At 44.0% G+C, this 137153-nt stretch overlaps 4 protein-coding genes across 13 annotated transcripts; 3 read left to right on the top strand and 1 right to left on the bottom strand.

Moving 5' to 3' along the window:
• The first annotated feature begins 36764 nt into the window (after positions 1-36764).
• On the top strand, positions 36765-68289 carry cgn.L (cingulin L homeolog). 5 transcript variants are annotated; one of them, NM_001088501.1, is given in 22 exon segments: positions 36837-36905; positions 52022-53183; positions 53279-53367; positions 53675-53744; positions 53840-53938; positions 54239-54387; positions 54469-54610; positions 55208-55420; positions 55722-55870; positions 58324-58465; positions 60094-60306; positions 60582-60794; positions 60908-61114; positions 61507-61764; positions 62139-62309; positions 62681-62842; positions 63172-63261; positions 65356-65439; positions 65977-66095; positions 66404-66512; positions 66945-67108; positions 67247-68289. In NM_001088501.1, coding segments are annotated over 21 exon segments (4107 nt in total). In that variant the 5' UTR covers positions 36837-36905; positions 52022-52046; the 3' UTR covers positions 67374-68289.
• A 12536-nt stretch (positions 68290-80825) lies between these two features.
• On the top strand, positions 80826-94937 carry tuft1.L (tuftelin 1 L homeolog). Of its 2 annotated transcripts, none has more exons than XM_018231730.2 (13): positions 80826-81064; positions 87810-87884; positions 88299-88406; positions 88694-88780; positions 89989-90072; positions 90501-90572; positions 90779-90892; positions 91029-91157; positions 91646-91740; positions 92024-92129; positions 92242-92325; positions 92700-92800; positions 92910-94304. In XM_018231730.2, the coding sequence occupies exons 1-13, from the start codon at positions 81020-81022 to the stop codon at positions 92974-92976; spliced, it is 1167 nt and encodes a 388-aa protein (XP_018087219.1). In that variant the 5' UTR covers positions 80826-81019; the 3' UTR covers positions 92977-94304. The 2 variants fall into 2 exon arrangements, with proteins under 2 accessions (XP_018087219.1, XP_041429757.1); XM_041573823.1 differs by lacking the exon at positions 80826-81064 and adding an exon at positions 84573-85143 and having other exon boundaries at positions 92910-94937.
• Positions 94938-97751: 2814 nt separating this feature from the next.
• On the top strand, positions 97752-107054 carry snx27.L (sorting nexin family member 27 L homeolog). 2 transcript variants are annotated; one of them, NM_001091258.1, is made up of 13 exons: positions 97868-98157; positions 100178-100409; positions 100497-100689; positions 101054-101118; positions 101226-101330; positions 101407-101485; positions 102015-102178; positions 103188-103277; positions 103544-103693; positions 103767-103895; positions 103978-104037; positions 104297-104359; positions 104447-107054. In NM_001091258.1, the coding sequence occupies exons 1-13, from the start codon at positions 97892-97894 to the stop codon at positions 104492-104494; spliced, it is 1644 nt and encodes a 547-aa protein (NP_001084727.1). In that variant the 5' UTR covers positions 97868-97891; the 3' UTR covers positions 104495-107054. The 2 variants fall into 2 exon arrangements, with proteins under 2 accessions (XP_018084312.1, NP_001084727.1); XM_018228823.2 differs by lacking the exon at positions 103544-103693 and having other exon boundaries at positions 97752-98157.
• A 1170-nt stretch (positions 107055-108224) lies between these two features.
• Positions 108225-136461, bottom strand: celf3.L (CUGBP, Elav-like family member 3 L homeolog). Of its 4 annotated transcripts, none has more exons than XR_005963154.1 (14): positions 135895-136461; positions 129563-129645; positions 119020-119068; positions 118761-118889; positions 117505-117584; positions 117200-117355; positions 116199-116358; positions 115843-115992; positions 115564-115629; positions 115357-115455; positions 115114-115257; positions 114578-114714; positions 112988-114295; positions 108225-109940 (listed from the first exon to the last, which is right to left on the bottom strand). XR_005963154.1 is itself a non-coding variant. In XM_018228613.2 (13 exons), exons 1-12 carry the CDS (start codon positions 136037-136039, stop codon positions 114587-114589), a joined length of 1377 nt encoding a protein of 458 aa, XP_018084102.1. In that variant the 5' UTR covers positions 136040-136461; the 3' UTR covers positions 108225-109940; positions 114578-114586.
• Between the last annotated feature and the right edge of the window lie 692 nt (positions 136462-137153).

The raw sequence follows: 137153 nt of genomic DNA, 5'->3' as shown, positions 1-137153 counted from the left end.
AACAATTTTGAGACACAAAACACAGTTTAGATAAGGAGAAATATTTTCAAAGTTTCGTAACCTGCCAAATTTTGTAAAACGAACATGGTAATTAGGGGGTGTGGCCACAGAAAGGGGTGTGGTCAAAAAATTGCTGCGCTACGTGCGGGAAAAAAATTTTGTCCCTCTTTTTACTTCCAAAATGTTGGGAGGTATGTTTTAGCCTCCCTTTGAGGTCCAACCTTTAGCTTTATGAAGGGCAGATCATGTTCATGAAGCAGCGAGTCTGAAGTCGGACAGTTGGGGTGCACTAAACGGGAACTACTTGGATTCTGCCAAAGCGTTTGATACAGGGATGTAAAGCCGATAATGAACTGTTGGACTTGGTACCGTTTGTACAAGGACAGGAACCTTGGCTAAATGATTAGGGGTCCACTGTACTTAGTGAAGTGCTACAGGGGTCTCTATTGGGCTATCAGGCAGCTTTGGAAATCCTATAGTGAAAGGACTGTATTGGCTCCAAAAGATTCAGCCCAATCCCAAAGTGAATCCTAATTTACATCTGCAAATTCGGTCTAGGAAAGGATTAAAACCTAAAAAGACCATGATATTAGAGATTTGGTTGGGCTCCTGCATTCAGTGGACCCCTAATTTTATCACAATCACCTGGCACACTATTTAACAGTCGGGTAAAGGGCATGGGTGGGGTTTATTTCACATAAAACTTTTATTATAGTACCGAGCCTTTAAAAATCGGAGGAACATACAGCAGGGGAAGGGTTAACAGATCACTTTTTATATTAATTAAAAAAAAAAAAAACATCTGACCCTAATAAAAAACACAGATCTGCCGCTTGCCCGTCTTTATTCTGCGCTCCATGTATATACACCTCAATGGTTTGTCATATACACACGCTCAGGCTCCATTTCCTTCGGATCTCTGGGCCCGGAAACAACCTGTCCCAAAACTCCAATAAATGATGGATCTGCCATAAAGGAAAAAGGGTGGAAAAAAAAAAAAAAAAACAGTAAAAAAAATAATAAAAACTCTCTCTCCATGAACATGCAGTGACAGGCTGAGGGTCTGGACCTGCTGGGGCCTATTAGTAGTTGCATTTATATTTATATATATATATATATATATATATATATATTTATATTTATATATATATATATATATATATATATATTATATATATATATTTATATATATATATATATAGAGACTGGTTCCGGTCCCAGTAACCCTTGCACTGCTCTTGTCCAGTCCAATGCAAAGATTTGGATTGGGAAGGATGGAGTCTCTTTTTGGAAATCTCACCCATAATTCATGTGACTATGTACAAAACACCCAACTGGACTGGGTTGAGGGGCCCTACAGCAGATTCAATTCACCCGATGGGACGGTACCCCTAGAACTGCAGTGCTACAGTCTCTTCCCAGACTATGTCGTCGGATTTGAAGAAAATGTGAGGACTTCACGGGACAGAACCGGCCAGCTGCTCTATTTTTGGGAAAAGGGGCAAATACAGAGTGCGGGTCGTATTACAGAACATCAGACTGACCGGGCCTGGGCGTCAGATCTTTAAATGGGCGGGAGGAAAAAAAAAAAAAAAAACCTAAAGTCACCATATTTCTCCTTTGTAGGAAAAACCATGATTAAAAATGATAAAAAGTAATAAATGCTATTAATGTGGTGTAACTAATTCCTACATCCCAGCGGGACCCCGGAATGCATTAACCCAACATCATACAATTTGGGGAGGGATAAAAGTTTTGAGATCACATGGGCACTAATTCAGTCTCGTCAAATCCATAGAATGATTCCGTGTCGCTGTCGCCCTCGAAGAGTTGCTGGAGCACTTCGGGGTCGGGGTACTCTTCGGGCTGGCTGTCGTTGCACTGGTCCGTGTCCTCGTCCTGCTCCCCGATGCCCAGTTTCAGTTGCTCCTCCAGCAAGTTAATGAGCTCCTCCTGCATCTCTGCGTTGCGCTTGGATGTGTTTGTAATGCCGTCGGGTCCCGGGAGGACGCTGGCCACTAGGAAGGACTGCTGGACCAGTTCTGGGTGCTCGGCAATGACCTCCAGAACCTCGGCCAACCAGCACAAGACCAACTGCAAGAGGATATCACAGTCACAGGTGGCCTCGGCCATCTCCCGGGCCTGCTCTCGCCACTTCTTATGCAAAAAGTTTTTCACTGCCCTCTTGATGCAGACGTCCAGCGGTTGGATCTTGGAGCTGCAGCCAGAGGGCACTATAGCGGGCAAGGTGCAGGTAGATCCCATGATAGACAAGACTTCCTCCGATAGGTGTGTTCGATGGCAATCTAGTACCGCCATTCCTTTGTTATTTGGACACTCCGTGTGCTTCTGCCAAACCCTGGATGACCACAGTTCTATGATTTTGTCATCCGTATAACTGCCCTCTCTGGTCTCCAGGATGATGGAGTCGGGAATCTCCCCTGAGCTGCTGCTCCGTGATAACACTAAGGTGGGCAGAAGACTCCCGTCGGCCAAGATGGTAACCACCACGTCACACCAGGGCTCGCCGGTTCCCACTGTCTGCAAAGCGTTCTCCTTCCTCTCGTCGCTGCCCAGCAATTCCAAGTCCAGGAAGAGTGAGATTTCATCGACGGCCGCGATCATAGACAGAGGGAGGTCCTGATTGTGAATCTGGCGCTGGACAAACTCAATAAATGTCTGGGAGTTGGACTCCATTTCCTTGGGGAGGGGATGCGCCACGGCCACTTTGGAGTGGGTGCTCAGGTTGTGCCGAATCATGAACCTCACTGCCCACTCGTAGGAGATCTTGAAGCCCCCTTCCAGGGACCGCCCAATCTTGGTAGCCTTCTGGAAGAGGGTCTCCTCATTCACTGGCTGCTGCTGCTCTCTCTGGGCAAGCACCCACTCAGCCAGCTTCTCCTCTGCCTCAGCCCCCAGATATTTCCCCTCCAAAAGGTTGTCCTGGTTTTCCTCCTGAAACTGGAACCTCTGCAACCAGCGTCGGATGCGCTGCGGGGAGTTGTGAAAATGCTCTGCGGCCTGCGGGATGTTGCAGCACAGAGCAAAGAGAACAACACGCAGTTTCTTCACACTCAGCTGTTCCTGTTTATTCTTAACTTCCTGCTCTTTCACCTCCTCTTCCTCCCGCTTCTCCTCCAACTCGTCTACATTGATTGTATGATTTGCTTTCTCCGGACTGGGGGCTCCAGAAACAGGTAGTACTTCCTCCAACACCTTCTCGCTGGTATCATCTGCAGTTGGGCTGGAACTGCGCATGTCGTCCTCCTGGGTTTTCGACATCATCCTGTAGTAAAACAGAAGAAGCCATCGTGTTAGGGAAACCTTCAGAACCACAGACTTGGGTCAACGAGCCAGTGATGGAAACTCATTGGCTCATGATCACTTGCCAACAAGAGGGCACTACTATTACTTTCAGTTTTACTACTTACAGCAAAAGAGAATATTTAGTGACCCAGCAAGAGGCCAGAGACAATACTGTTTCTGCAGGGATTTATTTAACCCTTGCCATGATGGTTCTACAAGGAAATATGTGAGCAGCGAGTTCTGACTGAACGGTTGGGTTAAGGGATATCAATACAGAAGAGGCAACCGGGTATTATAAGGGGATTAATCCCAAAGTTTTTGGGAGGTGAAAGGACATTGAGTTAAACAGGAAGGAAAAAGCACATGAGAGGGTTGGGCTGGCGGGATGGGGGGCACCAAATATCCAAAAGCAGCTGGATAATAAACCTTACCTTAAAAAGCAGCTTGAGGATGAACCTGTAAATACATTTTTAAAAAAAATATTTAAAAAAAGTTATAATAATATAATTTAATTATCTAAATTTCTATTATATTCCTAACACTGAAATGAATAAGAGACTGGAATATGGATAGGGAGAGGCCTGAATAGAAAGACAAGTAATAAAAAGTACAATAGAACCCCCATTTTACGTTTTTCATGGGAACAAGACCAAAATGGTGTAAAATCCAGGAAATTTGTTATGCCATATTTGTGCAGCAGGAGTCCGTTAGCATTAGAAACTCGAACTGACAGACGGAGATGGGACAGTCAGGTTGGCAAAACTGTCAGTTTTAGGAACTTTAAGTAAAAATATTTTACAAAAGCAGAACTATCAGCAGAAAACAAACAATCAATGTGACCTATATGTAATTTGCAATGTATTTTGAAAAGAAAATATTCAGTCAATATCACTTTAAAATCATGGGATGTGAAATTGAGGTTCCACTGTATCAATAATACATTTGTAGCCTTACAGAGCATTTGTTTTTTTTGTTTTTAAGATGGGGTCAGTGACCCCCCATTTGAAAGCTGGAAAGAGTCAGAAGATGACAAATAAAAAAAAAACTATAAACAAACAAACAATAATGCAAATACTAGTAAGGAAGAGGCCTCACCGGGGTAAATGACATTACAGTAGCCGTGAGAAGGGTTAAACACCAGGTGCTTGGCCATTGCGTCTCCAATCCGCGTGACAAACGGACACAACGAGCAGGTTAGCATGGCGCTACTGCAGAGAGAAGAGAAAGGGTTTACTATGAATCCAACATGGCAGCACCAGACATTCTTACCTTCCCGGCAGCACTGACCTTGGTTTGCAGCTTTTAAAGAGAGCCAGGTATTTGGGGCTTTTCCTTGGAACGTGGTTACTGGAAAAAACAAAAAAACAGGAAAGGGTCAATCACTAACAAATACACACAGAGATACCTGGTCTCTCTGAGTCACTGGCACAGTATATACATAATCTAATTGGTGTCGTTGGGACAGTATATTCATTTACTCATTGTATCCATCACTTAGTGAACCTTTAATTATCCAGTCTGCTGTGACAATGAAGTAGCACCTCCATCTTGTTCAACTCAACTCCACCTTGTTCAAAATCAGCTGCAGAGCTGTTAGCCCAGAAGTCCTACAGATACCAGAGGCCCCTAACTTCTGACTAACAATGTGAAATCCAATGTCTCTCCTAGCCACAAATGGAGGCAGGAGGCCGCACTTACTTGATCATGTGGTTGGCGTATGCGCGGGAACAGCAGGTGCTATAGCGGCACAGGGAACAGTGGACGTAGGTGGGGAAGTGGTTGTGGAACTCGGTGATGTCTAAGCTGCACTCGAGGCACGACTGCCTGCCATGATGTGGTCTGGGAATGAGAGGAGAGTTAACAGGGATGAGTAAGTCATTACTGAGATGATATTCTGTGAACCCCTGAGCCAAGATTTTATATAAAGTATTTCATAAAGTATATTGTACACTGGCCAATCAGAGTGAGGAAAGTCCAAGGGAAACTAAGGGGAGCAAACCTATTGGTGTGGATGTTGGAAAGGCTCTCAGACATCTTCTTCACGGTGCGTTTATACTGCATGGAATACAGCGAGTCAGCGAGAGAGTCCGTGTCCATTTCCACTAAAGGCATTGACGTGGAGTCTGCTGAGGATACAGGGAGCGACCGGGAAGGAGCTCTCGATGCTCGGATTGTAACCTGAAAGGACAGAGAGATAAGTAGTTTGAAGAGTAATGGAGTTTGTATACGGAAAGGCCAGGCTGGGAAACAAGTTCAGTCCTTATAGGAATTCTGTGTGTTATCCAAGGCCATGGTACCAATCATTCCTTCCTTCCTCTATCCATTCCTCCCCATAGACCAGGTCCCACCTCACCTTTGTCCCAGGTTTCAATCCCTCCAGCTGCCTGGGCTTCCGGAAGGTTTTATGATGCTGAAGTTTGTGCTCGATTTTGTCCTTTGCAAAGAGGAACTGCAGCCGGCACTTATTGCAGTGATACACACTCTTCTGTGGGACAGGCATGTGCCAAAGGAAAGAAAACAGGCAGTGAGACGTGCTCCATTAATCTCATTCATCTAATGCATTAAACTTGCCCCCGGCAGACAGAGCAGCGGAGGGTTCTAATAGGCTGGCGATACACAGATGGGAGGAGCTGACCTGGTGGCGCATGAAGTGCAGCTGGAAGGCATTCCCGTTCTTAAACACCTTCAGGCAATAAACGCACATCAGGTACCGCGTGTCCTCGTGATTCAGTCGGAAATGCGCGTCCAGCTCTGTGTAAATGGAGGAGCGGTACTGGCACACCTGCAGGAGAAACAAATGTATGGCAGGGAGAGGCTCGCGGTGTGAGGAGAGCCAAGAAGAGAGGAATGGCCATTACCTGACACACGTAAGGCATCTCCCCAGGTTTGTGCGTGTCCTTCATGTGCTGCAGGAAGAGCGGCTCACTATCAAACGCCCACTCGCAGATCTTGCACTTAGCTGCCAGCAAAAGAGAAATCATTACATGCCATGCCAGATTTCCCACAATGCCCTTGGATCCTCACCATCTTTCACTGGCCCCTGTTTTATTGTGAGAGAGCAGCCACTCCTTGCCCTATGCCAGTTGTCTCTCGTTGTTATTAAAGGAAACAACCTGCATATGGTCCAATCTAATAGTAATAGTAGGCAGGCATGTGGTACTTGCACATACATCTATCCTCCCACTCTTGCACCTACTTGTGGATTCGTACGAGCTGTGCACGTTTTCCAGGTGGCACTGGAGCTGGAAGGGGGTGGAGAACTGCCTGTAGCAGTGTTGGCATGTGGTGTGCCCATCCACCTCACCATTCTGTTGGTCCCACTCCACGTGATGTTTCATGTGGTTCATGAACCTGGTAAAGGAAGCAAAGTATTATGGGTAACAGCGTGGGTACCCCAGTGCAACATTAACCAGTTAAACCCTTCACATGGTAGTTAGCAGGTCACATGGTATGGATGCCCAATAATAACTACACCAGGACAACAATCAAAAATCGTGGGCCCCATACTATTTAGATACCAGGGCCCTGTCCCAAAAGCAGCCCAGGTTATTATCTCACTGCTAACTTGAGACCCGTGAGGGCCGGGACCTGCCTACTAAACAAAACCAAGACCCAATCTAACATGCTCCACATAAACCCAAGTGACAGCATCTCACAAAATTTAATAGTTTCCCTTAACCTCCAGGACACAAACCCTTACCGGATATTATTCTTCAGCCTCTTGGTACAGTGTGGGCAGCGGAAGGTAGTGGCCACTTTGGGGTACGTCTGTATCTGGTAGGTGTTCCCCACATCTCGACCATAGTAGAAGTCATCCACCAGCATGATGAGTTTGCATTGTGTCCCCTCCTCTTGAGAAGACTCCTGCCCCTTGCCAGCGGGTGGCGCTGTTGTAGAAGGAGTAGTGGATGATGGAGTAGCTGCAGATACAGTTTTATCTGTACTGGTTGCTTGGGTGATTGGTGAAGGCAGCTCTGATTCCTTGCTCTTATTGGAGAAATCCAACAGATCCGGGCAGCAGTACTGTAAGTTGGAGAGCATGCGAGTGCTCAAGTGAGATTTAAGTGCAGGACAGACGCTCTAATATTCCCCAGGGCCCATCCCACCAATACTTCCCATTAAATGTAATTTTATTCCTACGGTACAACCTACACTCCATACCAGTGAGAAGCAGGGAGCGGAAAATAGAACTATAAGAATACAGTTAGACTTACACACATATGTCCTCTCAGCGCCTCGGTGACACGGAACTGGGTGCGGCACCTCGGGCAAAACTTCCTCTCGGAGGAGTCAGTGGAAGATACGGAAGCAGTGGTAACTGAGGCATAAGAAGAATGGGGGGGGGGGTATCAGTAACTACCTATGGGATAGGCTGGCCAATGCCCAATGATTACACAGAACCTAAAGAAAGTGGGGGTTATTTATCAACACTGGGCAAATTTGCACCTGGCAGTAACCCATGGCAACCATTGCTTCCAGTGTTCAACCTGCATCTGGCTGAAAACTGATTGGTTACTATGGGTTACTGCCCAGTGTTTATCAATGAGCCCCAATGTAATAAAGGAGGGGAGATTCTTACCTTTTATCCCTGAAGGCTCGGGGGGCAGGATCCTCTGCACGGTGCTGCTGTTATTGTTATTATTACTGCTGCTGTTGGTGCTACTGGGCAGGACAATGTGGCTGGAATTCAGAACCGCATTCTGATTGCCACTCACCGCATTCACAAACTTCACCAGGTCGTTAGGCTCGCCGGTCTTATTAACGGTCACCAGGTTGGCAATACTCACTGGAAAACCACGGGGTAAGCGGATCAGTGCATGTCACATGTACAAAAGAGGAAAATGCACGAAGAACCCAAACTGTTATTAGTGCACTTTGGGCCTATCAGGGACGGATTCATAAACACACCCAGACCGGCAATCACCACAGGGACTGCTGTAAAAAGCCATAGCCACTATTTATTGAGCCTGTGTGTGCTTAAAGGGGAACTATTGCAAAAATGATCATTTAATATAAGCTTCGGCTTACTGAAATAAGAAACTTTTTAAACACAATTAAAATGTATGTACCGTTTCTGATGAAATAATCAAGTTTATCTTCACTATTCCTGTCTCAGCATCCGTTTCTCTTCATTCTGTCTTCATGCAGCAGTTGGGTGTCAGATATTCACTGACAGTTAGATCCAATATATCTTATAGGGGGGCTTCCTTTTGCCTAGAAGATGTATTAGAGCTCACTCTATTTACCAAACATCATGTCTCTCTACATGCAGGATTTGTGCAAAAGGCAGTTATTCTGTTAGATTTTGTTTGTACTGGAATCAGTTATTTGAGTGAGCTCTAATTCATCTGCTAGGAAAGGAGCCCCCCTATAAGATATATTGGATCTAACTGTCAGTGAATATCTGACACCCAACTGCTGCATGAAGACAGAATGAAGAGAAACAGATGCTGAGAGAGAGAGGGATAGTAAAGATAAACTTGATTAATCAGAAACAATGCAGAATTTTAATTGATTTTAAGTTAGAAAGTTTCTTACTTCAGCATGAGGAAGATTATATTAAATCTTCATTATTGTGATAGTTCCCCTTTAAAATGCCAAGGCCTATATTCAATCCCAGCCTGGACTTGACCCATAGACATGCTGCATGTAGAGTGAATATTCTCTCCCAGCTTACCAAGGTTGGAGCTTGTGTTCTGGCTGTTCTGATTGGCTGTCAGGATCTGGGTCTGAGGCTGCAGGGTGATCTGTCGGATGGGCTGGCTGGGTGCAGAGGTAGTGACTGTGCTTGCCATGGGCTTGTTGGCTTGTGCATTAGATTGGGGCATTGTGCTTCTGATAGTCAAGGTGGCCGGAATGACGGTGGTGAAAGTGTTGGTGGTCGGCCGTACTGGGACAGTGGGTGCTGGTCTGACCTGGGTGACTTGGGAAAAGACCTGTGGGACTCCCATGCCTGGCTTCATGAACTGGGTGCCTGGTGCTGAGAATGAAAGAAACAGTATAAACATGGCTTCCATTGAGTCTTCTAGCCGTTATATTAGGAGCAAAGACAGGCTGAGGTCTGTCTGTACTGCTGGTTACCCCTAATGACTCACCTGGGACTATAGTGATGGGTCTCACAGTCTGTCCCTGCTGCACGTTCAGCACAATCCCCACCTGATTCATTGTGTTCATGGCATTCTGACCCGGCCTCACGTTGCGCACTGGGAAGCCCTGAGAGAAACACAAGCAGAGAGCTGCAGTTCCATACGTGATAAAGGAATAAACATCCCTGGTGTTTACTTCGAGGAGACGTTTTGTGTAAAAGATAAGAACGTACCAGTGCGTTATACTCATTTAGATATAGAATTGTGCCTAAAGGCTGATTTATCGAATATTTCTGCAAAAAAAAATAATATCCCTCCCTTCTTTTCCTGCTCCCTGAATTCCCAGGAACTCAGCTCATGACACTGTAGGACAGGAACCAATCAGCAGCTAGCAGGATCTGATAGGGAACTGAAGCATGTCTTTGCAGGACTGTGATTGGCTGTCCCCATCCTACTGTGCTTCTGACAGGACACGCCCACCCCTCATTTGAAACAGGGAGCAGAGAACATCTATAGGGAGCTCTAATATAGGGACTATTTTTAAAGGAATTGTTCAGTGTAAAAATAAAAAATTGGGTAAATAGATAGGCGGTGTGAAATAAAACATGTTTCTAATATAATTAGTTAGGCAAAAAAAGTGACTGGATGTGTAACATGTATAACATAATAGCCAGAACACTACTTTATATATATATATATATATCATATATTACTCATTTTCATACAAAATTCAGTTTGTTTTCATTTATCCTATATGTCTCCAATAAACCCTCTATAGCACTGTGCCGATTGGATGAGTATACTCCACCCACTTGAGTAACCAGGGGCAGGGTTCAGCCCACAAGCATGAAACAGAGCAGATAAGAATAACATTATTTTCATGGATACTGTAAGAGCTACACACAGAGATGCACCAGGCCCCTTACCTGGGTAGTAATGAAGATGGGCTGGGTAGCCATGGATGAGTTGCTGGAATGGTTGGCATTCTGCATGACTTGCATTGGCCGCAGCATAGGCTGAGAGACCACCGTGCCCAGGCCAGTGCTAGTATTCTGGGTCAGTATAAGTGGCTGCCCGCTTGACATAATTGGGCTCTGACCTATCAGAGAGAGGAACAGAAATGATGAGTATCCCATCTCACTTATACGAGTGCAACACAGGAGGCATCAATCCTGCAATACAAAGAAGAGTTTATCCAGTCATTTATATACAGCTTCATAGCCACTTACTGGCCACTTACCACTGTTATTTGCAAAGAGAGTCACCAAGGTTTTCTTGGCATTGTCACTGTTTGGGGTAGTGTTGGCTATGGTGGTGGTGGTGGTGGAGAAATGGCTGTTCAGGGTATGTGGAGAGACCACCGGAAGAGGAACCATGGGCTGTAGATTGACTGACACTGTATGGGAAAGAGAAGGAAATTTACTCAGTCTGTACAGAGAGATCCCATAAAACTATGGCAGCATAGGTATTCCCTGTACTAAGCACAATTCAGCAGGAACAGTCCCTAAGTTTGCTCATAGTCTGTACAGAGAGAGCCCATAAAACTATGGTACATAGGTATTCCCTGTACTAAGCACAATTCAGCAGGAACAGTCCCTAAGTTTGCTCATAGTCTGTACAGAGAGATCCCATAAAACTATGGCAGCATAGGTATTCCCCTGTACTAAGCACAATTCAGCAGGAACAGTCCCCTAAGTTTGCTCATAGTCTGTACAGAGAGATCCCATAAAACTATGGCAGCATAGGTATTCCCTGTACTAAGCACAATTCAGCAGGAACAGTCCCTAAGTTTGCTCATAGTCTGTACAGAGAGATACCATAAAACTATGGCAGCATAGGTATCCCCTGTACTAAGCACAATTCAGCAGGAACAGTCCCCTAAGTTTGCTCATAGTCTGTACAGAGAGATCCCATAAAACTATGGCAGCATAGGTATTCCCTATACTAAACACAATTCGGCAGGAACAGTCCCCTAAGTTTGCTCATAGTCTGTACAGAGAGATCCCATAAAACTATGGCACATAGGTATTCCCTGTACTAAGCACAATTCAGCAGGAACAGTCCCTAAGTTTGCTCATAGTCTGTACAGAGAGATCCCATAAAACTATGGCACATAGGTATTCCTCTGTACTAAGCACAATTCAGCAGGAACAGTCCCTAAGTTTGCTCATAGTCTGTACAGAGAGATACGACACAGCTGAGAGACTGGATATATATGATATATATGATATATATGATATATTGAGGAGTACCTGTAGAGGTTTTGTCCAAGTAGCTATAATCCTCCACTGCCGAGTCTTCAATCACATCACTCAGCTTCTGCCAGGGCTCCAGCTCCTCCTCCTCACATTCCATAAACAGGTCCGTGTCCATGATCCTGGGAACAGAAATGGAGGCTGATCAGATGAAATGTTATGTATCTGAGTGTAAATATTTTATTTACTAGACGGGGAGCCTCTGACATATGACAGGCTGACTACACACACATCTACACGACTGTTTCAAAAGGAAACATACAAGACCCTTCCCTCCAGCTACTGCGGGTGTCTCAGATTTACAGATCAGGAGCAGTTTATATGGTGAGATGAAAGTACTTTCAGTTTCACTTGCATCACTGACCAGACTAAGTAACAAATAAATCGACCTTTTCATGAAAACAACTATTAATCTGTCCCTGCCAGTGTCACTGTGTCTGTAGGAAATAACTATTAGAATCGGAGTCTTCTCTTCTTGGTGCCACACAAGCAGTTACTGGTTAAGGTCTGTGCAGCCATGTTTGGAGATTGGCTGAACCCCCCGTGTCCCTCACACTCATCCTTAGGGGCACACAGATAACACTCAGGGAGCATGCTCAGTGGGGACTGCTGGGAAATGGAGCCACTCATGTCCCGTATGGAACAGTTGCTATGGGACAGACGTTAGTAACGCTCAGGGATCATGCTCAATAGGGGCTGAAGTATAGATATAGATCAACTAATCATCAAACAATTAAAAGTGTCGGCAAATGCACTTTTAGGGCTAGTCCACACAGGGAGATAGCGACGCGTTTGCGGTCGCGGTGACAAAGCACCGCGACAGTCGCCGCGACCGGCGCAGGCGACAGTTTTGTATGGGCGCCTATGTAAAAACGCCCCCTCGCCAGGCTTTTTCAGGTGACTGTTGAAAAGCGCATCGCCTCTTGTGGTTAGCACAGGCGTTTTTACATAGGCGCCCATACAAAACTGTCGCCTGCGCCGGTCGCGGCGCTTTGTCGCCGCGACCGCAAACGCGTCGCTATCTCCCCGTGTGGAATAGCCCTAATGGGCTGCTCCTGGAGAATTTAAAGAGTGGAAAATGGAGCTTGAAACTTAAAAGGGGAAACGATTGCAAAAATCAGTCCCTATACAGGAGTTGGGTTTCTGACTGGCAGTTAGGGTTACCTACCCCGAATAGCTCACACAAATAACGGATTCCAGTACATACAAAATCGAATTAAATAACCGACCTTGGCACAAACTCCGCATGTGGAGAGACAGGATTTCTGTTGATTTTTAAAAGAGATCCTGTAGGGATGCACCAAATCCACTATTTTGTATTCGGCCGAACCCCCGAATCCTTCACGAAAGATTCGGCATATGCAAATTAGGATTCAGAGTGTTTTGTGAGAAAAAGTCATGTGATCTCCCTCCCCACCCCTAATTTGCATATGCAATTAGGATCCAGTTCAGCCGGGCAGAAGGATTTGGCCGAATCCGAATTCTGCTGGAAAAGGCCAAATCCCGAACCGAATTCTGGATTCGGTGCATCGCTAACATCTTGTAGGCAAATGGAACCCCCCCCCCCCCAAAAGGCTGAAATTCAAAAATCAGACTCTGGACGGGGAAAGAATAAAGCGATGCCGAGAGTGAAGAGTAACCGTTTTATTTTAGAAATGTTCTTATTATATTTAGAAAGTTTATTATTAATTCAACAGGATGAAGCTTTTATTCTAATTTACATGTCAACTGAAGGAAAACAGTCATTTCTACTGAACTACTTTATAGCGGTTCCTTCCTCCCAACACTTTCTCCAGTTCAGTTGGTGTCAGACAGTTCTCCAGAAATAAAGGCTTTCTCCGGTTACTTTCTATGTGACCATTTTACTAATATTGAAGTGTAAAGTGTCATTTTTCACCTTCTCAGGGTTCAAGCACACGGGCAGATTCGGGGAGATTTAGTTGCCTGGCGACCAATAGCCTCTTCTGCGGGGCGACAATCTCCCTGAATTGCCTTTCCCCTGCCTGCTATATTGACAATACGCCAGTGACAATGCACTTGCGGCGCTTCATTGTGAGGAAACTTCGGGCGACTTCGGAAATCACAGCAGGTGCATTAGCGTTTTGTCATTATAGCAGGCGGCAGGCAGGGGAAAGGCAGTTCGGGGAGATTGTTGCCCCGCAGAAGAGGCAATTAGTCGCCAGGCAACTAAATCTCCCCCCGTGTGCTTGAACCCTAAAGCAGCTCGGGGGGGGGGGTCACCGACCCTGTAAACTGTTCTAAATTGATCCATTTCTTATCTTTGTCCCTGCTGAGCAGAATCCCTGGGTTTCATTACAGGCAGCTGTTAGACTTGATACAATCGTTACTGATACTCCAGAGATGAGAAATGGATCAACTCAATGTTGTAAAATTGTAACAGTTCAGATGCTTTATTTCTATCTAATAACAACTGAGCTGAAAGTTTGGATGGTGAACAAGCTCTTTATAAGAATGAAAGTCTTTACAAATACATTAGCAGTCCATGTTTAGGGGTACACAATATACCCCCCGCGTTTAAGGAACCCATGTCACATGTCAGTAGCCTCTCACACACACTGGCTGTGGTTAATGGAACCCATACCTCCTAACTGTGCTGTTTTACGCAGGACAGTCCTGATTTTGACAGCTCAACCCGCAGTCCCGGATTGTTATTGAAATGTCCTGACTTTTTCTTTGATCTCCTGCACTGAACAGCCAGAAAAAGATACAAACTTTCTAAAACTTAATTGGCAGAGAGCCCAGAATACATGGCAGGTGCCACTGGATTTTAACAACTAAAGGGATCCTGTCATCGGAAAACATGTTTTTTTCAAAACGCATCAGTTAATAGTGCTACTTATTTCTCCAAAGAGCAACAGATTTTTTTTATATTCAGTTTTGAAATCTGACATGGGGCTAGACATATCAATTTCCCAGCTGCCCCTGGTCATGTGACCTGTGCCTGCACTTTAGGAGAGAAATGCTTTCTGGCAGGCTGCTGTTTTTCCTTCTCAATGTAACTGAATGTGTCTCAGTGGGACCTGGATTTTACTATTGAGTGTTGTTCTTAGATCTACCAGGCAGCTGTTATCTTGTGTTAGGGAGCTGTTATCTGGTTACCTTCCCATTGTTCTGTTGTTAGGCTGCTGAGGGGGGAAAGGGAGGGGGTGATATCACTCCAACTTGCAGTACAGCAGTAAAGAGTGATTGAAGTTTATCAGAGCACAAGTCACATGACTTGGGGCAGCTGGGAAATTGACAAAATGTCTAGCCCCATGTCAGATTTCAAAATTGAATATAAGAAAAATCTGTTTGCTCTTTTGAGAAATGGATTTCAGTGCAGAATTCTGCTGGAGCAGCACTATTAACTGATTCATTTTGAAAAAAAATGTTTTTTTCCCATGACAGTATCCCTTTAAGCAAACTGTGGGGAAACTGTGTTTACACCTAAAAGGGGATGTTCACCTTCCAAACACTTTTTCAATTGAGATGTTTTCAGATTGTTCCCAAAAATAAAGACTTTTTTCATTTGCCATTTTTTATCATTTTTCCAAAATCTAAGTGTAAAGTTGAATGTTGGTGTCTCTAGTGTTTGAGTCTGACAGATCAGTAATTCAGCAGATTCTGTTACAATTTTGCTACATTGAGTCGATACAATTAGTTGATATAAGTATTTGATACAATTATTTGATACAATTAGTTGATACAATTAGTTGCTACAATAAGTCAATACATTTCTCAGCAGCATCTCTGGAGTATCAGTAACTATTGTATCAAGTCTAACAGCTGCCTGTAATGAAACCCAGAGATTCTGCTCAGCAGGGACAGAGATAAGAAATGGATCAACTAAGGGGCAGATTTACCAAGGGTCAAAGTGAAAATTTGAATTTTGAGCTAATATTAGTGTACTTCAACTAAGAAATAGTTCAAATTCGGATAGAATGTATCATGTATTGTGTCTTTAAAAATTCGACTTTGACTATTCACCATCTAAAACCTGCCGAATTGCTGTTTTAGCCTATGGGGGACCTCCTAGAACCTATTTGGAGCCATTTGGTGGACTTTTTGGAAAATACTTTGATTCAAACTCTATTGAATACAGCCTACTAACCCGAAGTTAAAAAAATAAAATATTTTTTTTGTTTGTTTTTTTAAATACATTTAGGTTGGTCTTTTTCATTCAAATTTGAGGTGATGGGAGTTTAAAAAAAAACCTCCCATAACCTTGAAATTCGATCCTTGATACATCTGCCCCTAAATGTATTAATTTAGAACAGTTTAGAGAGTCAGCGACCCCCCCCCTTCCAAGAGCTGCTTTAGAAAGTTGAAAAATTAGATTTACACTTTAATATTAGAAAAACTGAAACACGTGGAAAAATAATTGGAAATAAATGGAAAAATACTTTATTTCTGATGACCTGTCCGAAACCAACTGAACCATAAAAGAAAGTGTTGGAAGGTGAACAGCCCCTTTAAAGGGCAATTCACCTTCATTAGGGATTAGGGAGGCACTGAATCCAGGATTCGGCCTTTTTGAGCAGGATTCGGATTCGGCCAAATCCTTCTGCCCAGCCGAACTGAAACCGGATCCTAATTTGCATATGCAAAATGAAGTTCGGTATTCGGCCGAATCTTTAGCAATGGATTCGGCCGAATCCAAAATAGTGGATTCGGTGCATCCCTCCTCCATGAAAGATTTGGCGAATACCGAATCAAATCCGAATTTGCACATGCAAATTAGGGGTGGGAAGGGGAAAACTTTTTTTTTTTACTTGCTTGTTTTGTGACAAAAAGTCACACGATTTCCATCCCTGCCCCTAATTTGCATATGCAAATTAGGATTTGATTCGGTATTCGCCAAATCTTTCACGAAGGAGGGATGCACCGAATCCACTATTTTGGATTCAGCCGAATCCTTTGCTAAAGATTCGGCTGAATACCGAACTTCATTTTGCATATGCAAATTAGGATCCGGATTTGGTTTGGCCCGGGCAAAAGGATTCGGCTGAATCTGAATCCTGCTGTAAAAGGCCGAATCCTGAACCAAATCCTGGATTCAGTGCCTCCCTAGTTTAACCTGCCAAATTTAGTAAAATGAACATGGTAATTAGGGGGTGTGGCCACAAAATGGGCGTGATCAAAAATGTCCGCCGCACTCCAAATCTTTTTGTCTCACTTTCTATTTCCAAAATGTCGGGAGGTATGAGAAGGCCCACATTACAAACAAATCAGAATCGTGTCCCAAATAAATCCGATACATTTACTCGCTTCATCTTATGGGAAATGGCAATAGGAAATAAAGGCGGGGCTAATTAAACAGGACTTGGTTTTGTTTCCTTGCTGGTCAGCCTCATAGACAAGAAGTTTGTAGAGTATTCTACTGGAAGCAGCTGTGTACAGAATACATGTATTAATGATATACATTAGTAGGATTATTGAGACATGTATGGTGTCCCACAGCCCCTAACAATATCCATGATCTATGGATGAAATCATCACTATGGTGCCCAATAGGAGTAAATCTCTTGCCCAAAATGACATGAGAGGTTCCTCACCTTTTATTTCTACCAGAATTTCAGTGCACAATTTCCTACCAGAGATTGGTTGATCATTTCAGGGGCTGAATCAGTGTTTATACCATTAATGTGTGGGTTACCTGCCCACAGTATTTACAGCATAATGTTGATTAAAGGACCAGTAACAAAAAAAAAAAACTGTTTCTTTGTAACGAAAAAAAAAAAACCCACCAAGACAGTTTTCACTTTTAAATCACAAAGCTTTTATTAAGAAATGACTTACCGATTCTCTGCATGCGTTCCTCTTCAGAAACGGCGACGATCCATTGTGCGGCTCTCGATTACTCCTCCCTGGCTATCTCCTATAGAAGGCAGGGAGGACAAATCGAGCGCCGCACAATGGATCGTCGCCCTATCGCCGTTTCTGAAGAGGAGCGCATGCAGAGAATCGGTAAGTTATTTCTTTAAAAAAAAAAAAAAAGCTTTGCAATTTAAAAGTTAAAACTGTCTTGGTCGTTTTTTTTTTCCAAACACATACAAATTTATGTTACTGGTCCTTTAAAAGCGGTGAGGTGCAAGACAACTCATTTGCATATAAACCATCCAATGGGACTGGCCTAATCATCAAAATATAAAACATTGACCCAAGATGCACTGCGCAATGAAATCATGGGAATTCTGATTTATTCTCAGCAGATCCCACATGGGAAGAGGGGGGATCATTTATGAAGCTTGACTGGCGGTGCCATCATTTGTCTCATGGGCAGAACTGTTCCATTGGAACTGCCACTCACATACGGGAGATGAAGTGTTTGGCCAATCACATCAAAGATGATCAGCCAAAACGGAAAAGTAACCCAGAAGCAGTATTGCACTCTCGCAAATTCATGCAAAAGGGCACGAGTACAGCACGGGCTTCCACAAATATAACCCTGCTCCTAATAAAGCTAAATAATATAGTGAATAAAGTACCCCCTCTTGTAAAATATAAGGATATTATAAGGTACCGAGGAGTTTCATGACCATATAAAAGTACGAGGCCGAAGGCCGAGTGTTTTTATACAGGTCATGGAACTCCGAGGTAACTTCTAATATCCTCATATTTTGCAACTGGGGGTACTTTATTTATTATAATACACAAGTTTCAGTGAGTCATGTGACAGAAATGACATCAGAACTCACCGTTTATAACTGATGACATCAGAACTCACCGTTTATAAGGATATAATTTACAGGATATTCATGGCTTTTGTGTATTATATAGTGAATAAAGTACCCCCTCTTGTAAAATATAAGGATATTATAAGTTACCGAGGAGTTTCATGACTATATAAAAACACGAGGCCGAAGGCCGAGTGTTTTTATAAAGGTCATGGAACTCCGAGGTAACTTCTAATATCCTCATATTTTACAACTGGGGGTACTTTATTTATTATAATACACAAGTTTCAGTGAGTCATGTGACTGAAATGACATCAGAACTCACCGTTTATAAGGATATAATTTACAAGATATTCATGGCTTTTGTGTATTATAATGAAATACAGTACAGGTATAGGATCCCTTATCCGGAAACCCGATATCCAGAAAGCTCAAAATTACAGAATGGATGTCTCCCATAGACTCCATTTTATCCAAATAATCCAAATTTTTTAAAAATGATTTCCTTTTTCTGTGTAATAATAAAACAGTCGCTTGTACTTGATCCCAACTAAGATATAATTAATATAATTAATTAAGCAAAACCTGCCTATTGGCTTTATTTAATGTTTAAATTAATTTCTAGTAGACTTAAGGCATGAAGACCCAAATTACGGAAAGAGCCGTTATCCGGAAAACCCGAGGTCCCGAGCATTCTGGATAACAGGTCCCATAGCTGTATAATCTTCTGCAGCCAGCCATTAGCATAAAGTGACAGAGCCAAGAGTCAGACAGTACCTGGTCTTTGATTCCTGGGCACAGACAATTCAGCCGCAAGCTCTGCCTTTAATCCTAAAAAGATAAAAATGAAAAAGAAATCATTATTTAGTAATTGTAGTGTATTGATAAAGCAGCAACACACCCCAGCTCCCCTTGGGAGAAAATCCATTAAACAATCAATTTTATATGAACAACAACGGTAACCATGGCAATGGCACAGTGGGATCGGTACAAACCCGCGAATATACCGTATTTATAAATGAGATTATATTGATATCTGCACCTGGAATTTCCATTATAAAGAAAGGGAATATTTAGATTTGTCCAAATCCAAATCTTGGACCAATCTATGGAAAGGGGAGGAGCCAAATGTATTTTGAGGAGGAGGAGCCAGTGCGGGAGAACTTGCATGAAAACAAATGTCAATCATTCCACATCATGGAGATCCGAGATGAAACGGACAGAACTCAAGCTGGTCAAGGTCTGAGGCTTCTCACAAATGAAATATTTATATGATGGGATGGACACGCCAGTGCAAAGTTGGGGCAAATACCCTATTGCACCAAATCCAGGGGTTGATTCTGGCTGTATAGTGAGTAACCCCCCCCCCATTCTGCACCTAAGCCAATGAAACGCAACATTTATTGGGCGAATTAAAGGGATACTGTCGTGGGAAAACTTTTTTTCAAAATGAATCAGTTAATAGTGCTGCTCCAGCAGAATTCTGCACTGAAATCCATTTCTCAAAAGAGCAAACAGATTTTTTTATATTCAATTTTGAAATCTGACATGGGGCTAGACATATTGTCAATTTCCCAGCTGCCCCAAGTCATGTCATATTTCAAAATTGTATATATATAAATCTGTTTGCTCTTTTGAGAAATGGATTTCAGTGCAGAATTCTGCTGGAGCAGCACTATTAACTGATGTGTTTTGAAAAAAACATATTTTCCCATGACAGTATCCTTTTAAGGTTCAGAAATCATTGGTTGTTTTGATCAAACCCAAAAATGAGAGAAGGGGTAACGGACGAAGCACAATGTTGTTCTACACTGCGACCCCCAGAGTGTGACGTTGGCCTGGGAATCCCTGCGGCCTGAAGAAGAGGCAAATACAAGGCAAACCGTTGGGCTGCTCTGGGCTCATGACTATATGTGTGAGCATCAGAGATATGAGGAGCTTTAGAACTCTATAAAGTGGGGTACCACACACAGGTACTGATACTCACACACAGGTACTGATACTCACACACAGGTGCTGATACTCACCCACAGGTGCTGATACTCACCCACAGGTGCTGATACTCACCCACAGGTGCTGATACTCACACACAGGTGCTGATACTCACACACAGGTGCTGATACTCACAGGTGCTGATACTCACACACAGGTACTGATACACACACGTACTGATACTCACACACAGGTACTGATACTCACAGGTGCTGATACTCACACACAGGTGCTGATACTCACACACAGGTGCTGATACTCACACACAGGTGCTGATACTCACACACAGGTGCTGATACTCACACACAGGTGCTGATACTCACACACAGGTGCTGATACTCACACACAGGTGCTGATACTCACACACAGGTGCTGATACTCACACACAGGTGCTGATACTCACACACAGGTGCTGATACTCACACACAGGTGCTGATACTCACACACACGTGCTGATACTCACACACGTGCTGATACTCACACACGTGCTGATACTCACACGTGCTGATACTCACACGTACTGATACTCACACGTACTGATACTCACACACAGGTACTGATGCTCACACACAGGTACTGATGCTCACACACAGGTACTGATGCTCACACACAGGTACTGATGCTCACACACAGGTACTGATACTCACACACAGGTGCTGATACTCACAGGTGCTGATACTCACAGGTGCTGATACTCACAGGTGCTGATACTCACACACAGGTACTGATACACACACGTACTGATACTCACACACAGGTACTGATACACACACACAGGTACTGATACTCACAGGTGCTGATACTCACACACAGGTGCTGATACTCACACACAGGTGCTGATACTCACAGGTACTGATACACACACGTACTGATACTCACACACACGTACTGATACTCACACACACGTACTGATACTCACACACAGGTACTGATACTCACAGGTGCTGATACTCACAGGTGCTGATACTCACACACAGGTGCTGATACTCACACACAGGTGCTGATACTCACACACAGGTGCTGATACTCACACACAGGTGCTGATACTCACACACAGGTGCTGATACTCACACACAGGTGCTGATACTCACACACAGGTGCTGATACTCACACACACGTGCTGATACTCACACACAGGTGCTGATACTCACACGTACTGATACTCACACGTACTGATACTCACACGTACTGATGCTCACACACAGGTACTGATGCTCACACACAGGTACTGATGCTCACACACAGGTACTGATGCTCACACACAGGTACTGATGCTCACACACAGGTGCTGATACTCACCCACAGGTGCTGATACTCACCCACAGGTGCTGATACTCACCCACAGGTGCTGATACTCACCCACAGGTGCTGATACTCACAGGTGCTGATACTCACACACAGGTACTGATACACACACGTACTGATACTCACACACAGGTACTGATACACACACACAGGTACTGATACTCACAGGTGCTGATACTCACACACAGGTGCTGATACTCACACACAGGTGCTGATACTCACAGGTACTGATACACACACGTACTGATACTCACACACAGGTACTGATACTCACACACAGGTACTGATACTCACAGGTGCTGATACTCACAGGTGCTGATACACACAGGTGCTGATACTCACACACAGGTGCTGATACTCACACACAGGTGCTGATACTCACACACAGGTGCTGATACTCACACACAGGTGCTGATACTCACACACAGGTGCTGATACTCACACACAGGTGCTGATACTCACACACAGGTGCTGATACTCACACACAGGTGCTGATACTCACACACAGGTGCTGATACTCACACACAGGTGCTGATACTCACACACAGGTGCTGATACTCACACACAGGTGCTGATACTCACACACGTACTGATACTCACACACGTACTGATACTCACAGGTACTGATACTCACAGGTACTGATACTCACAGGTACTGATACTCACACACAGGTACTGATACTCACAGGTACTGATACTCACACACAGGTACTGATACTCACACACAGGTACTGATACTCACACACAGGTACTGATACTCACACACAGGTACTGATACTCACACACAGGTACTGATACTCACACACAGGTACTGATACTCACACACAGGTACTGATACTCACACACAGGTACTGATACTCACACACAGGTACTGATACTCACACACAGGTACTGATACTCACACACAGGTACTGATACTCACACACAGGTACTGATACTCACACACAGGTACTGATACTCACACACAGGTACTGATACTCACACACAGGTACTGATACTCAACACAGGTACTGATACTCACAGGTACTGATACTCACAGGTACTGATACTCACAGGTACTGATACTCACAGGTACTGATACTCACAGGTACTGATACTCACAGGTACTGATACTCACAGGTACTGATACTCACAGGTACTGATACTCACAGGTACTGATACTCACAGGTACTGATACTCACAGGTACTGATACTCACAGGTACTGATACTCACAGGTACTGATACTCACAGGTACTGATACTCACACACAGGTACTGATACTCACACACAGGTACTGATACTCACACACAGGTACTGATACTCACACACAGGTACTGATACGCACACACAGGTACTGATACGCACACACAGGTACTGATACACACAGGTACTGATACTCACAGGTACTGATACTCACAGGTACTGATACTCACAGGTACTGATACTCACAGGTACTGATACTCACAGGTACTGATACTCACAGGTACTGATACTCACAGGTACTGATACACACAGGTACTGATACACACAGGTACTGATACACACAGGTACTGATACTCACACACAGGTACTGATACTCACACACAGGTACTGATACTCACACACAGGTACTGATGCTCACACACAGGTACTGATGCTCACACACAGGTACTGATGCTCACACACAGGTACTGATGCTCACACACAGGTACTGATGCTCACACACAGGTACTGATGCTCACACACAGGTACTGATGCTCACACACAGGTACTGATGCTCACACACAGGTACTGATGCTCACACACAGGTACTGATGCTCACACACAGGTACTGATGCTCACACACAGGTACTGATGCTCACACACAGGTACTGATGCTCACACACAGGTACTGATGCTCACACACAGGTACTGATGCTCACACACAGGTACTGATGCTCACACACAGGTACTGATGCTCACACACAGGTACTGATGCTCACACACAGGTACTGATGCTCACACACAGGTACTGATGCTCACACACAGGTACTGATACTCACAGGTACTGATACTCACAGGTACTGATACTCACAGGTACTGATACTCACAGGTACTGATACTCACAGGTACTGATACTCACAGGTACTGATACTCACAGGTACTGATACTCACAGGTACGGATACTCACAGGTACTGATACTCACAGGTACTGATACTCACAGGTACTGATACTCACACACAGGTACAGATACTCACAGGTACTGATACTCACACACAGGTACAGATACTCACAGGTACTGATACTCACAGGTACAGATACTCACAGGTACAGATACTCACAGGTACAGATACTCACATGTACTGATACTCACATGTACTGATACTCACACAGGTACTGATACTCACACACAGGTACTGATACTCACACTGGGTCCAGTAGAGACTCACCACCACAGAAGCCCCTCACATTGTCCTCTGAGGGCCCAAAATCATTCTCCCCATGAATAAAATAATCCCCATGAAGCAACATAGAGGCGGAAGGTTACAGCATGGCCTGGACTCCTCTTCCCGACACTGCAGGACCCGGGGCCTACTCGTACATCTCCCCCGCCCACTCGGCCGCTTACCTCCTCCTACTGCCGTGTTGCCCCGTTCTCTTCCAGGCTCAGTCCCGCCCAGGGGTTCCCTCCCCCCGGTCACACCCGCCGGACACTAGCCGCCAACTGCGTACAAAGAGGGGACAGCGGCGCGGAGGGACATGGGCCACACGGCGCGGATGGATACCGTGACTTCATTTCCTCTGCGTCTCCTGATTGGACGAGTTCCTGAGGCGGTCCGTGACGTCACGTCTGCAAGGCCCAACCCTTGATTTAGTCAGGGGCAGCAACAGTGTGGCAAAACAATGGGCCCAAATGTGTTTTTAATATGGCTGTCACTGCAACAATATGGCTGCTTGTGTCTTTAATACGTCAGTTATCAATGGCCCCTGTGTGTAGCAATATGGCTGCCTGTGTCACTAATAACATGTGAAAATAACAATGGCCCAATGGTTGTGTAACAAGATGGCGGCTTGTGTTCTGAATTCCCTCCTACTCTCCTGTGTGGAGCAATAGGTTGTCATCTGGATGGTATATTTACAACTTATGCTTGAGGCAAATATAATTTATAGAGAGAAATCATAAACATACAGGGAGGTTGGTATTTTCTTCAAGAAAATCTATCAACCCTAGAACTAACAATATGGCTGCCTTGTGTCACTGTAACAATATGGCTGCCTTGTGTCACTGTAACAATATGGCTGCCTTGTGTCACTGTAACAATATGGCTGCCTTGTGTCACTGTAACAATATGGCTGCCTTGTGTCACTGTAACAATATGGCTGCCTTGCGTCACTGTAACAATATGGCGGCCTTGCGTCACTGTAACAATATGGCTGCCTTGCGTCACTGTAACAATATGGCTGCCTTGTGTCACTGTAACAATATGGCTGCCTTGTGTCACTGTAACAATATGGCTGCCTTGTGTCACTGTAACAATATGGCTGCCTTGCGTCACTGTAACAATATGGCTGCCTTGTGTCACTGTAACAATATGGCGGCCTTGCGTCACTAATAACTGTGTGAAAATAACAATAACCCAGAGAGGTTGTCACTGAAACAATATGGCTGCTTGTTCTGTCATTAATAACTATGTTAATAATAGTCTTCTGCTTCCCTCTGTAATAACAATGGCTTTCTGTTTGCCCATGTGTGGAAATATGGCTGCCTGTGTCACTAATAGTATCAAATAACAATTTCCCATGGCTATTTCATATGGCTCTGAAAGAACAATATGGCAGCTTGGGTCTTAAATAATTGCATGGAATAACAATGTCTTCCTGTGTGTAGCAATATGGCCGACAAAACTCAAAATGGAGACCGCTTCAGCTCCTCGCTATTCCCCAAGCCAGGTGCTCAAATCCTCAGTGTCCCTGCTGCAACATATAGTCAACCAAAAATAGATGGACGCCACTTCTGGGCAAGGTTTTTATTGGCAGGTTAGCTGTACAGGCCTAATAGGCCTATGACTACGGGATCCATTCCTGAAACGCATTAGGCCTCTAAATCTGACCTGCCAATAAAAACTGTGCCCAGAAGTGCCGTCCATATATTTTTGGTTGACTAGCAATATGCGTGTGTCGTTAATAACAACGGTAACTAGGGTAACTAGCCAACAGGGGATACCTGCTTTGGAGAGGTATAAAGGGGAAGTAATGTCCCACTCCCAGACAAAAAGAATAAGACCAAAAAAGGTGAGAGACTAGCTTTTGTGAGCAGTTAATGTTCTGTCTAAAGAGGTCGGAAAAATAGACAACAGACACTGGGGCATTTTAAAAGTGGCTTGTCCTGAGATACCGGTAATTCAAAATCCACCTTTATTATCCTTTTAAAGAGCCCGATCCCTTAAGGATAAATTAGTGAGAGCCGATGTTGGAGCAGGAAAAGTGTTACACCAGGGCACATTATGTGATGTAAAAAATGGTACTTTTCCTTGTTTATCTTGCAGACATTGCAGCAGTTGCATTAAAGGAGATATTGTGTAGCATCCGCATAAGGGCACTGCAATTAAGATTAAAGACGGCCACAGACACACAGATCCTATTGTATGAATCGAGGATTCGTACGATTTTCAGATCGTGTGCCGACAGCTTTCGTCCGGCGATCCCGCCGGAGCCCATGGCACATCGTAATCGGATCTTTCGGCCATACGGCCAAACAATCAGATTACCCCCGATATAGCCATGCTCGTTAATGGCATATCGGGGAAAGATCCGCTCGTTTGGGGATGTCGCCAAACCAACGGATCTTTGCGTCTATGACCACCTTAAGGGTTATCATACTTGCCTGGCTTCATATGTAGTCTATGCCATAAAGTGTTGATGTATGTAGGACAGACTACTAGACAGGCAAAAGAAAGAATAAGTGAACATAAATCGGATATAAAAAGAAAAGAGCATTTGTCACTTTGTAGATGTGGGCCATTCAGTGACTCAGTTGCGACTCCAAACTTTACAACAAATTCCCAGACCCAGGAGAGGAGGAGATAGAGTAAAACAATGATTGAAATGTGAGGCGGGTTGGATTAGGAAGTTGGGAATCCTCATGCCCGGAAGTTTTGAATAAAGAATATGAATTAAACTCTTTGATAAAAATATGGCATTTTAAAGTTTTTTTTAAAAATCTTTGATATTTGTTTTTAATGTGGCATTAACTTTGTTTTAACTCCTAGTGGCCACCAAAGAATGTGCAAGAGAAGCAACAAAAGCTAAATTGAGATTTTAATTCAGTGTATCTTTAAAACAAAGTATGTTGGTTTATGGTGACCACTAGAGGGCATTACAAATGTGAGTATTTAAGGGAGTTGTGAACCTGTGAATGTAAACTTTGTCAGCTTAAAAAGCACCGGGATGTCCGAAACTTTCTGTGCCAGATGTAAAGTGCAATAAAGGCAGTTTTATTACTACCTGGGAGTGCTGCAATTTTCTATGGATTTTGCATAACAGGATGTGAAGGTGAACCGATTGTTTGTGTGCACCCCGTGAAAAGGAAGCTCCTATTGCTTAAAGGGATACTGTCATGGGAAAAAATATTTTTTTCAAAATGAATCAGTTAATAGTGCTGCTCCAGCAGAATTCTGCACTGAAATCCATTTCTCAAAAGAGCAAACTGATTTTTTTATATTCAATTTTGAAATCTGACATGGGGCTAGACATATTGTCAGTTTCCCAGCTGCCCCCAGTCATGGGACTTGTGCTCTGCTAAACTTCAATCACTCTTTACTGCTGTACTGCAAGTTGGAGTGATTATCACCCCCTCCCTTCCCCCCCCAGCAACCAAATAAAGGAACAATGGGAAGGTAACCAGATAGCAGCTCCCTAACACAAGATAACAGCTGCCTGGTAGATCTAAGAACAACACTCAATAGTAAAAACCCATGTCTCACTGAGATACATTCAGTTACATTGAGAAGGAAAAACAGCAGCCTGCCAGAAAGCATTTCTCTCCTAAAGTGCAGGCACAAGTCACATGACCAGGGGCAGCTGGGAAATTGACAAAATGTCTAGCCCCATGTCAGATTTCAAAATTGAATATAAAAAAAACAGTTTGCTCTTTTGAGAAATGGATTTCAGTGCAGAATTCTGCTGGAGCAGCACTATTAACTGATTCATTTTGAAAAAAAAATTTTTTTCCCATGACAGTATCCCTTTAAGTGCTGGATGGTCATTTGCTTGCTACTGGCTCCCTGTTTCCCTAAGTATTACAACAACTATCATAAATTCCTGTGTGTAATAATAACACTGGCCTCATACCTGGTTAATACAATTTAAAATGTAACAATATCCTGTAATAATCTGGCTCCATTGATGCTCACATTGCCTGGCCATTAAAAATAATGCCTGATGCCAATGTTTGAATGAGGCAGAAATATAACCCTTTAACAAACAAGTCCCTCTCAAGACGCAGACTTCTCGGTGGACTGGTAATTCATTTTATCAACTTCTCCTTTACTTGGCAGAACCAGAAAATGACAGGGAGTCATACATAAAGATTGAATTAAAACAATAGGCTGAAAGTAAGTTCGGCACAACCCTATTTATTGGGCTCATGTCGCACAAGGAGGTGTATATACTGTCCCTTGAAACAGACCCCCCAAAAACACCTGAGTTAAGTAGTGATGAGTGGGGCAGGAATTTACAGCTGTTGCCTGCCCCATCCCAACACCCCCTGAATGTGTTCAATATTTTTCATGGCCCTACCTGCACAATAACAGGGATGCTACACTTTCTAAAATAAATCCCCTTCCGTACCAGCCAAGTCAGTAAAATACCAGCTGAGAGGCAGCCGTAGGAATAAGAAGGGCCAAGACTTCTGAAATCAAGGGGACCCCAGACCTAGGTGACCCAGGTTAGCCTTTTCTCCTTTGAAAATCTGCCCCCATAGCTAAACAGCTGCTTATTTATATAAACAAGAGTTTCTGAAGCAAACACATCAGTTTTACCAGTGCAGTGCAACACTGCATTATACTTTAATTACTTTTAAAGTAAATTAATAATTTTTTGATGTTACTGTTCTTTTAAGAAATCAAAATAGGCTACACATCTTACTGTGCACCTTGGCAATATGCTTCAAACCTAGGGTTGCCACCTGGCTAATAGGGAATAAAGATAAATATATAGGAAGGTCAGTGATCCCAATGTTATTAATAGGGAATAAAGATAAATATATAGGAAGGTCAGTGATCCCAATGTTATTAATAGGGAATAAAGATAAATATATAGGAAGGTCAGTGATCCTAATGTTATTAATAGGGAATAAAGATAAATATATAGGAAGGTCAGTGATCCCAATGTTATTAATAAGGAATAAAGATAAATATATAGGAAGGTCAGTGATCCCAATGTTATTAATAGGGAATAAAGATAAATATATAGGAAGGTCAGTGATCCCAATGTTATTAATAGGGAATAAAGATAAATATATAGGAAGGCCAGTGATATGATCCCAATGTTATTAATAGGGAATAAAGGTGGCAACCCTATTCAAACCCTACCTACTCTGTGCCATACCCTGTCCAGGACCCCTTCCCCCAAGCAGGACTCCCACCACTGTCACCCCAAATGGTAGCCCTGTGGTTGTCTGTTGTATGTTGCTGCTGATACGTTTTCTGCTTTCCCTATTTCTCTGTATTATATTGCTGCATTTTATTTATTGCAATGAGGAACTAACTGTTTACTTCCTAGGCAGCACTTGCTGTGGGCGCAGCCAGATGGCAGGACTGAGACTCTCTTTCACTACGGTGCCCCTAAGGAATTCTACAACTGCATTCTACAACTGCAATGCCATTATGGTGACTGAAATAAGCAGAAATTAGGGTGATTTTCACACCAAAAAAGCTCAAAAATAGATCTCCTGCTGGGCTGCATTATCTGAAGCATGTCTGGCCAAGCTGATTATTTTGCACAATTATTTGCTTTTCATACATATCTGGGGCACACGCTGAAATGTCAGACCCCTACATTAAATGTATACACCCCAACATCCCCTTTATGTAGGCTTTATATAGGGACTTATTGGAAATCTGAAATCTCTGCCCTCCCCCCATAATAGGTCTATCTCCCCAAAATTCCCCTTTATATAAGACGTATGGGAAATGTACTGTGCAGCGCTGCACTGCAATCTCTGCACCCCACATTAGGTGCAGCCCCTCCAACATTCACCATTATATAGGGATTTACAGGAAATGCACTGTGCTGGGATGAAATCTCTATACCCCATATTAGATGTATTCTGCTTAAAGGGGTGGTTCTTCTTTACGTGAACTTTTTCCAAACTCGATTTGAGTTTTTTTTAAAAATTCGATTTTAGAGATTCATCATAATCTGGCCCTAAGAATTCAACTATTCACCACCTAAAACCTGCTGAATTACTGTTTAAGTCAATAGGAGAAGTCTATTTGGAGATGTTTGCAGCCTTCCTGACATTTGAATTTTTTTTCAAAGAAAAAACTCGAATTGAGTTTGATCGAATTCAAATTGAATTTGAGTTGTTTAAATTCGTACGAGTTTTAAAAATTCGATTTTAATAATAGTCGAATTTTAGAGTTTTGAATTCATGTGAGTTTAATAAAACTCACATGAATTCAAAATTCGACCCTTGATAAATGTGCTTCTAAAAGTTAAGTCAAGGGTGAACAAACCCTTAAAAATACAAGGACTGCATTTCTATTTATAGATTTACCCTGGGGATGCAGTATTTATATTTTACATAGTTTATTGGTGCAAATGTTGCAGTGGGATCAATTGACCACTCTTTGCACCCAGGCAAAATGTGATATTTCCTTTGTGAAAGATCATGGTTTCAGGTCATAAAGATAAATTCATATAATTATGAATTATTAGTGGGTCTGGAGCTGATATGTTCAATAGATGAACTTCCCAGCAGCAGTCTCACATTATGAATGGGAATAATAATAATAATAAAAGGTCTCATTTAGGGAGAATAGGAAGTGCCTCTGTGGATAGTCCCTATCATAAGAAAAATAAAGGATCTCAAGTGTCTATCTATCTATGAGCTATTTCAGTGCCAGTTAATCTTGACATTTCATTTGTATTTAAAGTGGTGGTTCACCTTTAAGTTAAAGTTTAGTATGTTATAAAATGGCTAATTCTAAGCAACTTTTCAATAGACTTTCACGTTTTATCTTTTATACTATATTTTTAATTATTTTCCTTCTTCTGACCCTTTCCAGCTTTCAGATATGCCATCTAAAAATGCTCTGTAAGGCTACATATTTATTGTTATTGCTACTTTTTATTACTCGTTTTTCTATTCAGGCCTCTCCTATTCATATTCCAGTCTCTTATTCAAATCAGTGCATGGTTGCTAGGGGAATTTGGACAATAGCAACCAGATGGCTGAAATTGCAAACTGGAGAGCTGCTGAATAAAAAGCTAAATAACTCAAAAAAACCACAAATAATAAAAAATGAAAACCAATTGCAAATTGTCTCAGAATACATCATACTAACAGTTAATTTAAAGGTGAACAAACTCTTTAAGAAGCAAAGAAAAAAAAGAATGTAAAATTGCTCTTCTGAGCACTTTGGCACTTTACAGTAATTTGTAGTTTTCATGATATTAGCAGTTTGACACTGCTCATATTACTAACTGTTGTTAGCGATATGAAGGTTTAGGAAGCCTCCATAGAGTAGTTTTCCTCCAAGTCTCATTATTGCAGGTTGCTGGGGAAATAAAGGTACTTCTGGGCCCCCCAGTGGTCCCGGGTTCTGCTGATAAATAGTAACACCACAGCTTGCCCCACTAATTGTGTCCCATTGACTTAATATTAGATGACTAAGCTGAGACCCTTTTGGAGGTGAAATACAACTCCCAGCATGCCCAAGTCTTAGGGATAGGCTGAAGGCTGCCCAACCCTCACCTACAGTCTCACTAAATGTACATTGATCTTGCAGGTGGATATGAGAACAATCCGGGGACTGTAAAACTCCATGGCAATAAGTCAGTTTACTGGAGCTAATGACAGGTGAGGAGAGTTAGCCCCGTTGTCATGTGACTCCCTGAGAAGATTCAGCTATAATAATAACCCCTTTGGTTTATTGGCTCTATAAATGTCTCCTTGTTCTGGAATCTCCCACAGCACCTGAACTTTATAAGGAAACTTGTAAAACATAATTGTCCTGAATGAAGTGAATGAAGTCACAGCCACCATAGGTGTCAGAACTGGCGGGGGCAGGAGGGTACCCCAAAGTTTTTGCTTGGTTATTTACAGCCAAGTGGCTGATGTGCCTAGGGTGCATTGGGGTGTTAGGCACATGCCTCTTTAGTCTGTCTTCCCCTTATTCTGGCCTTTTCACCTGATTAAAGAGGACAACCCAATTGGTTTGAAGCTGTTCCTGAACTTGGGTCACATGTCCCACATTGGGCGAGTGAAATTATTGGCGAGGGAGCACTAACTTGCTAGGGCCCCATATACTGTAGCTTTACAACAGCTCTGTAAATATTATCCCTTTAAGCAAAATCTATTGTTTTCTGAAAAATAGCTGGTCATGTTTTTAAAAGTGTATCCCATTGTATTGTAGCGAGCTCCCCATGCCATGCACACTAAAGCACCCCCATACCATCACAGGTGTCAGCTTTGGAACTGTGCACTGACATACCTCCCAACATTTTGGAAGTAAAAAGAGGGACAAAAAAAATTTTCCGCACGTAGCGCAGCAATTTTTTGACCACACCCCTTTCTGTGGCCCCACCCCCTAATTACCATGTTCATTTTACAAAATTTGGCAGGTTATGAAAGTTTGAAAATATTTCTCCTTATCTAAACTGTGTTTTTGTGTCTCAAAATTGTTACAAAGTATCTTATTTGCACCTGTTAGCTGTTCTGGGCTCTCTGCTAAAAGCCAATTAAGTGAGAAACTTTGTTTCTTTTTCTGACTGTTCAGTGCAGAGAAAAGAGGGACTTTCCAGTACAAATGAGGGACTGCGGGTTGAGCTGTCAAAAGAGGGACTGTCCCTCCGAAAAAGGGACAGTTGGGAGGTATGCACTGATAACAAGCTGGGTGGTCCTTCTCCTCTTTAGCCCAGAAGACATGGCGCCCATGAGTTCCAAAAATAATTTTACATTTTGATTGGCCAAAGCACAGGACAGGTTTCCACTCGGTTTCAGTCTGTGTTAAATGAGCTTGGGCCCAGAGAAGGCACCGTTTTTGTCTCCATCATGTTTATATTCGGGAGTTCCTCTTTGCAAAGTAGAGGTGTAACTATCATTTGTGGGTGCAGTGATGAACTGGGCTCCTAGACAATAGATTTGGGGAGTAGTTCTGCTTACAGAGATTTCTTTGGATTCTCTGATATTATGTTTTGTAGATGATGAAACACTGCAATTTTACAACGAGGAACTTTATTCTTAAAATGTTATAATATTTGAGCAGCATTTCAGAGAGTGGGGTACCCCTCCCCAACTTCACTTCTGAGAGACCCCGCTCTTCTGAGAGTTTATAGCATTTCACAACTTTTTGTGTAATGCTATAAACTCTCAGAAGAGCGGGGTCTCTCAGAACTTTCTGAATTCAACATGATCACACTTATTTTCATAAAACAATAAAATGTCTCAGTTTCCGCATTTGACATCTTACCTTTGTGCCATTTGTAATTAAATACAGGGTCTCAGTATTTGCAAATCATCTCATTTGCTTTTTATTTACATTTAACACGGTGTACACAACTTCTTTGCAAATGGGATTGTATATAAAACTAACTAAGATTCCTCAATGCCCAACATCCATTACTAGTAGAGAAGGTGGTTTCACTTTACCCCGGCACACCCGCCATGCTGCCAGTCCTCTATGTGCCACTCAATGTGATAATTAACATTTTACATCATCGGAGCGTTATTAAACCACCCAGATTTTCCAGGCAGCTAAAATTATACCCTTGGAAGGGGTGTGGTGAGGGCGGAAAGTGACAAGTATGTTCAAATATATAAAGGGGATCTTACAATCCACTCGCTAGTTCCTTTTCACCAGATCTCTCCAGAGGACAAAAGGACAACCCTTGAGATTAGAACATAGAAGGTTTCATCCTGAAGGACACGTAAAGGCCAAGTTAAATTAAGAAATATGGATTAGTATGGGGTTAGGATTGTTGTGTTGCTTCATAGGACCAGCTGTCCTGTACCTGTAACAGTCCCTGCCCTTACAGAACTTACCTTGTGGGTGGCTAGCGTGGGTGCTGGAACTTATCAGGCATTAGGCTGAGGGCTGTGAAAAAAGAGAAATCAGCTCAGTGCTAAATACTAATCCAAACAGTTTCCTTTTAATCCTTTTAATGGAGAAAGGGAATGTGACGTTGATTCTCTCCCTGGTGCAGTTGTTCTGGTGCAACGGGGTTTAAGACAGCGTTGGATAGCTTTATAGCAAGGCCACAGGGAATATTAGTGATAGGACTGATCCAGGGACTGATCCGACTGACATTTTGAAGCTGGAGGAAATTTTTTTTTTACATTCTAAGGCAAGTTGGAGACCACCTCACTTTTATTTCTCCTTCCCTTGGCTCAAAACGAGCAGATTGTTCCAATGTCTCCTACTACCTTACCTGGGACCCTCCTGCAATGGGTGCCACTGTTATAAGCCTTCTGGATAACTGACTAACTGTCATGTATTATGGACTCAGCTTGGCATTACCAGGCCCAGACGGTACCAGAAGGCCACAACATGTACAAAATAGGTCTGTGGATCGGTCTGTGGATCACCGTGTCCTTAGGGAAAGGAATGAATAGCTGAGCAATGTTTTTGCCATGATACTGGGCTGGTTTCTATATGAGCCCAACTGTCTCATGGGAAGCGGATTTATGTTGATATAAGTTACAATACAAACTGCCAGTTAACAGCTTGCATGTTCTCTCATCTCATCCTCTCACATATTGTCATTCCTCACATACTCCACAAATTCCCAGTATATTTACTGACAGATTTTGTATTTAAGTCTACCCTGGGTCAGCGCCAGCCTACACAGAACAGTGGTCCATTTATCTGCCACTGGGTTAAACGCTGCCAACAGTAAAACAAGATTTTTAATGCCAAAAACGAACCATTTTTGGTTATTATTCAGCATCTTACCTGCTCCTCCCTGGGAATTGTGGGCAGAAGGATGTTCAGGACTCTTGCTGGTTTAATCTGCACAATAGCCTGAGAATAAATACAAGAAGTACATAACAGTTAGTACCCGATGAAGGTAATTTGTTACATTTACCTGTCCTTGTGAATCCACCTTAGATCCTGACACGACTGACCTTTAGTATCCAGTAACCCCGTCTGAACCTCACTGAGCCAAATTCAAGCCCTGTGCAAATACTGAATATTCTCAGTAAAATGAACAGATCAGTGTTGTGACTTGTGTGCTGAGGTTCTGTGCCAGTGGTGGGACTGAATCCCATGTAAAATGCTCCGATTCTGAAGATATGGTGAGGGATGTGGCTGTGGGTGGCACTGCCCACTACACAATGGGCTACTACATAAGGTGCCATGTCCACTACACAGATACATAAAACACGGCTGAGGTGAAAAAGGGACAGTAGCTGCCCATACATACCACAGAAAATATGGGTTCAGGTCTTTGTGGTGCAACATTTAACCCTTTTTTCACATAACAAATGTTAAAAACACGGGCATAGAATTCTGTGAATATCCAGCCTTGTACAATGAGTAGGGCTGCCATCTTTGCCGGTGGGCGGCTAAACCTGAACAAAGGGGGCGGGGCAGTCATGTGGGGTGGGCATTATGACATCAGAGATGATGTCGTGGAGTTATGATGCCGAGTCAGGGTTATTTAGGGTTGCCATCTGGCCGGTATTTTACTGCCTGGCCGGTAAAAATGATGGCTGATCCCAATGTTATTGATAGGGAATAAAGATAAATATATAGGAAGGTCAGTGATCCCAATGTTATTAATAGGGAATAAAGATAAATATATAGGAAGGTCAGTGATCCCAATGTTATTAATAGGGAATAAAGATAAATATATAGGAAGGCCAGTGATCCCAATGTTATTAATAGGGAATAAAGATAAATCTATAGGAAGGCCAGTGATCCCAATGTTATTAATAGGGAATAAAGATAAATATATAGGAAGGTCAGTGATCCCAATGTTATTAATAGGGAATAAAGATAAATATATAGGAAGGTCAGTGATCCCAATGTTATTAATAGGGAATAAAGATAAATATATAGGAAGGTCAGTGATCTCAATGTTATTAATAGGGAATAAAGATAAATATATAGGAAGGCCTGTATTGTTTTTCCAAAAAAGTGGCAACCCTAGGGTTATTACATCACTTATATACAAATGGCTGGATTTCTGTCCAGTTTTCGCAATGATTTAAATGGGACAGAAATTTTTGAATGGACAGCCCAATGACAAAGTGAGACATCCAGTTGAAACCCACATGGCTGGAAACCCCACCTCTATCTATTCTGCCCGACGAGTAAGACCAATCCTTTAACTATACAGGTATGGGATCTATTATACAGAAATCAGTTATCCAGAAAGCTTTAAAATACAGCCATGCTCATTTAGAAAACCTATTTCTTATTTTTGATTGATTTGCTTATTTCTGTTTCTGAAACAACAAGAAATGAACTGCAGCTGATAATAACAAAGCCATTTCAAGGTGAGTCTCTTGGTATTTAATTGGTATTCATATATTGGACAGATTATGGTTCTGGTTTTGCTAAATGGGCATCCGACCCTTCCTTGTAGCTATCTCATGTATCTGCCAGTACAACTGATTCCCTCCTGTTTTGCTGTCATGTGATTGGCTCCCTCCTGTCAGTAAAGCACATCTGTTCCTCCTATGGACTGAATGGGTTAGACGGCAGCAGAGCAATAAGCAGGGAGCATTAGCTGTATACTAATTAAGCCCACAACTGTACAACACGATTATATAGAATAAATGTTACTCAGTGCTTTGACACAGCAATACCCATGATGCACAGCGCCACAAGTCCCCAGTCGGTTGCTAGACAACCACAACATGGCGCCTTGAGCAAGACTATCACGTGAGGACGAGCATCCATCTCTCAGGTTGTGCCTGCGCTCACCTTCAATCTCCTCCCCCTGCAGCTCTCCTAGCCAATGACAGCCTGCAGCATAGGACAGGGGCGTGCTATTGTCATTGACGATTGGCTGGCGGCCGGTTTCGGGGCGCGGCTGCGGGGAGGGGCGGAGTGCAGCTAGAGGTGCATCGCTCATTCTCAGGTTGCAGGAGGCGCGGGTCGGAGCCCTGAGGTGAGACAAGCGGGGTCTGAGGGGAACACCTGAGGGGTTCCCTTCTCTGTATTGGGCTGGGGGAGTCACAGCTGTCATTGTGCCTGTTTTATATATATATATACCTGTGTGTGTGACATTGTGCTGCTCTCAGTGTGTCAGGAAGTGAGTGTGAGTCTCTATGTGTCACTGAGTGTGAGTGTGTCCTTCATTATATACAAATATAACACTATATTTATACTGACACATACACGTGTGAGTGTTACACCTGTCACTGTGTCATTAGTCTCCTTCTACTCATATCTACTACTTCTTTACTACTACTCTCTCACCTCTACATTCCTTACCCACCTGTCTGTAATGTCTGATTATTTATAGTTATATATTGATTCCCACTACAGTAGGAGCTTATTGTGTGCCCACAACATTCCTTCTCTGTATATTTGTATTTATACATATGGGAGGAGGTGCCATATTGATTCCCTTAGACAGTACAGTATGAGGGTATAGTTTATTGTGTGCCCAGAACATTCCTTCTCTGTATATTTGTATTTATACATATGGGAGGAGGAGGTGCCATATTGATTCCCTTAGACAGTACAGTATGAGGGTATAGCTTATTGTGTGCCCAGAACATTCCTTCTCTGTATATTTGTATTTATACATATGGGAGGAGGAGGTGCCATATTGATTCCCTTAGACAGTACAGTATGAGGGTATAGCTTATTGTGTGCCCAGAACATTCCTTCTCTGTATATTTGTATTTATACATATGGGAGGAGGAGGTGCCATATTGATTCCCTTAGACAGTACAGTATGAGGGTATAGCTTATTGTGTGCCCAGAACATTCCTTCTCTGTATATTTGTATTTATACATATGGGAGGAGGTGCCATATTGTTTCCCTTAGACAGTACAGTATGAGGGTATAGCTTATTGTGTGCCCAGAACATTCCTTCTCTGTATATTTGTATTTATACATATGGGAGGAGGAGGTGCCATATTGATTCCCTTAGACAGTACAGTATGAGGGTATAGCTTATTGTGTGCCCAGAACATTCCTTCTCTGTATATTTGTATTTATACATATGGGAGGAGGAGGTGCCATATTGATTCCCTTAGACAGTACAGTATGAGGGTATAGCTTATTTTGTGCCCAGAACATTCCTTCTCTGTATATTTGTATTTATACATATGGGAGGAGGGAGGTGCCATATTGATTCCCTTAGACAGTACAGTATGAGAGTATAGCTTATTGTGTGCCCAGAACATTCCTTCTCTGTATATTTGTATTTATACATATGGGAGGAGGAGGTGCCATATTGATTCCCTTAGACAGTACAGTATGAGGGTATAGCTTATTGTGTGCCCAGAACATTCCTTCTCTGTATATTTGTATTTATACATATGGGAGGAGGAGGTGCCATATTGATTCCCTTAGACAGTACAGTATGAGGGTATAGCTTATTGTGTGCCCAGAACATTCCTTCTCTGTATATTTGTATTTATACATATGGGAGGAGGTGCCATATTGATTCCCTTAGACAGTACAGTATGAGGGTATAGCTTATTGTGTGCCCAGAACATTCCTTCTCTGTATATTTGTATTTATACATATGGGAGGAGGAGGTGCCATATTGATTCCCTTAGACAGTACAGTATGAGGGTATAGCTTATTGTGTGCCCACAACATTCCTTCTCTGTATATTTGTATTTATACATATGGGAGGAGGTGCCATATTGATTCCCTTAGACAGTACAGTATGAGGGTATAGCTTATTGTGTGCCCAGAACATTCCTTCTCTGTATATTTGTATTTATACATATGGGAGGAGGTGCCATATTGATTCCCTTAGACAGTACAGTATGAGGGTATAGCTTATTGTGTGCCCAGAACATTCCTTCTCTGTATATTTGTATTTATACATATGGGAGGATGGAGGTGCCATATTGATTCCCTTAGACAGTACAGTATGAGGGTATAGCTTATTGTGTGCCCAGAACATTCCTTCTCTGTATATTTGTATTTATACATATGGGAGGAGGAGGTGCCATATTGATTCCCTTAGACAGTACAGTATGAGGGTATAGCTTATTGTGTGCCCAGAACATTCCTTCTCTGTATATTTGTATTTATACATATGGGAGGAGGAGGTGCCATATTGATTCCCTTAGACAGTACGGTATGAGGGTATAGCTTATTGTGTGCCCAGAACATTCCTTCTCTGTATATTTGTATTTATACATATGGGAGGAGGAGGTGCCATATTGATTCCCTTAGACAGTACAGTATGAGGGTATAGCTTATTGTGTGCCCAGAACATTCCTTCTCTGTATATTTGTATTTATACATATGGGAGGAGGAGGTGCCATATTGATTCCCTTAGACAGTACAGTATGAGGGTATAGCTTATTGTGTGCCCAGAACATTCCTTCTCTGTATATTTGTATTTATACATATGGGAGGAGGAGGTGCCATATTGATTCCCTTAGATAGTACAGTATGAGGGTATAGCTTATTGTGTGCCCAGAACATTCCTTCTCTGTATATAGAACTTTTTTGGTGTTTCCGGGCCTTTACATTGTCCTGTCTAAGGAAAGCAATATGGCAGCACAGGGGAATATAAATACATATAAACTAACAGCAAGGGAAATTTGTTGCACCCTCCTGGGTGCTTGAGTGATATATAGTCTGGTGTACAGTACATATATATATATGTGTGTGTGTGTGTATATTGATATATATATGGGCTGAGTATATTTCTATGCAGAGATGTGGGTGCTGCCATATATCAAAATGAGATTGGACGGTGCTTCCTAGTGACATATTTTCCACCATCTGAGACCTGGCGTGTGAGTTAATAATCAAAGGAAAATATCATCAGTGCTGTGGCCCTATTCCCCAGGGGCCCAGGTCCTTTGGGGGTCAGTAATTGGAGAAGCGATGAAATAACTATAGGCATGCATTCTGTGTTTAACCTCAGGGAAGTTACAGCTTGCAGCAGAGAAGGGGTTAAATCCGGTCTCTTGCCGGATCAGTGTGTATATATATATATATATATATTGCTGTTTGAACCCTCCTGGTTTAAGCCAAGGGCCCACTTTGGCTCCCAGTGAGTGGCACCTGCTATAGTGAAACTGGGCTATCGGTGAGTGAAACTGGCCCAGCCCTGCTCCTCTGTGTGTCACCAACAAGACTTGCAGGGAAGGGGTTAATGGCCCTACACATAAACGGATGCCTGTGTCTGTGTGTATATATATATATATATATGATTAGTACCTCTCCCCAGTAGGAACCTGTTTAGGTGAGAATGTTGGGTTGCCGTGTCCCTGCGAATGACAGCTATTGTTTCACTCACAGAGTGTCAGCAGCAGGGCGAGTAACTCCTGTGTATTCATTGTGGGGTAGGAGTGAGTTATGGTGGGGTAGGAGTGAGTTATGGTGGGGTAGGAGTGAGTTATGGTGGGGTAGGAGTGAGTTATGGTGGGGTAGGAGTGAGTTATGGTGGGGTAGGAGTGAGTTATGGTGGGGTAGGAGTGAGTTATGGTGGGGTAGGAGTGAGTGATGGTGGGGTAGGAGTGAGTGATGGTGGGGTAGAAGTGGGTTATGGTGGGGTAGGAGTGAGTTATGGTGGGGTAGAAGTGAGTTATGGTGGGGTAGGAGTGAGTTATGGTGGTTTAGGAGGGTCACCCCACATGGGTTCTGCCGTCGCTAGACCTGTTCTCCCTGTTTGACCTCCTCTCGTTTCACTCGCACAGTGGGAACTCATTAGCGGCCCTTGTTTCCCATATGAGAATCTTATTTGGGGGCTGCGTTATGCGCATTCTGTATATAATAGGGGGACGGCGGAGAGAATGGGAACAGAGAGACAAAGGGCGCAGTGTTGGCTGCTGATAACATTGTCCTTGTGCACCAACGAGAAGTAACCCTTTTATCTCACACGTGCACCATTGCCTTATTTACCCTTTATTCACTGTCACCACTCTCTGCCATGAACTGCCCTGAAACTTGCTTGTAAAAGTATTGTGGGTGAGGGCAGTGGGGTGGGTGAGGGCAGTGGGGTGGGTGAGGGCAGTGGGGTGGGTGAGGGCAATGGAGTGGGTAAGGGCAGCAGTGTGACGTAGGTAAGGGCATCTGATTCAGTCAGTAGGTATATTATGGGTGTATATTATGGGTAATGGTTGCAGCTGTTAGGCAGAGTATTATGTTAGAGTACTGCTCTTGTTTTAGGGTCCCTGCTGTACAGCAGTCCCAGCCCCCTCTGAGCAGCTAAAGACCCCAAATATATGCCCCAAACCTGTGCTCTCAGCTCCTTCTTGCCCTGCTCTGTCTGTCGTTTTAGAAACACAGGGCATGGTCAGTACCCACACAACGTATTTGGCTATTCAAGCAGGGAAGTCTGGCTTGCATTCCTCCACATGTTGCAGAACTACAACTCTCAGTACCCCCACCCCATGGGAGCTGTATCTTTTGCTAGGACAGTGCAGCTGTATGTGTGGGTCTGTACAGCAGCAGTAAGACACTGGTATTAGCAAGGCTTCTTATTATATCTCTAGTTCTGCCTCTGAAAACAATGCAGTGGAAATCATTTCTGCTCTGTTAATCAGCTGCTTGTGCTACATTGTTTCCGATGTTAGAACCAGCGGTGCATAACTCACTTGGAATGATAGAGGCAGGCAGAAGAAATGCATGCTCACATATTGTTTGCCCTGAGTGGGGAGTAGTAGAGATAGTAGCAACATAATCTGTGTTTGTTTCCCAACAATAGGAATCTCGGCAGCAGCCGGAGCATTGTGCCAAGGAATGTGCTGCTTACTGAGAAGCTGCAACAAATAGCAGCGTGGGGAGTCGCAACCTGCAGTGTAAGGAGCTGGGAGTTCATAGTAGGCAGGTGTCACGTGATATTGTGTTTGGGACTGTGGCAGTGGTGTAAGATTGTCACTTCTTTCCATTCATCTGATTGTATCCGAAATCCTCTCAACTCCTCTGTGCCCAGCGCCTGCTCAAATATTTACTTAAGGGCTCAGAGCACAGAATGTGAGAGGGTGCAAGTGCAATCAGAGCACAGGGAGCTGCTCATGGTGCTCTGTTGTGTGGCTAATGTATATACATATATATGAGAGTAATGCACAGAATGTGAGAGGGTGCAAGTGCTATCAGAGCACAGGGAGCTGCCCATGGTGCTCTGTTGTGTGGCTAATGTATATACATATATATTCTCATATATATGTATATACATTAGCCACACAACAGAGCACCATGGGCCAAAATAGCCAAATACGTTGTGTGGGTACTGAGCATGGGATACAGAATGTGAGAGGGTGCAAGTGCAGTCAGAGCACAGGGAGCTGCTCATGGTGCTCTGTTGTGTGGCTAATGTATATACATATATATGAGAGTAATGCACAGAATGTGAGAGGGTGCAAGTGCTATCAGAGCACAGGGAGCTGCTCATGGTGCTCTGTTGTGTGGCTATTATATATACATGAATGTGAGAGGGTGCAAGTGCTATCAGAGCACAGGGAGCTGCCCATGGTGCTCTGTTGTGTGGCTAATATAATATATATACATATAGATGAGAGTAATGCACAGAATGTGAGAGGTTGCAAGTGCAATCAGAGCACAGGAAGCTGCCCATGGTGCTCTGTTGTGTGGCTATTATATATACATGAATGTGAGAGGGTGCAAGTGCTATCAGAGCACAGGGAGCTGCCCATGGTGCTCTGTTGTGTGGCTAATGTATATACATATATATGAGAGTAATTCACAGAATGTGAGAGGGTGCAAGTGCAATCAGAGCACAGGGAGCTGCTCATGGTGCTCTGTTGTGTGGCTATTATATATACATGAATGTGAGAGGGTGCAAGTGCTATCAGAGCACAGGGAGCTGCTCATGGTGCTCTGTTGTGTGGCTATTATATATACATGAATGTGAGAGGGTGCAAGTGCTATCAGAGCACAGGGAGCTGCCCATGGTGCTCTGTTGTGTGGCTAATATAATATATATACATATAGATGAGAGTAATGCACAGAATGTGAGAAGGTGCAAGTGCTGTTTGCTCTTCTATCAGAGCTAATGGGGCAGCTAGATACCTCTCTGTGCACCTCATTACCTGCTCCGCACAGTAGAAAGCTGCCCATAGTGCTCTGTTTTATTTATTTACTTGCTTAAATTGAAGTTTCTTTGGTTTGGAGGCTGCATTGGAGCCCTGAAACTACTGTGGCCCCTTTGAGCAATAAAGAAATAAAAGTTATGGTGTAGCAGTTAAACAGGGAGAGCATAATATGCTGGCAGGCTTTGGAGTAATAGGGGTATATTTGGGTGTGTGTAAGGTGCTGCCAGAGCAGGAATTGCAGGTATGAATAGAGTATTGTTAGGGCCACACCCTGGTGCTTGGGGACATACACATTGTGTAAATCAGTCTGTGTGACTCCCATTGTGTCCCTGACACCCCTTGTGTCTCTTTAACTGTCAGACATGAGACTGAACACACCGCTATGTGTCAGTAGCCTGTATCGGTGCAGGAAATGATTGCCAGCTTTGTGACAAGAAGCCCACCATATGATGTGGCTGTATAATGAAAGCAGAGATCTGATTGGTTGCAGCTCTTACCTGCACTTTAGATACTGAATGTTGCATTGCAAGGAAAGTTTCAGCAGGCAACACTGTCCCAAGGAGCTTACAGTCTGAAAGGAGAGAATGATGTAATCAGCGGATGTGCAGCTCTTATATAAGAGATCTATAACCCAGTGTATAATTGTAGTTGTGCCTGGCCCAGAGATAATTGCAGGTATTATATGCACAGGGGTTAATCACAGCTGCCAGTCTGGCTTTGACTGCAAGTGCCACATAATCTTAATCTGCCACTTTATGATGTTGGCAAACAGGACTCCTGTGAGGCCTTATACTAGAGATGGGTGGTGTGTCAGTATGGCAGTTCCACCCCCCAGTGTAACCTGTTCCCAGGCTCAGGGAGGAGGGGAGATATGGGGATTGTGAGTGGATCCCTTATCAGGAGAGACAGGATAAGAGCTCGGAGCTGGAATTCCTGAGCCATGAAACACCCACAATGAGTCACAGCACCCAGTAAATATGTCCAAAACTGTGTCACTTCCCCCTATAACAGTGCAAATAGGTGTGCCCCCTGTCTGATATATGTTGCACCCATGCATGGAACATCAGATCTAGAGCTTTATTCCATGCAGCAGCACCCTGTTATGGATACTATGCACATTGTGTATTTGCAGCACCCACTAAAAAACCTGGTCAGGCAACCCCACACATGATCTACGAGCCAACCCGAGAGCCACTGCCTGACCTGCAGAAGCTTTTCCAGGGCTTCACCCGAAATCCATCTGCTGCTATTCGGCAGGTATCTCACCTGGTGCAGGACCCACATTTGAACCAAAGACCCCTGACAAGTGGTGAGTGTGGGAATTCTCTGCTGCATTCACTGCACCACAGGAGCTCACACTCCAGTCCATTTCATCAGAATTCAGTTAACCCACGTGAAGCTTTTGGACTGTTCTCCTTCCTCTACTGCCCATTCCTGAATCCCTGGATTTATATTTCAACTTCCACCTTCAGCCTGTGCCTCCTGATCCCTCGCTGCAAATTTGCAAATTAGGGTTCAAACTAGTTTCATTGTCTATAGAGCGGCACTCCCATTAGAATCAAAATACTGGTACGGCAATGGGTTCCATGCCCTATTCTTACTATAGTGTTACTACACTATTATTATTAGGAACGTTTCCCATGAATATTCATAGGAATCTCGCCCAATACACGTGTCCAGCAGCAGCAGGTTCAATGCACGGGTTCCAGGGAAGGGTGTCGATAACATTTAGCACATTTTTGCCCAGTTTCTGGAGCTATTTTTAGGAAAATGTGGTTGTGCAATTGATGTGTCAGCAGGATATGAATCCATGAGTCTGGGTCCAGTAATCCCAGATTTATTATGTTTACACATTTACTGATTTTGGCTTGAGGTGATTCAGTTGTTCCTGCTTGTGTTTAGTTCATTATATATTGTATGGGCAGCAGTGCTGCAGCGGAACATATAATAGAGAGATGTGCAGGGTGAATGTCGCTTCAACTCCCTGACACCTCACTGCATTCTGGGAATGCCTGGGGGCACCTTACAGCTCCGAAAGGTTCCCCTAATCAGAGAGTAAATTCCAGTGTCTGTCACTGATAAGCACCCAGATACAGGGAGACATTCAGGGACTGTGAGATAATGCCTTGTGGGGCCAGAATCCCTTCATAACTTCTATAGCTTTAATTTTGTACTGTGTTATCCATTGGAAACATGCAGAGAATGTAAGGTGATCCCTTTATTGGCTAACTGAATAAGTAACAATTGCAAGCAAAATACAAGTGAAAGCTGAAAAGGCACATCATATATATATATACTGTTAGGTCAATAAATTAGATACAGACAGAGATAATAGAAGTAATTAGGGAAGGTTGTATATAGTCCAGGGGTCTGGGTTCAGTCAGGTCACATAGTTTGAACAAGACAAGACAGAATAGGGTAAGATTAACACAACAGCGCACAATTAGGAATTGGACAAGAGAAAAGTAAAGATACAGGTAAGGGTTCCACTGGGTGGGATAACATATGGAACCAGAACTTATCCACTTCACAAATCTATACCGGACTGTAAGGCTAGTGACAGGCTAAGATTCGGCAGACATTTAGTCGCCTCTTTTTCTGGTGAATAATCTCCCGGAAAAGCCTTCCCACCTGCTGGAATCTAAATCGCCAGCGGGATGGCACTCGGAGCAATCCGTTTTCTGAAGTCGCCCAAAGTTGCCTCACGAGGAAACTTTGGGCAACTTTGGAAAACAAAGTGCTTCGAGTGCCGTCCGCCAGCAATTTACATTCTAGCCGATAAGAAGGCAGGGGAAGGCAGGTCGGGGAGATTAGTCGCCCTAAAGAAGACGACTAATTTCCAGAATCTGACGGTGTGTCTCTGCCCTAAGATGTAGCTTGTCCTTAGCTCTGTTTTTTTTCGAGGTGTCATATCCCTTAGTTATAACTGGACATAAAACTCCTGTCTCTGTTCAGGCCACATTCTAGGGTGTTAAACTTTCTCATCAGTTTGAATTTCCACTCCTTCCGCTCCTGTTGTGACTTGAAGTTACCCTTTAAAACTGTGACCCGAAGATCTTTGATGGTGTGGGTATTGCTGCAGAAGTTTGCTGCTACTGGGGCATCTGTGTTGCCATGCTTGATGTTACACCATTCATAACTACTAATAATATGTACTTTACCATGTTTATGATAATTGCAATATGCATTCATTCTTTCACTGATATAGAAAAAAGTACAGAAGATATGATCACTATATATAAAAATATAAAAGGGGGGGGGACAGTAATGAAATAGAGAAAGTACAGAGAAGAGCAACTAAACTGATAAAGGGAATGGAAGGGAAAGGCCATTTGGGATTGGTTACACTGGAGAAGAGACAGTTAAGGGAGATATGATCACTATATATAAATATATAAGGGGATATGATCACTATATATAAATATATAAGGGGGATATGATCACTATATATAAATATATAAGGGGATATGATCATTATATATAAATATATAAGGGGATATGATCACTATATATAAATATATAAGGGGGATATGATCACTATATATAAATATATAAGGGGGATATGATCACTATATATATAAATATATAAGGGGATATGATCACTATATATAAATATATAAGGGGGATATGATCACTATATAAATATATAAGGGGATATGATCACTATATATAAATATATAAGGGGATATGATCACTATATATAAATATATAAGGGGATATGATCACTATATATAAATATATAAGGGGATATGATCACTATATATAAATATATAAGGGGATATGATCACTATATATAAATATATAAGGGGAATATGATCACTATATATAAATATATAAGGAGATATGATCACTATATATAAATATATAAGGGGAATATGATCACTATATATAAATATATAAGGGGATATGATCACTATATATAAATATATAAGGGGATATGATCACTATATATAAATATATAAGGGGATATGATCACTATATATAAATATATAAGGGGGATATGATCACTATATAAATATATAAGGGGATATGATCACTATAATTAAGGGGATATGATCACTATATATAAATATATAAGGGGGATATGATCACTATATAAATATATAAGGGGATATGATCACTATATAAATATATAAGGGGATATGATCACTATATATAAATATATAAGGGGATATGATCACTATATATAAATATATAAGGGGATATGATCACTATATATAAATATATAAGGGGATATGATCACTATATATAAATATATAAGGGGATATGATCACTATATATAAATATATAAGGGGAATATGATCACTATATATAAATATATAAGGAGATATGATCACTATATATAAATATATAAGGGGAATATGATCACTATATATAAATATATAAGGGGGATATGATCACTATATATAAATATATAAGGGGGTATGATCACTATATATAAATATATAAGGAGATATGATCACTATATATAAATATATAAGGGGATATGATCACTATATATAAGTATATAAGGGGAATATGATCACTATATATAAATATATAAGGGGGTTATGATCACTATATATAATATATAAGGAGATATGATCACTATATATAAATATATAAGGGGATATGATCACTATATATAAGTATATAAGGGGAATATGATCACTATATATAAATATATAAGGAGGATATGATCACTATATATAAATATATAAGGAGGATATGATCACTATATATAAATATATAAGGGGGATTTGATCACTATATATAAATATATAAGGAGATATGATCACTATATATAAATATATAAGGGGGATATGATCACTATATATAAATATATAAGGGGGTATGATCACTATATATAAATATATAAGGAGATATGATCACTATATATAAATATATAAGGGGGATATGATCACTATATATAAATATATAAGGGGGATATGATCACTATATATAAATATATAAGGGGGTATGATCACTATATATAAATATATAAGGAGATATGATCACTATATATAAATATATAAGGGGGTATGATCACTATATATAAATATATAAGGAGGATATGATCACTATATATAAATATATAAGGAGGATATGATCACTATATATAAATATATAAGGAGATATGATCACTATATATAAATATATAAGGGGAATATGATCACTATATATAAATATATAAGGGGGATATGATCACTATATATAAATATATAAGGGGGTATGATCACTATATATAAATATATAAGGAGATATGATCACTATATATAAATATATAAGGGGAATATGATCACTATATATAAATATATAAGGGGGTTATGATCACTATATATAAATATATAAGGGGGATGTTACAATAAGCTCTGATGCTTTATTCACCAGTAGATCCAGCAGAAGTGCAAGGGCTTTGCTGTCTGACATGGCTGTACTGGCAGATACATTAGACAGCTTCAGAGAAGGGTCATTTGCCTCTTTTTAGCAAGGGAGAGAAAACAGGGTTAGTGACTGTATCTAGTAATAATAGCATGTGGATCCAGGGGCCTGTGTGATGGGCGTCACTAAGCAGTGCTAAGCAAGTAGGAATGAATTGAGTAGAACTATTCCGGGCTTAGTGGATATGCCCCTCTCTGCTACTTTGGGAGTTTGGAGAAGTCAGTAATAGGTGAGTAGCCAAGTGTGGGGGGTTATTTGCTGCCGGGCAGACTGAGCTTGTGATTGCAGACAGCAGGCGAGACTGGGACAGGGAGGAGGTGGCTGAGAGAGGTGACAGACTGGCACAGAACAGTCTCATCTGGCATTGAGAAGCCGTCCGACAGGTAGAAGCTTGCGGTTTGGTTTTGGTGTTGATAGCCGGGTAGCAAAGTTAGTCTGTGAGAAGCGACTGTATTGAGTGAGGATGATTGGAGTAACATGATATTTGCTATACTGAGTCTAATTCAGAGTACTGGTACCACTGAGTAATGGGTTGGGGGGGTACAATAGAGTATTTGCTCTATACCCTGTTCCCCCAGCACTTACTCTAGGAGGGGCTCCTAATACAGTTGGGCAGGATAAGTTCTTGCCCTGGGGGTGCTGAGCATGGAGAGAGCAATGAGTGTGGGTTTTACAGCAGTGACAGAAGCTGTTGATGTGTGTCAGCTCCGGCTGGACTTTGCTATGGGGTACGGCACAGAGTTCTTCCTGTTTTGTGCACTCGTCTGGCACCCACTCGCTTACACTCATTCCTGGCACTCACGCATTTCTCTGGGCGGGTAAGTGATCCCTGCTGAGCTTTGGGGTGACAAGCAGGTAACCCAAATACACAGGTAAATAGCACAGCCACTTTCTCAGAGCTCTGGGGTATGAGTTGTCCTCTAAAGGGGAGGATAGGGTTAAACAATTGCATGCTTGAGGCTGCGTTGTGCAAATATTGGCAGGTGAATGAGCATTGGCTGCTGGGAAATACAGACTGTTTGTGGCCCAGTTCCAGCCCTTTTGCAGGTCACTAGTACACTCTGAGTGTGTATATGTGTGTTAGACTCATTGTTGTGTACCTTTGTGCTGTGTTGCTTTCACTTTAACACACACTTGCACTTCGCATTTCACTTTAAAGCGCAACTCCGCCCCAAAAAATGTCATTATAAGCAACTTTCCAAACATGTTCATTGCTGTTAAAGTTATTTATAAATGTAATTGCAATTGTAAATGCTTTCCCTGGCTGCTCATACCATCGCAATGTTGTGTCAGTATTCGGCAAGAATCCAGTTCCCACAGTGCCGCTCATGTTCTGAGGTTACAGACCCGAGAAGAAGAATAGCAGAAAAAAAGATGTCATTTTTGGGTTTGCGCAGGAGGGAAATGGAATTTCTTTTAAAATGCTGCTAAACAAATATACATGTCAGTGGATTCCATTAGAAACAAAGGAAGGCACAGCAAGAGCTTGAATGTAATACAATTATTTGTGCATTTAAGGCATTCATGTCACCTGGGTCAGCCGAAAAGCTTTGTTATATGCAAAGAAGCGAATGCATATAAAAATGCAGTCAGGCAAGGTACAATTGAGAATAAATAGGGCATTTCTGTGAATAGGAACATGGAGTCTAAAGAAGGAGGGTGTAGGAGCCTTGCTATGAGAGCCAGCGAAACCGAGAGAGGGCACAGGTTCTCAACTGCTTCTCTTTTTCTCTTAATACCAATCAGAAACCAGTAAATGAAGGCTTCCTTTCAATCACACTCTCAGCCTAAAAATCATAGGCCTGTTTGTCTGACACCAAGAGAAGGAAAGCTTTTTTTTTTTGGGCAGGGTTATATATTTTAATACAGTGTGTACAATAGATCTTGCCAGATATGGGAAGGTGGACAGCGGGTGAGAGATTTTGCTAAAGCATTTAATACGAGATTCTTGGCACGGAGATGGCAGTGGATGTGATCAACTTAGACTTTGCTAAAGTATGTGATACAGTGCCACACAGAAAGTTACTGATTAAATGACTATTGGCCTGGAACATAATATATGTACCTGGCTGAAGGATAGATTACACAGAATGGAGGGGAATTGAACATTTGTATCAACGTTGTTAGGGGAATATTGCTATTTAACTTGTCCATTAATGACCTGTAAGTACTGTCTCTATTTCTTCTGCTGGTGGTACTAAATATAAATACTAAATGCTGTGTACTTCTAAATCACTTTAGTTGGACAGAACATGTTGCGGGTAGTGTCCCTTTAAGAAATTTGCGGTGGTGCTTTGGACTGATCCATAGTTTGGGTAAATAAAGACAGTGTCAGTGTTTGGGTGCATTCCTTGTGCATGAGATATTCCCAGTGAATCTGCCGGAAGAGACATATTTGGCCTGGTTAGTAGGCCCTGTGTATCTGATCAGCAGGGGAAGTCGCCAGTTTGTTCCATTAAGTGCCAGTCTAGCACTGAGTAAATACTGAGAGCCCCATTGCTCCATTTCTCTTATTTAGTTTGGACTTGCTTCTGTTTGCTTGGAGTGTAGTAGCTCAAGGGATCGTGTGACTTGGAGCAGCTAATTAAAGGAGCACTTCCATCATTCCAAATTTCTGAATTCCATTTTGTATTATCCACATTTACTGCACTGTGTGCTAGAAATCAGATTTATGTTCTGTCCCATATGCAGTTCAGTTTCCTCCTTTGCTAAGTTATTGGAAATATTTTATGGCCTGGGATCCTTGAGCCGCACCGGGAAATACCAAAGTACAGATTCTGTAGGAAGGAACGTGTAGGGACTGTTCCCTCGGTACATTGCACCTCCGCTGTGTATTTGTCTTCCCCCAGTGTGGTGGGATTTGTCCGGATACATTCGTGGCTAAATGTAAGTGAATGATCTGATGGGTGACGCAAGTCTGTGGGCCAGTAGAGTAATCATGGGGGTCTGGCCCAAATATACGGCTTGGAGTGTTGCCTGATGGGGTCCAGTCTGAAGGCCAGTTAAGGTGAAACTAAGGAGGATGACTATTTGCTTTATTAGACACTGCGGGTATCTCAGCCTAAATATTTATATCGTCAAAGGGGATGTTCACCTTCAAACACAGCTGCCAGACACTAGTGACACCAACATTAAATTTCAAATTTTGGAAAAACAGTAGGGATGCACCGAATCCACTATTTTGGATTCGGCCGACCCCCGAATCCTTTGCAAAAGATTTGGCTGAATAGCGAACACCGTGGGAAGGGAATGAGCATTGGGTGGGGAAAGGGAAAAAAATTTTTACTTCCTTGTTTTGTGACAAAAAGTCACGCAATTTCCCTCCCCACCCCTAAATTGCATATGCAAATTAGGATTCGGTTCAGCCCGAATCCTGCTTAAAAAGGCAGAATCATGAACCAAATCCTGGATGCATCCCTAGAAAACTGTAAAAAAATAAAAGATGGAAAGCCATTTGTAAAAAAGTCTTTGTTTATGGTGAACAATCTGAAAACAACAGAGCTGAAAAAAGTGTTTGGACGGTGAACAACCCCTTTAAATGATGTATTCTGTTGCTCTTATTAGTGTCTGCGCTCTCTAACACCTCCTCTTTATATGTAGGTGGGAGAACTTGGATCGTTGGTGAATGGAAAGGGATATATATGGCGACATGGCTGACCAGCATATCCCTGTAGGTCAGGGTGTCCAGATCCGGTTTATTGGTGACCTGAAGGAAAATGGAAAACCCAGGGGCAAGCGATCCAAGCAAGATTCCTACGGGGTAGCTGTACGGGTGCAAGGGATAGACGGGCAGCCCTTTGTGGTGTTAAATAGTGGGGACAAAGCCAAGTCTTCTTTTGGAGTACAGATCAAATCACAGGAACCTTATTTAAATGCTTCCAATACAAGCCCACCCAACTACCAGAACTACTCATCAAAGCCCAGAGGGCCCAGCAGATCCATAAGCTCAGAATCTGAACTGCCAGAGAACCCATATGGAAGCAGAGGCTACAGACCAAGCAGTTCCCATTACAGCAGTGCCTCCGATGAAGAGCAGAAACCACGTGGTAACATCAGAGGAAGCGATGGATTGTCCTCTTTACCTCGACCCTTGCAGGCATCCCGTAGGGAAGAACTCAGACGCTCCCAGTCGCACAGTTCCTTGCTTGAACCTGACGTCGAGGAGTCCTACGACTATGATCACCATTATAGCGAGCGCTCATCCACCCTTGACACCACTTACTCCCAGTCCTCCAGAGACTCAGCATGGAGCCGCAGCAGCCAGAAGAAGATAGACAATGGTGATTACCCATCACTTGGCTACAGGTCTGCAACCTCTCAGCAATCTACCTCTGTCAGTAACAAGACAAAGAAAAATGGACTTTCCACCTCCTCACCCTCAAATCAGTCCAACGAGGACATTGACACCAAACCCCTGTCATCTGTGGATTCTTTGATCAACAAGTTTGACATTAAGGGCCAGGTACGAGGCAGGACGGCAAGACGGAGCCAGGCTCTGAAGGATGAACGGAAGCGCTCTCAAAGCTTGGATGGGCGCAAGAATTACCATGACACTGCTGACTCCAGAGAAATAATTGTTGAGAAGCAAAATGAGGTGCAGACAATGAGGGAACCTGTCAATGCTAGTAACCGGTCCTTTAACAGACAGACCCTGGAAAGGGGGGATATCAGCAAGACCAGACTGACCAAAGAGTGGTTGGACCAAGACAGAGAAGAGCCGGTGATTCTGAAACAGCAAAGAACTGTCCAGAGTGAATTCCAGGTATGTGGGTATCGGTAGCCAGGAATGACCTACCCAGTATTGATGTCTTGATCTATAGCTGTACCTTGTATTCTGTTTTTTCATATCTTTCTCAGCTGAAAAGTACCCCAGATCTTCTGAGGGATCAGCAGCCGGATGGCAATGACCCCACTCGAGAGATGATCTTTGGCATCCTTAGGGAAGGGTGAGCGATCTTCTGATACTGACCGTAGTCTTTCTATTCCCCATGAGTTTGGAAAGGATCAGAGAAACCTCTCTGCCCTAATTCCCACCTCTTTTTGCAAGATTTTGATTCAGCCATATTATTTGTATTTAATGATAGTGGAAACAAATGTATCCAAACCCAAATATGTCCCTGCTGGGTCAACCAGCAGGACCTGTTGAGTTCCTCAGTCTGGGTATTTTCTCAGCCATGGGCCTGTTTGTTCAGGTGTTTCTGGTTCCTAAGAAGAATGGATTTTGACTCAGTTTCTTCTGTTTCTCTTGCATAGCTCACTAGAGAGTGAGAATACCCTGAGGAAAAAGACCAGTATCCTGCTGGAGAAGTTGCCTTCTTTACAAGTAGGTGTTAAAGCTTTTACCGATGTCATTTGGATTGAGATGATGATAAAATTGCCATTAATCCATTAACATAGGGGAATCTGCTCTCTCTGCAGGTCCAACCAGGAGAGGACACCATCTCCCTTGGATCTCAGAAGAAAGAACTGGAGCGGAAAGTGGCAGAACTGCAGAGGCAACTGGATGATGAGATGAAGGTAGGTGGAAATAACTGGACCTTGTATATATTGCTTCAGCATTGGCTCTCCCTGCTCTGCTGAGATAAGAGCAATGATTATCAGCCTAAGGCTTTACTGTTATACGGTTGAATGGAGGAAATTCTAGAAGCCACTGGTAGAAGGTCACTAGCTTGAGAGGAAATTCTGTAAGGTCCTAAATGACCCACTGGCTTTGGGAATCCATAGCTCCCTATGCCATGTATGCTTTAAGCACATTCATTGTGGGGTTCCTGGTTAAACGTATCTGTGAGACTGAGCTTGTCTTTTCGCTCTTTGCAGCAAAGGATGAAGTTGGAAACCTCTCAGGGGCGCCCCAAGGCCGGCATGCAGAGGCTGGAGATTGAGCTAGAGGAGAGCAAGGAGGAGTGCAGCCGGCTGAAGGAACTGTACGAAAAGAAGAAGAACGAGCTGAGCGCGATGTCTCAGGAGTAAGTAGTGGTGGTATCACCAGGGCACTTAGTGTAGTGTGTCTGTACCACCTTCACTCACTCATCCCGTCTCTCGTACAGGCTCATGGAAGTGAGAATGGGCAAAGAGCAGGTGGAGACCAAGCTCAGAACCATGGAGGATAAACTTATGGATTCCAAGGAAGAGTTGTCCCACCTACGGGCAAAGGGTGGCACCTCCCCTGACAAACTGGCTTTATTGAAGGTAATTCTTCCACTTCTGCTTACCAGTCCCCCTCCCAAGCTTCTCCCATTGGAGCAAACTTGGCAGCTTGACTTGCTTCTGCAGCTGCACTTTGTGCCTGTTTTATTGCCCTGGGGTAAAACAGAGCCCGGCCTTACTTGTGAGAGGTGGTGGGGGAATTGATTGTTGCAAAAATAGCTTTCACCACGGGCAATGTTTCATTGAAGTAGTTAGCAAGCATGGAAGGAATTCCAGGTTACACACTATAGCAGCAGAGCCATTAATGATTAACTTTGTGCCAAAAAGTCCTCAGTGTCCCAGGTGCAGCCCAGATAAGCTTAGACACATTATTTCTCCCACTGGGGTTGTTGTTTGGGAGAACAAGTCTCTTTCTTAATCAGTGGAGCAGCTAAAGAGAGAAAACATGGCAGCTGTAGCTGAACTAACTAAGCCAAGGGCCCCACTATCAGTCCAAAGAGTTTGAAGGTGAAGAAATGGACTAGGGGTTCTTTGGTTGTGCTGTGATTAGTTGGAATTATAGGTTTTAAGTGTATACAGGGGTGTAGGGCTTATATCCTCGTACTCTCCCCTCCCACCTGGCTCGCTCCGTACCTGCAGGAGCTGGAGGAGGTCCAAGACGAGCTGGACGAGGTCCTACAGATCCGCCAGAAGCAGGAAGAGCTGTTGCGCCAAAAGGACCGGGAGCTGACTGCCCTGAAGGGGGCGCTGAAAGATGAGGTGGCCAATCATGACAAAGACTTGGACCGGGTGAGGGAGCAGTACCAGAATGACATGCAGCAGCTGCGAAAGAACATGGACAATGTCTCTCAGGTACAAGGCCAGACTCCCCACCCTTTAGCTAAGTTAATTTGGGATGTGCTGTGATCATTCTGTTACATGTAGCTCGTGTTAGAGCTCTGTGTGTTTGTATTGTGTGTGTTAGAGGGCTTGCATTTTACCAACACTGTCTGCATTGGGTATTGCTTGGAGGTGTGTGGGGCTTAGCAGCTGGTGGAGGTGTGTATATATAAATATATCTCTCTCTCTATATATGTATTGTATAGTGTTGTTCCCTGCCCTGTGAGTTTTGTGTGTTTTACCACTCTCTGCCCAAACCCCTTAACCTGGCCAGGACCAACTCAGCCTGGAGTCAGAACGGCAGAAAATAAACCAGGTGGTGCGGAACCTGCAGCGCGAGCTGGAAGAGAGCAGCGACGAGATCAGCCAATGGAAAGAGATGTTCCAGAAGAACAAGGAGGAGCTGCGCAGCACAAAGCAGGAGTGAGTAACTCCCTCGCTTACGCTTCATTTTTGGCATCCCAAAGACGTAGCTATTCTAAATAACAATCCTTGTTACACAGTCATAAACAGGGACAACTTTGTATTTTATTCCTTGCTAAAAAGTCATCCAACTCTTCCTTGAAGCTATCTAATGTATCTGCCAGTACAGCTGCTTTGGATGGACATTCCCCCTACTTCTTTCCCTGTAGCACTCCCTTCCTTACTTAACATGGAACTTCCTTTCCTCTAATCTCATTGGCTCCCTCATGTTTGCTGGGAGGAGCTACTAGTGAATAATATATGAAAGAGTTTATTGTGTGGTCCACTCATATATTTATACATAGTGATCATATCCCCTTATATATTTATATATAGTGATCATATCCCCCTTATATATTTATATATAGTGATCATATCCCCCTTATATATTTATATATAGTGATCATATCCCCCTTATATATTTATATATAGTGATCATATTCCCTTATATATTTATATATAGTGATCATATCCCCTTATATATTTATATATAGTGATCATATCCCCTTATATATTTATATATATATATATATATATATATATATATATATATATATATATATATATATATATATATATATATATATAGTGATCATATCATACCCGCAATGCGGGTGCTCCCACAACCCCCCTTGTGTATAGTGATCATATCCCCTTATATATTTATATATATAGTGATCATATCCCCTTTAATATGTATATATAGTGATCATGATCATATCCCCTTATATATTTATATATAGTGATCATATCCCCATTATATGATCGTTTCCTCTTATATATTTATATATAGTGATCGTATCCCCTTATATATTTATATACAGTGATCGTATCCCTCTTATATATTTATATACAGTGATCGTATCCCCTTATATATTTATATATAGTGATCGTATCCCCTTATATATTTATATATAGTGATCATATCCCCTTATATATTTATATATAGTGATCATATCTCCCTTATATATTTATATATAGTGATCATATCCCCTTATATATTTATATATAGTGATCATATCCCCTTATATATTTATATATAGTGATCATATCCCCTTATATATTTATATATAGTGATCATATCCCCTTATATATTTATATATAGTGATCATATCCCCCTTATATATTTATATATAGTGATCATATCCCCCTTATATATTTATATATAGTGATCATATCCCCCTTATATATTTATATATAGTGATCATATCCCCTTATATATTTATATATAGTGATTATATCCTCCTTATATATTTATATATAGGGATCATATCCCCTTATATATTTATATATAGTGATCATATCCCCCTTATATATTTATATATAATGATCATATCCCCCTTATATATTTATATATAGTGATCATATCCCCTTATATATTTATATATAGTGATCATATCCTCCTTATATATTTATATATAGGGATCATATCCCCTTATATATTTATATATAGGGATCATATCCCCTTATATATTTATATATAGTGATCATATCTCCCTTATATATTTATATATAGTGATCATATCCCCTTATATATTTATATATAGTGATCATATCCTCCTTATATATTTATATATAGGGATCATATCCCCTTATATATTTATATATAGTGATCATATCCCCTTATATATTTATATATAGTGATCATATCTCCCTTATATATTTATATATAGTGATCATATCCCCTTATATATTTATATATAGTGATCATATCCCCTTATATATTTATATATAGTGATCATATCCCCTTATATATTTATATATAGTGATCATATCCCCCTTATATATTTATATATAGTGATCATATCCCCTTATATATTTATATATAGTGATCATATCCCCCTTAACTGTCTCTTCTCCAGTGTAACCAATCCCAACTTGCCTTTCCCCATAACTGATCCCTTCCAAGTAGAGAATGTACCATTAACACCCAACCTCTGCAGGTGATTCTGTAGCCAGTGTCCTATCCATGTACAAACAGCATTGTTATATAAATAGTAGTAATAAGCTGAGCTCTAAAGCAAGACAAAAGTGTGGGTTTGTTGGGTAGGAAAGTCCCACACAATACACACTAGATAGTTTAATGCTCCATGTTGTTATACATGGCTGAGTTTAGTGGCTAGTGTTATCCCCTGTGCTGCCCCTCCAGACAGAGAGGTGGATAAGGAGTTTTTGGGCAGTTGAGTTCTCACTCGTGTGTCCCCATGACACCGTTTGCTGCTCCCTCTGTGCAGAGGCCTCCCACTGTCTCCATTGTTCCCCCTGTTGTTCTTTGCCTTTGGTGCATTCATGTTCATCAGCTGGCAGTAAATTGCAGAGATAGCAGCTTCCTTCTCTCCCACCCTCAGGAATTCTTCCGCATGTATCCTTGTGCTGCACTCTTACCCTCACTAATAAGCGTTTCTGCTTGTCAGGCTCTTGCAGATGAAGCTGGAGAAAGAGGAGTCTGAGGATGAGCTGAAAGAGACCCGAGACCGCTTCTCCTTACTGCAGTCAGAGCTGGCACAAGTCAAGAAGGGATCTGTAGATCCTGGAGAAGTTGCCAGTGTTAGAAAGGTGAGATTGGACATGGGTCTTCTACACAAGGCTCGGAATATATAAGCCACCTTGTCTTATCTCCTGTTGTATCCCATCTCCTATAAAGCAGCATTGGTGGGCAGAGGGGAAGATAAAATGATTTGATAAGTGTTCCTTAAAGGGGAACTATAGCTCAACAAAGGAGTAAGCTAGGAATGTTATAACATATATTTTGGGTTTCCTAGGCAACCACAGCCCTTTAGCAGGAACGATCTGTGTCTCCAAAGATGCCCCAGTAGCTCCCCATCTTCTTTTCTGCTGATTCACTGATTCACATGCTCTGTGCTGCTGTCACTTACTGAGCTTAGGGAGCCACTCACAATATACAGTACACATAGAATAGAAATGTCACAATATAAGGCTGATTAGTAATTAATACACATAATTACTACATGGCAGCACAGAAACCAGTGCAATTAGCATCAGAATTGAATAATCAGCAAACCTGTAGCATCAGCTTATATTACAGCCAGGGAAGCTCATTTTCTGCTGGATAATTAGTGACGAGCCCTAAGCTTAGCTTCTCAACAGCCAATCAGAGCCCACTGAGCATGTGAGTGTCACAGACACTTTCCAAGATGGTGACCCCCTGTGACAAGTTTGAAGTCCTGGATCATTGCTGCTATTGACAAGCTCAAACTTTAGCCTCGTGCAATAAATTCACTATATAAAATATGCCATTTTTAGCCACATTGATTTTTAGGGTTTAGTTCTCCTTTAATGATAATGACTGCTCTAGAACATTTATTGGAGGCACAGTGTTCTGGTTTAGAGGAAGAGTATTTTTATTATCATCCTTTCCTTGTATAGAGCTGACATATTCCACATTGCTTTACATAGTCACTCACATCAGTTTCTGCCCCATTCCTACACACACACTAAGGGCAATTTTATCAGGAGCCTCTGTGTCTTTGGGATGTGGGAGAAAATCAGAGCCCCTGGGTGAAAATCAATGCTGATACAGGAAGAACATGATCACTGCTTGCCCCAGTCAGAAATGAACTCAGGACCCCAGCACTGAGCCACAATCATTTTCCATTGTTCTAGAATTCATGAGATGATAAATGCTCTAAAACACATGCAGCCCATAGAGTAGCATTGTTTTATGTACAATTTATTGGGCCATTACTGCTCTAGAACAAGTGCCGCCTGTAAGAGTATATTTGGTGCAGAATGTGTGCAGTCCATAGAATGCCACTGATCTAGAACATAAGCAATCCTTAAAGGCATCTGATCTAGAATATGTGCAATCCACAAGAGCATCTCTGGTGTAGAACATATGGCATCCATTGGAAAATAACTGTCTGAAGTATACACATGCAACATGGATTAGGTAAGATTGTGACTGGTCCAAAACATGCACAGAATGCAATCTATAAAGGCATCTGCTCTCAAGAACATATGCATGGAAAGTGATGTCATGGCTTGAAGCTGAGGATGGAAAAGGCAGCCTGATGCATTGCTTCTGTTCTAGAACACAAACAGCATGGTGCCATCTCTAGAATGGTAATTGTTCTAGAACATGTACATAGAAGTTTCATTCCATGTGTTTAGTCAGAGAAGGGAATCCATTGCTCTGGCCCATTTTTGTTTCTTGTGCTTTGCAGGAGCTGCAGCGGGTTCAAGATCAGCTGAAACAACTATCTGTGGACAAGCAGAAGGTGGAAGAGAACCTGCAACAGCGAGAGAGGGAAATGTCTGCCCTGAAAGGGACACTTAAGGAGGAGGTATCAGGGCGGGACCGTGAGACAGTCAGACTGCGGGAGCAGTTGCAGTCAGAGGTGATGCAGGTCAAGAAAGAGAATGAAGGTCTTGCCAAGGTGAGGAAAAGACTGCCAGCAAAATGTCAGCATTTGTATCTGTGAGGAGAGCATATTTGGGGAGGTACCCCTGGCAAGGGACACATTTATATCATATATATGTCAAATAGAATGCTCTGGGCTCACAGAATTGCCCCCTAGTAGAGAAAGTCTAACTGGGTTTGCGAGTTCCTAAAGCATGTGCCAGTGACTACTCATTTCCTGGAATATTCAAACCTGAAGGGATCTCTAAGGGCTTCCACAGATCTAGAACATTTTGGTTCTCCCCCCCCTAGGAATCTCGGCGCATTCAGGATCAGCTGAAACAGGTGTTGCTGGAAAAGCAGAGACATGAGGAGACTGTACACCAGAGAGAGAGGGAGCTGTCAGTGCTGAAGGGGGCCCTGAAGGACGAGGTGTCTGGCCGAGACCGTGAGACAGAGAAACTGAGGGAGCGGTTAGAGCAGGATGCGCTAATGACTAAGAGAAGCTACGAAGAGCTGGTCAAGGTGAGGAATCTCTCCATTGAGTGAAGAGAACATGACAATATTTAACATTATTGGTAGAGATAAAGCTACATGATAAGTCAGGGGGTTTACATACTGTTCTGGTTCCTCCACAGATCAACAAAAGGCTGGAGAGTGAGAAGACAGACTTAGAACGTGTGAGGCAAGTGATCGAGAACAATTTGCAGGAGTCCCGCGAAGAGAATGACGATCTCAGGAGGAAGATCTTGGGGTTGGAGGCACAGCTGAAGGAAACCAACACATTCTGCGATGACCTTCAGCGGGCAGAGTCTCGGCTGAAAGACAAGATCAATAAGCTGGAGGTATGTGTGTAGCCCCTGCCTCACCTGTTCTCCAAATCTAAAAGCAATGTTCTCACTGCTGGGACCCAGTTCACAAGCCACTGGTTGGAAATCGCTGGTCTAGATTGTAATTGGCTGGCGTGTGGCCCAATGCTGGATAAAGCAATGGGACAGTTGCAATGTGGAATACTAGAGACTCCGCCCCAGTTTGGCAGCATTTTGGGGTGTTTGACTTGTGTGGTTGCACAAGGCACCACATGAAAGGGGAGATTGTTGATGGGGGGCCATTGCACTATTTTGCACACAGTACAATTTACCCTTAGGGGTGACATACTTTTTTAGCTGCTTGTGTTTTTGGGGTGAAATGTTGTTTATTTTTTAGCTGATGAAGCAATTCTCTTCTTCTGGTTTAGGCTGAACGCAAGAGAATGGAGGACAGTCTGGGTGAAGTTGCGGATCAGGAGCAGGAATTGGCTTTTGTGAAACGTGACCTGGAGAGCAAACTGGATGAGGCTCAGCGTAGCCTGAAACGTCTCTCTCTGGAATATGAGGAGCTGCAGGAGTGCTACCAGGAGGAGATGAAGCAGAAGGACCATCTTAAGAAAACCAAAAATGAGTTGGAGGAGCAGAAGCGACTTCTGGACAAGTCCATGGATAAACTAACCAGAGAGGTGAGCAGACGGGGTAGATGGACCAGTGAGTTGAGGAGGTGGGTGTAGATGAACCAGGTAGGTGAGTAGATGTAGGAAAGGTGGAACAGACAGGTGAGGGGGTGGGGAGAGATGGACCAAGGAGGTAAGGAGATTGGGGAATCGTTGGGTCAGAGAAGTGGGGAGATGGGGGAGAGATGGACCAGGGAGGTCAGGAGATTGGGGAGAGATGGACCAGGGAGGTCAGGAGATTGGTGATACATGAACCACATTGGTGAGTAGACTGGGAATAAACTAACCAGGAAGGTGATGAGACTGGAGACAAACAGGCATGGTATTAACACCATAAGAAGAACTATTTGGGATTCTGATCTCTCTCCAATTGGTTCCCACAGCTGGATAACATGTCCAATGAGTCGCGGGGATCCCTGCAGTTGCTGCAGACCCAGCTGGAAGAATACAGGGAGAAATCTCGGAAAGAGATTGGAGAGGCCCAGAAACAGGCTAAGGAGAAAACAGCCGAGGCTGAGAGACACCAGTTCAACTCCAGCCGGATGCAGGAAGAGGTGAGTGGGAACTGGAGGGTAGTTGCAGTGCACCCAGCCGGTTCTGCTTCATTATCGGGGATACAGTACATTGGGGAGTAGTGGAAAGATATGTATCAGGGGTGCTGGTCTGATATTTCTTTGGGAATTATTTTAAGGCCATTTATGGCTGTGAGTGGAACTAAAGGTCTCTGCAAATTACTCTCTCTTATGTCATAGTTGCTTGTGTTCTAGAGAGTTCCGCCAGTCTCTGGCTCAGTTCATTCATTCTTTGTTGTTAATGAGAGATGGTCACTCCAGGGAGAGTCTGGGATGTGTGACTCAGCCTGAGGCCAGCAGGGGGCGCTTCAGTACAGCACATTGTCCCAGTACTGACTGTGGTTCACATACAGGTACAGAAGCTGAAATTGGCTCTACAAGAGCTCCAGGTGGAGAAGGAGACGGTGGAGCTGGACAAACAGATGATCAGCCAGCGGCTACAGAGCCTGGAGCAGGACATAGAGTCCAAGAAACGAGTCCAGGATGACCGCTCACGACAAGTCAAAGTTCTGGAGGTTGGTTGTGGTTGTGGGGGTTTTATTAATTCATGTTTTCATTTCCCCTGGGGATCAATCACTAACAGGGCTAGTTTTGCATCATTCCTATAGGCTGTAGCCAGACTTCACAGAGCCAGTGTCTGATTGGTTGCACCGTGAGTTTCCACATTGCATTTAGTTGTGTTGTACAGTATGTGTATGTGTGTGTGTGTGTGTGTGTATGACAGAGTAAGCGCTTATTTGTGCTCTACAGTATGGGGGCAAGTGGCAGACACCCACATGTACAGAGAAAGGAAGCACCCACCCTACAGCACCCACCCTACACTCCTCTCTGTTTGTCTCTTTAGGACAAGCTGAAGCGCATGGAGGCTGAGCTGGACGAGGAGAAGAACACGGTGGAGCTTCTGACTGACAGAGTTAATAGGAGCAGAGACCAGGTAACATTCCTGGAGGCTCAGGCCACATCATACCCTTCTTGGGTTGTAAGCTCTGAGACCTAGATTTATGGGACATTGATCTTCTCTTTACTTGTGTTTGTCTTATTAAGCCTTAGGTGGTGGTTCACCTTTAAGTTGACTTTTAACATGTTATAGAATGATCAAGCAACTTTTCAATTGGTCTTCATTATTTAATTTTTATAGTTTTTAAATTATTTGCCTTCTTCTTATGATTCTTTCCAGCTTTTTCAAATGAGAGTCACTGACCCCATCTAAAAAACAAATGCTCTGTAAGGCTACAATTTTATAAGATGAATTACTCCTGTTTCTATTCAGACCCTCGCTTATTCATATTCCAGTCTCTTATTCACATCAGTGCATGGTTGCTAGGGGAATTTGGACCCCAGCAACTAGATGGCTGAAACTGCAAACTGGAGAGCTGCTGAATAAAAAGCTAAATAAGTCAAAAACCACAAATGATAAAAAATGAAAACCAATTGCAATTTGTTACATAGTTACATAGTTACATAGTTAAATTGGGTTGAAAAAAGACAAAGTCCATCAAGTTCAACCCCTCCAAATGAAAACCCAGCATCCATACACACACCCCTCCCTACTTTTAATTAAAATTCTATATACCCATACCTATATTAACTATAGAGTTTAGTATCACAATAGCCTTTAATATTATGTCTGTCCAAAAAATCATCCAAGCCATTCTTAAAGGCATTAACTGAATCAGCCATCACAACATCACCCGGCAGTGCATTCCACAACCTCACTGTCCTGACTGTGAAGAACCCTCTACGTTGCTTCAAATGAAAGTTCTTTTCTTCTAGTCTAAAGGGGTGGCCTCTGGTACGGTGATCCACTTTATGGGTAAAAAGGTCCCCTGCCATTTGTCTATAATGTCCTCTAATGTACTTGTAAAGTGTAATCATGTCCCCTCGCAAGCGCCTTTTTTCCAGAGAAAACAACCCCAACCTTGACAGTCTACCCTCATAATTTAAGTCTTCCGTCCCTCTAACCAATTTAGTTGCACGTCTCTGCACTCTCTCCAGCTCATTTATATCCCTCTTAAGGACTGGAGTCCAAAACTGAACTGCATACTCCAGATGAGGCCTTACCAGGGACCTATAAAGAGGCATAATTATGTTTTCATCCCTTGAGTTAATGCCCTTTTTTATGCAAGACAGAACTTTATTTGCTTTAGTAGCCACAGAATGACACTGCCCAGAATTAGACAACGTGTTATCTACAAAGACCCCTAGATCCTTTTCATTTAAGGAAACTCCCAACACATTGCCATTTAGTGTATAACTTGCATTTATATTATTTTTGCCAAAGTGCATAACCTTGCATTTATCAACATTGAACCTCATTTTCCAGTTTGCTGCCCAGTTTTCCAGTTTAGACAGATCACTTTGCAAAGTGGCAGCATCCTGCATGGAACCTATAGTTCTGCACAATTTAGTATCATCTGCAAAAATAGAAACAGTACTTTCAATGCCCACCTCCAGGTCATTAATAAACAAGTTGAAAAGCAAGGGACCTAGTACAGAGCCCTGCGGTACTCCACTAACAACACTGGTCCAATTAGAAAATGTTCCATTTACCACCACTCTTTGTAGTCTATCTTTTAGCCAGTTCGCTATCCAGGTACAAATACTATGTTCCAGGCCAACATTCCTTAATTTAACCAGTAACCTTTGCAATTTGTCTCGGAATATCACTCTCTATATCATACTAACAGTTAATTTAAAGGTAATTTAACGATCCCTGTTTAATGGAACTCGCAGGCCCTTGGCTTGGCAGCTGAGTGTGAATGGGATGGATCCCGAGTGCTTGTTGTGGGGCTGTAAGCCATTTGTCTGGGACACATTAACACTGGGTGTTGCACATGATGTCATTGCACCCTGACATTACATAAGCAATAGGTGCTATACAGACACGGCATATGTGCTGCCCTGCCTCATTACATAAACAATGTGTCATCCCCCCAAATGTCTTTATAGCGCCCCCCTCTGACTGTATAACCAACAGCATGAGCACTTGTCTCTTCTACACCTTAATTACCCCTGTCTCTCCCCCCAGATGGAGCAGCAGCGAGCTGAACTGAACCAGGAGAGATCCCGGGGGCAGGATCTGGAGTGTGACAAGATTTCTCTGGAGAGACAGGTACAGAGCTCACGGGGAGTTCTCTCTTCTCTCATATAACTGCCCCATGAGATCTCCATGCTGCCCCCCAGTGGTGGTTCTCATTATCTCTCTCTCTTCTCTCATCCTCCCCAGAACTATGTAATTGCCCCATGAGATCTCCATGCTGCCCCCCAGTGGTGGTTCTCATTATCTCTCTCTGCTCTGATCCTCCCCAGACCTATGTAACTGCCCCATGAGATCTCCATTCTGCCCCCCAGGGGTGGTGCTCATTATCTCTCTCTCTTCTCTCATCCTCCCCAGACCTATGTAATTGCCCCATGAGATCTCCATTCTGCCCCCAGGGATGGTGCTCATTAACTCTCTCTGCTCTGATCCTCCCCAGACCTATGTAATTGGACCATGAGATCTCCATTCTGCCCCCAGGGGTGGTGCTCATTATCTCTCAGCCAAACACCCGCAGAGCTGAATCTGAGATCTTGCCCCATTCTGCACTTGTCTCCACAAGCACCTCAACTCCTTCATTCCTTTGCATTTATTCACCCCCTTCTCTTGTAGAACAAAGAGCTGAAAAACCGCTTGGCCAGCATGGAGGGGCAGCAGAAACCCAGCGTCAATGTGTCCCACCTGGAGGCAAAACTACAGGAGATTCAGGAGCGGCTGCAGTTGGAGGAGAGGTATTAGTTGCTCAGTTTGGGGAAGGTGGTTATTATAGAACACGATTTGCCCTGGGAATTGGATTCGCCAACGGACATTGGTGCTGATTTATTAACAAAGGTGCTAAATTGCTGTTGTCCATAGCAACCAGAAACTGCAGTGGTGCACTTGGAAGCCAATCAGCAATTAGATCTGAGCCAGTGTGTGGCAAGTTAGAAAACAAAGACCTAATCGACCAGGTTGTCTGTAGTCCTGTGCAGTATAGGGTTTGCCCTATGTCCCCTCATGATATAGCAGTGCTGAGTACCCCCACTGTTATGCTTTGCAGGGAAAAGGCCACCCTACTGTCTACAAACCGCAAACTGGAAAGGAAATTAAAGGAACTGAATATCCAGTTAGAGGATGAGAGGCTCCAAGTTAATGACCAGAAAGACCAGGTAAGTCAGACTGTCATGATTGGCTGGATACCATGATACTACATGTGCTTGAGTATATGGCCTTCTGGGAAAAATCCCTGACCTGTGTGTTAGTGCTTGCACCCTGCAGCCTTCTGGGAAATCTTCCCTCTCACCTGTGTGTTAGTGCTTGCACCCTGCAGCCTTCTGGGAATAGTTCTCTGACCTGTGTGTTAGTGCTTGCACCCTGCAGCCTTCTGGAAAATCTTACCTCTCACCTGTGTGTTAGTGCTTGCACCCTGCAGCCTTCTGGGAAATCTTCCCTCTCACCTGTGTGTTAGTGTTTGCACCCTGCAGCCTTCTGGGAAATCTTACCTCTTACCTGTGTGTTAGTGCTTGCACCCTGCAGCCTTCTGGGAAATCTTCCCTCTCACCTGTGCATATTGCTTGTGACTCCTCTTCCTCCTCCCACAGTTGAACCTGAGGGTTAAAGCCCTGAAGCGGCAGGTGGATGAGGCAGAGGAAGAGATTGAGCGGCTGGAGGGTCTCCGGAAGAAAGCCGTGCGTGAGATGGAGGAGCAGCAGGAGATCAATGAGCAGCTCCAGACCCGGGTTAAAGTTATGGAGAAGGAATCCAAGTAAGTGTGAGACACTGTGAATTATGGGGGTCCCCTGTGTGTGTGAGACCATAATGTCACCTGCACTTCTCAATCCTCCGAATCTGTGATAAGGTTTGGCTTATGGGCCTCATTCTCCTCCTTGTCTCCCCCCCACAGGCGCAAGCCCATCCGACCAGCCCACGATGACGACCTGAGCTCAGACGGAGAGTTTGGGGGCCCCTACGACCCCAGTTCCATCACCTCACTGCTCACGGAGAGTAACCTGCAGACCAGCTCATGCTGAGACACCCTCACATCCCCAATATGTGGCCAGTAAGCCTTGGGCCAGGAAAAGAACCCCCCAAATGCTTCCAACCCTTCCTGACTGAGGGTCCCACTGTATATAAGTCCTGCACTATAGGGTGGGCTCTTCTTACACTACATACTGTGGCTGGTAGGCTATCCTGCTCTTTTCACTCCCCGTGTGGGTTCAGTGCAATGTTGGGGTACAGTCAGTTTGGGGATATTCCCTGAGACTCAGAGATGTCATTGTGTCTGGGGGAAGCCCCTCTTTGCCTTAAGGAGGATCATTAGGTGCTGAACCCCAACTGTGCCTCGCTGCCCATACATCTCTCTGAGAGAACGAGTCGTGCCAGCAATAGGCCTGTGTCACACAGCTTGCACTCTCATGTGTGCCACGTTGCCTGCAAGCATAATCGGGGGGTTTCTTTTGTCCAGGGGTGGGGGGCCGAGTGCCAGGAACTGTAAGTACTACTTGTGCAATGTCTTATGATGTCAAATGTCCATAAAGAAGTGAATCTGGATTTGTGGGGTGCAGCCCTGTATATATTCCTATAATACAGACAATTTACTATATATATATATATATATATTCATGGCTTTCTATTCAGGTGCACAACTCCAGCACAACCAGTGGAAGAGGAATAGTTAATATATGAGTGGCCCGTGGTTACACAGAGGACGGGTGCTGGGCACCCATTGTAGGTGCGGGGGAGGGGGGTTTCTATGGAATGTCGCACCCCACTCTCAGGAATGTAACTGAATACTGTTTCTAAGCCGCAATCTTTTACTCTCAGCCAAGGAACGACCCGACCCAGGGATCCACTACTACATACAATTTGTATATTGGTTTCTACTGATTTCTATTGGATCTCTGTATAATGCATCGATTATATGTTAATAAACCTACTCTGATTGCTCATCACTCTCCCTCATTTCTTATAATGTCACTCACCCCTCATTCTTGCCAGCTTGTCTCTCATTGGCTTCAGGCACGAAGGCCCTTTATGTGCCCTTTAATTATTGCTTTAGAAAAGGGTGTATATTCCTTTAAGAACACAGGTGCAGTGTGGCCAATGAAACTTGCAACTGATTGGTCACTTGGTCTGGAGGGATCACATGGCTGAAAGTCTTAGAGCCCCAGTGTATAAAAGCTGTCAGGTCCCTGGTCTGAATGGGGTGGTCTTTAGTGTAGGGTGTTGATTTCACTCACACATATGAGTTTGACAGCCTTGTGCCTTTATATGGTCACAGAACAACCCCTCAGTGACTTCTAATATCCTTATCATTTACAGTAGGGGGTACATTATCCCTTATAATATATGAGTGATACTCAAAGTTCCCTGTATAACTCAGCCTGCAGCCTTGTGCCTTTATATGGTCACAGAACAACCCCTCAGTGACTTCTAATATCCTTATCATTTACAGTAGGGGGTACATTACCCCTTATAATACATGAGTGATACTCAGAGTTCCCTGTATAACTCAGCCTGCAGCCTTGTGCTTTATATGGTCACAGAACAACCCCTCAGTGACCTTCTAATATCCTTATCATTTACAGTAGGGGGTACATTATTCCCTTATAATACATGAGTGATACTCAGAGTTCCCTGTATAACTCAGCCTGCAGCCTTGTGCCTTTATATGGTCACAGAACAACCCCTCAGTGACTTCTAATATCCTTATCATTTACAGTAGGGGGTACATTATCCCTTATAATACATGAGTGATACTCAGAGTTCCCTGTATAACTCAGCCTGCAGCCTTGTGCCTTTATATGGTCACAGAACAACCCCTCAGTGACTTCTAATATCCTTATCATTTACAGTAGGGGGTATATTATCCCTTATAATACATGAGTGATACTGGGAGTTTTCATTGTATAACTCAAGATTACTTGTCCTTTATTGACTGCAGGGGAAGTTGTAGACACAATAAGGAAAGACAAATAAAAGGAGAGTGTGCGTGTGTGAGAGAGAGACTCGGGGCTGGGCGAGACTCTCGCTGACGTCAATCACATTGTACTAGCGAACTGCACTTCATTTAGTGCCAGACAAAGTGTGAGAATGGGGTGAGGAAGAGCAGAGAGAGAGGCGGGGCCTCTGGGTGAGGATCACACCTGGAAATTGTAGGACAGGTAATGTAAAACCTGCCAGGGAATGTGCTTGTCTCCCTTCTCACCTCAGGGGGACTGTAAGCTCCTTGGGGAAAGGGTCCCCATTATAACATTAGAGTGTAAGCTCCTTGGGGAAGGGTCTCCCATTAAAACATTAGAGTGTAAGCTCCTTGGGCAGGATGTAATAGGGGTCTATAGAGAGAGTGGAGATAAGAGAAGAGGTCAGTGACCCTGCCAGTAACAATTCTGTGCATTATGACCAAATGCTCCAGGTCAGATTTATTCCCAGACTCAGGTCTGTTGGTAAATAAATGTGGGGGTGACTCTGCACTTGAGCCCCTCCTACCTCTCCCCCCCCCTCAGACTTGGGCTCCGAATAATGAGCTTTGGCCTTGGGAACATTTATTTTGCACGTCAGTAACATGTGATGTAAACCCCCCCCCCCATCCTCAGAGGGGCCCAGTCATTTCATGTTTCTCAGGCCCAGGTGTGTGGAGTCAATATCAGCTGTGTGACCCCCTCCCCCGTCTGTCCCAATAATGAGTCTGAGGCCTGGGGGTCACTACAGAAAAGACACTAATTTATATACAAGTCCAATAAATATGAATAAAACTGATCAACATCTACATATTTTGGGGACATGAAAAATGAATTGTTGTTGGGCCCAGTGATATCTGTTTACGTCACTGTGTGATATGTCTGTGTCCTGTACCAAAGCATTGTGGGTAATTTCTCTATGGCCGTGCCCCGTACCAAAGCATTATGGGTAATTTCTCTATGGCTGTTTCCTGCACCAAAGCATTATGGGTAATTTCTCTATGGCTGTGCCCTATACCAAAGCATTATGGGTAATTTCTCTATGGCCGTGCCCCGTACCAAAGCATTATGGGTAATTTCTCTATGGCTGTTTCCTGAACTAAAGCATTATGGGTAATTTCTCTATGGCTGTGCCCTGTACCAAAGCATTATGGGTAATTTCTCTATGGCTGTTTCCTGCACCAAAGCATTATGGGTAATTTCTCTATGGCTGTTTCCTGCACCAAAGCATTATGGGTAATTTCTCTATGGCTGTGCCCTGCACCAAAGCATTATGGGTAATTTCTCTATGGCTGTTTCCTGCACCAAAGCATTATGGGTAATTTCTCTATGGCTGTGTCCTGTACCAAAGCATTGTGGGTAATTTCTCTATGGCCGTGCCCCGTACCAAAGCATTATGGGTAATTTCTCTATGGCTGTTTCCTGCACCAAAGCATTATGGGTAATTTCTCTATGGCTGTTTCCTGCACCAAAGCATTATGGGTAATTTCTCTATGGCTGGGCCCTGTACCAAAGCATTATGGGTAATTTCTCTATGGCTGTTTCCTGTACCAAAGCACTGTGGGTAATTTCTCTATGGCCGTGCCCCGTACCAAAGCCTTATGGGTAATTTCTCTATGGCTGTTTCCTGTACCAAAGCATTATGGGTAATTTCTCTATGGCTGTGCCCCGTACCAAAGCATTATGGGTAATTTCTCTATGGCTGTTTCCTGAACTAAAGCATTATGGGTAATTTCTCTATGGCTGTGCCCTGTACCAAATCATTATGGGTAATTTCTCTATGGCTGTTTCCTGCACCAAAGCATTATGGGTAATTTCTCTATGGCTGTTTCCTGCACCAAAGCATTATGGGTAATTTCTCTATGGCTGTGCCCTGTACCAAAGCCTTATGGGTAATTTCTCTATGGCCGTGCCCCGTACCAAAGCCTTATGGGTAATTTCTCTATGGCTGTTTCCTGTACCAAAGCATTATGGGTAATTTCTCTATGGCTGTTTCCTGTACCAAAGCATTATGGGTAATTTCTCTATGGCTGTGCCCTATACCAAAGCATTGGTACAAGTCCAATAAATATGAATAAAACTGATCAACATCTACATATTTTGGGGACATGAAAAATGAATTGTTGTTGGGCCCAGTGATATCTGTTTACGTCACTGTGTGATATGTCTGTGTCCTGTACCAAAGCATTGTGGGTAATTTCTCTATGGCCGTGCCCCGTACCAAAGCATTATGGGTAATTTCTCTATGGCGGTTTCCTGCACCAAAGCATTATGGGTAATTTCTCTATGGCTGTTTCCTGAACTAAAGCATTATGGGTAATTTCTCTATGGCTGTGCCCTGTACCAAAGCATTATGGGTAATTTCTCTATGGCTGTGCCCTGCACCAAAGCATTATGGGTAATTTCTCTATGGCTGTTTCCTGCACCAAAGCATTATGGGTAATTTCTCTATGGCTGTGTCCTGTACCAAAGCATTGTGGGTAATTTCTCTATGGCCGTGCCCCGTACCAAAGCATTATGGGTAATTTCTCTATGGCTGTTTCCTGCACCAAAGCATTATGGGTAATTTCTCTATGGCTGTTTCCTGAACTAAAGCATTATGGGTAATTTCTCTATGGCTGTTTCCTGCACCAAAGCATTATGGGTAATTTCTCTATGGCTGGGCCCTGTACCAAAGCATTATGGGTAATTTCTCTATGGCTGTTTCCTGCACCAAAGCATTATGGGTAATTTCTCTATGGCTGTGCCCTATACCAAAGCATTGGTACAAGTCCAATAAATATGAATAAAACTGATCAACATCTACATATTTTGGGGACATGAAAAATGAATTGTTGTTGGGCCCAGTGATATCTGTTTACGTCACTGTGTGATATGTCTGTGTCCTGTACCAAAGCATTGTGGGTAATTTCTCTATGGCCATGCCCCGTACCAAAGCATTATGGGTAATTTCTCTATGGCTGTTTCCTGAACTAAAGCATTATGGGTAATTTCTCTATGGCTGTGCCCTGTACCAAAGCATTATGGGTAATTTCTCTATGGCTGTTTCCTGCACCAAAGCATTATGGGTAATTTCTCTATGGCTGTTTCCTGCACCAAAGCATTATGGGTAATTTCTCTATGGCTGTGCCCTGCACCAAAGCATTATGGGTAATTTCTCTATGGCTGTTTCCTGCACCAAAGCATTATGGGTAATTTCTCTATGGCTGTGTCCTGTACCAAAGCATTGTGGGTAATTCTCTATGGCCGTGCCCCGTACCAAAGCATTATGGGTAATTTCTCTATGGCTGTTTCCTGCACCCAAAGCATTATGGGTAATTTCTCTATGGCTGTTTCCTGCACCAAAGCATTATGGGTAATTTCTCTATGGCTGTTTCCTGTACCAAAGCATTATGGGTAATTTCTCTATGGCTGTTTCCTGCACCAAAGCATTATGGGTAATTTCTCTATGGCTGTCTCCTGAACTAAAGCATTATGGGTAATTTCTCTATGGCTGTTTCCTGCACCAAAGCATTATGGGTAATTTCTCTATGGCTGTTTCCTGAACTAAAGCATTATGGGTAATTTCTCTATGGCTGTTTCCTGCACCCAAAGCATTATGGGTAATTTCTCTATGGCTGTTTCCTGCACCAAAGCATTATGGGTAATTTCTCTATGGCTGTTTCCTGCACAAAAGCATTATGGGTAATTTCTCTATGGCTGTTTCCTGCACCAAAGCATTGTGGGGAATTTCTCTATGGCCGTGCCCCTTACCAAAGCATTATGGGTAATTTCTCTATGGCTGTTTCCTGCACCAAAGCATTATGGGTAATTTCTCTATGGCTGTTTCCTGCACCAAAGCATTATGGGTAATTTCTCTATGGCTGTTTCCTGCACCAAAGCATTATGGGTAATTTCTCTATGGCTGTTTCCTGCACCAAAGCATTATGGGTAATTTCTCTATGGCTTGTTTCCCTGCACCAAAGCATTATGGGTAATTTCTCTATGGCTGTTTCCTGCACCAAAGGCATTATGGCGTAATTTTTCTATTGGCTGTTCCCTGCACCAAAGCCTTATGGGTAATTTCTCCATGGCTTCCCTGACCAAAGCCATATGGGTCATTTCTCTCTAGTGGCCGTTTCCCCGTACCAAGAGCCTTATGGGTAATTTCTCTATGGGCTGTTCCCTGCACCAAGCATTATGCCCGGGTTAATTTCTCTATGGCTGTGCCCCTATACCAAAGCCATTGGTAGCAAGTCCACATAAATATGAATAAAACTGATCAACATCTACATATTTTGCGGGACATAAAACATGAATTGTTGTTGGCCCAGTGGATATCTGTACGTCACTGGTGTGATATGTCTTGGTCCTGTTACCAAAAGCATTGGTGGGTAATTTCTCTATGGCCGTGCCCCGCACCAAAGCATTATGGGTAATTTCTCTATGGCTGTTTCCTGAACTAAAGCATTATGGGTAATTTCTCTATGGCTGTGCCCTGTACCAAAGCATTATGGGTAATTTCTCTATGGCTGTTTCCTGCACCAAAGCATTATGGGTAATTTCTCTATGGCTGTTTCCTGCACCAAAGCATTATGGGTAATTTCTCTATGGCTGTGCCCTGCACCAAAGCATTATGGGTAATTTCTCTATGGCTGTTTCCTGCACCAAAGCATTATGGGGTGTATTGTGGGTAATTTCTCTATGGCCGTCCCGTACCAAAGCATTATGGGTTAATTTCTCTATGGCTGTTTCCTTATACCAAAGCATTATGGGTAATTCTCTATGCTGTTTCCTGCACCAAAGCATTATGGGTAATTTCTCTATGGCTTGGCCCTGTACCAAAGCAATCTATTATGGGTAATTTCTCTATGCTGTGCCCTGTACCAAAGCATTATGGGTAATTTCTCTATGGCTGTTTCCTGCACCAAAGCATTATGGGTAATTTCTCTATGGCTGTTTCCTGCACCAAAGCATTATGGGTAATTTCTCTATGGCTGGGCCCTGTACCAAAGCATTATGGGTAATTTCTCTATGGCTGTTTCCTGCACCAAAGCATTATGGGTAATTTCTCTATGGCTGTGCCCTATACCAAAGCATTGGTACAAGTCCAATAAATATGAATAAAACTGATCAACATCTACATATTTTGGGGACATAAAAAATGAATTGTTGTTGGGCCCAGTGATATCTGTTTACGTCACTGTGTGATATGTCTGTGTCCTGTACCAAAGCATTGTGGGTAATTTCTCTATGGCTGTTTCCTGCACCAAAGCATTATGGGTAATTTCTCTATGGCTGTGCCCTGTACCAAAGCATTATGGGTAATTTCTCTATGGCCGTGCCCCATACCAAAGCATTATGGGTAATTTCTCTATGGCTGTTTCCTGCACCAAAGCATTATGGGTAATTTCTCTATGGCTGTTTCCTGCACCAAAGCATTATGGGTAATTTCTCTATGGCTGTGCCCTGTACCAAAGCATTATGGGTAATTTCTCTATGGCTGTTTCCTGCACCAAAGCATTATGGGTAATTTCTCTATGGCTGTTTCCTGTACCAAAGCATTATGGGTAATTTCTCTATGGCTGTGCCCTATACCAAAGCATTGGTACAAGTCCAATAAATATGAATAAAACTGATCAACATCTACATATTTTGGGGACATGAAAAATGAATTGTTGTTGGGCCCAGTGATATCTGTTTACGTCACTGTGTGATATGTCTGTGTCCTGTACCAAAGCATTGTGGGTAATTTCTCTATGGCCGTGCCCCGTACCAAAGCATTATGGGTAATTTCTCTATGGCTGTTTCCTGCACCAAAGCATTATGGGTAATTTCTCTATGGCTGTGTCCTGTACCAAAGCATTGTGGTATTTCTCTATGGCTGTTTCCTGCACCAAAGCATTATGGGTAATTTCTCTATGGCTGTTTCCTGAACTAAAGCATTATGGGTAATTTCTCTATGGCTGTTTCCTGCACCAAAGCATTATGGGTAATTTCTCTATGGCTGTTTCCTTGGCATTATTGGGTAATTTCTCTATGGCTGTTTCCTGAACAAAGCATTTATGGGTAATTTCTCTATGGGCTGTTGCCCTGTACCAAAGCATTATGGGTAATTTCCTCTATGGCTGTTTCCTGCACCAAAGCATTATGGGTAATTTCTCTATGGCTGTTCCTGAACTAAAGCATTATGGGTAATTTCTCTATGGCTGTTTCCTGCACCAAAGCATTATGGGTAATTTCTCTATGGCTGTTTTCCTGACTAAAGCAAAAAGCATTATTGGGTAATTCTCTATGGCTGTTTCCTGCACAAAGCATTATGGGTAATTTCTCTATGCTTCCTGCACCAAAGCTGGGTAATTTCTCTATGGCGTGCCCGTACCAAAGCATTATGGGTATTTCTCTATGGCTGTTTCCTGCCACCAAAGCATTATGGGTAATTTCTCTTATGGCTGTTTCCTGCACCAAAGCATTAATGGGTAATTTCTCTATGGCTGTTTCCTGCACCAAAATTATGGGTAATTTCTCTATGCCAAAAGGGTAATTTCTCTATGCAACAAAGCTCTCATGGCTTGTTTGCCCTGGCCTACTGACCAAAGCATTATGGGTAATTCTCTATGGCTGCCCGTACCAAAGCATTATGGGTAATTTCTCTATGGCTGTTTCCTGCACCAAAGCATTATGGGTAATTTCTCTATGCTGTGCCAAAGGGTAATTTCTCTATGGCTGTTTCCTGCACCAAAGCATTATGGGTAATTTCTCTATGCTGTTTTCCTGTACCAAAGCATTATGGGTAATTCTTCATATGGCTGCCCTATACCAAAGCATTGGTTACAAGTCCAATAAATTGAATAAAACTGATCAACATCTACATATTTTGGGAGATTAAAAATGAATGTTGTTGGGCCCAGTGATATCTGTTTACGTCACTGTGTTATGTCTGTGTCCGTCTGTGGTATTTTCTGCAAATGTATTGGGTAATTTCTCTATGGCCGTGCCCGTACCAAAAGCATTATGGGCATATGGCTGTGCACCAAAGCATTTATGGGTAATCTCTATGGCTGTTTCCTGAACTAAAGCATTATGGGTATTTCTCTATGCTGTTTCCTGCACCAAAGCATTATGGGTAATTTCTCTATGGCTGTTTCCTGCACCAAAGCATTATGGGTAATTTCTCTATGGCTGTTTTCCTGCACCAAAGCATTATGGGTAATTTCTCTATGGCTGTTTCCTGTACCAAAGCATTATGGGTATTTCTCTATGGCTGTGTTTGGCCAAAGCTTATGGGTTAATTTCTCTATGGCTGTTTCCTGCACCAAAGCATTATGGGTAATTTTCTCTATGGCTGTGCCCTGTGCATTATGGTAATTTCTCTATTTCCTGCACCAAAGCATTATGGGTAATTTCTCTATGGCTGTTTCCTGCCCAAAGCTGGGTAATTTCTCTTATGGCTGTTTCCCTAAAGCATTATGGGTAATTTCTCTATGGCTGTTTCCTAAACTAAAGCATTATGGGTAATTTCTCTATCTGTATTATGGTTTTCTCTATGGCTGTTTCCTGTACCAAAGCATTATGGGTAATTTCCTCTATGGCTGTTCTGCACCAAAGCATTATGGGTAATTTCTCTATGGCTGTTTCCTGCACCAAAGCATTATGGGTAATTTCTCTATGGCTGTTTCCTGTACCAAAGCATTATGGGTAATTTCTCTATGGCTGTTTCTGCACCAAAGCATTATGGTAATCTCTATGGCTGTTTCCTGCACCAAAGCATTATGGGTAATTTCTCTATGGCTGTTTCCTGCCGGTAATTTTCTCTATGGCTGTGCCTGTACCAAAGCATTATGGGTAATTTCTCTATGGCTGTTTCGTGCACCAAAGCATTATGGGTAATTTCTCTATGGCTGTGCCCTGTTACCAAAAGCATTATGGGTAATTTCTCTATGCTGTGCCCTGTACCAAAGCATTATGGGTAATTTCTCATGGTGTTCCTGTACCAAAGCATTATGGGTAATTTCTCTATGGCTGTTTCCTGCCACCAAAGCATTATGGGTAATTTCTCTATGGCTTGTGCCCTATACCAAAGCATTGGTACAAGTCCAATAAATATGAATAAAACTGATCAACATCTACATATTTTTGGGGACATAAAAAAAAATTGTTGTTGGGCCCAGTGATTATCTGTTTAGTCACTGTTGTGATATGTCTGTTGTCCTGTACCAAAGCATTGTGGGTAATTTCTCTATGGGCCGTGCCCCGTACCAAAGCATTATGGGTAATTCTCTTATGGCTTTTCCTGTGAACTAAAGCATTATGGGTAATTTTCTCTATGGCTTCCTGCCAACCAAAGCATTATGGGTAATTTCTCTATGGCTGTTTTCCTGAACTAAAGCATTATGGGTAATTTCTCTATGGCTGTTTCCTGCACCAAAGCATTATGGGTAATTTCTCTATGGCTGTTTCCTGCACCAAAGCATTATGGGTAATTTTCTATGGCTGTTTCCTGCACCAAAGCATTATGGTAATTTCTCTATGGCTGTTTCCTGCACCAAAGCATTATGGGTAATTTCTCTATGGCTGTTTCCTCAAAGCATTATGGGTAATTTTCTCTATGGCTGTTTAAAGCATTATGGGTAATTTCTCTACTACCAAAGCATTATGGGTAATTTCTCTATGGCTGTTTCCTGCACCATAAGCATTTATGGGTAATTTCTCTATGGCTGTTTCCTTACCAAAGCAAAAGTCATTATTGGATAAAAATTCACATTAATTTTTTGGCAAAAAAGAATTTGTTGGGTAATATCTTTTATCGTGGGAGCTGTTCCTGCACCAAAGCATTGTGGGTAATTTCTCTATGGCTGTTTCCTGCACCAAAGCATTATGGGTAATTTCTCTATGCTTGTCCCTGTACGTAAAGCAATTATGGGTAATTTCTCTATGGCTGTTTCCTGCCCCAAAAGCATTATGGGTAATTTCTCTATGGCTGTTTCCTGCACTAAAGCTTATGCGGTAATTTCTCTTATGGCTGTTTCCTGCACCAAAGCATTATGGGTAATTTCTCTTCTCTATGGCTATTTCCTGAACCTAAAGCATTATGGGTAATTTCTCTATGGCTGTTTCCTGAACTAAAGCATTATGGGTAATTTCTCTATGGCTGTGCCCTATACCAAAGCATTGGTACAAGTCCAATAAATATGAAATAAAACTGATCAACATCTACATATTTTGGGGACATGAAAAATTAATTGTTGTTGGGCCCAGTGATATCTGTTTTAGGTCACTGTGTGATTATGTCTGTGTCCTGTACCAAAGCATTGTGGTAATTTCTCTCTTGCCCGTACCAAAGCATTATGGGTAATTTCTCTATGGCTGTTTCCTGCACCAAAGCATTATGGGTAATTCTCTATGGCTGTTTCCTCTAAAGCATTATGGGTAATTTCTCTATGGCTGTTTTCGCTAAAGCATTATGGGTAATTTCTCTATGGCTGTTTCCTGTTCCTAAAGCATTATGGTAATTTCTCTATGGCTGTTTCCTGCACCAAAGCATTATGGTAATTTCTCTATGGCTGTTTCCTGCACCAAAGCATATGGGTAATTTCTCTATGGCTGTTTCCTGCCACCAAAGCATTATGTAATTTCTCTATTTCCTGAACTAAAGCATTATGGGTAATTTCTCTATGGCTGTTTCCTGCACAAAAGCATTATGGGTAATTTCTCTATGGCTGTTTCCTGCACCAAAGCATTATGGTAATTTCTCTATGGCATGGCTTTTCCTGAACTAAAGCATTATGGGTAATTTCTCTATGGCTGTTTCCTGCACCAAAGCATTATGGGTAATTTCTCTATGGCTGTTTCCTGTACCAAAGCATTATGGGGTAATTTCTCTATGGCTGTTTCCTGCACCAAAGCATTATGGGTAAATTTCTCTATATGGCTGTTTCCTGATCAACATCACATATTTGGGGACCATGAAAAGATGAATTGTTTTGGGCCAGTGATATCTGTTTACGTCACTGTGTGATATGTCTGTGTCCTGTTACCAAAGCATTGTGGGTAATTTCTCTATGGCCGTGCCCCGTACCAAAGCATTATGGGTAATTTCTCTATGGCTGTTTCCTGAACTAAAGCATTATGGGTAATTTCTCTATGGCTGTTTCCTGCACCAAAGCATTATGGGTAATTTCTCTATGGCTGGGCCCTGTACCAAAGCATTATGGGTAATTTCTCTATGGCTGTTTCCTGCACCAAAGCATTATGGGTAATTTCTCTATGGCTGTTTCCTGTACCAAAGCATTATGGGTAATTTCTCTATGGCTCTGCCCTGCCCAGACGGATTATCTGAGGGTTCAGGCAAATTTCAGGGGGGCTGCTGTAAGATGACACAGACACTCACTATTTATTGGGCCTCTGGGTATTGGGAATGTTGGTTTCTTTTTTGACTCCCAGTCCAGACCCCCCCCCAGTAAGGTAAATGGATCAGCCCCACTGACTGATTTATTACCCCCACCTGCACACGAGCCATAAATATAAATATCCTGCAGCTCAATGTCAGTCCCATGTGCTGTTGGTGCTTCTGTGTAGCCTGAAGATAGGAAGTCAGGAGCAGCACTCTGGTTGCACTGTGGGCAGTGGAGAGTAAAGCCATAGGGGGGGGGGGTTGACAGACTAAAGGTGGCCATACACGGGCCGATAAAAGCTGCCGACAGACCGTGTCGGCAGCTTATTGGCCTGTGTATGGGGCCCCCCGAAGGGCTTCACCGATCGAGATTTGGCCAAAAGTCGGCCAGATCTCGATCGGATGGGCCAAAAAATCCCGTCGGATCGCGGCCGCATCTATTCGTTGCCATTGCTATTTGTTAGGATCCGATCGTTGGGCCCTAGGGCCCACGATCGGATCAGCCCGATATTGCCCACCTCAAGGTGGGCATATCGGGGAGAGATCTGCTCGTTTGACAACATCCCCAAACGAGCGGATCTCTCAGTGTATGGGCACCTTAAGTTGGGGGTCTCATGACTGAGTGACATAATCTTTTTTCCTGGACATTTAAATTTAGAGCAGAGAGGTGGGAAGGGGTCACGGGTCACATACCAGAGAGACCCTGTGTAATATCACAACAATCTGACACTGGTGTAACACAATCTCACACTTTCACACACACGTGTCATACACTGGCTCCTCCCCTTCCACTTCACTCCACCCCTAAACTACTTACACTGACTGACACAAGTACCCTGGGCTTCCAGTCTAACTCAGGGGCACCAGAGAGGGGTACAGAGAAGGTTACAGAGAGCCTGAGGGGTACAGAGAGTCTGAGGGGTACAGAGAGGGGTACAGAGAGGGTATAGAGAGGGGTACAGAGAGGGGGTAGAGGGGTACAGAGAGGGGGTAGAGGGGTACAGAGAGGGTATAGCGAGGGGTACAGAGAGGGGGTAGAGGGGTACAGAGAGGGTATAGAGAGGGGTACAGAGAGGGGGTAGAGGAGTTTAGAGAGGGGTACAGAGAGGAGGTAGAGGGGTATAGAGAGGGGTACGTGGGCAGTGTAGGTGAGTGACAGCAGTGAGATACCAGGCATTGGCAGTATATATATAAATACAGTATATAGATGACAATACCCAGAGGGAGGTGTGTGGGACAACTGAGGGCAGGGGGGCACCAGTGAGGGGACCAATAGGAGTGACCCAGGGGCACCAGAAGAAGAAGAAGTTACTGAGCGGTACAAGGGCCCCCCAGCTGCATCACAATGACACAACCTGACACTTGGTCCCTGATCCTCGGCCCTTGGACAGTAAGTACCAAATCCCCTGTTTTGGGGGGGTCACACATGTACTTGGTGTGTGTGTGGGGGGCAGGGAAACGGGTATTAACCCACCAGTGCCTCCTAAAGCCCAACTTTTCACTTCTGCCCCGGGGCACTATCTGCTTGTCTGTGTGTTGGGGGCGGCAGTGTCTGTCTGTCTGAGAGTCTGCCCCCCCATGGGAGGAGGAGGGGATGAGGTGGGGGGTCGGGATGAGCTCAAGGGGGGGGGCACACATTCCTGATCTCACAACCCTTGTGACTGGGTAACATCAGAGGAACAATTACTTGGCACTTACCCCTAATAATGAGAAACTCATAAACCTTCTACAGTGAATAAAGTACAAATCTTTTTCTAGGAAATAAAGTGCAGGGCCCCCCGTCTTTAAGGTATGGCCCCTCTGGGATTACTGATGGGGCCCCTGGTTGTTGATATTTCACAAAAGGTTATTTGAGCCAATGGTTGAACTTGATGGACGAGTCTTTGTTCAGCCTGAGCCGCTGTGTCGCTGTTTGATTTGCAGCCAAACAAGAGATCTGATTGGCTGAAGCTGAGTGACACAGAGTTGTATAGAAGGTTCTGTATGTGGCACTTTTATTGCTTTACAGCAGGTATGTGGGTGAGGAATGTGCTGCTATCAGTGCCCTTTGCCCCACAGGTGGAACTGTATATTTTTTACTTCTGTGTCCAAAATTCTTCATTTGCTGAGAATTCTTAGTAAAATTCTTGCTGAAACAGTGAGAACCCAGTTTGTGGCAGAACACGGAGCCCTAAATACTTGAGTGACAGCACTATAAGTCAGGGTGCATTCTGGGCCGGCGCCAAGGGACAGGCGAGCGCAGGCTGGTGGGACTGACAGCTGTTGGTGACGCCACTCAGGGGCTGAGAGTAAATAGAGTTTATATTTAGAACTTGCTCAGATGCTACACGTGCCCATGTGTTGTAATGCCCAATGGCGTCTGCTCTCTTCCCAAACACTCAGGGATCAACCCAACCCCCATAAACATTATTCCTGCTGCAAACAAGTGACTCCTGCTGCAAACAACTGACCCCTGCTGCAAACAACTGACTCCTGCTGCAAACAACTGACCCCTGCTGCAAACAACTGACCCCTGCTGCAAACAACTGACTCCTGCTGCAAACAACTGACTCCTGCTGCAAACAACTGACCCCTGCTGCAAACAACTGACTCCTGCTGCAAACAACTGACTCCTGCTGCAAACAACTGACCCCTGCTGCAAACAAGTGACTCCTGCTGCAAACAACTGACTCCTGCTGCAAACAACTGACCCATGCTGCAATCAACTGACTCCTGCTGCAAACAACTGACTCCTGCTGCAAACAAGTGGCTCCTGCTGCAAAATAGTGACTCCTGCTACAAACAAGTGATTCCTGCTGCAAACAAGTGACTCCTGCTGCAAACAAGTGACTCCTGATGCAAACAAGTGACTCTTGATGCAAACAACCGACTCCTGCTGCAAAAAACAGACTCCTGCTGCCAGGCCTGGACTGAGAACAGGGTGACCATGGTTCTGTAGTGGCACAAGTAGAAATGCCAGTCTATAAACCATGTGATAAAGGGCAACCAGTCAACAGAGAGCTGTCTAGGAAGCAGTATGGCAGCTCCTGTGCCAGTGGACATTTTTGTGGAGTTGCACACACACATTATACACACCCCTCCTTAACTAGTCCCAAAATAGCTGAAATAAATATTCTTGGCATCCCAGCCAATGAGAGGTCAGCGGCGGCCATAGGAATGAATGAACATTGTGTAACCCCTAATCCCTAATTACACCCCTCCCACCCCCATATATATATTACCTCCACTAATTACATTAATGGGAAATAAATTCTGATCACAGGGGAGGGATATTCCTGGGCACGTGGCACTTCCTGTGAGAAGAAGCATCAGCCTGGGCTTATTTGGTTTGGAATGAAACCATTTCCTGGGATCCTCCCCTCGTGCCCAGGGCTAAGACCTGGTGACCCCTGGCACATTTAGTGCAAGAAGCGGCCATATTTGGGCAGGGAGCAGAGTAAATACCTTCCCCAGGAGCCTCACGTCACTGGGATTCCTGGGGCCCTGATTCACCTGATTCCCTGTAAAACTCCTAGGGGAGGGGCCCTTGTAATAATGAGCCATTCTTTCCCCTTACAGACCCCAGAGTACAGTACACACATTAACATAGTCACTGCCCCAAAGAGCTTACAATCAATACAATGGAATTTTCCTTAGACGTTGTGTAAGTGCAGGACAGACCCAGAAGCTCCGGGAGAGTCAGGTGGGACTGGGTCAGCCCAAAGGGAAACAGAACCTGTCCTGTTTATTTTTAGCTTGTGAGAATAATGGAGGGAGGAGCTGCCATGGGATTGTGCCCTTTATATACACATATACACAGGTGTGAGTGTGTATTATAATCTTTCATCACTGTGTCACCTAGAGACATAGAGTGGGTTAATGGAGTCCCTGTCCCAAAGAGCTTACACTCTAGTGGTGTAATGGGAGACCCTACTTCAAGGAGCTTACACTCTAGTGGTGTAATGGGAGACCCTACTCCAAGGAGCTTACACTCTAGTGGTGTAATGGGAGACCCTGCTTCAAGGAGCTTACACTCTAGTGGTATAATGGGAGTCCCTGTCCAAAGGAACTTACACTCTAGTGATAAAACGGGAGACCCTGTCCCAAGGAGCTTACAATTTAGTGGTGTAATGGGAGACCCTACTCAAAGGAGCTTACACTCTAATTATAAAATAGGAGACCCTGTCCCAAGGAGCTTACACTCTAGTGGTATAATGGGAGACCCTGTCCCAAGCAGTTTATAATCTAGAGAAATAAATGGAAGAAGCTTGCAATCTAGTGAGAGAGTAGATGCAGAGGCTGCAGGACAGACAATGGGCAGGAAACTTGGCTCCTTTATTGGTACAGTGAGACCCCGGGGACATTCCCAAGGGCAAATATTCCATATATGGGACTGTCCCTGGGAACTCCGCACCATTGGATACAATAGTAACACTGATCTGTTCCCAGGGATTCAGTGCAACCAGCTGCTCCTCCTCCATGTGGGATCTGTTATTTTATATCCACTGGCTCATCAGGAAGGAAATCAGTGTCCCTGTACTGCAGAGCTTACACTCTATTTGCTCTCACATCCATTCTCTGCACTGCGCGTAGTCTCCTTCTACCCTGCTACTTTACTAAACTCCTGCTTTACTACACCACTGCTTTACTGCCCCCTGCTTTACTACACCCCTGCTTTACCGCCCCCTGGTTTACTACAAGCCTTCTTTACCACACTCGTGCTTTACTATCCTCCTGCTTGACTAAACACCTGCATTTCTACACACCTGCTTTACTACACACCTGCTTTACGACGCACCTGCATTACTACACTCCTGCTTTACTACACCCCTGCTTTATTACACGCCTGCTTTATTACACGCCTGCATTTCTACACGCCTGCTTTACTGCACCCCTGCTTTACTGCACCCCTGCTTTACTACACGCCTGCTTTATTACACGCCTGCTTTACTACACCCCTGCTTTATTACACTCCTGCTTTATTACACACCTGCTTTACGACGCTCCTGCTTTACGACGCTCCTGCTTTACGATGCTCGTGCATTATTACGCTCCTTCTTTTCTACACTCCTGCTTTACTGCACTCCTGCTTTACTACACTCCTGCTTTACTACACTCCTCTTGCTTTACTACACTCCTGCTTTACTACACTCCTGCTTTACTACACTCTTGCTTTACTACACTCCTGCTTTACTGCTTAGAGCTAAGCAAAACACTATCACTTTAATGAGAACTCATGGCAATCAGACTGCAGTGGAAGCCTTTGTATTCCTGGCTGATGTCAGCCCCGCCTTTCCACCTGTGAGGGGGCCAATCAGTGCACAATGTTTTATGGAGTGGGTGTGGCTAGTTTCTCTGGCCCCTCCCTGCTGTTAAAGGCCCAGTCCCCCCTCCCCTTTGCTCAGAGGTGTGGGTGCAGCTGGGCAGGAGACACAAGGAAGGATGAACAGTCTTTGTACCCTCAAACACATTGGTCTGGATCCTGAGACGGTCAGTGTGTCACTTGTCTGTATGTCTCACTCAGCTTTCCTTTAATGGTCTGGGTGGGCAGGGGGGATGCTGGGAGTTGTAGTTCAGTGAGAGCCACAGACTGCAAATGGCACCACCCTGATGCAAGGAGTCGGGATTCTCCCATGGGTGCAGCCACTTCCCGGTTAAAGGATAAGTGTGTGGACTTTCTGTACTTTCCCTCTGCTGCTTCATGTGGCCCCACAGAACACGATAGGGCCCCACAGAATATAGAAACACCTCTGTGTGTATATTATGTGTGTGTATTATGTGTGTGTATTATGTGTGTGTATTATGTGTGTGTATTATGTGTGTGTATAGAGACCATCATCCAGGGGAAAGTGACTGCCTGTATTATGTGTATATATTATGTGTATATTGTGTAGTACTGAGCAGACTGATGCTGGCATATTCCATAGCGCAGTACAACATTCCCAGCTGGATAACTGTACAGGGGTGAGATACAGGGATGGGGTACAGGGGTGGGTTAAAGGGCGGGGTACAGGGAAGGGCACAATCACAGTTCTGGTTCTGGGAATCATTTCAGCCCATAGCAGAGCCACTTCCACTGGGTCGATGGACTGATCAATAAACTGGATATTTACAGTGTGAGCTGAGTGTTCCAGCTGCTTGTGAGTCTTTGTCAGGACACGTTATTGTGCAAATTGCCAGGTAGCTTCTTGTTTCCCCTGGAATTCACATGTAAGTGTCTCTCCTGTGATGTCAAACCGTCGGCTGCCAGTGAGTTGGGTTTGTTCCCTTTAATTTCTTCTGGTTCTTGTGCATCAGTAAGTGTGTAAGTGTGTAAGTGTGTAAGTGTGTAAGTGTGTAAGTGTGTAAGTGTGTAAGTGTGTAAGTGTGCACCGGCAAACCCTGTGTATAGGATCTACAGTGTGCACTAGAAATTAGTCATGTTTACACTAACAAACAAGGCACTGAGTGTTAATATGTGTGTACTAGTAGTGAATTGTGCCTATCAATGAGAATTGCACTAGTAGAGAATTGTGCCTTGCACTAGTAAATTAAAAGTGTCTATGGTACATGTGCACTAATAAGAAATATCACTGATAGATGTTTGTGCATCTATAGTGCCTCCAGGTGTGCACGGGATATAGTTGTGTTCTGTTTGTGTCTTCAGTGCCTATGGGTGTGCAAATAGTGCGCAGGAATAATTCCTATTGGTGTAAATGGTACTAGTGCAGTGTATGTGTATAGTGGGCAAGTGGTGTCTTTGTGTGGCTGATGATACTGTAGGAGTGAGTTAGGGTTCCATGTGCTGGTGTGAGTGTGTTACACACTGATAGTGAGTACAGTAAGTTGCTACTAGATTTATTAGGGGGAAGGGAGAGATGTTTAGGAAGGGGGTTATGGAGGGGCCACAGGGCAGGGGCACAAGGTAAGTACAGGCACCTTATAACCCATAACTGTAAGTGTCTGTTTGTTATTATTGCGGTAGTAATTGATTTGGAGGGCTCCCAGGTCACTGGAACATCTGGAATGTTGCCTTTCACTAAATACTACACAGGGGAAGATTGTGCCTGGCCCGCAGAGCTCACACTTTATTTTCCACCCAACCTTGGACCAGAGGAGCCGTGTGTTCTGAATGGGGAGATGTCGGCCCAGAGACTGGACATGGATCTGTGGCTGATTATGGGTTGGGCTGTACATTAGGGAATTATGGAACCGCCGTCCAGCCGAGTTGGTAGAGCAAAGAATTCCAGATTCCAGCCACTAGGATGGGGCAAATGAAAGACGGTAATTACAGTGTGAGGGTCATTTGTGAATAGAAGTTGGGGTGATTTTTAGTTCATATCCTCACCCCTAATCCCTATGGTGAGCGCAGAATTCACACGTTCTATTTGTAGGAACCAGTCAGCGAGTTGAGACAAAGCCCCGGAGCTCACGTTTCATCCTATTCCCAAATCTGGATTCCTGAGTCACACAAAAACCATTAACTCCCCGCACACACCCCTACCAACTCCCACACACCCCTCTAGCCTCCCCCAACCCCTTATTTTAGGAGGGTGCAGCTTTTGTTTGGGGAGTCGGATGCAGCCAGTGAAAGTGGTTCCTTCCCAGTCTGGGTCGGTTGAAGGACTTTGGACCCAGCAGGGAGCAGTTCTGCCCCTGGATGAGGAACGTGAGGAATGCAGAGCCTTTGGTCTCAGTACAAACAGCAGAATGAGTTGGACTCCTGGTTCTGACTCCGATTGTTTGGATTGAGACTCCCCACTGTTTGTACCTTGTGTTTATTTCCCAGGGAAAAAGATTCCCACTCCGGAGCATAATTAGTCTATGGGTATGTTGCGGGGGGAGGGGCATTGCTTTGCTCCTTTTGTCCTGGATTATAAGGAATGTGTGTCTGGGGTAAACCTCCTGGGCCTGGTACCTGCACTACCAACACAAGCCAGGCTGGAAGCTGATAGATTGTAAGCTCTTCAGGTTAGAGGATATAGGGTCACGCTATGAGATCAAGGGTAGGGTTAGTGGCTTGTGGGGTCGTTACTAGGTCTGTGATTGGGGGAATCCTACAAAGACATAACGTGGGGGGGGGGTTATTGTAAGGGGGGGTTATGGTCAGTAGGAAGTAGCAGCAGTGACATGGGGGGGGTCTGGCCGTCTAACACTTCTCTATTTGTCCCGTTCAGGATCATACGAGGACGATACGTCTAACTCTACGGGAGGACGAGTCTCCAGAGAGAAGTGACCCCAACAAGGTGAAGGTGAGAATTTCAAGCAATTACAGAAGGGAACAAAGTTATCTCACAGCCAATGACAGTGCAGAGATGGGAATTTTATAGCCAATCACCAAGCCAGCGAGTCATGGCAAGAAAAGAGGGGGAGGGGGGTTTGTATCCTTTCTGATGAAATGAAAGCTGTGTGCAGATTCTCCCCAGCCAATCAGAGCACTGGGAAGGATACACATGAAGCCCCTCTAGCCAATCATACCTCAAGGAAAGGTGAATACAAATCTATATCTATAAGCCAGAATTAGGCACAGAGTAGCCATACTCATGTAGAACTAGAGGATATTTGGATGGTGTAGTTGATGGTGCCGCCATATTTGCCAAGCTATGAATTCTGCCCTTTCTTGAGCCCCACGGTGACTAGTCTGTTCCTCTGGTGTCTCCTTGTAGCCTGTGGGACGTGCCTTTGCTCTACTCTCCTCCCGGCCACAACGGGGGTCTTCACCCCTCAACTCAGAGCTCATCAAATCCAAAGATGGAGACGAAGAGATCATTAAGGTATGAAACCCTGATCCCCAGGAATATCCCCCATTTCTATGGCATACAATTAATGCCCATGTACCTTGAGGTGATGCCCACCTATCCTGTGACTTTATACAAGTTGCCAAATCAGTTCTTCTCAGTGTTTATTGGACTCTTGGTACAGTCAGGTGTTTGCCTCCATGGGTGTTTGCAGGGGTTAATGTAACATATTTACCCAACACTAGGAAATCAGAGTGACCTCCTTCCTGGAAAATATCATGTACAGTTGACGTCTTTCTCTCAACCTCCGCCCACATCTCTAGGTTTATCTGAAAGCCAAAGCGGAGGAAAAGGCCAATCATGAGTGGAACGTCAGCCAGCTGAGGAATGAAGTCAAACAGATCCAGCAGGTGAGACGGGTGCTGGGATTTAGGGTGCAGAGTAGGGGTAAGGGGTAGGTGAGGGAGGTTAGAAGGCTAAAAGGTAGGATGTTAAGAACTGGGGCATTTATCAGATTTATTACAATGAGGTGAGACAATGTTTATGCGGGGGAGAAGAAGTTGGACAGAGTTTGGGAGAGTATGAGTGGGTTAGTGGTTGGGAGATTTTGATTACTAATCAAGTTGGAGGTTGAGGTACGTGAGTAGTAGAAATGATAGAGCTCGGGAAACTGAGTTTCATTAGGAGTAGGGATGGAGATTGGAAGAGTATGAGTGTGACTAGGAGTAGGGATGGAGATTGGGTGAGTAGGAGAGGGTTGGAAGAGTGCAATTCAGTTTAGAGGTTGGGAGAGTGTGAGAAGTAAAAGTATAAATGTTGGGGGAAAGTATGAATATGATTAGGAGTGGAAATGCAGGTTGGAAGGGTATGTGTGGTGGCGAAGATTAGGAGATTTTGAGTACTAGTCAGGTTGGAGTTTATGAGTAGTAGTGAGTAGTAGTGAAGATAGAGGTTGAAAAAGCATGAGTGTGATTAGGAGTTGGAGATTAGGAGCTGGTGTTTGGGAGATTTGGGGGCAGATTTACATATGGTCGAATATCGAGGGATAATTAACCCTCGATATTCGACTGCCGAAGGTAAATCCTTCGAATATCGAAGTCGAAGGATTTACCGCAAAAAATTTTTTTTAAAGAGACAGTACTTAGACTATCGAATGGTCGAAAATTGGAACGATTTTTAGTTCGAGTCATAGTCGAAGGTCGAAGTAGATTCGATGGTCGAAGTAGCCAAAAAAAAAACATTCAAAGTTTTTTTTTATTCTATTCCTTCACTCTAACTAAGTAAATGTACCCCTTGGAGTGCAATTTAGGTTGGAGGTTTGGGTGTGTGAGTAGTCGTATGGATAAAAGTTGGGGGATTTGATGAATGTGACTAGAAGTATAGATGAAGGCTGGAAATCAGGAGTGGGAGGCTGGGAGAGTGTGAGTGGGGTGAGTTGAGAAGTTTTGAGTGACAATCAGTTTGCAGGTTGGGAGAGTGTGAGTATTAGTGAGCATAGAGGTAGGAAATGTATGTGTGAGTGTAAGTAGGAGTGGGAATGGAGGTTAGCAGAGTGGAGGAAGAGATGAGAAGGTTCAGGTCTTGCTGTGACCCTCACTGTGGCCCTTCCATTTCTCAGGCTAGAACATCACTCCAGCTTCTCAGGGAAGATATTACATCTGCTTCCCAGAACCACGGAGAGCGAGAGTCACAGCCCGACAAGGTAATGGGGCAACTGATGGCCCAATCAGGGCAAAACAAAATGAGTCTAATGGCACTGGGGATACAGAGTATTGAGTGTCTGCCTCTAGAAAAAGACTTTCCTTAAAGGGACAGTGAACCTTTATTTGTCAATGGGAGTTACTTTCCCTCTATCCCCCTCTACATATTCATTGACACAAACCGGTGTTGGTAATTCTGCCCTGGGGCTTTTTTATCTGCATTGCACTATATTCATTTTTGGGAAGGGTGTTGAAAGATATAACTGGGGTGGGGGGTCTGTGCATTGTATATTTGGTAGAGAGGGGTTGGCACATACCACCTGTTTTTATTCTCAGGAATGTGGTGTAGACCCAACTCAGAGAAGGGATATGAGATGTATTTTAATGTATTTGTTCATTTAATCAATTAAATTGGATTTTACCTCTGCAGGTTCACGTTGAGAGACAGAACGGACTCCGACATTACAGAGATCCCTGGCGAGGGGCACAAGCTGCAGAGCAGGTGAGTTCTCTGGGGGCAGGTTAAAGGGGAACTGTCGTAAGTATAAAAATGCTCCCAAACTGTAGTGGATGATGAGTCCCAACACATACTAAAGCACCCAACATCTGTAGGACTTAAGTTAAAGGCTGTTAATTTATCCCCCTCTTCTCTCCCTCTTAAAATCCATGGTGCCCCTTCCCTGACACAAAGGCTCTTTGTTCCCCCAGGAAGAGGAATTCCCGCTGGACAATGGCAAGGACATGCGCCAGACGGCTCAGAGGCTATTTACTAAGCTGCAGGAGGCAGAGAAGAGGCAACAGGCCGACCGCCGGATGTTCCAGGTTAGTTTCCCAGGGTTTTATCTTTTCTTATACCCCCAGAAGGAATTTGGATGATGAATATACATGTGCTGAAGGGGTGGGGGTACTTGCCCCATGTGATCATGGTACATGGTACATATATGATTGCCTTTCTTAGGAGAAACTGGGCCAGTGCCAGGCTGAGGTTGAGCAGAACCGACGAGGGAGGTTGGAGGCCGAGCAGAAGACGACAGAGCAACAAAAAGAAGTGGAGGAACTGAGGAGGCTGATGTCCGGGATGGAGAAAGTAAGGGTTCCAGACTGCAATGGGCAGCTCAGATGTCAAATGATGGACCCTCTGCCCTTTCTATCAGTTGGGATTCCTACATCACTCCTGTGGGGTCCTTTTAGGGTATTTAGGAAATGTGTGCTTTCCTTACATTGTCCCAATTTCAAATGCTCTTCTGCAGAGGTTTTAATTGAGAGCAGCTTTGCCAAACTATCAAGGCCGATAGCAACATCCCTGAAGCCCCTTGTGCTTGGGTAGAAAGATCTGATTTACATTGAAACTGTTCCCTTTGGGCCCACCAGCAGCTTGGTCCATGCTATCAATGTTGTTGGAGGGAGACCTCTAAAGGTATTTACATTGGAATGTTTGTTCCTTCAGGCTGAGGGCTGTGGTTAATGAATGGAGACGCCTTCTTCTGCCGATTCAGCATTCATGGGGCAGTCTGCAGGGAAGGAACCCAATCCAATTGATTCTTAATCTTACACTGAGTTTTGTCTCCTTGACAGGAACACCAGCAGCTGCTGCAGAAGATGAAGGAAAATGAGGAGGAACTGGAAAAGATGAAGAAACAAGGAAAGCAAGATGAACCCTTGCAGGAGAGGTGAGGGTGGAGTAGGGTTATTGTTCCAAAGACAGTGCTCAGTGTCAGGGGCTTCAGACTTAATGTCCCAAGCTGTGACAATTTTAGGGCTTAGTCTACAAGGCTGTTGTTGGAAGCCAAGGATACACCAAGTTAAAGACTGACGGAGGCAAATTAAGCTTTGAGGAACACAGGGAGAAGTTTAGACTCTGTCTTGAGTGGGTTCAGGTACGAGTCCAACTAAATGTTGGTCCTAGTACTTATCTTCCCAATGGTGGTGGCTCACTCTGCTTCTTCTTCTTAGGTGTGAGGAACTTGAGAAGACAGTGGCTAATCTAAAGGAAAAGATTCATCACTTGGACGACATGTTAAAAAGTCAGCAAAGGAAAGTGCGACAAATGATTGAGCAGGTGAGTTGGGTGCTAAATGATTCTGGGGTGGGGCAAACATCCTATGGTCCTATATTCCTGTAGGGGAATCTCGGGTTCTAAAGAGTGCGCTCATTCTCTTTTCTCCATATAGCTGCAAAATTCCAGGACAGCAATGCAGGAGAAAGACACAGTGATTCAGGAGCTACGGGAAAAGGTTTCTTGGTTACAGGCCGAGGTGAGTGGACTTTAGCCAATGTGTCCAGAAATTATTCTGTATCTCTACATTGCTCATCTTTTAAAACATCAATACAGTCAAGTAACATTGAATTGTTGCTTCGTGTTTTATTGAGTGATGCTATCAACAAACGTGGCATATTGTTGTGTTCATGTTGTAGAATCTAGAACATTTGCAGTGCAGAACCTGGAACATATGTTTTTTGCATTAGAGGATCTAGAACCATTTCTTAGACTGAGAAACATCATCCAGATTGTTCGCCTGCACTTTAAAAATCTAGTGGCAATTTTCTTGTAGAACCCAGCATAACCTAGAACTCTATTAAGTCTTTTTTTTTATATTGTAGAATAATTTTTTTTTTTTTTATATTGTAGAATCTTGAATTGCAAGATAAACTGGACCACTTCATGTCCAACAACTCAGGACACACATCTTATCTGTCACGGGGCTATTCCACCAAACCTACTCCAAATTTGTAAGTGAAAAATAAGCATTGCTACATTTATTTCTTATAGATTAATTAGTCATTGTTAATATGTTTTATATATGAACGTATATCACATTTCATGCCCCTTTTCTTGCAGTAAAAGAGTATACCTCCCACCAGGATCTGGTCGCCCCTTTCCTCTCATTAAATTGGTGGAGACATGAACTGTGAAAGTGACTTGCACCTGGAAACCTACCAGTGCCGCCATAACTATCCAGGGCTGGTGCTCCATAGGACTCCGTAGATGATCAGCAGCACCAGCTGGGTTCATCCTTCTTGTTTACCCATTGTCTTTGGAATGACATCACCTGAAGTCTCCACTTGGCAGCTGTGCTCCGCAAACTTCCAGCCTTTGAATCCTGGAGAACACCCAGGAGCACTCAATGACCCTTGAGGGTTTCACACCAACAAGAGAAAAGCACTGTGGGTACTAAATGATCTGTAGGACCCGTATTTATTTTTTTCCTGAACACTTGGATCTTCCTACCGTGTGTAGCTTAGATTGTGAAGGTAGAATTGGATTCTAGACAGTCATATAAGTCATGTAACCTAGAACATAGATATAAAACTGGATATTAAGATGTCAATTAACTTTATAGAGTAGACGAGCTGAGAAAGATTCCTATTCAGCATATCACAAGGAGCTAGAGCAGTGCCTGCTTATTGTTTACTTGATCAAACCAAACCTCTTCAAGGCTGCAAAGCCCAACACAGACCTCTGCAAAAATGATATAGAGCAAGTGCCTTGCAAGTTGGCCTCTCCTGTGTTTGTATGACCAAAGATCTGGGACTTCTCTCAGAGCTCCTACAAATGATCCGTCCTGTTCATGAGCAATGTTGGTCTTTGTTCCCATCCTCCGACCCAATAATAACCCCATAATATCCTGCATGCCTTCTCTGTGCCTTTCCACCCTCTCGATATGGAGGCAGAATACTGTTACCTGTGTCTGTCATCTCTTTATCCTTTCAGTGCTGCTCATCGCATTCACCAAGCCAGGGACACCTCTGCTGAGTCCAACTTTTTATCTGTACCCCTGGGGTATTTGACCTCCTCAACCCTTCATAGGCACAAAGTTCTTCAACCCACAGAAGTATTTTCTTCATGGGCATAGAGCTCCCCAACACTTGCATGTCTCTCCTTCATGGGTACAGAGCTCCCCAACCCTCACATGTCTCTCCTTCATGGGTACAGAGCTCCCCAACCCTTACATGTCTCTCCTTCATGGGTACAGAGCTCCCCAGCCCTCACAGATCTCTCCTTCATGGGCACAGAACTCCCCAACCCTCACAGGTCTCTCCTTCATGGGCACAGAGCTCCCCAACCCTCACAGATCTCTCCTTCATGGGCACAGAGTTCCCCAACCCTCTTAGGTCTCTCCTTCATAGGAACAGAGCTCCCCAACCCTCACAGGTCTCTCCTTCATGGGTACAGAGCTCCCCAACCCTCACATGTCTCTCCTTCATGGGAACAGAGCTCCCCAGCCCTCACAGGTCTCTCCTTCATGGGCACAGAACTCCCCAACCCTCACAGGGCTCTCCTTCATGTGAACAGAGCTCCCCAACCCTCACAGATCTCTCCTTCATGGGCACAGAGCTCCTCAACCCTCACAGGTCTCTCCTTCATGGGCACAGAGTTCCCCAACCCTCACATGTCTCTCCTTCATAGGAACAGAGCTCCCCAACCCTCACAGGTCTCTCCTTCATGGGCACAGAGCTCCCCAACCCTCACATGTCTCTCCTTCATGGGCACAGAGCTCCTCATCCCTCACAGGTCTCTCCTTCATGGGCACAGAGCTCTCCAACCCTCACATGTCTCTCATTCATGGGCACAGAGCTCCCCAACCCTCACAGGTCTCTCCTTCATGGGCACAGAACTCCCCAACCCTCACATGTCTCTCCTTCATGGGCACAGAGTTCCCCAACCCTCACATGTCTCTCCTTGATAAGTATGGGACTTTCCTAACCCTTACAGGCTTTTTTCATTGTCCACCCAGAATCCCAGGGAAAAACCACAAAAAACATCCTCTCTCTCTCTCTCTTTGTTACATTAACGTGTGTGTATTTATTTGGTTACTGAACCTCTAACATAAGTAGAAGTGTAAATAGAAATAAATAAGTTATGATACTCATGGAGTCGCCTCTGTCTGTGGGAACCTTGTGTTTTGGGCTAATTACTGGGCATCCGAAATCTCGTTGGTGTCAGAATGTAGAATTGGGCGTGTGATGTTTCGCTCCCGACCCTTGTTTGTGTGTATTTGTGTATCCGTTTGTGTCCTATATTTGTATATTGTGCATTCCTCATTGTTCTGTCTATGGCTTTGACCTCTTGTGTACTTGTTCCATTTATTAAAGGGGAACTGACCTTAAAAGAGTCCCTAAACTACAGGAATTAGTAAGGTATTTCCCTCCTATCCAAATAAATAAGAGACAGATGAATGCTGAGAGTTTTAGTTCAGCGGCAGATGCAGAACTACAGCTCTTACCCCCCCCTACAGACATGACATGGGGTATAAATACAGATGTGATGCCAGTAGTAGTTACAGGGAACAGCCATAAATAACCCTCGCTGGATGTTTAGATGTGCGCAGCTCACATCATGTTCTGGCAGGATTCCTGTATCAGAGTTGCCGCACACACCCACATATAATTGGCGTGTTACACACCCAGCACATGGCTCGCCCCTCTGCTCTCTGACTCTGGGTCACATGGGATGGGGAGATTTAACCTGCTGGGTGCCAGAGTGGAGGAGACCTGGGCAACCCGAAGAGGAGACTTTATTTATCACTCCCTTAAAAAAAAAAAAAGACACAAAAATCTGCTGAATTGTACTATTCTGTGTGGTTGCTAGGGTCAGTGACCCCCTGCAACCTGGATTGTAAGACCAAATTTATTATTGTCAACTAATTAATTATAATATCTTAAATTAGTTTGGGGCAGTTAGAATACTGAAAGCTTGAAAACATCATATGTGACTCCCCTCCAGGAGGAAAACCCCATGGCTCCACCCCCAGATCAGTTAATTACCCCCCCCCCCTCAGGAATATTCAGGGCATTGGAGGTACATTAATTGTTTAATTGTCATTTGTTTAAATATTAGCAGATTTTGTAAAGCTGCCTGGTTGCTATGGGTTACAGCCCTAGTGCAAAAGTCTACTGAACTGTTTCCCACAATAGAAATGCAGCCATGTTGGAGATTGAGTATGCTGACCTAAAGAGCTTACAATTAAATACACTGCTGGCTTTAGCAATGCATTGATCACTTGCAAGAGTAACTACTATATGGTACCAGACATGGTAAAGATTCTACATTCCAACCTCCTTGTTGGCGGTGCCAGTCGTGCCACATCAGTGCCACAAGAAAATGAGTTGATTGTGCCAGGCTGGGGTATTAATGGGAATTCTGTGCCAATAAGAGGCTAAACTTCTACTTTTGGTTATACTGCCACCTGCTGGCCTCCTGAGTAAGGACACATTAATACCCCCTGTAACTGTAGAACTGAGCCTGTAGTCTTATGGCTCTATGGGGGCTGTTCATGAGTATGTATCACTATCCATTAGACTGGGCAGGGCTCTTAAAGCAGCAGATTAAATATGGCGGCACCCAACTGAGCGGATAGCAAATTCACTGCAACAAACACAAGACTTCTGCTTCAGAAATAAGAATATGACACATACAGCAAAGAAATAAAAACTATGTCAGGTTATATTCATTGTGCTGTTACTGCTCCTTTAACAGGAAAGTAAACCCCCATCAGCAAGCCCATAATATGCTTATTATTTGCCATAGGGCTGGCGTACATCTTCTCAAGTACAGCAGCTTCTGGGAGATGAGACCTGGTACTGACACTCAGCGTTAGAGTTGCCCCCTGCCCAGTAACAATGAGACTTTTATCATTGAAACCAGAGACAACATGTTAATGCCCCCAGGCCACCATTGGTGGAAGAATATGGTGCCAGGATTATTGTCTGTGAATGGAAAAGGTGGCTGCTATGAACACATTCATTTTGGGGTCCCGGCATTTGACCATCTTTAGAAACCCTGGGCATGTTGGGTGTCAAACTGTTCAGAAGACCCGTGGGAATCCTATTTATCATGTTTTATCTCAGTATGTAGTGACAGGTGGGCGATACAATGCTGTAAAGTGCAAGCATTCTGGTAACTTCCTGCATAAAGCAAAGCTTTGCAGTCATTGGGACAAATACACATATTTAGTAGGGATACACTGAATCCAGGATTCGGTTCGGGATTCGGCCAAGATTCGGCTTTTTCAGCAGAGTTCGGATTCGGCCGAATCCTTCTGCCTGGGCGAACCGAATCCTAATTTGCATATGTAAATTGTGGGGAGGGCGGGATTTCACATGACTTTTTGTTACAAAACAAGGAAGTAAACCAATTTTTTTCCACTTTTTCCTTTCCCGCCCCTAATTTGCATATGCAAATTAGGATTCGGTTCGGTATTCGGCCGAATCTTCCAAGATGGATTCGGAGATTTGGCCGAATCCAAAATAGTGGATTCAGTGCAACCCTAATATTTAGCCATTTAGGAATGAGCAGAATATGAACTTCACAACAAATAAATGGATTTCTGGGGTCAGGTGACTGTTAGAGGCAACCTTTACTGATTCCTGGAGTTAATGTCAGTGGAATAGGGGTTTTTGGTCTGTGAGAGTCTGGAAGCTCCAGAAATGTACAGACATTTGGCGAATCAGTAGCAGTTTTGCCCATTTAATCCTCTTGTTTGTGTTCTATTTCTTGCTGTAACTCTACTCCGCCTGCTATTGGCCGCCTGCTCTCCTGGCACGCCTCTAATTAGCCGACACAGTGATTGGATATCTCCAGCCGCACCGCTATAGGAACTGATTGCTGAGCTATGATTGGACGTTCTATATCTTGTAGCGACCTATCGGCGCCGCCACTATTTCCCGCGTTCCCGGATTGGCTGATCTCCAGGCAGACTCTCTGTCATTGGCCGGCGCTCTCCGCTGCCTCAGCATTTCCGGACTGCATTTCCCGACTTTCGCCGCGGGTGACGCGCTGGTCCCGTGACTCCGCCTCGCTCCTCCCGGTCAGTGGAAAAGATGGCGGACGAGGAGGGGGACGGGATCCATTCTGGGCAGCGGAACGGGGGCGGAGGGCCGGGCAGTACCGGGGGCCCGAGGGTGGTTCGTATCGTCAAGTCCGAGTCCGGTTACGGCTTCAATGTCCGCGGGCAGGTCAGTGAGGGGGGGCAACTGCGCAGCATCAACGGAGAACTCTACGCGCCCCTCCAGCACGTGAGCGCCGTGTTACCCGGGGGGGCCGCCGACTCCGCCCACATCCGCAAGGGGGACCGGATCCTCGAGGTGTGAGTACTGGGGGCCCTCCTGTTATTTCTCTCTCTCCCGGGCCCCTCCTCATCTCTGGGGCCCCTCCTGTTCTATCTCTATCCTGGGGCCCCTCCTGTTCTATCTCTATCCTGGGGCCCCTCCTCATCTCTATCCTGGGGCCCCTCCTCATCTCTGGGGCCCCTCCTGTTCTATCTCTATCCTGGGGCCCCTCCTCATCTCTGGGGCCCCTCCTGTTCTATCTCTATCCTGGGGCCCCTCCTCATCTCTGGGGCCCCTCCTGTTCTATCTCTATCCTGGGGCCCCTCCTGATCTCTGTCATGGGGCCCGTACTTGTATTAGTGTGTTCTGGGGTGTGAAGACTGGGGCCCTGGCCTAGGGGCCACTCCTGATATATCTCTGTCCTGGGGCCCCTCCTGGTATAAATCTATCCTGGGGGTGTCTGTGCCTAAGCCTAGGGGCCCCTCCTGATATAACCTGGGGTGTAAGTACTGGGGCCCCTCTGTATATGTCTTTCTCCTGAGGGTGTCAGTGTAGGGGCCCCTGTTTATAACTGTCTGGTCTGGAGATGTGAGTGTGGGGCCCCCAGACCTACGAGTCAATCTGAGGACAATGTGACTGTGGGTCAGTGGGGGCCCCATATACATCTTTATCTGCACTTTATTGACACTACCCAGGGGCCCCTTGTTACACAGGGCATTGTGGGTAATTCTACAGGCTGAGCTTTATACAGGGGCCCCAGAGCTGGGACGTTGGAGAGAATGTTACACGAGAGGTTTCTGGGGGGGGGAGTCGTTTTGCTCTAATGAAACATTCACCCCAAATCTCCTCCACTCACTTCATATTCACTGGCTCAACTGTCACTGGGAAACTGTCACATTTCTCTTTCTCCACATTTCCCACTTCCCCCGACCAGAAACGATTTGTCTTGTAACATTATTTCCTCCTCTTCTTCCTCTTCTTCTTCTTCTTCTTCCTCTTCTCATGTGACACTTGTGCACTTTGTACCATTCACCAACCTTCTACTGACTAATGCTTGTGTGTATGGGGGGGCTGTTACCCCAATGTTTCTATATATCTGTAACCTTGTTATGAGCTAAGGGGGCCCAGTCTGAAGGTCAGTTAGGGGGAGATTTGGGGTGAGTGTTTATTTGTACCCTGGGTACCCCTGGAACTATAGCAGGGTGACACCCCAATGTTTCTATATATCTGTAACCTTGTTATGAACTAAGGGGGCCCAGTCTGAAGGTCAGTTAGGGGGAGATTTGGGGTGAGTGCCTATTTGTACCCTGGGTACCCCTGGAACTATAGCAGGGTGACACCCCAATGTTTCTATATATCTGTAACCTTGTTATGAACTAAGTGGGCCCAGTCTGAAGGTCAGTTAGGGGGAGATTTGCGGTAAGTATTGTGCCCCCGGATCCATTTATAAGGCTATTGGTGCCACTGGGCTTGCCTATTGTACATGCCTATTGGTTGCTGTGCTGGGTACCATAGTAACGGGGTTATCCAGGCTACGCACTGTGCTGTGTAATTACCTGTGTATTGTGCTCAGAGAGGTACAGAATGTATATCAGTTGTGTTACTGATTAGCCCAAACACAGATTAAGTTACTGGGATTCACACCCTGTAGAGCTCAATCTCGTTATTTATTGGCCAGAATGAACAAGTACTGGTGTCCTTGGGTCACACTATTAAAGAGAACTCAGTGGTGCCCGGTGTATGGGGCACTTATCTCCTGTAGAGAAGTGTGTAGGTAATGACACCATACTCAGGGGTCTCCCCCCCCCCTATATAGATACATTTTATTCACCCCTATGTACACTCTGTGAATAATGACCCCCAAATCTCACCTCCAGTCAAAAACTGTCTCCTTGTAGGACGGAGATCCCACTGGTACCACAGACCTTACCTGATCCCTGTAACCCAGAGAACCCCATTCCCTTCTCACCCTTTGCCCCTTGTATTTGGGTTCAGGAGACCAAGTTCCCAGCACCCCATTAGCAATGACACCGAGCTATTTTATTTGCTTCCTCCCAGGAATGGGGTGAATGTGGAAGGTGCCACTCACAAGCAAGTAGTGGATCTGATCCGGGCCGGAGAGAAGGAGCTCGTCCTCACGGTCCTGTCTGTGCCACCCCACGAGGCGGAGAACCTGGATCCAAGTGATGACTCCTCGGGGCAGTCGTTCTATGATTACACCGAGAAGCAGGCGGTGCCCATTTCCATCCCCACATACAAACACGTGGAGCAGAATGGAGAGAAGTTTGTGGTAAGGGATGGCACCCTGGCATTGCCCGGTAACTAGATGGTTCTGGTAATGTGGTTGGACCTGGTACATTTGCCTTTTGTGATGCAGGTATACAACGTGTACATGGCCGGCAGGCAGCTCTGCTCCAAGCGATACCGGGAGTTTGCCATCCTCAACCAGAACCTGAAACGAGAGTTTGCCAACTTCACCTTTCCCCGGCTGCCAGGGAAGTGGCCGTTCTCTTTATCGGAGCAGCAACTGGACGCTCGCAGGAGGGGCCTGGAAGAGTATTTGGAAAAAGGTGTGAGGAAGGGCAACATGCTGGGAAGATGCATTTGAGATGGGGGTGTGAATAGAAAGAATGATGATGGCAGAGACCCAAGCAGGCAGAACCATTTCAAGCCAAAGTCCATCATGGGGTTACTATGTAAGAGAGTTCGGTGCAAAGAGATCACTGAGGAATTTAGGACTTTATATGTTGGGGGTGGAGGCTTCTATAGTTCAAGATGCTGCGGAGGGTGGGGTGGCATCTCTTTACCAGTCTAGAGAGTGGGCCAAACTGGTATTGGACTAGACAATTGGCAGAATAATGAGAAGTTCCTGGGTCAGGGTTTTGCACAAGTTCCAGAGCAAATTTCATCCCTCAATTTGTGTGTTCCTTGCAGTGTGCTCCATACGTATCATAGGGGAGAGTGACATCATGCAGGAGTTCCTGTCCGAGTCTGATGAGGTACAAAGACACCGTTGGGTTTATTTGGGGTGGGGTCGTTCTGTGTCTCTGAGCAGGAGAGGCGGTGCTGATAGAGAAATGGGCTGATCTTCTAACCCCTGTTGCAGAATTACAATGGGGTATCTGACGTGGAGCTGCGCATTGCCTTACCGGACAAATCCACTGTAACCGTGAGAGTGAAGAAGAACAGTACCACGGACCAGGTGTACCAGGTAAGGACTCCCCATCTGTGTGTGGCCTCCACGAGGTCCATGTGGCACGGTCACCGACTCCATCTTCTTCCCGTAGGCCCTCGGTGCCAAGATCGGGATGGACGCAATTACAGCCAATTATTTTGCACTCTTTGAGGTCATTAATCACTCCTTTGGTAAGTGCTTTCCGCTCTTCATGCCCAATCCAGCGTGCAGTGTAGGGATCTGTCACCCCCATCGACGACAGTAATTTTTAACTGAGAGAAAAGGTTAATGTTCAGTAGAGTTGGAGGATATGGGTTTTTTGGTTCTGCTGTAACTAGAGCCTTCCTCTTAAAGACACAACACCAAAAAACTTTTCTTACTGACCAGTACAAGGGGAACAGATATGTTGGGTGCGTTGATGGTAACTCCTCTCTGGATCCCACTGACATTTCCAGCTCTTGCAGATCCAAATTTTCCATTACAATCCTTCATGTGGGCTAGTGGCACCAGATAAATGGATCAGATGGGGGAAACCATTTTATTATTATTTGACTTGATTCTTAGCACCCCAATGCAGTTGCCTGCAGAACTAATCAGGACCAGTCAGAACTTGGCTTGTTTCAAGGGAAGCACCTAGGCAGATCTTTGGCAGTTTGGGTGCAGAAGACTTTATGTGCTTGGCAAACTAGGTCAACTGTTGCTTTTCTTTCTTGGGTTCAGTCAGGAAGCTGGCCCCCAATGAGTTCCCCCACAAGTTATATGTACAGAATTACACCTCTGCGGTTCCCGGGACTTGTCTCACTGTCCGGAAATGGCTGTTCACAACCTCAGAAGAGGCTTTGCTGAAGGACAATGACTTGGCTGTCTCTTTCTTCTTCCACCAGGTAAACAAAGCATGTGTGACAGGGGGGGTCTCATTGAGACTTGACATTGAGTTTTGGGGCCCATGTGAAATGAACCGATGGTATTTTTGTGGTCAGCCTCGTGGATTTGCTGAGGGATAAATGAAAGTTTTTCAGGTTGTGTAGCAAGTAGGTTGAAGGTGAGTCATACCAACTTCTTAAGACTTCTCAAAACATGGTGCTAAGTTTATATGCAACTGTTGTAGGAAGAAACAGGGTCTGATGGAATTGTAGCGGAATTGGTGAGTCCACAAAAAAGCTTAGTTCAGAATCCAGTCCACTTGTGAACTAATGGTAGAGTTATGCTCAAGGGAACTCAACGATATTGAGGCTGATGGAGGCTAAGCTAAGAGAGTGCTGCAGTTGCAAGGCTGAAGGAAACATGGAGAGACTTTACAGGGATCAGAGCAGCTGAGACTGATGGAAACAGATGAAGTTGATGGAAATATGGAGGCACAGCTGAGGCAGTGAAGCAGATAAACTGATGGAAACATGGAGGCTGTGTTCAGCAAGAATGGCATTTGCAGGGATGATTAAAACATGGAATATCAATTCAGGGAAAATTGCTATAATAGAAACATGGAATCTCTGGAAGCATTGTGGTTGTGAAGCTAATAGAAATATGGGTTCAGTTAATGAAACAATGCAATGTTAATTCTAATGGAAATATGGAGATTCTGTTGAGGGAGTGGAGCATTTATGAGAGGCTCTCCTGAGGGTGCAAGGCCACGGTGAGGCTAATGATTACATGAAACCCTTGTTGAGGGAGCACTGTGGTTGTGAGGTTGATGGAACTGTGGAATAATGCTGAGGGAAGTGTGGAGGTTTTGTTGAGGGCGCAGGGCATATAAGGCTGATAGGAGCAGAAGCTTCAGCTCTCAGAGCATAGTTATTGTATCACAAGCTTGGGCATATGGAGCAGGATTTATTTCTTTTATGTGGCTGATCAGTAGCAGTGACCCCATTAAATTTACATGTCACCCCCCTGCAGGCAGTGGATGATGTGAAGCGAGGCTACATCAAGGCAGAAGACAAATCTTACCAGCTGCAGAAGTTGTGTGAGCAGCGCAAGATGTTGATGGTGAGAGCAGTGGTGGTCGCACTGACAGGAGTAGCCCATGCGTACATGCCTCCATTAACCTTTCTCATATCCGCCCCTTTGCTCTCCATGCTGGAGCCGCCTTCTTCCATCCCATGTGGCTCTTCTTTTTTAACCTTTCCCGCTTGTCCCAGCACCTTCCAAGCTCCGCGCTCACCAGCTGCCATGCACCTTCCCATTACCTTTCCTCTCTCCACCAATTGTCTTTCTTCTGACAAGCTCTTACCCTCCTCTCTACCCTCCCTTAGTATCTGAATATGTTGAGGGGCTGTGATGGCTATAACGAGATTATCTTCCCGCACTGCTCCTGTGACTCCCGCAGGAAGGGACATGTTGTCACCTCTATCAGTATCAAGCACTTCAAACTGCTGGCTTGCACCGATGAGGGACAGCTAGAGGTGTGTAGGGATCATGGTGGGGATACTCTGGGCCAAAGTATCAACATCTGCTCTGACCGGCTTCTGCTTCCAGAACCAGGTGATTGCGTTTGAGTGGGATGAGATGCAGCGGTGGGACACAGACGAGGAGGGAATGGCGTTCTGCTTTGAGTACGCCCGAGGAGAGAAGAAACCACGATGGGTGAAGATCTTCACTCCTTACGTGAGTATGAGGGAAACCATCTGTGGTGGCCTCTCCCTCAAAGGCATTTCTGTGACCCCTAACTCTGCTCTCATTCCTGCAGTTCAACTACATGCACGAATGCTTCGAGAGGGTTTTCTGTGAGCTGAAGTGGAGAAAAGAGGTAATGGCCACTCACTCTCACATGGAATTGTCTCGTGCCCACGTGCTGTCTGTGGGGTTGAGGGCTCTAGGGCATCATTATTAGCCAGAGAAGCAACAAGAGGTCAACGGGGGCTAATGCAGTATAGGTAAATTGGTGTGTAGTTTGTTAGGTTGAGGTGGGGGGTGCCTATGTGTGTTTGGGGAGTTCTGGGGTCTAGAAGAGAACAAGAGGGACAAGCATAAGGGGGCTCTTCTAATGCTTCTCTTTTCTCGCTAAGGTTGAAGAAGAGGCGACCGACAAGGACAATAAGAATTGCAGTATTGACAGTACATGCAGCAAGGTAGCCACACCTCCTCCTGCTCGCTCTTAGGGGGCGGGTCACAGTGGGGCTCCCACACTTGTGTAACCTTCCTTCTCTCCTCTGCAGAACATCTTTCAGATTGTACGGCTGCAGCAGAAGGACACCAGCACCTAACACTCTCTATCAGCGCGGCAAGACCTGAGCCCCACCCCTTTTCCTCACCGCAGGGCGGAGCTCCGTAACAGTGTAACACAACATCGAATCGGCTTGGCCAGGAATGAAACGAAATGGGAGTCATGAGCTGTGTGGCCCCTGGCTCAGTCTGTTGTAATGCATTGTGGGGAGGTGGGAAGGGGCAACTGAATTTACACACAAGCATTTTACCTCCCGTCAGGATCCATTTCAGTGTCCTTTAAACATCCGAGCAGTCCAATGTCTGTCACTTGCTATGTAATGCTTCACAATTTTTTCTTGCCCCTGTAGTCTAGTCCCAAACTTATTGCCCCCCATTAACACTACTACCACCCTCCCCTCCTTCCCTTGACCTTTTGGATTCCAGAATCCGTCGCTGTTCTCCTCGGGGGAGGGAGATGAAAAGCCACCCCTCTGCTGGCCAATCAGGAATTAGGACTGTCGTACGTGCACAACTACTGTGTGATACATATATTTATATCCGTATTGTACGCATGCACCGGATCACTTGGCTGCTTCGAGGAGTCCTTGGGGGAAGATCCCATTAACGAGCCATAAAAAGGAGCAATTAAGACTGCCTTGGGGGCCCACCCATGTCATTATTATCCCTCGTTAGGAGTCTCCATGCTTTTCATTGCTAAACATCCTACTTCTACCCTGTACCCTTAAATTGCCGCATGGAACGGCTCTGCCCAAACTCCCCTGTAAATAGCAAATGTTCCTCCTTTCTACATTTCATTTCAGCTTCCCTCTCCCAGGGAAGAGCTTGCTGCAGTCTCTGTCCTTGTGGAAGGATATCAGTATTTGAGACCTATGGACGGTGGATGGAGAAGGTTGCCCTTCTGAGTTTTGCCTTCAGGTACCTAATGGGTTAAGCCAGGGCAGAATTGCTTCCTTTTACATCTTCCTCTTTGTGCAGGGAGTGTGTAAGAGGAAGGATATGTGCTCTTACGCTTGGAAGGGACAGCCCAGCACATGACATTCTTCTCTGCTCCTGTCCCAGGCACTTTGCCATTTAATGATTTATTGGCCCGGCAAGATGACTGCTGGTTGTTTGTACCCTTAGTGGCCTGCATGCGCAAACCCAGGAATCCCTCTGCTAGCCGCCCTATTGAACTAGCAGAACTCAGATGTAGGATGGGCAGGTAGGGCACCATGGTGAATTGAATGTAGGATTATGTCTATTCTTTTGCACACAAATATTATGGAATCTGTTTCACCAAACAGCATCTAATTATATAGAGGGTTAAGTTCAACCCATGTGATCCACAGGAGTGTGAACTGGTGGGAGGAGGAGGTGCCGTTAACCTGTTGTAAGGCTACAGCATCTAAGGGACTCACAGGAAGGTCAGTCTGTCCCGTCTTGAGTCCTGAGCAAATTCCCTTTTCTGCAGGGGACTGACCGCTCTCTACTGCTTGGCAGCATGATTCTACAGGGTCTGGTCTCGATGTTCCTCGTCAAAAACTTCCATTGGTGACATCTGTAGAAAGCCACACCAGCAATAAGTCACCCAGATGGGACTTCTTCAAGTAAATGAGACAGTCATATGTCTCTTGAGGAAGTGAAACTGTGTCCAGAAGAAGAGGCCTGCAAGGGCCCTATAGACTGTTGCCCTGTGAATATTTCTATATTACTGCATGGGTGCCAAGGATCAGTATTGCAGGCAAATGGTAGTCACCCAAATTGTTCTCCTGAAATAGTTCTCTTTAAAGGACCTCTGTAGAGAATGATAGGCTTGTCTTGTTAGACAGATAGAACTCTGGAAAGCACTAAAACAGGTGAGCATATAGGGTTCCTGTTGTGGGAGCATTGAGTCAGCAGTAGAGGACTTCTGCAGAGGTTCAAAGACTGGTCATTGGGATAGGGCTCCTGCAGGAGAACCTTAAACTGTTACCTGGAGAGAGTGATAGACTGGTCTTTAGGGTTCCTGTTGAAGAACTGCATGGTTAACTTTTAGAGGACACAGACAGAGAATCATAGATGTCATCGAGATATGTCTCCTGCAGGAAAACTGTAGACCATCATCCTTTCGAGGACATCTTCAGAGAATCGTAGATGCTCATGGCAAAGGTCTTCTGCAAGACAACTGTCATCCAGTGTGTTCTCCCTACATGAGAATGATGGACCGATCAGCAGAGGAACAGGCTGTCACCTGTGGACCCTGCAGGGAATTATGTGTTTACTGAATTCTGTTTCCTGTAGAACGATGCAGTCCCCCAGAAATTACTTCTGCAATGGGGACCCATTCTCTGCCCCTAGGGTGAACATTCTAGTCCTCATCTTCTTTCACTGCATTGTTTTGTCTTTTAATTTATTATTCTTCTTCCTTCGAGAAGGAAACTAACCATTTTTTTCCGGCAGTGTATATTTTTCCTGGTATTCGAAGACGGCAAAATGTTTAACGAGAAAAATATCCTGACTCACATCAGTGTTTTTAATTTGTCGTTCTAGAGCTAACCACTCTAATGTCGTTTGGTAACAGTCACCATAGTGTAATTAATTGTAACATATTCTTTTAAATAAATCAGTTTATTGATGAGACTATACTTTCTCTTCTGTACTTACCTGTGCTCACACCTGGGCTCACATGTGCTGGGGGCACCTGGCTTGGCATGGCAGGTAGATTTTCATTATTATATTACTTTCAGTGAGCTGCTTTAGGAACTTTATTTGGGCTGCTGCCCTAGGTTCCAGCCTACTTAGCAAATATATTTTTAGAATGGAGTTTGAGAGGGGGTCAGATCTTTTCTCCTACCCCAGCTGGTGGCAATTAGGGCACCACATGTGAAAATATCAAACTCTTGATTCTGTGAGACTGAGCTGATGCTGGAATCACGCCATTTATTACAAATTTGGCCTCCATGTAGCCTGGATGTACCTGAACAGCTCCAAAGCTTGGAATGCTGCATGGTCAGCTCTGAGCCTCCATTTAGCAAAACTGACCGGCTTTTAGATTGTAAGCTCTAAGGAGCAGAACCCTCTTTACCTCTGCTATGTGCCAGTACATTTATGTTCGATGTTTATACCTCTCTGCTTATGACACATTATCAATGTTGATAATGGTGAATAAGAGAAGTGACAGTTGATGAATAAGAGAAGGTGGTATTGCTGCATTCTGACCAGTATCCAGTGGGGGGAGATGGAGATCTGATAGAACTTCTTTGATCTTTGCTCATTAGAGCTTACCATTCATTTTATATCATATCTGAGAATGCAATGCCAGTCATTTTACTTGGCCTCCATGAACACATTTTGCTGGTGTGGGCCTCCTAACCTTAGGAGGAGCTGGTCAACATTTTTTAAACCTGCCAAATAAAACCTATATCCATAGTACCTGGATGTTGGACAAGAACCGAGACCCATCATACACATAATATATATTTATGGCTATCTTTACTGTGTAGAGTTGCAACTCTCAACATCCCTGTTCTAGCGCGAGTCTTTCTCATAGAGAACTGCGCTACTTCACCTGTATCTCCTTATCATCTTCTCAAATATCCACCAGTTTGGTGAGATCAGAAAAGCAGATCTTTGATCATCCCAGATTGGATCATAATAGAGCCGTTAGGAGAGGACCTCTTGCATGAGAGGCTTCTTCACTGTTGAGTTCCTTTTACCAATATTCTTGATATTGGGTGAGGCAGGGGTACAGTTTTCGGAGCCCCTAAGGCAAAAAATTATAGCGGACGTCGGACAGAAATCACAAGCAGATTCTTCATCAAATTTATTTCATTTAGACAGAAAAAAAATTAAATCCAAATAAACAGCAATAAATAAGAAATAAGTTAAGCATTATATAATCATAGGGAATTGGTCATTTATAACCCCAGCCCCCACCTGTTTATATTATATTAAAATACCCTTTCCCTGCATACCTGCTCCCCTTAACCAAAGGAAGAAGAAAAAATTAATAGTTCTAGAGTTTTTACGATAAAATGGCAGAGAATTTTTTCTTTTTTTTTTTTTTCTTTTTGTTTTCTCTAGTCGCAAACAAAATTATGTACAATTTCCGGGAGATTTCAGAGACTGTAAACATGTTTAATCCTTCTGCGCGGATAGCGGCAACCCTTCGGCTATGACCTCTGACCCCCCCCCTTAACTGAATCAAAAAAAAACCAATCGGGAACTGAGAAGAAAGGGCAGTCAGTGCCCTTCTGCAGTCAATCATTAGCCATCCCCAAATTAGGGTTTGACCCCTTGTAAGCCAGATGCATTTTCCATGTAGTGCAATGACATCCCAGCATTTAAATATCTCAAGTGCATCTGAAGTCAGCATTCTGCTGTAAATGAACCCCCATGTGATTATCACTTCCAGGGTATGTGGCAGAGAAAGCAACCCTGCAGAGCATTGGCAGGAGTAATGTTCTGCAGGGCAATAGAAACATAGTGGTGTGCTGTTTGCAGCTAAGCCCTACAGGAGAGGAGATGCTTTTAGGAAGCTCCCTAGAGGAAGTTGTGCAGTTTAATGCTCTGCTGTAGTATCTACTATGGTTTGGTAGCATTCTCTGTAGGAAGGTTTATGCTTTCTAGGAGCACCCAATAAAAAGTCCCTCTATGGTTCTATAGAGGGACAATATTTTTTATCAGTGTTCATATGGTTCACATATACTCCCCCGCTGGGTGCTTTGACTTTTATCTACTAAGAAAAGGTGGGAGTGGGCGGCAGGTAAAGCTAGGCTTCTGGATGACCATCAAGGCCAGGAGTCTTGTACTTTTTTTTTTTTTAATGAGAACATTGGGATAAGAAGATATTGCACACTAAATCCCGTACCCTCCATCCTATATCCTATTTACACAGCAGCCTTTGCTGCCTGGACGTTTCTGAATAAATAGCTAGGGGCTCTCTGTGTGCGATATGCTCCCCCGCACCCCGATTCTGAAGAAATATACATCCCATCCCTTTGAATATGAAGCTTAAACTCTTGCCTGTGGAATATGAAAAAAAAATATCTCAACTTCTGGTCTGCCCAACAACTGTGAGACGCGAAATTTACCATCAGCTAAACACATTACCTGGCCCACAAAAAAATGTAACCTGTGTCTGTACAATCGCACTTTTGCGGCCAAAGGCCTTAACCATTGTCTCCAACTTTCCGGATTTTGGTAGCTGAATCGCGACATGAAAAAAATCCACTCTTCTATGAGTATTTAGTTCCTCTGATCTCTCACGGCCATTTATTAAGACGTACAGAGAGTCAGGAATGTTCTACATCTCTGGGGGAATGGATATGTCTGAAGGTCCTTGCTGGTTAATAGTTGGGCAACCACCAGATTTAGCAGTTTGAGATTTCCCCTGAAGAAAATGTTCTCCTTGGTCCAGCAGCAGTAAAAAGTTTTGAATCCGTTCTGAGGTGTCATGAGAGAAATAGTAGAAAGTAGAAGGGGCTGGAACCAGGATTCCCTTGCACCCCAAAACATATGCACACCCTGAAATACAAAGCAAGAAAGGACATTTAAATAATATGCCAGTGACTGTCAAGAGTCTCCTTGCACTGCACGAGATCAATAGGCCAACATGCCTTTTACACCCTCCTCATCTGGGTTTGAATCATAGGGGATCAGTTTTCTTAAAAAAAAAACTTCAGTGTGGAAATTGGCAAGAAAGCAGCGTGTGATTGGGCCGATATGGAAAGTTAAAATATAGGATATATTTCTTTTGTAAATGAGGACAAAGATGGTGAAGAGATGAAAGCTAGTTTGGGAGAAAGATAAAAAAAAGGTGGAAGCTAGATGAAGAGTCTACAATAAATGGAAGATAGAGTCTTTAGTGAAGGAGACACACAAGGACAAATAGAGAAGAGATGAAAAGAAAGAAAGCTCCTGCAATTAACAATAAAAGTCAATAACAGAGAATGAGGCAAAGCTACAGAAACACGGTTGCTGAAGAGAAGAAGGTAATTGTAGGAGAAAGGGAAAGGTGGAAGCTAATATCGTCTATAATGAATCGGTGATAGGGTTCTTGGTCAAGGGAAGAGAAGGAAGAAGGGCTCAAGATGAAGAGAAGTAAAGCTGCACGTGACAGCGACAAAGAGAAAATACAGCTAGAGTAAATAATTATGGATTCTATGATAAAGGAAAAAGGTGTAATCGAAACAAGGCTAGAGGAGAAAAATGAAGGCTGTGGTAGAATTTGATGACCTCTATTTTAAAGGGCTAAACCACATGTTTGAATAATTGGTTGGTCTGTCGGTAATGTTAAAATTTGACCCACTCATAGAAAAAGGGCCATTAGCGTCATCGTACCACTAATGATCTGTAAATGATACGTGAGGAACAGAGAGACATGTTTATGGAGGCTTAAAGGTGAATTTTTATTCACTGAGACCAGCAGAAGTTTTGATTGCAGTCAATAGAACATATTTTCTATGTGTTTTGCCAGTTGTGGATTTTAGTAGTGATATCACCCAGAATTCAAACCGACCAGATGAGTAGAGAGCACAAACCACAGGACCCCAGACACTGCGTACACCCCATTCACCCAGAAATGCTGCTGAAGATGCCACAAGGCCAGGGAAAAGGGATGGAGTCAGGAAGTCACGCTCAGTGTCTACATAGTGCAGTCTGAGGGCACCATATCATTGCTCACTCATTGTGAGCTCTTTCTTCCAGTAGGTTTTGGAAAGTCCTTAAATTCTCAAAAAATATCTGAAACCAAAAAGGAATGGCACCTCCTTAAGTCTTTAGGGACATGATATATTCTTATTCACCCTTCACAGTCCTCAGTCCCAATGTTCCTTCATTCTCCTGCTGCTCCTCATTGAAGACCCTTTGCACCAAACTGGTATAACTTTCACACACTATTTGTCTAGATTTCCTTATACAATGCTGCACTGGTTGTCAACTTCACTGACCTACAATCTGATATCCTGTTGGGGAGTCCCCCACTGGAATCTGGTGGATCTTTATCTTTCAGTGACCATTGCCTTTGGCTATTCTCGCAGAACACTGCCCCTACCATGGCTCTCTTATCTTTATGTACTAAGTCTCTGGAGGTGGAAACTAGTGGTAGCTAGCATGAGGGGAGACACCTGTTGGGCATTATTGGGTTCAATTCTTGTCACAACTGAAGGGGTGCAACAAATCAAGCAATCTGCTGGAAAGCAGGGGGTAGACTAGCAGTTCTCCAAGACACAGAAGGTAGGAAAAGGGGGCAGTGAATGTGAGAGGGGGTGAGGACAGCAGGGCATCACGCAAAGGGTGGGATAGAGGGCTTAGGAAAATTATGTTGGCAGAAGACTACTTTAAAGGTTCTGACATGCACTTACTATCCCAGACGTATGACTTTCAGTTGGATCCACCCTACCCGTGTCTAGTCAGCCCTTTTTATTCTAAAGCTATAATTAATCATCCAAAAATGCCTTCTGGTATTCCGTCATAAATTGTCTTCTCCATCCCATTTCTTTCTGTAATTTAGGATTTTTGTACCCACACCTGTGAGGAACATCGCCCATATTATCAAATCTGAATCTTGCTAACGCCATACTTGATTCCCTACCCCCATTGCTGCCTAACCAACTAAATCCAACAGTCTTCATTTCCCTAGGTGCAGCCGAATGATCACATCAGATGGACAGGATAACTTGGAACAATGTTGGAATGAGGGGTTCGGGAAGGAAAACACATCAGCCACAGGGAGGGCAGCTCAAGCCAAAGTTCAAAGTGCACAGCCCACAGTTCAAAATGCCAACAGTCTGCATTACCACAGCGAAGGGACAGCAGGGTGGTGGAAGAGACATGGTGATATGGTCATGGGTAGGGTAGTAGAGAGGGGAAGAGCCTGAAGCCAAAAAGTATTGAGTCAAATTTACAAGTGATCAGTCACAATAGATCTGTCTTATCAGAAAGCAGGCAGCACCTTTTACCAAACGCAACCCCAAAATGTTTACAGGCTTTAGTATACAAAATTGTATTTCACCGAACAAGCTTATGGGTTCACACATTCCACAGCATCTCAAATGGTCAACTCAAATCTTCCAAATCAAATATCTTTCACTATTGAATGTTGTAGGCACTTTTAATGCTTTTTGCTCCTTGGAAGCTGAAGAAGTCATCCTGAGACTAGAACTACATATTAAGGAGTATTCTAGTAATTGCTGATATCTGTAGCCTGTTATTCAAGAGTTCTTGTTGCTGCTGGTGCCCTGGAAATTCACCCGAGGGCTCCTCCCTTATGGTATGACCAATACAAAGTGGCCACCTCACGTTTATGGTGACATATTGAGGTTGCGTTATGCAAAAGATGGGGCCAACCAGCTTCATATCGCCCTGTAAAAACTACAGAGCATACAGACAATAAACGGTATTATACACAGCACATATAACTCCAAAATTACACAGCACTCCATGCATTCTATACATCGCTGGGAACTCCCCTGGAGCAGCTCCTCAGAGGCGGAGCATAAAACAGGAGGAAGGGAAGAGGAAGGGGAAAGATTCTCAAATACAACACGGTCATTCCATTGGATGCAACTTACAAGGGGCGCTGCTACTTGTCCCAGGGCAGCCAATGGACGTTAGGGTTACGTCATAGCGACAGAGTCATCTCATGATTGATTGGACCCTGGCACGAGGTGGGCAGGTTTCAAGCGGCAGAAAAAGAGAAGCTGTTTTTTTTGGTCTTGTTGTTTTTCTGGCAAATCTATAGAATATGGCTATATATACTGTATATTTAAATACACACATAATTACAGCGCAGTTTTCCTGATGTTCTTACTGGCTAGTCAGATATAATTAGATATATATTTAATTAGAATTAAGTTTTTTTTCTTTATTTTTTATAAACAAAATTTATGAATTTCTCATTTTTAGAAAACAAAATATCCAAGTCATCATACACTGTGGTGTTTAATTTTATAGATTTTTACTGAAACAGATATATTTTTCCTTTTTGTTGCCTTTTATACTAGGTAGGTAGATTCCTGTTACTTGAATTTTTTTCTATTTATTTATGAATATATATATATATATTAAATGCCTAATTATTGTGGCAGACAGTAGCGATTTTAATGTAATTTTTAAATTTGCTTGTCTCCACAAAAAAATCTATATCGTAATCTTTACTTATGTAAAGTGTATTTAAAGTGATAATAACATCAATAACCTAATGGCAGCATAGGATTCCATATATAAAGTTATTATTAGGTTTCGCATTGCATTTACGAAACAAAAAATAAAAGATATCTCATCAAAGACCTTGAGCTTTTTACCTGCAATTGTTTCTGGCTCCCAGGGGGCGGGTCTTTTCCTTGTGCTCTAACTGGGGGCGGTGCTAAAATCTGATGGGAGGAACTGCTTTCTGAACTCTAAACTGAGCGCCACCTACTGGCAATGTGCATGAATAATCTTTGCCCTCCCAATTCTACTTAATGGAGTAAAGGCCAAGTTGTAGGCAAATGTATCAGGTATTCAATTAGTTTATTATTATTATTTTTAAACCCCATGTACAAACAAGGGGGTATTTTATGTTAAGATTCCGATGCTGCTGTTATGTTAGAGACGTCAGTATCCCTTTACTCTCTCACTGTCTGCCCTTGCGGAAAGCCTTTCAGAACTAACTCGTAAGAACAAAACCAAAATTTTTTTAAAAAAAAAAATAGACTCAAATGTAAAAGAAAAATATAAACGAGAAACTAAAGTACAGTCATAAAAACACAAGGAGATACCGCACTCCAAAATACGGACCACACGCAGAATACACACACAAGGGCACATGAGGAGCACACGCCACTCACAGATTGTCACCGAGGGACACTTACCCGGCTGCTTCTGTACAACAGTGCCTCCTGGAGGGGGATCAAGGTTTGGAGGCAATAATATTTTGTGTGTGACTAGTCGCCTGATTCCCAGTGGGCCTGATTATTTTGTACCCTGCAGTCTCACTAAATGATCCTTAGGGTCTCCCTTTGGATTAGGTATCAGATAAGGATGGATTTAGCCCATAAGATTAGCTCCTGCTGCCCACTCCCATTCATATCAGTAACCTGTGGACCCACTGCGACCCAGGCTGTGACCTCTCCGACTGAGAGAAGAAACACTGGGTAGTCCTGGCTGCCCTTGATACCCACCTGAACGCCTCAGTACGGCCTGTTGGCATCTTTTGGTCGCTTGAGTTGCACTTTCAGCCTTTTCATTCCGATCTGGAATCCATTCATTGCTTGGATAGCAGCCTGGGCACTGCCTGGATTGTCAAAACTTACAAAACCTGCAGGGACAAACGTGTTGAGGAGAAAAGGAACATCTTAATATAGTAACAGTAATACATATAGTAAATATATACATCGCTAGTATCACAGAACAACTGGGTTCCATCGAGGAAAGAAGACAATATGGGAAACACAGCCACAATCTTTTTTTGTATGGCAGAAATCAGTGAATCCTCAAGAACGCCTAGTAGAGTATAAGCTTTTAATACTAGAAGTATAAACTACAACTATTCCTGCTTAATATCTACCCTTTAGCTTTGGCCAGTCTTGTACAGTTAGAACAGTGGAAGCCTCTCAATGGTTGTTGGACCATACTGCCATGCCTCTAGCCATAGGATCATATCTGAGATATAATTGGATGGATTTGCTGGGCTGACACAGGATTGGCTTACACTCACCGAAACATTTGCTCTGATTGGTGGCGCGGTCTACAAACACTTTGGCAGAAATAACATTCCCAAATGGCAGGAACATCTGGAGGATCTCGGAGTCTGTGAATTCCTGCGGCAGGTGGTAGATAAAGATGTTGCAGCCCTCGGGACCTGCCAGGGACGGGGAAGTGTGTTATTTATGTAGGGAAACACCCCAGGCCTGGGGCAGAAGGATTTGATGGGAAACTGGAAGCTAACACATATACCTACCCTCTCTCTGTTGCTGTTGCTGTGGGGGCTGCTGTTGGAGTATCGCAGGGGGCTGGGTAAATGCCGGGCTGACCAGTCCGTAAGCAGCAGGGTAGGCGGCTAGACAAAGAAGAAATTCTCATTACGGTGATTGGGAACTTTGCCAAGGTGCCCCCTAGAGACACGTTTCCAATGCTCATAACCATTATCCTTATCTGGGGCCAGTACCTGTGTAGTGCTGCATGCCTGCGTAGGCTTGTTGTAGAGGATCCAACTGGGCCACTGGACTTTGGGCTGAAACAAGAGACACAGGAGTTTAGCGGATGCGTTTTTATTGACGATATTACAAACAGAGCAATGCCCCCTCAATATAAACCCCTCCACGTAAATCATAATTGTCCACACTGTGGCCCTCCAGCAGCTACAACTCCATGTTAATCCCACTGGCATCCAAAGGCTGAGCCAAGACAGATGCTTCATATGTGTGTGTGGCACTATGGATCTTACCTGGATACGGGTGCAGCCCATTGGTGTAGATTGCCTCGGAGCTGGGCTGTACGGTGCTCTGGGTGGGTACTGCACTGTAACCGTTGACTCCCAGCGTTGCAGGAATGGCAGATACTTGAGTGGCAGTGAGTGTTGGTGGAGTACTGGTACCTGTGGAGAGACAGGGGTCTATGTTTGGATTGGATCCTGATTGCACCAAAAGAAGAGACACATAAACCAGAAGGTCTTTATATCCCCCAAGAACTTCACCCATAACCTAGAAAGTTTAACATAGACCCACCCTTTTAGTCACATGGTATAACTGAAGGTAAAACAAACCAGATCAGAATTTTTCTGTCCCACTAACAATATCTCACCTGAAGAAGAAGTGATTGGGTTAATTTGGGTGATGGGTGTGGCAATGATCCCGTTGGGGTTGATTGTCGCCATTTGCTGCATCTGGACAGCGGCCATTGTGGCCATAGGATTGAGGTAAGCGCTGTGTGCGGCCACCAGGGCGGCCTGCTGCTGCATGAGCTATGTGGAGACACAAGAACACCAGGGTTGTGACCAACTGCACTGTCTGAACACGACTACAGGACAGGACTGGCCAAGCTGCTCAAAGCCTAAATGGATAACTTTTTAAATGTTCGTGGGAATGGAGCTCTTGATTGATTAAAGTGGTGAAATATGTGGCTTGTTCTATAAATCCTTTGGTTTTGGGATCCTTCAGATAAGAATTGTGGCAGAGAGGCCATGGGTCTGGGGACAAAGATGCCAAACTAATAGATCTGGGACAAAGAGGCAGTGCTACTGGATCTGGGGGCAAAGAGGCCATGCTAATAGATCTAGGGGCAAAGAGGCCGCGCTACTTGATCTGGGTCAAAGAGGCCATGCTAATAGATCTAGGGGCAAAGAGGCCGCGCTACTTGATCTGGGTCAAAGAGGCCATGCTAATAGATCTAGGGGCAAAGAGGCCGCGCTACTTGATCTGGGTCAAAGAGGCCATGCTAATAGATCTAGGGGCAAAGAGGCCGCGCTACTTGATCTGGGTCAAAGAGGCCATGCTAATAGATCTAGGGGCAAAGAGGCCGTGCTACTTGATCTGGGTCAAAGAGGCCGCGCTACTTGATCTGGGTCAAAGAGGCCATGCTAATAGATCTAGGGGCAAAGAGGCCATGCTAATAGATCTAGTGGCAAAGAGGCCGTGCTACTTGATCTGGGTCAAAGAGGCCATGCTACTGAATCCTGGACTAAGAGGCCATGCTACTGAATCAGGGTCTAAGATGTTGAATCAGGGGCCATGCTGGCAGACACAAAAAGACAGACACTACAACAGACAAGTCACACCAAAAAGCAGAAAAAAAGTTTAATTCACCTGGTCACTTACTGCCTGTGTGTACGCGCTGTATGCGCCAAACTGGAGGGCAATGGGACTGAACATCCCCAGCTGATTGGCCACTTGCTGCATCCTCCTCAGTCCTCGCTCCTTCTCCGTGTCTGCAAACTTTACTACTAGACTGGAGGAGGCCCCCTGCACAGCACAGAGTAGGCACATGTTAAATACAGTACAGATATTACCCACAACACATGGCACACAGTGTACAGGTATCATGACACTAACTAAGCATGGAGGGTAGGATTATGGCCTCTCACAGCTGCATACACATGAGTTCCTCTTACCGGTAATGTCCGGCTTCCGTGTAAAGCGTTGATGGCGGCCTGAGCTTCCGTGTGTGTCTGGAACTTCACAAATGCACAACCTGAGGAAGAGAACAGCAATACATTCCATTACTAGACTCCATGAGTACACATAAACCCTATGCAACTACCCTCCCCAGGGACACCATCAAAAAGAACACCAATGGACTTCATGAAGACCGGATCCAAGAGAGAGATCCATCTGAGATACCATCCACATCAATGTATTCTATTTAGGCACCACTCAAGAGAGAACCAACATTACTACCCTCCCTTGAGACACTGAGATCTGAGATACTATGAACATCACTGTATTCTCCTTGGGCTCCACCCAAGAGAGAACCAACATTACTACCCTCCCTTGAGACACTATCTGAGATACTATCGACATCACTGTATTCTCCTTAGGCTCTACCCAAGAGAGAACCAACATTACTACCCTCCCTTGAGACACTATCTGAGATACTATCTACATCACTGTATTCTCCTTAGGCTCTACCCAAGAGAGAACCAACATTACTACCCTCCCTTGAGACACTATCTGAGTTACTATCCACATTACTGTATTCTCTTTAGCCACAACTCAAGAGAGAACCAACATTCCTTCCTTATCCCTGAACACTATCTGAGATACAATCCACATTATTGTATTTTACTTAGGCTCCATCTAGGAGAGAACCAACATTACTAGGTTGTCCCTGGACACTATCTGAGATACATTATTGTATTCTACTCAAGCTCCATCTAGGAGAGAACCAACATTACTAACCTCCCTTAGGAAATTATCTGAGATACATTCCATATTACTATCCTTCATGGGAGCATAATCTGAAGGAGATCCTATATCATTAAACATAAGGAGACCTTCTGAATTCGGAAACTCATTACTAAACACCCATGGGCACAGCCCAAGGTTGACAGGGGGATCTGGGTGGTGCATCTCAACCACAGTTGGGCCTTCATTGAATGGGGGTTTCAGGATCATAGATTACAGATTACATAGAACACAATTACAGTTCTCTGCAATGAGAATCTATAACACTCAACAAACTAATGACCCCCATTAATTAATCTCTGTTTCTTCTAGATTGTAGGTATTATGAGTGGGAACCTCCTGGTCCATCTGTTGTTGAATGGCCATTGATATGGTGCAGCGACCCACAATGGAACTGCTCAATAGTAAAAATTGCCAGATTGGAAAACAAAGGACAGAAGCCTTTTATTAGTTGCAGTGATACCTTTGCTTGTGCCGTCAGGGCCCCGCAGGACTGTGCACTCGTCTATGTTTCCAAAGGGTTCAAACATCCTCCGTACGTCTTCATCTGTCTGCTGCTTCCCCAACATACCAACAAACAGCTTGCGGTCCTCTGTGTGTGAAGGAGAAGTATAGGGGTGACAGGATGGGGTTTATATAACAAGGATTGAGGGATTAAAAGAAGAAAGGAGAGAAATGGGATTAGAGTGTTGAACTGGAGTTAATGGGGGGGGCGCTGTTACCTCCTCTGCTCTCGCTGTCTGCTGGTTTCACCTGAATTGGTCTGTTCATCTGAAACACAATAACGAGAGCGTATTATTAGTAGTTGTACCACTACGTTTCCTCCAACCAGTTCCTCCTTCTTCATTAGCATTCTGCAATTCAGACTGACTATCTCTTGCTATTAGGGGCCTACTGCTCAGTTTAACAGCCCTCGCAGGATAACAAGGGAAGCAATATGGCAGCTCCATCCCATATGTATAAATTAGGGATGCACCAAATCCAGGATTCTGCGTTTTTTAGCAGTATTCAGATTCGACCGAATACTTGTGCCAGGCCAAACCCGAATCCTAATTTGCATACATAAATTATGGGCGGGAAGGGAAATCACAGGAGTTTTTGTCGCAAAAGAATTTTTTTCCACTTTTTCCTTTCCTGCCCCTAATTTGCATATGTAATTTAGTATTTGGTTCGGTATTCGGCCAAATCTTTCTCCAAGGATTCGGGGATTCGCCCGAATCCCAAATAGTGGATTCAATGCATCCGTAGCAGAGCCAGGCCACGCTGGCCAGGCGCCCTAGACAAGCCGGGCAGTCGCAGCGCCGGCTTAGCGTGTGAATGGGTGATCGCGTGCGCATGCGCAAATTTACCGCTCTCGCGTTCTTGCGCATACGCACAAGTGAAAAAATGTTAAAATGCCACAGATAGTCAGGCAGAGAAGGGAACCGGACTAGAGGTAGGTGACAGAGGTGGTACGTGCCTGGCGTAACCCCAGCTTTGCGCCCTAGGTACGTGCCTACTCTGCCTACCCCTAGTTCCGGCCTTGATCCGTAGTATAAATACAAATACAGGTAACACCTACACATAAATCTGATGTAGAGAAGGGAAGATAAGACTGGTGCATATTGGCCCATGTGTGGGGCCATCCGATGGGCTTTCCCGATCGATATCTGCCCAAAAGTCGGCTCTCAATTGGGCAGGTTAAAAAATCGCGTCGTATTGTGGCCGCATCTGTGCGTGTATGCAGTCCCGCGATCCGACCACCCGTATCGGATCCATTATGATCCAATAGTTGGACATCACCAAACGAGCAGATCTCTACGTCTATGGCCACCTTTAGGGATATTATTCTAGTAATTGTAGCACGGGGCAATTTATGGGGCCATTAAACGTGTATTTCTGCACCAGGATCTGTGTATTATGAGATACAGAGTAAGTGCAAATTAATGAGAAGCATTAATCACCATGACAGCACTTAGGGCTCATTCGGATGGACGAATTTTAGTGCCTTTTTAATGCACGCACCCTGCTCAGCCAATGAGCGCCCTCCTTTTAAATTCACTTACAGAATGGGACCCTTAATTACTAACACTGACAAATATGTGGCTCCCATCACATCAATCTCTGCAAATTAAATTGTTTTTATTTTCCCTTAAACAAGGGAAGTCTCAAACACTTTTTTTTGAAAAGTTCTACCCGATTTAGCCCCACTTTAGTCGCCTACCTTTCCTTAAATTTCATTTTAAACACTTCCCCTCGCCCCCCATTTTCTTTTTTGATTACGGAAGTTACTCAGTGCCCTTTTTTATTTTTTGTGTTCCGGGAAAAATGTTGTGACCAAAAATCTCAAATTAATTTTTTACAAAATTATCATTTTCCCTACTTCATTTAGGAAAGTTTTATGTCACACGCAGGGATATTATAAATGAGGGCTCAGTGCACATAAAAAAGTTCTTCTGTGCCCCAAAGACGATGGAAATGTCACTTAAATAGAGAAAAATGTTCTCAGGCGTTTTCATGGTCGAGAAAATTGACACCATAAATAATAAATGTGAGAAATTTAACTGAGAAACCATTTCATAAATTCTCACTTGATGAATCACGAAAAAAAAACCATTTCTTGGATTTTTATAAATTGGCTCCTGTTTCTTTCAGTAATCTCTGCCCCCACTTTTCACTATTTCATTGACATCTCTGTTTAAATTAAATTCAAAGTCTCCCCCCTTCTTTACCAGACTTCATTATTGAAAAGTTATTGTTTTTATTTCATATCAAAAAGTTCCCCAAAACCTCCTGCTTTTTTGATTTAAATTTACATTTTTTATGACATTTGCCAGATTTGTTTCAAATTTCATTTCTGCAATTACACACACCCCTCCTTTTATTTCTCTTATTGTTTTCTAGAAAGGCTCACACATTTTAATTTAATAATTTACAAAAATTTTATCACCCCTATTTTTTTCAAAAATAAAAGAAAACCTCCATCCACTTATCTTCATTGGATTTTGGATAGTCACGGTTGTCCCCGTTGTATTTATGGTCACACATTTTAATTTGCATTTGAAAGTTATAAACAAGCACATGTTTTCCCTATTTTATTTTTTAACAGTTTACATTTTCCCCCTTTATTTGATTTTAATTTTTTTTTTTAAAAAAAAAGGCACATTTTAACATGTTTTTGATAAATTTAGAATACATTTGCGGCCAACTACCCGTATTATATTTTATCAAACTTGTCTTAATTTATATTAGAAAATTACAGTTTTCTGATTTTATGTAATTTAGAACATTCCACTCATTCCTCTTTTTTAAAAAAAAATAAAAAAATTCAGGTATAAAAACCTTAACATTTGCCCTGATTTTCTGTAATTTTACATTAAAGAAAAGTTATAGCTGCACAATTTTATTTTACAACGTAAAATCTCTCACCTTCTAATTTACTTATTTTTACAAAAGTTAGATCATATATTTACATGAAGAAAGTCACATTTCCCGCAGTTTTTGTAAAATTCTGAAATTTGTGGTCGACTCCCATTTATATTTTACACTAAAAAATTGCAATAATCCAAACTTGTATTAATGTATATTCAATTATATACAGTTGTTTGACCCTCCTTTATTTATACTTTTTTTTTAAAAAAAAATGTAATATAAAAATCTTAACACTTGTCCTGATTTTTTGTAAAAAGTTACAGTTGCCCAAAAAAATAGATTATTCTCTTTTGTATAATAATTACATGAAGAAATACAACGTCAGCTTTACTTGGCTTTCTTTTATGTGACATTTGCCCCATATTTTGTAAAATTTTGGTAAAATGTAGAAAGTCGTGGTCGACTGCCCATTATATCTATATTTTATTTATAAATTCATATGAGTAAATTACAATTTTAAAGTAACAGCTGCCCAGGATTGTGTAAAATGTGATTTTAGAGAGTTACAATTTTCTCCGTTTCACACCACGTTATAGACACTGGGCAAATAATTGGGTTATTACGTGGGAATGGTGGGAAAGGGTTAATGGGAGGGGCTGATGTATAAGGCAGCGGGAGAGCGCCATGATGGATTCATTCCGAAAATGACACTCATTCCCCCAATCTTTATTCTGTTTCATTCAAAAGAGGGTTAATTTCCCCATTTTTAATTTGTTGGTTAAAAAAAGACATTGAGTTCCATCTGCTAAGTCTAAGGGAAACTCAGGCAACTCAATTAATGTTTTCTTTCACATCTTTTCCCCCAGGAGTAAATGATCCATTAAATAAAGTCCTTTCTGGCAAGGAAGGGGTTACCGTACTCATTAGCAGAGAGGAGCCTGGCAAAGAAGGGGTTACCACAAGCAGATTGCTGGCCTTCAGGATAAAACATACAGACTTGCCTTATGAATTCAGGGTGTTAATTGGTTATTTTAACTCAGCGGTGCTGATGCTGTGTTTCCATGGTACCCGGATTTACATCCCGCCCTTGCTGTTGCCTGGATACCGTTGTATCTCCCATTGAGCAAGGCCTGGCTATGTTGGCTTATGCAGAATTAAGGGTTACTAGAGGAGGGCAATGGCGGGGACACTAGAGGAGGGGGTTCCTTATTTTATTATAGGGGTGCCAGATAAGATGGGGGTTGGTCAGGGTGGGGGAAGAGGAATAATAGGTAGAGAAGTAGAGTAAGAAGTAGTAGTTGAACTGTATGAATATTTGCCTTTGCTGCTCATGTCAATTTCAGGCTTAAAATCAAATCCAATAAATACAGAATTAGTCTATCACCCCCCCATTTATTTTCCCATGCCCCCCCATCTCACTGACGCTCACCAAATATCAGATGTTCCTCTCTCTGAGCATTGAACCCTCCCCCCCAGCCCTGAGACTGTTTAACATTCGGGCACCCAAAGAGAGCGCGTGTGTGATGGGGGAGGGGCGCAGAGTTACCCCCAGTAGACTTAGTAAAGAAATGCCAGGGGGTTCACAGGGAGAGGGGGGGTCAGTGTATTAGTATGGAGGTGACACCACTAGAATCTTCTCTGGGGGGTGATGACAAATACATTTCTGCTGCACAATTCTAATTGAAAGCACTGTGTCACCCCACTAAATACCCCCCCCACCACGACTCACGTCACTTACAGGGGCAGATCACCCGGCAACTGCTCCCAGCATCTCTTACACTATCAAAGCAACCAGATGCTTGGTATCCATGGAAACCAGAGAACACGCTCCATGGCAACCACCCACTCACCCTGATTTATCTGTACGGTTGCCAGGTAACCACTGTGACATCATCACATTTCTGTGTAAACAAAGGAATGGGAGGGGAGCAGAAGCTCCCCAGTAAGCCAATGTCTGAGGGGCAGGGCCGAAAATGAGAGAGAGAGAAGGTGGAGGAAGCAGGAGAGAGAGTTAACAAGAAGAAGAGAGAGAGGAGAGACAGACAGGGTGAGGGGAGAGCTAGAGACACAATCAGCTGATGGAGAAAGAGACATAACGTGGGGATGGAGATAAAAGAAAGATAGCAGTGGTGAAAGGGAGAAGGGGAGAGAAAAATGAGAGAGAAAAAGCGAGAAGTAATAAAGAATTAATGAGACAGCACAAGGGAGAAGAGAAACATTGGATCATTGGGGGCTGTTTGGGCCTCTATGTACTTGGAATGTCAGGGGCTATTTTCACTCCCAGTCCAGTCCTGCTGATGGGGTTGGGGAGAGTGACAGAAAACTGGGGGGAAGCAGTGAAAATTAAATCAGGTGAAACAATCGGGTGGGTTCAAATGTGTTAGAAAGGGGAGCACTTAGAAGGGGGTACAAGAGGAAAGGAAGGAGAGAAGAGGCAGAAAAGGAAGGAGGATAGAAAGGAACAAGGGGACACAAGAGGAGAAGTAAGGAAAGGAGAGAAGGGGACACAAGAGGAGATGTAAGGGAAGGAAAGAAGGGGGCACAAGAGGAGATGTAAGGAAAGGAGAGAAGGAGACACAAGAGGAGAAGTAAGGGAAGGAAAGAAGGGGGCACAAGAGGAGATGTAAGGAAAGGAGAGAAGGGGACACAAGAGGAGATGTAAGGAAAGGAGAGAAGGGGACACAAGAGGAGATGTAAGGGAAGGAAAGAAGGGGACACAAGAGGAGATGTAAGGAAAGGAGAGAAGGGGACACAAGAGGAGATGTAAGGAAAGGAGAGAAGGGGACACAAGAGGAGATGTAAGGGAAGGAAAGAAGGGGGCACAAGAGGAGATGTAAGGAAAGGAGAGAAGGAGGGGGAAGTGTAATTGGCGAGGAGGGGGGTAAGGATGAAGAAGGGCAGGCAAGGCAGACAATTCCTGGGATAAGTACAGAGAAAGTGGGGGGCAGAGTAAGAAGAAGTGTAAATGTGTGGGAGGAAGAGAATAAATATGAGGGGGGCTAAAAGGTTAGTGTCAGGGTCAGATGGGGTAACATGACAGAAGGAAGACAAGGAAGGGAAAGACCACAGAGTGGGGGGGGGGGGAGAAAGAGCCAATACTGAGAAGAGAGGGGATCCCCTGTTCAGACAATTAACCCTTTGCTGTCAGACAGCTGCACATCATTGCTCAGCAGGAGGATGGAGGGACAAGCGTGACATTCCCCTGTGACAAACTCTACTCGGCACATTATGTTCTGCTAAATTGGGAGGTTGCCATGGTAATGGTGTTTGTGCTGCAGGATCTCATCCCCCTGTTACTCCAACAAGCAGCTCCGGCAGCTCTTTATCCCCCACTGTATGAATGGGTCAGAGATCTCCCCAATTCTGCCTAAATATCCCAGTATGCACTTCTCTAACTTATATGCCCCTGATGGATGGCACTGTTTTGCTCCCATACCCAAATAACTACAGCACCACTCAAACACCCTAATTTCCAGGTACCCCAATCTGCATTTACCCAACATGCACCACTCTGCTCAGGTACAACAAATATAAGCAAGGTATTTGGGTTGGATCCACTCAACTTTATGGAACTGGAGCAAATTATCCAAACAATTTGTACTACATCACGTCCATTCCCAGTTTGTATTTGAGATTATCTGGACTAAGAGACATGCTGGTGTTATCCCTGGGGGGACATATGGGAGACAAAGGGTGGGGTCGGTATAAGATTAAATTTGGGGGGTTTCCTATTGGGTACAGGCATGGCGCAACCTGTAGATCAGAAGCCAGCTGTGTGCTGATTCTTCCATTAATCTGCCGACCAAAATCCTACAGCCTCCCCTACTAATCCCGGGATTATCCAATCAAATCGTAATCTCCCCACCTCCCAGCATGCAATATGGCTACCTGGATTAGTGGATCAGGGGCTGAGACATTATATGGAAAGAGAGACCCAAGGAATGTAGGGTAAATGTGGGATTGGATTTGATGCAGATTTCGTTGGGATACCCAGAATCCTCAGCATGTGTTCCCTCTCGCATAAAATCTCTACATGGAAGGTCTAGCCTGCCTTTGGTCAGGGGGTGCTGGGAGTTGTAGTCTAGAGACAGCAAGTAAAGGGCTTTATTTATTGCAAGATCTTGGACATCCAACATCAAATGAATAATTGTATGATATATTATGATTTTATATATATATATATATTATTAATAAGTTGCTGCATCTTCTACCAGTTATATTGGGATTAGGAAAGAAGTTTGGTGCATGGGTAAATGGCAGGAAATGCCAAGTAGGAATCAATGTAACAAATCCTGTATATAATACATCCCATTGGTGCCTGTGCCACTCACATCATCCATTGAAGGCTACAGAACCAGTGTTGAACTACTGAAAATTGCTTCCCATTGGTTGTAACTTGCTACCGCAGGCCAATCAGGGTGAATACCCAAAGCTCAGACTGCCTACAATGGGCAAGATGGAGATAGCAGAACAAGACGGAGACAGCAGGTCAAGATGGAGACAGTGGGACACAATGGAGACAGTAGGGCAAGATAGAGACAGTAGGACAAGATGGAAACAGTAGGGCAAGATGGAGACAGTAGAACAAGATGGAGACAGTAGGACAAGATGGAGACAGTAGGGCAAGATGGAGACAGTAGGGCAAGATAGAGACAGTAGGGAAAGATGTAGACAGTAAGACAAGATGGAGGCAGTAGCACAAGATGGAGATTGCAGGGCAAGATGGAGACAGTAGGACAAGATGGAGGCAGTAGGACAAGATGGAGGCAGTAGCACAAGATGGAGACTGTAGGGCAAGATGGAGACAGTAGGGCAAGATGGAGACAGTAGGACAAGTCTGCCACACTTGTAGGAGATCCAGCACCCTACCTTCCCACCACCACTGCCCCTGCCCTATCAATTTGCATCTATCCCCCACCCCCACCCTGCCGATGCCACCACCAGTGTTAACTCGCTTACTCCCCCAGTCTCTAGTTTACTGCCTCTCCTGCAGGTTTCACCCTGTCCCCATTATGCCCTAGACAGTCACCTCAGTTTCTTGCCCCTAGTTCCAGCCCATGACATGTTGGCACCTGCCCTTCCTATTATAACCAGTCAGAGCAATGAGTCTATAACCGTGTGACTGGCTCGGGGATTTCCAAGCTGCTGTCCTTGTTGATCTACAGCTCCCAGTGTAAGGTTACCACCTCGTCCCTTTAAATCCAGACACATATTAATTACATTAACATCCAGCATGACTAATTAGTAATGAATTTAGATGCTTGCTGCAGACTGCACTCGTTTCTGCACTGCCATGCAAAGTACTGCTAATTGCCATTCAGGAAGTGGTTTTATCTGTGTCCCGTCCCATTAAAGGTGAATCCCTGCACCTGCCCCATCTGCTTTGTTTTCTTAGTGTTCTGTACCCCCCTTCCCCCCCAGTATATACAATAAGAATTGAGTTCTGTACATGAATCTGTTGCTGGTGCCCCCAACCCCCTCCCTCTCTTTCAGAATCAATTGCTCCGGGACTTCCATTTAGTTCATTGTTGCAAATTAAAAGGAAAAAGGTAAAAGAAACACCAGTGGGGGTGGTTGAAGCCTCCCACCTCCAACCCAGTGTTTTGTGCCCTTATTCTTGCGTGGGCTGAATAGAAAGGCGGGGGGGGGGCAATCCTTACTGTATTGCACTGGGGGAACAGAGATGTATGTGACGCAGAGGCTTGAAAAGAACAGGAGAGAGTTCTGCCTCTAGGCCTCCCAATCGCCTCCCTCACTGAGAGGATTAACGGCTGAGGGACACATAAGCTTTTTATTTCAATTAGGAAAAGTAGCCGGAGACTCAATGTTGCACAACAACGAGGACAACCCTCCGCCTAATGCTCCTCTGTCTCACCCACCGCCCCAAAAAAATCTTTCCCAACCCATCAACTCACTGCCTGGCCCCCAACTCTTCCTACATGAAATCAGTGAAGCCCACGAATGAAATGCAAAAAGCTTGAAAATATGAGCACGAGGCAACCTATCTGCACCCTGCTGCCCCCTGCCCCGGGGGTTACTCAGATATTAAGCATATGATGATCTTCAGTTTAGTAGTTATAGGACTTGATCCTCTAGCCTGTAGGCTTCACATTGACACATTCCTATTCCTGGAATATTTCCCCTTTCCAAAAAGGTTCTGAATGCTATTGCCTGTCTCCCATCCCCTCATATCCTCACTATCTCCTTCTGTTCATTATATCCCCTCATATCCTCACTATTGTCTGTTTCCCATCTCCTTAAATCCCCATATCTTCTATACCTCATATTCCCCTCCTATCACCTTCTGATCCCCTCATATCTGAATTACTCCTTTTCCTAATCCCTTTATATGCCAACTATCTCCTTCTATTCCTCATAATCTCATATCCCCACAATCTTCTTCTGTCCCTCATCCCATCATATCCTTACCATCTCCCTCTGTCCATCATTCCTTCATATTCCTCCAGTCGTCTTCTCTTCTTCCTTCCATGAGGTTCTACCCTTCTCACACCCCCTCTCACTTTTCCTCTGCTTCATCTCTCTATGTTCCCAACTCTTAAATCAATTTATCACACCTCTTCCTAATCTCTCATGGTCCACTTTCTGCTGTCTCCAGCATACTCCATTTTTTCCTCTTTCCCTCATATCCACCACTCTCTCTAATCCCTTTCTCATTCTATCCCATTCCAAACATCTCATCTCACTCTTTCTACCTCAAATTTCATCTACCCCCAGGCTTTTTCTGAGATTTTTCCATCCAATCTCTGACCAAAGCCATCTCCAGGCAAAACGTTGCCCTATGAATTTGAGAGCCTATTCTTCCCTGTATCTTCTCCCATGTGGAGACCTGCAGAGCATTGCACATTAATGGACTCAACATTAGCCATGCTTATAAGGAAACCAGCAATGCATCTCGCATTAACACCCAGTTCCACTTAACCCTACTATCTGAAAACCTGCAGAGCATCCCACATTTCCCATTATCCTTACTCCAAAGTGAAGTCCTGCAGAGCATCTCACTTAAGAAAATGGCATTATTATCTCTGTTCCAAGAAGAAGACTTGCAGCGCATCTGACATTATCTCCAGCACTAAATCTCTTATCATCATCATTCACTGCCCCCCCCCAACACACAGTAAACCCTGAAGGTCTGCAGATCATCCTACATTCGCCCTGCCAACTGGCCCAAGAGCAAAAATAAGAAAAAGCCAACTTCACATATCGATCTGTCAAGCCATTTGTTCCCTTCACTTAATTGAGATCAATAAAATTCAGGGGTTTTATTCTCTAATTCTATCAATTATTGCCATCAGTGCTGGGTAGCGCTTCCCTGAATGCACCACTTGTCAGGAGTCAGTGAGGACCTGGGGAAGGCAAGACAGAAGGACAAGAACCAACGATGTGCTGTGTGGTTTTGTTTTGCCTCCCTCCTTCATTTTATCTATATGAGCTCATGGAACAGCTGGTTCTGTGTCACGGGGGATCCACACTCCCACGCTGTTCACACTTCCACTGCCAGTGGATAATAATAGCTGCCTATTTATACCCATGCTCCTCTGGGGCAACAGTTTAACAGCATCCTAACCTGGAAAGCTCACAGGGCTAGAGAAGGGGTAGAACTCTAGGCTTCATGGGATAGTTGTAGTTGTGTACAACCACTGCTGGAGGGCCACATGTTGGAGATCCATGATGTATACATTAAAGATACACAATATAATAAGTCCTTTGTCCTTTTTATTTCTCTCAGAGGGTCTGTTTGTTACTGTGGGCCTAAGCAAATATCCTTTCTTCTTTACCATAAAGCCAGACTTAAAAGCTTACAATCTAAAGGAAGATTCTTCAAAAAGTGTTCTCAGCTAATTATTATCTGTTAATTATTGAGCAGGAGGAAAAGGTAGAACTCTGGACACTCACCCCTGGTAGGGTCTTCTGTTCGTGTAGGGCGCTCTGTGCCTTAAGTGCAGACTCTCGGGCGCAATAGGTTAGGAACGCACATCCTGAAAGAGAAGAAGTCATCATTGTGAAGTTGGTAGAGATAATATAGAGTTTAGTGCATCCCATAAGGTACTGAGAAGATACAAGGTTTGAACTGTCTCCTGGTCAAGGCCCCCTTACCTCATAACAAACATATGAAAAGAGGGCTCTATCTTTAATACAGCCATAATCCTCATGAGATGGAATCAGTAGGGTACGATGGAGACAGGAGTACAAGATGGAGACTGTAGGCAACATGGAGACAGTAGGAAAAGGCATAGAAAGTAGGGAAAGCTGGAGACAGTAGGAAAAATAAGACAGCTGGACAAGAAGAAGACAGTAGGACAAGACAGAAACTGTTGAGAAGCAAGATGGAAACAGTAGATTTGAGAAAGTAGGGCAAGAATGCAATAGTAGGGTAAGACTGTGACAGAAGATGTCTGTGGCATCTATGTTTATGGTAAGATGGTCTCTATGTTTATGGTAGGATGGTCTCTATGTTTATGGTAGGATGGTCTCTATGTTTATGGTTGGATGGTCTCTGTGTTTATGGTAGGATGGTCTCTATGTTTATGGTAGGATGGTCTCTATGTTTGTGGTAGGATGGTCTCTATGTTTATGGTAGAATGGTCTCTATGTTTGTGGTAGTATGGTCTCTATGTTTATGGTAGGATGGTCTCTATGTTTATGGTAGGATGGTCTCTATGTTTATGGTAGGATGGTCTCTGTGTTTATGGTAGGATGGTCTCTATGTTTATGGTAGGATGGTCTCTATGTTTGTGGTAGTATGGTCTCTATGTTTATGGTAGGATGGTCTCTATGTTTATGGTAGGATGGTCTCTATGTTTATGGTAGGATGGTCTCTGTGTTTATGGTAGGATGGTCTCTATGTTTGTGGTAGTATGGTCTCTATGTTTATGGTAGGATGGTCTCTATGTTTGTGGTAGTATGGTCTCTATGTTTATGGTAGGATGGTCTCTATGTTTATGGTAGGATGGTCTCTATGTTTATGGTAGGATGGTCTCTGTGTTTATGGTAGGATGGTCTCTATGTTTATGGTAGGATGGTCTCTATGTTTGTGGTAGTGTGGTCTCTATGTTTATGTTAGGATGGTCTCTATGTTTATGGTAGGATGGTCTCTATGTTTATGGTAGGATGGTCTCTGTGTTTATGGTAGGATGGTCTCTATGTTTATGGTAGGATGGTCTTTATGTTTATGGTAGGATGGTCTCTATGTTTATGGTAGGATTGTCTCTATGTTTGTGGTAGGATGGTCTCTATGTTTGTGGTAGGATGGTCTCTGTGTTTATGGTAGGATGGTCTCTATGTTTATGGTAGGATGGTCTCTATATTTATGGTAGGATGGTCTCTATGTTTATGGTAGGATGGTCTCTATGTTTGTGGTAGTATGGTCTCTATGTTTATGGTAGGATGGTCTCTATGTTTATGGTAGGATGGTCTCTATATTTATGGTAGGATGGTCTCTATGTTTATGGTAGGATGGTCTATATGTTTATGGTTGTTCCAGATTGTTCCAGTTCCCATATTCATCTCCATCTCCAATACCCACGTAAAGTAACTAGTCTTAAACCTTGAACTGTGACCTACAGCTGGAGGGCAGCTGACCAGGGCTAAAAAGAACAATAAATGCTGGTGAAGAAGGTGGATCTCCCCAATACATTATGATAGAAGAATTTATAGAAGAATTATGGCATATCCTATTATTATTATATATACCACTAACGTTGTTTGACGTCCCAGTCCATGAATCCTACATGTGTAGCTGCTGTCCTGAAAAACTTGCAATCCAGATGACAAAGTGCTGACACTTAATATCTACAACAGTCATCCAGAAATAGGGACACGGGAGAAGGCCATGCTCAAAATTCTCCATTGGAACCATGGAATGTCCTACTGGTCTCAAAACCAAGGTTGTGCCTTTAAATGAGGGATGCCCAACCTGTGTCAAAAACTCATAATATCAAGCAGTGATAACATTATAGGATTCATATCTCCACTGCTCCTTTCAGTTTGGGTTTATCATATGACCACTCTTTTCTAATCTAAAACCCACCGCTGGCTAATGTAGGATGAAGGGATTGTTTGCTGTAGGTGTGTCTGGCCAATATGATGATTAGACATAAATCACTTGCTCAAACATTCCCCTCTTGGGATAAACATGCCCCAAATTTACAGTTTTGAATCACGGAGTTTCAGGAAATTAAATCTTTTTAATTAGTGGCCTTCATCTCTCCCTCCCCTGCCCCTTCAAGGTTCCAGGCAATATCCAACTCCCTCTCCCATCAGCTGATATGTTTAAAGCTCCCAGGAGCAAAGACTTGACAGGTCAGGTGGCCCCATGCATAATCCCATCATAAGAAGCCACAGAAGGTTCTTGTTCATTGGAGTTTATAGGAGTGCGAAGAGGAGCTGCTATAAAACCAGGAATTTATGTGGTGAGGTGGGGGTTTGGTCCCAGAAGGGGTTAAAAGTCACAGCTATCGATGTTCCGTGTCCTGCTCTGCTGTCGATAGGACCGTGAACCTTATAGAGAGGTGACCCTCAGCCATTCAGCCTGTCAGGGCCTCTTCCCATCGGCAGGTTTAATTAAAGACCATGTCTCGGCCTCTTACCCTACAAGACCACTTAACCCTTTCAGGGACCTGCTGTATCTCTCTTACCCACTCTCTGTGTCTAAATCAATACTGAAGAAAATGGGTCAGAATCTCTTTAAACCCCCCCCCCCCTTTGCATGAGGGGATTCCTGTTGATATGGTTGCCATTATTTTGATTAGTTATTTATGTTAGCTGAAAATATAATAGGTAGGGCCTAGTGTTTAACAGTTAGCCCTCAGCTTGGGTCCTTTTAACCCTTTGTTCCACCTGGGATTTCTCCAGTTCTGGCACTTGAGGGGTTAACAGCCTATTAGAATAGTAATTACGAATATCAATCTGACAGGAGACAATGCTGGTCCCAAGGGTGTGAGTGATTGCAAACTAATGAAAGCTCCACACATTAACAGACACTGGGAAGATCACTGACCAGGACCAGAGCCGCTGTCCCAGGAGCTTTCCCAAGAAGCTTACACTTAGGTTTGATCATCTATATTGTGATATTTCCACTAAGGAACCAACAGTCTGCTTTAAAGGAAATTGTAGTATTGGAGCTTGCAATTGATAGGCATAATGGAAGATGCTGAGGCCGATTCATGAACATTGGGCCTTTATAGCTTCTTAGAAACATTGGGGTAACAGTCACCCTGCTATAATTCCAGGGGTACCCAGGGCACAAATAAGTACTCACCCCAAATCTCCCCCTAACTGACCTTCAGACTGGGCCCCCTTAGCTCATAACAAGGTTACAGATATATAGAAACATTGGGGTAACAGTCACCCTGCTATAGTTCCAGGGGTACCCAGGGTACAAATAAACACTCACCCCAAATCTCCCCCTAACTGGCCTCAGACTGGGCCCCCTTAGCTCATAACAAGGTTACAGATATATAGAAACATTGGGGTAACAGTCACCCTGCTATAGTTCCAGGGGTACCCAGGGTATAAATAAGCACTCACCCCAAATCTCCCCCTAACTGACCTTCAGACTGGGCCCCCTTAGCTCATAACAAGGTTACAGATATATAGAAACATTGGGGTGTCACCCTGCTATAGTTCCAGGGGTACCCAGGGTACAAATAAACACTCACCCCAAATCTCCCCCTAACTGGCCTTCAGACTGGGCCCCCTTAGCTCATAACAAGGTTACAGATATATAGAAACATTGGGGTAACAGTCACCCTGCTATAGTTCCAGGGGTACCCAGGGCACAAATAAACACTCACCCCAAATCTCCCCCTAACTGACCTTCAGACTGGGCCCCCTTAGCTCATAACAAGGTTACAGATATATAGAAACATTGGGGTGTCACCCTGCTATAGTTCCAGGGGTACCCAGGGTACAAATAAGCACTCACCCCAAAACTCCCCCTAACTGGCCTTCGGGCTGGGCCCCCTTAGCTCATAACAAGGTTACAGATATATAGAAACATTGGGGTAACAGTCACCCTGCTATAATTCCAGGGGTACCCAGGGTACAAATAAGCACTCACCCCAAATCTCCCCCTAACTGACCTTCAGACTGGGCCCCCTTAGCTCATAACAAGGTTACAGATGTATAAAAACATTGGGGTAACAGTCACCCTGCTATAGTTCCAGGGGTACCCAGAGTACAAATAAGCACTCACCCCAAATCTCCCCCTAACTGGCCTTCAGACTGGGCCCTCTTAGCTCATAACAAGGTTACAGATATATAGAAACATAGGGGTGTCACCCTGCTATAGTTCCAGGGGTACCCAGGGTACAAATAAGCACTCACCCCAAATCTCCCCCTAACTGACCTTCGGACTAAGCCCCCTTAGCTCATAACAAGATTACAGATGTATAGAAACATTGGGGTGTCACCCTGCTATAGTTCCAGGGGTACCCAGGACACAAATAAGCACTAACCCCAAATCTCCCCCTAACTGACCTTCAGACTGAGCCCCCTTAGCTCATAACAAGATTACAGATGTATAGAAACATTGGGGTGTCACCCTGCTATAGTTCCAGGGGTACCCAGGACACAAATAAGCACTCACCCCAAATCTCCCCCTAACTGACCTTCGGACTGAGCCCCCTTAGCTCATAACAAGATTACAGATGTATAGAAACATTGGGGTGTCACCCTGCTATAGTTCCAGGGGTACCCAGGGTACAAATAAACACTCACCCCAAATCTCCCCCTAACTGGCCTTCAGACTGGGCCCCCTTAGCTCATAACAAGGTTACAGATATATAGAAACATTGGGGTGTCACCCTGCTATAGTTCCAGGGGTACCCAGGGCACAAATAAGCACTCACCCCAAATCTCATCCTAATTTTCCTTTAGGTTGGGCTTCTATGTGAATCTAGGAACCCCACCCCCCTCCACAACCACTGCTTCAGGACCCCCCCTGGAGGGCCTAACTCATAATTTGGGACCATTGGTCTAGTGGTCGAATGGCAATCTCTGTCCCAAAAAGCTTACAATCCAGTGGTTTAGCCATCAGACCATTCCACAAGAGGTGTGTGATAAAAAGGGGCCCCGCTATAAGAGCCTGGAATCTATGGGCAAGAAGTGGACTTCACATTGACATGAGCTCCCAGTGGGGCACAAGGATACAAGGGTAATTAAGGGAGTCCGTCAGTCACAGAACAGCCCATAATAGAAGGGATTTAGAGGGAATAACTGTCAGTTTGCACAGCCTGAGTTAAAAACTGGGGACCCTGCCCACTAAAGTTCATTGTCCCCTCAAGCTAGCAATCTATTTGTAAGGGGTTAAACAATGTATAAAGAGCCTACAGACAAGGAATTAAATTGGGGATTAGTAGGCCTCATGGGTTATTGACAGAAATCCCTGACCTTTCCAGTTATATAACCTTGTTTCATGCCGTTGCCCAACCTGACTAACCCGCAAAGCTTACACTTTTCTGAGGATATCCTAAACTGAGCGTGGAGCTTGCTTCCCTTGAATCTGGGAGTGGGGGGACAAGTAGTGGGTCAGTGTTTGGGTTCAGTTTTATTGAGGCCTGTGACATTCTCTAGTGACGCCTGACATGGCTGAGCCCAATCTGTCAGTCACTTTTCCCAATTCTACTCCCCAGCACCTCCCCCCCAGCTGAGCTTAACCAGTGTTGCTTCATTAAGTGTTCCTTGATCTTTTTTGTCCCCCCCATCCCTCCCCTGCCATCTGTCACAGCATCATCTTTACAAATCACCCTCCCCCCAAACCCACGGTGAATCTCCAGCACCTCAGTTTTACCGAGTGTGCCCTCAGAAGCCTCTGAGATGAGATGGAACCCCCAGAAATCTTCCCCCTTTTAGGCTTGTGCCTTTGGGTCGAGCAAACCCTCCCTGTTTCAATGACTTTCTCCATTCTCTTTGTCTGCCTCCCTCTCCCTCTTTCTGCCCTTCTCACTCCTGTGGATTTGCCCCTCCGTTCTCCTGAGGTGGAGACTGATCTTCTCTCCGTCCTACACTTCTCTTTGTTCCACTCTTTTCTCTCTCCTTCCATCCCATTCACCTTGAATATTTCCCTTGCTGGATTCCCCACCTTTCCTCTCTTCTCGCCTCCCTTTTTGGCCAATCAAGGGGTACAAGGACCACTCATAGACAATGTTTCTACCCCACATATTATATTAACCCTTTCCTCATCATTACCCTGCACCCCACAACTGAGCCCCATGAATTGGCCTTACCTTTGTGCATCCCTGTAAATTTGTCTTTAATGACTGTAAGTTCATAAATTTTCCCAAACTGTTCAAAGATTGGCTTGAGGTCCTTCTCATCAAGGTTCCTGGGGATCTGTCCAATGAAAAGTTTGATGGCATCTGGTTCCTTCATTGGGGCGAGGTGGGCACAGGGGAAGGGGAGCAGAGAAGGAACAGACTCCCACCACCCAACAGTAGATCTTCTTGATGCTCAGTCCCTAGAGATGTCACCCAAGCGTAGTCTGTCCTGTGTGGCTTTTTGGGGTCTTCCAGTTGCCCCCAGCTGCCCGTCAAATGTCTCCAGCCGGCATGAGCTCAGTACCAGGCAGACATGAGAGAGGTGCCCGCTGGTAGGTCCCTCTAGGAAAGACGCTGCTTGCAAAGTGCTTAATTAGGGTATCGATCAGCCCGAGTGGAGATGGGGAGTTAAATTCTTCTCTGTCTCTTTTTATTTCTGGGGCTATTGATCCGAGAGCTCTGCCCCCTCCTCTGGTTTCAGCAGCTTCTGCCTTTAGTGGATCTTGAGGTCTGATTCAAAATCTTTTCTTTCCCAACAACTGCCCCCCCTCCCCTGCCAAGAGCCCGCCCCATCCTGACCAGGGATGATGTCAGAGTGAGGGGCCGGGGAGAAACTGCCATACACACCCACAAACGTAGAAATCATTTGCTGATTGATTTGGGAATTCTTCGGTGAGTAGGCGGTGCTTGTTGGGGCAGTGCCAGGCGCTAGAGGGGGCATTAAACCTGCCCAGAGTCTATGGACAAAACTAGAGCCCAATGTATCACTCAGTAATTATTTGTTATAAATTCAATATTCATTGATGTCTCAGTAAAAAGTGTTGGTGTTGAAATTGGGGGTCACTTTTGGGGGTATGTGTTCACAGGTTTGGTCTCCCCATTGGGGTATATTATTTTCCAGATAGAGGGGCACAGGGCAGTTGGGGGGTTGTGTATAGTAAAAGGGGGTGTTTCAGCCCCATGTTTTGCCCTGTAGTCAATAGCACGACTCAGTCCACCTGCCGCCCCCCTAGATCTCACAGCGGGTGCTGATCCATTGGGAGGGGGGTAGTTGTGCAGCTGCAGCTGAGGTTGGGAATTGGCAGATGATCCCTGCTTTGCCCATTGTTCTGCCGCTCTCCTTGGTGCTGAAGCTGGGAGTGGGGGAGGGGAGGGACTGGGAGGAGGAGGAGGGACAAGGTGTGTGAGGAGGGAGGGGGCATGTACAGTACAAAGGATGGCAGGGAGGG

The sequence above is a fragment of the Xenopus laevis genome, chromosome 8L (assembly GCF_017654675.1).
Source record: "Xenopus laevis strain J_2021 chromosome 8L, Xenopus_laevis_v10.1, whole genome shotgun sequence".
NCBI lineage: Eukaryota > Metazoa > Chordata > Amphibia > Anura > Pipidae > Xenopus > Xenopus laevis.
This window is presented reverse-complemented; position numbering and strand designations above follow the sequence as displayed.

Excerpts from the sequence above, each read along its gene's own strand:
- cgn.L (XM_018228711.2), top strand. The coding sequence starts at position 52,047 with ATGGAAAGGGATATATATGGCGACATGGCTGACCAGCATATCCCTGTA. Across the intron at positions 55,871-58,323 it reads CTGCGCAGCACAAAGCAGGA|GCTCTTGCAGATGAAGCTGG; the intron begins GTGAGTAACTCC and ends TCTGCTTGTCAG. Across the intron at positions 65,440-65,976 it reads AGATTTCTCTGGAGAGACAG|AACAAAGAGCTGAAAAACCG; the intron begins GTACAGAGCTCA and ends CTTCTCTTGTAG.
- tuft1.L (XM_041573823.1), top strand. The coding sequence starts at position 85,096 with ATGAACAGTCTTTGTACCCTCAAACACATTGGTCTGGATCCTGAGACG. Across the intron at positions 91,741-92,023 it reads GATGAACCCTTGCAGGAGAG|GTGTGAGGAACTTGAGAAGA; the intron begins GTGAGGGTGGAG and ends TCTTCTTCTTAG. Across the intron at positions 92,801-92,909 it reads ACCAAACCTACTCCAAATTT|TAAAAGAGTATACCTCCCAC; the intron begins GTAAGTGAAAAA and ends CTTTTCTTGCAG.
- snx27.L (NM_001091258.1), top strand. The coding sequence starts at position 97,892 with ATGGCGGACGAGGAGGGGGACGGGATCCATTCTGGGCAGCGGAACGGG. Across the intron at positions 102,179-103,187 it reads TCTCTTTCTTCTTCCACCAG|GCAGTGGATGATGTGAAGCG; the intron begins GTAAACAAAGCA and ends ACCCCCCTGCAG. Across the intron at positions 104,038-104,296 it reads AGCTGAAGTGGAGAAAAGAG|GTTGAAGAAGAGGCGACCGA; the intron begins GTAATGGCCACT and ends TTTCTCGCTAAG.
- celf3.L (XM_018228613.2), bottom strand. The coding sequence starts at position 136,039 with ATGAAGGAACCAGATGCCATCAAACTTTTCATTGGACAGATCCCCAGG. Across the intron at positions 115,993-116,198 it reads CCCAATCACTTCTTCTTCAG|GTACCAGTACTCCACCAACA; the intron begins GTGAGATATTGT and ends GTCTCTCCACAG. Across the intron at positions 115,258-115,356 it reads GCAACAGCAACAGAGAGAGG|GTCCCGAGGGCTGCAACATC; the intron begins GTAGGTATATGT and ends CGTCCCTGGCAG.